At 38.9% G+C, this 144,179-nt stretch overlaps 1 protein-coding gene across 2 annotated transcripts; it reads left to right on the forward strand.

The window, feature by feature from the left end:
- The first annotated feature begins 34,815 nt into the window (after nt 1-34,815).
- On the forward strand, nt 34,816-102,792 carry LOC128664947 (kininogen-2-like). 2 transcript variants are annotated; one of them, XM_053719738.1, is made up of 4 exons: nt 35,848-35,924; nt 39,104-39,157; nt 48,058-48,111; nt 102,389-102,792. In XM_053719738.1, the coding sequence occupies exons 1-4, from the start codon at nt 35,848-35,850 to the stop codon at nt 102,681-102,683; spliced, it is 480 nt and encodes a 159-aa protein (XP_053575713.1). In that variant the 3' UTR covers nt 102,684-102,792. The 2 variants fall into 2 exon arrangements, 1 of the variants encoding a protein (XP_053575713.1); XR_008402946.1 differs by lacking the exons at nt 39,104-39,157; nt 48,058-48,111; nt 102,389-102,792 and adding exons at nt 34,816-34,835; nt 58,255-58,566 and having other exon boundaries at nt 35,828-35,924.
- The last annotated feature ends 41,387 nt before the right edge of the window (nt 102,793-144,179 follow it).

Raw genomic sequence — 144,179 nt, forward strand, 5'->3', positions numbered from 1 at the left:
AGTAACAGGTATTAAAGTGCTAAGAATAGTACTACTTAACACAACCTTACCATGATTCCCAGACCGCATGTCTTATTGTTATATTTTGTCAGGGTAATCAGGCAGGCCATATAGACCTCCCCCGATAGGGGGAGTAAAAGGGATTAAAGTGCTAAGAATAGTACTACTTAACAAAACCTAGTTACCATGGGTCAGACCACATGTCTTGTTGTTATATTTTGTCAGGGTAATCGGGCAGGCCATATAGACCTCCCCCAATAGGTGGAATAACATGTATTAAAGTGCTAAGAATACTACTACTCAACAAAACCTAGTTACCATGGGTACCAGACCGCATGTCTTGTTGTTATATTTTGTCAGGGTAATCATCCAGGCCATGAAAGGGGGAGTAAAAGGGATTAAAGTGCTCAGAATAGTACTACTAAACACAACCTAATTACCATGGGTCCCAGACCGCATGTCTTGTTGTTATACTTTGTCAGGGTAATCATGCAGGCCATATAGACCTCCCCCGATATGGGGAGTAACAGGTATTAAACTGCTAAGAACAGTACTACTTAACACAACCTAGTTACCATGGGTCCCAGACCGCATGTCTTGTTGTTATACTTTGTCAGGGTAATCATGCAGGCCATATAGACCTCCCCAGATAGGGGGAGTAACAGGTATTAAAGTGCTAAAAATAGTATTACTTAAAACAACCTAGTTACCATGGGTCCCAGACCACATGTTTTGTTGTTATACTTTGTCAGGGTAATCATGCAGGCCATATAGACCTCCCCCGATATGGGGAGTAACAGGTATTAAACTGCTAAGAACAGTACTACTTTACACAACCTAGTTACCATGAGTCCCAGACCGCATATCTTGTTGTGATACTTTGTCAGGGTAATCATGCAGGCCATATAGACCTCCCCAGATAGGGGGAGTAACAGGTATTAAAGTGCTAAAAATAGTACTACTTAAAACAACCTAGTTACCATGGGTCCAAGACCACATGTTTTGTTGTTATACTTTGTCAGGGTAATCATGCAGGCCATATAGACCTCCCCCGATAGGGGCAGTTACAGGGATTAAAGTGCTAAGAATAGTACTACTTAACACAACCTAGTTACCATGGGTCCAAGACCGGATGTTTTGTTTTTATACTTTGTCAGGGTAATCATGCAGGCCATATAGACCTCCCCCGATATGGGGAGTAACAGATATTAAACTGCTAAGAACAGTACTACTTAACACAACCTAGTTACCATGGCTCCCAGACCACATGTCTTGTTGTTATACTTTGTCAGGGTAATCATGCAGGCCATATAGACCTCCCCCGATAGGGGGAGTTACAGGGATTAAAGTGCTAAGAACAGTACTACTTAACACAACCTAGTTACCATGGGTCCCAGACTGCATGTTTTGTTGTTATACTTGGTCAGGGTAATCATGCAGGCCATATAGACCTCCCCCAATAGGGGGAGTTACAGGGATTAAAGTGCTAAGAATAGTACTACTTAACACAACCTAGTTACCATGGGTCCCAGACCGCATGTTTTGTTGTTATACTTTGTCAGGGTAATCATGCAGGCCATATAGACCTCCCCCAATAGGGGGAGTAACAGGTATTAAAGTGCTAAGAATAGTACTACTTAACACAACCTTACCATGATTCCCAGACCGCATGTCTTATTGTTATATTTTGTCAGGGTAATCAGGCAGGCCATATAGACCTCCCCCGATAGGGGGAGTAAAAGGGATTAAAGTGCTAAGAATAGTACTACTTAACAAAACCTAGTTACCATGGGTCAGACCACATGTCTTGTTGTTATATTTTGTCAGGGTAATCGGGCAGGCCATATAGACCTCCCCCAATAGGTGGAATAACATGTATTAAAGTGCTAAGAATACTACTACTCAACAAAACCTAGTTACCATGGGTACCAGACCGCATGTCTTGTTGTTATATTTTGTCAGGGTAATCATGCAGGCCATATAGACCTCCCCCGAAAGGGGGAGTAAAAGGGATTAAAGTGCTCAGAATAGTACTACTAAACACAACCTAATTACCATGGGTCCCAGACCGCATGTCTTGTTGTTATACTTTGTCAGGGTAATCATGCAGGCCATATAGACCTCCCCCGATATGGGGAGTAACAGGTATTAAACTGCTAAGAACAGTACTACTTAACACAACCTAGTTACCATGGGTCCCAGACCGCATGTCTTGTTGTTATACTTTGTCAGGGTAATCATGCAGGCCATATAGACCTCCCCAGATAGGGGGAGTAACAGGTATTAAAGTGCTAAAAATAGTATTACTTAAAACAACCTAGTTACCATGGGTCCCAGACCACATGTTTTGTTGTTATACTTTGTCAGGGTAATCATGCAGGCCATATAGACCTCCCCCGATATGGGGAGTAACAGGTATTAAACTGCTAAGAACAGTACTACTTAACACAACCTAGTTACCATGGCTCCCAGACCACATGTCTTGTTGTTATACTTTGTCAGGGTAATCATGCAGGCCATATAGACCTCCCCCGATAGGGGGAGTTACAGGGATTAAAGTGCTAAGAACAGTACTACTTAACACAACCTAGTTACCATGGGTCCCAGACTGCATGTTTTGTTGTTATACTTGGTCAGGGTAATCATGCAGGCCATATAGACCTCCCCCGATAGGGGGAGTTACAGGGATTAAAGTGCTAAGAATAGTACTACTTAACACAACCTAGTTACCATGGGTCCCAGACCGCATGTTTTGTTGTTATACTTTGTCAGGGTAATCATGCAGGCCATATAGACCTCCCCCAATAGGGGGAGTAACAGGTATTAAAGTGCTAAGAATAGTACTACTTAACACAACCTTACCATGATTCCCAGACCGCATGTCTTATTGTTATATTTTGTCAGGGTAATCAGGCAGGCCATATAGACCTCCCCCGATAGGGGGAGTAAAAGGGATTAAAGTGCTAAGACTAGTACTACTTAACAAAACCTAGTTACCATGGGTCAGACCACATGTCTTGTTGTTATATTTTGTCAGGGTAATCGGGCAGGCCATATAGACCTCCCCCAATAGGTGGAATAACATGTATTAAAGTGCTAAGAATACTACTACTCAACAAAACCTAGTTACCATGGGTACCAGACCGCATGTCTTGTTGTTATACTTTGTCAGGGTAATCATGCAGGCCATATAGACCTCCCCCGATATGGGGAGTAACAGGTATTAAACTGCTAAGAACAGTACTACTTAACACAACCTAGTTACCATGGGTCCCAGACCGCATGTCTTGTTGTTATACTTTGTCAGGGTAATCATGCAGGCCATATAGACCTCCCCAGATAGGGGGAGTAACAGGTATTAAAGTGCTAAAAATAGTATTACTTAAAACAACCTAGTTACCATGGGTCCCAGACCACATGTTTTGTTGTTATACTTTGTCAGGGTAATCATGCAGGCCATATAGACCTCCCCCGATATGGGGAGTAACAGGTATTAAACTGCTAAGAACAGTACTACTTAACACAACCTAGTTACCATGAGTCCCAGACCGCATGTCTTGTTGTGATACTTTGTCAGGGTAATCATGCAGGCCATATAGACCTCCCCAGATAGGGGGAGTAACAGGTATTAAAGTGCTAAAAATAGTACTACTTAAAACAACCTAGTTACCATGGGTCCAAGACCACATGTTTTGTTGTTATACTTTGTCAGGGTAATCATGCAGGCCATATAGACCTCCCCCGATAGGGGGAGTTACAGGGATTAAAGTGCTAAGAATAGTACTACTTAACACAACCTAGTTACCATGGGTCCCAGACCGGATGTTTTGTTTTTATACTTTGTCAGGGTAATCATGCAGGCCATATAGACCTCCCCCGATATGGGGAGTAACAGATATTAAACTGCTAAGAACAGTACTACTTAACACAACCTAGTTACCATGGCTCCCAGACCACATGTCTTGTTGTTATACTTTGTCAGGGTAATCATGCAGGCCATATAGACCTCCCCTGATAGGGGGAGTTACAGGGATTAAAGTGCTAAGAATAGTACTACTAAACACAACCTAATTACCATGGGTCCCAGACTGCATGTCTTGTTGTTATACTTTGTCAGGGTAATCATGCAGGCCATATAGACCTCCCCCGATATGGGGAGTAACAGGTATTAAACTGCTAAGAACAGTACTACTTAACACAACCCAGTTACCATGGGTCCCAGACCGCATGTCTTTTTGTTATACTTTGTCAGGGTAATCATGCAGGCCATATAGACCTCCCCAGATAGGGGGAGTAACAGGTATTAAAGTGCTAAAAATAGTACTACTTAAAACAACCTAGTTACCATGGGTCCAAGACCACATGTTTTGTTGTTATACTTTGTCAGGGTAATCATGCAGGCCATATAGACCTACCCCGATAGGGGGAGTTACAGGGATTAAACTGCTAAGAACAGTACTACTTAACACAACCTAGTTACCATGGGTCCCAGACCGCATGTTTTGTTGTTATACTTGGTCAGGGTAATCATGCAGGCCATATAGACCTCCCCAGATAGGGGGAGTAACAGGTATTAAAGTGCTAAAAATAGTACTACTTAAAACAACCTAGTTACCATGGGTCCCAGCCCACATGTCTTGTTGTTATACTTTGTCAGGGTAATCATGCAGGCCATATAGACCTACCCCGATAGGGGGAGTTACAGGGATTAAACTGCTAAGAACAGTACTACTTAACACAACCTAGTTACCATGGGTCCCAGACCGCATGTTTTGTTGTTATACTTGGTCAGGGTAATCATGCAGGCCATATAGACCTCCCCCGATAGGGGGAGTTACAGGGATTAAAGTGCTAAGACTAGTACTACTTAACACAACCTAGTTACCATGGGTCCCAGACCGCATGTCTTGTTGTTATTTTTTGTCAGGGTAATCATGCAGGTCATATAGACCTCCCCCAATATGGGGAGTAACAGGTATTAAACTGCTAAGAACAGTACTACTTAACACAACCTAGTTACCATGGGTCCCAGACCGGATGTTTTGTTTTTATACTTTGTCAGGGTAATCATGCAGGCCATATAGACCTCCCCCGATATGGGGAGTAACAGATATTAAACTGCTAAGAACAGTACTACTTAACACAACCTAGTTACCATGGCTCCCAGACCACATGTCTTGTTGTTATACTTTGTCAGGGTAATCATGCAGGCCATATAGACCTCCCCTGATAGGGGGAGTTACAGGGATTAAAGTGCTAAGAATAGTACTACTAAACACAACCTAATTACCATGGGTCCCAGACTGCATGTCTTGTTGTTATACTTTGTCAGGGTAATCATGCAGGCCATATAGACCTCCCCCGATATGGGGAGTAACAGGTATTAAACTGCTAAGAACAGTACTACTTAACACAACCCAGTTACCATGGGTCCCAGACCGCATGTCTTTTTGTTATACTTTGTCAGGGTAATCATGCAGGCCATATAGACCTCCCCAGATAGGGGGAGTAACAGGTATTAAAGTGCTAAAAATAGTACTACTTAAAACAACCTAGTTACCATGGGTCCAAGACCACATGTTTTGTTGTTATACTTTGTCAGGGTAATCATGCAGGCCATATAGACCTACCCCGATAGGGGGAGTTACAGGGATTAAACTGCTAAGAACAGTACTACTTAACACAACCTAGTTACCATGGGTCCCAGACCGCATGTTTTGTTGTTATACTTGGTCAGGGTAATCATGCAGGCCATATAGACCTCCCCAGATAGGGGGAGTAACAGGTATTAAAGTGCTAAAAATAGTACTACTTAAAACAACCTAGTTACCATGGGTCCCAGCCCACATGTCTTGTTGTTATACTTTGTCAGGGTAATCATGCAGGCCATATAGACCTACCCCGATAGGGGGAGTTACAGGGATTAAACTGCTAAGAACAGTACTACTTAACACAACCTAGTTACCATGGGTCCCAGACCGCATGTTTTGTTGTTATACTTGGTCAGGGTAATCATGCAGGCCATATAGACCTCCCCCGATAGGGGGAGTTACAGGGATTAAAGTGCTAAGACTAGTACTACTTAACACAACCTAGTTACCATGGGTCCCAGACCGCATGTCTTGTTGTTATTTTTTGTCAGGGTAATCATGCAGGTCATATAGACCTCCCCCAATATGGGGAGTAACAGGTATTAAACTGCTAAGAACAGTACTACTTAACACAACCTAGTTACCATGGGTCCCAGATCACATGTCTTGTTGTTATACTTTGTCAGGGTAATCATGCAGGCCATATAGACCTCCCCCGATAGGGGGAGTAACAGGTATTAAACTGCTAAGAACAGTGCTACTTAACACAACCTAGTTACCATGGGTCCCAGATCGCATGTCTTGTTGTTATACTTTGTTAGGGTAATCATGCAGGCCATATAGACCTCCCCAGATAGGGGGAGTAACAGGTATTAAACTGCTAAGAACAGGGGGGGGGCGGAGCCAAACACCGCACAGAGCAGTCGCAACTTTCTAGAGCTCCCACTTATGCACTAGCTTTAAGTTGCTAAAAACCAACACAGGACCGTTTTTTTCTTTATTTTTTAAGAGACACTTTGGTCATTATTTAGTTGCTGTGCTCCTACTATCTACAAGTTGATTCACCCGGTGATTTTCTAGGAGCCGACTTAGGCCGCAGCCTATAGGAGCCTCAGATAAGTGGAGCTAATCTTATCCAGAGACCGGAGGGCTCAGCACAGCTTACACTCCCGTAAAATACCGCATCTAGCTCCGGAGGGTCGGGGATCCGCTCTGGAGCTCATCTGAGGACACTGCAGCTGCTGCAAACGGAGACCCGCTTAAAACAACGCAGGGGTCATTCCTCCGGCAAATACAATAGACTATCTCCCTCATTACTGTTAGCGCAGCAGAAACATACCCATTACAAAACTTGCCATCTGTGTTTCACTGCCACCAGGTGCATATCAGGCTAAGGCGCGAAAGCGCCATCTTGGATTCTTCTCACTCCTATCATACACCCGGTGCTAAACGTGACAGGCATCGCTGTGTAGCTAAACCTCAACATTTAACATCCTACCTGAGCGCAGTCACAAACAGCTGGTACCACAGTCTATATAGACATACAGCCAAGATAAAATAAATAAACATAAAAGGGTGCATCTAAGCCCACTCGCCTCTACTAACTCCATAAACTAACATCCACCAAAACACTATTGCCACGTGGGAACCTATTTCAATGCAGGCCTCCACTGGCCACTTCTTTAGTGTTTTACCCACAACAGTGTACCTCTAAGTTACTTTCTGCTCACTAAACATATCAGTGAACTATACAGCAGTAGCGCTGCATATACATCCTCTTTGGGCTTGCTTCCCCTGCAGCTAGATAACACTTCAGTCTCAGGTGCCTAGTTCAGGGACACAGTTAAAAGTCTATTATTAGAACAGCTCTGCATGAGTAAATTCTACAGGCAGGAGAACTACAGTTACAGCACCCTGTGGCATCACACTGTTTTTAAAAACAAGAAGTACAACAAAAACAGTTAATTCTCTTCAGCCTCCCAACCTTTAGTAAACAGGATCTGCAATAGTGTGTTATTAAGGCCTGAATTCCTTGCAGCTTATCATTGTTTCTGAGTCTCTATGTAACAGCATTCCAATTAGATGATAACTACACTATAAGAACCATGGAATAAAACAGCTTGGCCGTTTTAGCCTGTCTACCACTCAGTGTTATATAACATAATTTCAGTATATAGGTTCAAATAAGTCCGCTTCTGAAGCAGCAGAATATTCGCTAAATCTTAGCTCTACAATAAATACTTCGTTTAATAGCATGTCACAGTCAGCCAGGAAAAAAAATAAACAGCTTTTATTACCAAAAAAGACTGTGATTGATCATTTTGGGCCCCTGTGTACAGCATCACAGCTTAGTGACACTGAATCCCTGGAGTCACCGAGAACCGAAACCTCTGAGCTCACGCTGGCAGCTATGCAAGATATCCAGCAGTCTTCACCAACTACAGTTACCCCTACTTTCATCATGGACTCCCTGAAATCTTTACTAGATAATCACCATGCGTCATTCACGGCTAAACTTACAGCTTCTACTGCTGAACTGAAAAGAGAAATTTCGTCTACAAATGAACGCATTGATTCTCTTGAAAGACGCCAAGAGGATATGACTTCCGAACAATCCAATCTACTAAACTTCGCACAGCGACTTTCTGATTACTTTGATGTAGTAGAAGATAAAATCGCCGACTTGGAAGACAGGTCCAGGCGCAACAACCTAAGGATCTGGGGGGTGCCTGAGACCGTCTCCATGTCCGACCTACAGCCATTCCTCAGGGAATTGTTCCATCTACTAGCTCCTCCAGCCTTGAAATCGGAAGACCTGATTGATAGAGCCCATCGCCCGCTCAAACCCAAAGGCTTGTCGGAGGATCAGCCGAGAGACATAATAGTCCGTATGCACTACTACACTTATAAAGAAAGAATCCAAAGGGCCCATTTCCAGAAACCAGCTTTACCTGATAAGTTCAGAAACGTACAAATATTTCCTGATTTGTCTGCAAGGACTCTACAGAAAAGAAAAACCTTTACTGAAGTTACCTCTATTCTTAGAAAGAACAACATTAGGTACAGATGGGGCTACCCCATAAAGCTACTTATCTTCAGAAACAACCAAGTTTTCACAATCATGAAGCCAGATAAAGGCTATGATCTCCTACAACTCTGGAACCTGCTGCCTTCTCGCAAAGAGAACTTGCATCCTCAACACAACCAACTAAACGCTTCAGCAGAAGAATGGCCAGCTTCTTCCACTTCCACCTCCAGTGGCCGCCAAACCATCACAAGTCATACAAGAATCAGCCATCCAAACTGGTCCCCAAGCAAGGTGCAAGATCCTATTCAACGTAAACAACCAGAAAGACTCGACTGGTCTGCACTCCCTCGGAGACATAGATCTGGCTCACCGACATCTTAAAGCCACCCGCAAGACTCTAACTTCGTGCCCTGCACTGTAGGACTATGCTGCAGCTTCACTTGGCTGCCTGGTTAATACATCCTAACGAGAGTGCCTTAAGAACGATAAGTATACACCTAATTATGCTCTACATTCTTATGTTTTAGTTCTCTTATATGTTGATGTTATTGTCAAAAGTTTGTGAGTTTACTTTCCTAGAGAGACTTTTTATAGCTACACCTACAGCAGGGACTGCTCTATGGACCCCATTTCAGGCCTGATGGGGCTCCAATAGCTCATGTCTCAACAACCTAATTATCTGATTGTCTTGCAGACTACCAACCAGATGCTGTCCTTATTGTGTCAACTGTTATTTCTGTTAAAGTTTAACTGTATAGTATTAACCTTACACTACATTCCCGCATGCAGGGTTTGCACTACACACGCCCTCACAAAAAACATAACACACACCTTAGGAGGACGTCAAGCTACATAACATCCGTGACCAAGGGGTCAGCCCGACTTACTTAGGCCATACACTCACTAAGTAACGACTTCCATCTCACTACAGAGTTTAACCTATCAAACTTTATGACCCCACTCAAATTTACTTGGAACTCCGCTTAGAGGACACCAACATAAATTACCCTTAAACCTACCTGAGGAAACGAGACTACATGAGGTGGCACCCGGACACTAGACAAACACCCACGGACACACACTCTAATCGGGTGACCCTACATTCTAACATGGACAACAGTACAGCTGCAACTGGTCTTGTGCATGGGCTTTAGACTACATTTCCTTGGTAACAAATGTTTAATACTCAAAATGTTGAGGTATATAAGTTAATGTTTGTTGAATGTTCATTACATGTATAGTATTACTTTTTTCTCCTATGTTGTTCTTTTAGATATGTATAGACACTGTCAGTATCACCTTATAGGCCTTAACTATACCACATGACAGGCGTACTGGCCGCCTCACCGAACCTACCTAACTTTACAACTATATATAAATACCTCCCCCCCCACAATCCCATATCACAATTCATATACCCCTACTTACTGCCATTTATTTTCCACAAGGGACCTCCTCTATCGATGGGGACTACCTAAGCGGTTTCTCTCAACTATACCGCAACTATTAGAAACGTACTACTTTTCAGCCTTGAATATTACACTTTGCCTTTCAGGAGTAACCTCCCCTTAACTCATAACTCATCCCATCCCCCCCTTGGTTACTCTTGTTGGTAACTAACCTATGACGTGAGATATGTCATAATACTACACCTTGAAGCTGATACTCCCTACATATCGCGCCACTTTGCCCATATGATTTAAATTGTATATAACATGAATAATGTGGTTTCCCAAATGGACCCTTTAGAGGTCTATCCTATTGTAGATGCACCTACTTGATCCCTTGAGACTACAGCTTAATAAAGCCATGAGAGGTCCTTTGGGCCCGTAATGTAGGTGCTCTGTAATGATTGCTAGTATTATTCTCATGTCTTGTTTGTTATGTTTTTTTTTTTTTGTAAAGGATAAGCTTAGGCAAGATGTTACCTTAGACTACTCCTTGTTTATGCATATGTTTGTAACCAATTCATGTTAGCATTTTATGCTTGTATGCCGCAATTAAACCACAATAAAAATTATTTTCAAAAAAAAAAAAACTGCTAAGAACAGTACTACTTAACACAACCTAGTTACCATGGCTCCCAGACCACATGTCTTGTTGTTATACTTTGTCAGGGTAATCATGCAGGCCATATAGACCTCCCCCGATAGGGGGAGTTACAGGGATTAAAGTGCTAAGAACAGTACTACTTAACACAACCTAGTTACCATGGGTCCCAGACCGCATGTTTTGTTGTTATACTTGTATACTTGGTCAGGGTAATCATGCAGGCCATATAGACCTCCCCCGATAGGGGGAGTTACAGGGATTAAAGTGCTAAGACTAGTACTACTTAACACAACCTAGTTACCATGGGTCCCAGACCGCATGTCTTGTTGTTATTTTTTGTCAGGGTAATCATGCAGGTCATATAGACCTCCCCCAATATGGGGAGTAACAGGTATTAAACTGCTAAGAACAGTACTACTTAACACATCCTAGTTACCATGGGTCCCAGATCGCATGTCTTGTTGTTATACTTTGTCAGGGTAATCATGCAGGCCATATAGACCTCCCCAGATAGGGGGAGTAACAGGTATTAAACTGCTAAGAACAGTACTACTTAACACAACCTAGTTACCATGGGTCCCAGACCGCATGTCTTGTTGTTATACTTTGTCAGGGTAATCAGGCAGGCCATATAGACCTCCCCCGATAGGGGGAGTTACAGGGATTAAAGTGCTAAGAATAGTACTACTTAACACAACCTAGTTACCATGGGTCCCAAAAACATGTTTTGTTGTTATACTTTGTCAGGGTAATCATGCAGGCCATATAGACCTCCCCCGATAGTGGGAGTAACAGGTATTAAAGTGCTAAGACTAGTACTACTTAACACAACCTAGTTACCATGGGTCTCAGACCACATGTTTTATTATTATACTTTGTCAGGGTAATTATATATCTATCAAATCGATCTATTTATCTTCTATCGATTCTATCTAACTATCAATCTATGTATATCTATCTATCAAATCTATCTCGTGGCCGGACTGATTTGAGACAGCCACTTGTGTTTAGGCCAAATTTGAAGTAGGATGACAGATCAATCATCTTCTTCCATCTCTCTGTTCCAAAAATGCAGGCCATATAGACCTCCCCCGATAGGGGGAGGAACAGGTAGTAAACTGCTAAGAATAGTACTACTTAACACACCACGGGTCCCAGACCACATGTCTTATTGTCATACTATGTCAGTGAAATTATATATCTATCAAATCTATCTATTTATCTATTGAATCTATATAACTATCAATCGTATCTATCAAATATAAATTGCATCTATTGATCTATGTAATTTGTATCTATCAAATGTATATTGCATCTTTTGATCTATGTAATTCGTATCTATCAAATGTATATTGCATCGATTGATCTATGTAATTCATATCTATCATCAAATGTATATTGCATCTATTGATCTATGTAATCTATGTATCTATCTATCAAATCTATCCATCTCGTGGTTGTGCAAATGGACTGTTTGCAGTTGTTTGTGGTGCGTTACACGGGGAGTTTGGTCTGTCACTGTGAAGCGGGCGTAACCCTTACACTACCTGATCGATACAACATCATTCCTGATGTTTTAAAGCACGTTATTAAAAAAAAAATTAGGAATGTTAGGTGATTAAGGCCCTTTATGGGTTAAAACCAGACTCTGCATCAACTATGTAATTTTCCGTGGAAGTTTTGCCATGGATCCCCCTCCGGCATGCCACAGTTCAGGTGCTAGTCCCCTTGAAACAACTTTTCCATCACTATTGTGGCCAGAAAGAGTCCTTGTGGGTTTTAAAGTTTGCCTGCCTATTGAAGTCAATAGCGGTTCGCCGGTTCGCGAACAGTAGCGGAAGTTCGAGTCTGTCGTTCGCGAACCGAAATCTTAAGGTTCGCGACATCACTAATCATAAATTGGTTTCCATAGTATTAGAGAAAAAGTTTCTATAAACGTCCCAAGCCAGCATTAGTCTACAAGGAAGCAATATCTCTAGCTAGAAACAAATAAAACCCCCAGAGTTTAACCATATAAAAAAAATATCTCTCCATTAATCAGCTGCCTAAAGTAAGAAAAATGTCCAACATTATAGATGCAAGTGAAAGTGAAAACACAAATATAATAACTGTGCCGTGTGAGATCACATTTAGAATATGGCATAACTGGTCAGCAAAGTCCGATCCGGGAATCCTCATATGGAATTTTTTTTGGCTATGGGTAACGGACACTCACTCAGTACAGTCAATCATACCCGTGCAGATTATCACTGAGAAGGGTTATCAATGAGCCAGTCTTCAGTCCAATGCCACTTCAACCCTGAGGACAACTGACAGAAGCACACCTCCTGGGTCCCAAGCGAAAAACAACAGGATCGTGCTGCACAGAGAACCGGGAGCCTGAATTTGAATGCCCCAGCAAGGATAAGGGACGCCTCCACGCAACAGCATAACATCAGCCGATAGTTGTGTCCCCTTCACAACCAGCCCAGCATCTGTATCGCATAACAAAGGGAGAAGAACCAGAACCCTGCAAACAACATCAGAGGGTGCACTCCCTGTGCTCAAAGAAGGAACCTGAAACGGATCAGATCACCTGCGGACCGCGTTGACTTCTCAAACCGCCCCACATCAGGAGCCGCATCAACACAACTCCCAGCTCCAGCAACACAGCCTGGCAAATAGCCAAACCGGTAAGTATAAGCATCTCCCTGCCGCATGGGGTCAGGATGACAGGACACAGGTCCAGAAGCTGGGGCATCAGTATAGAGACCCCGGAGAGTGGATGCAACAATGGGGTGCACACTGTGAGCGGGATATTGATCGGCTGGTCTGGAATGCTTGACATCTGTTGCCATTCCACCCAAGCAGCAGTCATTCAGTAGGAGCGCTGAACTAGCAAAATGGTTATGCAAGAGCTGCGTCACAGCTAACCTCCATGCATCCTGGGCCTCCGACATAGCAAAACTTCTGGTCTCGTCACAGAGGTAGAAAAGGCTATCCGGTAATCTCTATTATCCCCAGTAATGTTAGATAAAGAAGGGATCCACAGCAGTAGGAAAAAAAGTTGGTTTAAATACAAATAAACGCCATTTGTAACACATTGGAGCCAGGAGCTCCTAACATGCACGTCTGACTCCTTTGGTAGCTGGCTCCGCCCCCGCCATCAACCCTGTTTTTATATATAAAAGATCCCAAAACCTGAAAATGCTGCTAGCCCCGAGCGAGTTCATAACTAAAGATAAAGACAATAAGCAATTTGATCTGAAAGGGAAAGAAAGAAAAGGTTTCTTCCCCTGCTTTTGTTGCAGATCTTGGCACTACAGTAGAAAAGACAAAAGTTTTACTTCAAGCCAAACCGGGGAAGCCTTTGATACCATACGATGCACAGATAGAGGGGTTATTTACCTAATTGAATGCAGTTGCAAAAAACAGTACTTGGGGGAAACCTCAAGGACCCTTAGAGATCAAACACGGGAGCATTTGTGCATCATAGGGAAAAAAGAAACACATCTGTACAAACATTTGTCTAAAGTCCACAACAATAGACTTAAAGATCTGACGCTCTGGGGGATAGAAAAAGTAAAACCAGAATGGAGGGGAGGAAACTTTATAAGAAAACTATTAAGAACAGAAGCAGAACTAATATATAGGATGAAAACTTTACACCCCCTAGGTTTGAACTCCGAAATAGATGTCACTCCGTTTATATATGACTAAGGTATAAACAACTATGTCCCTCATGTGACAATAACATTTTGTAACAAATAGAATATACAAACCATTGTGCCTTTTTTTACTTTTTTCCACTTTTTAACTGTTTTTTTACTGTTATAAAATTGTCAAACATGGTTGATATAAATGTATCTAGGAATGTAAATTATATGGTAAATGGACATTAATAACACCTGAAGGTAAACAACTCCTCTTTTCTATCAATTAACCAATGGAAGCTGAGGAGGATGTATAAAGGAAGGATTTCACACATCTTGAAAAAGCCCTGTGAAAGGGCGAAACCGGTCGATAGTGTGAATTGTTATTGCAATTGTGTTTATAGATACACCTGAAGAGACCCCTACACGTGCAAAGAAGCAGAGGTTGATACCACCCTTAGAAGGAGACAAGAGGTGTTTTTGGGCATTAAAACTTCTAAACGAAACAGAGGAATCACTGATTCTGACAAGCAGGCTTTTTAAACTGCCAGAGAGGAACAGGCAAAAGGACACCAAAGTTACTTTGAGGACTCCGTTAACACATACTTATAAAGTGTGTTAGAAACTTGGGATCAACATGATAATCTCAGTGGGGTATTAGTTCAACCCACAGGAAATCAGACACCTAACCTACAAAACCTACGGAACATACAGCTGTAAAAGAATATGGAGACTTTTTCCGAAATACTATGTCACGTAGGCTACAAGCCACACCCACTGACGTAAGACGCCACTCGAGCAGACAGGAGACCTTACCTTTTCCTTTCCGTGGAAAAAGAGGATCTAGAGCCGAGAAAACGGACAAATTAAGGTAAGCGTCAAGCCACTATTAGAAACACTATACTGAATACATAAAGCTACCAGCGGAGGCCAAATACACAGAGGGTTGAGACATTTGGTTATATTTGGGTGCCGCCTAGCATCCCGCTGCATACTTGAGACTGTCTTTCTAAAGCACCAACTGTATTTTAGTTGCTTTGTTAGCATTTTATTGTATTACATTTGATACGATTTGAAAATGGCTTATTGAATTGCACTGATATGATTTGAGTACTTTTTTAGATTTGACGTCCAAATCTTTTTATTGCATAGTATATATTATACTTTACTATACTTTTTAACATTGCATCCAAATTAAATATATATTTTATATTACCACGTTTGTTTGACCATTTTTTAACCATTTTGGGGTTGGAATATTTGTATTTGTTCAAATATTAAGATAACAAAAATAGAGTATGAAATAGAATAATTGTATATCCCTGGAGGATTCCCCCAGCTTTTTTAGCGCTTGTATACCTACCTTTTGTACTTACTTTGAACTCTGGGATTTTTGTTAGAGGGAATCCCATTATACCAAGCAGAGGGGTGAGGGTCCTAGCACAGGTCTAAGCCCTTTTCTTACACACTACTTTAAAGAGCTGCCACTCTCCAAGGAGGTTCAATTCGGTGGGCAACAGTTGGACTCAGTAGCCTTGATTATCAAGAGTGTTTTGCTCTTTTTGAGTCTGCAGGTATGTTAGACTTTAATAGCAGTGTCTCTTCTCCTCTTAGTAAGGTGTAGTAAACCCCAGTAATGTTAAGAATATTTGTAGGGTATGAGATGACGCACTTAGGCCTTGAGTGTCACATCTACTTCACCACTTCTAGTTCTATTCATACACTGTAGCACTGAACCATCCTTAGGCTATTTGTGAATATCTTCACTTTTCACTAGTCTGGTGTATGGGATTCAACCCTTATTATAGTCCTGCAACGGTTTGGGCCCTATTATAATCGTGTCAGTCACTACTGAGGTCTTAGCTCGTGTGTGTCATGAGATCTTCTTACCCTAGGATCTAAGGACTAGCTGTAATGCTGTAGACACTGGATTCACAAGCAGGAAATGGTTAGGCCTGCGGCGTTAGGGTAATCGTCATTTCTAAGGTACCTCATAGCATTGGCTGTGCAGTCTAGAAATGGAGCCGGAGCTGGTTAGGTAATATCTCCTCTGCACCTTCGGTAATTGTGAGTTGTCACTTGCTTACAAGTCCGATGTTTGGCAAGCCCGATGGTGTGACGTTCTGGATCGTGGGGTAATTATCCTCTATGCAGGTGAAGTGTGCACCGCCGGGATGGGCCGCAGCCTGTTCAGATCCTGTGAGCTCTTTACCGGAGTCGACTGTAAGTAGAGCTAGTATCTCTGAAGTCTGAGTTGTTGTGGTGGGTACTTGGCTTAAAGGTATCACCCAGCTGTCGATCTGGTAACGAGGCCGTTTTCGGCTTGCTGCTGATCTCTCCACGTAGTTGGTGACTGTAGAGTCTGACGTATGTGTTGGTGGTTAGCCGATTTAATGTTCGGCAGATCTTATAGTTGCAGAGGATCTCCAGACAACTGATCATAGGAACACTAGCATAATCAGCTAATTTAAGACAGAAAAGTGTACATTATTAGGATTTATAGATGGAGCTCATATGAGACACGTCTGCTTGCTCTGACGGTTAGCGCCATCCCCAACTAGAAGAGATTTATGACTTAAATCTTCGTATGCTGACGGTGTCTAAAACAAGATTACTGTCTCTCTATTTTAAGGGAAAAAACTTTTTGGTTCTCAATTGGATTCTATTATCTCCAATATTACTGGGGGAAAAGGAGTTTTTCTTCCCCAAGATAAAAAAAATCTATGGGAAAAGTTTTCGTTTTTGTTCCTTTCATCAGAATAGGGAAGAGAAAACTGCTCCCTCCCCTAAAGCCTCTTGCTCTAATTGGAGACCATCTCCAAATTGGAATAAATCTAAGCCTTATTAGAAACCGAATCCAACACCTATGCCTGCATGAAGGTGCGACCCCCAATCCAGTTCTTCTGGTGGGGGCAGACTAAAACTATTTCAAGAATTTTGGGCAGACTCTGTCTAAAATCAGGGGATTCTGAATATTATTTCTCAGAGGTATCGAATTGGATTCAGAATAAGACCTCCCATGGAAAGATTCTTTATCACCCATGTACCAAAAAAAACAGTAAAAGCCCAAGCATTTCTGAAATGAGTTTCAGATCTAGAACTCTTGGGGGTAATAGTCTTAGTTCCTCTACAGAACAAGGGTTGGGGTTATTCAAATCTTTTCATTGTTCCAAAGAAGAAAAAAAATTTCAGACCAATTTTGGATCTGAAAACTTTAAATCGATTTGTAAGAGTCCCAACTTTTAAGATGGTGACTATAAGGACTATTCTGCCTTTTGTTCAGCAAGGTCATTTTATGTCCACAATAGACTTACAGGATGCTTACCTTCACATCCCAATCCACCCAAATCATTATCAATTTCTGAGATTCTCTTTTTTAGACAAGCATTACAAATTTGTCGCTCTTCCATTTAGCCTTGCAACAGCTCCAAGAATATTCTCAGTGCCCTTCTATCTGTAATCAGAAAGCAGGGTATTGCAGTGTTTCCTTATTTGAACAATATCTGGGCACTAGCTCAATCTTTTCATTTAGAAGGATCTCACACAAAACAACTATTGTTGTTTCTTTAAAGACATGGTTAGAAGATCAATTTACCAAAGAGTTTCTTGATTCCTCAGACAAAGGTCACCTTTTTAGGTTTCCAGATAGATTCAGTGTCCATGACTCTATCCCTAACAGAAAAGAGACAATTGAAATTAGTTTCAGCTTGTCTAAACCTTCAGTTTCTATCATTACCTTCAGTGGCCATGTGCATGTTGCACCAATGGTGCATGGATTACACTCGGATTGTGAGGAATATTTCCTCTTTAAGGCTGAATAAAGTAATCTCAGCTGCAGACCTGGAATAATGTGTGTACCACTATCAGTTAGGCAACTAATACTTATAATTAGTAGCTTTATGTAGAAAGTGGAATTTCTCTTTGAATTCGTATTGTGCAATGCAGCAATTGTAACAAGTTAAAGCTTGAGATGATTAACTGATTGACACAAGACTTTGTAACAGGACAGCGTTTAAATAAACTTCAGTTGTTACAAATGTTAGAATGGTTACTTTTAAGCAATACTGCAGAATCTGAGGCGGATGAAATAGTACTGATATGAGATATGATTAGAGCAGTATGTAATTGAACTCTAGCTTACCCTGATCTAAGTTGCGGAACACAGTGTGTTAAATCAGACTGAGATTTCCTTGCAGCTTGTGCGCTGTATGTTTTCCTAGAGCTGTGGAAAGCTGTCAGCGTCTGAGAGTGGTTCGGCTGGGAGGCGCTACCTTGCTGTAGCTTGACTGACAGCTGACGTCAGACGCTACCGGTGTTAGACTGTAAACCGGGAAGGAAAGAAAGTCTGTGTCTCCGGTAAATGTGATCACTTCTTCTTATCACCTTCAGTAGTTAGAGGATAAGTAGCGAGTTACTGGTAACGATTTGGGAGTGTTCCTGATTCAGAACTTGATCCGGTAATACAGAATGTAGCGGTGATGGTTTGCAGGGATTTATGATGAAATGCCTTATAAGCAAAGAGGTATTAGACTCGATGTGTAAATGAGTGAATGATCCTGTGATGAATCTTTCAGAGAAAACCACTTGAGAGTGGTAGTAGATAGATTTGCTTAATTATCAGGAGCTTAGCTTCACAGTAACTTTCCTGAAGTAAGAGACAAAAAACTAAGCACTAGGAACAGGGTGTGGTTGGAATTTAAAGGAAACAGGTAGGAGTTTCCAACATAGGTGGGTGGATACAGGGAATTCCTAACACGGATATTACAACTGATATTCCTAAATCCCAATACTCAACACTCTCTGACTTGTTGGTTAAACCACCACTTTATTCTTTAAGTGGCCTTCTTTGTTCATCCTACCTGGTCTGTGATCACCACAGGTGCAAGTCTTACAGGTTGGGGAGCTGTCTGGGGGTCACTGACAGCACAGGGTGTTTGGAATCCTCAAGGGGTGAGGTTACCAACCAATATATTGGAATTCAGAGTTTTTTAGGCATGGCCTCTATTAAAGAGAGAAGCTATAATTTGTTTTCAAGCAGACAATATCAAAAACAGTGGAATATCTCAATCATCAAGGGGGGACTCGCAGTCCTCTAGCAATGAAAGAAGTATATCAAATACTTTCTTGGGCAGAATCCATCTCTTGTCTTATCACTGCGATTCATATCCCAGGTGTAGACAACTGGGAAGCGGATTATCACAGCCGTCAAGCTCTACATCTGGGGGAGTGGTCACTCCATCCAGATGTGTTCTTTCAAATTGTACAGATGTGGGCCCTTCAAGAATAGAATAGATCTGATGGCCTCTCATCTGAAAAATAAACTTCCCAGGTACCTTTCTAGGTCAAGGGATCCTCAGGCGGAAATAATGGATGCTCTAGCAGTACCCTGGTTTCACCAGCCTGCTTAAAATTTTCCCCCTCTGGTTCTACTTCCAAGAGTGATCTCAAAGATCATAATTGAACAATCTTTTGTGTCTCTGATAGCGCCAGCGTGGCCTCACAGGATTTGGTATGCGGACCTTGTCTAAATGTCCAGATGCCATTCTTGGCCTCTTCCTCTAAGACCAGACTTCCTATCTCAAGGCCCGTTCTTCCATCCAGATCGCAAATCTCTACATTTGATGGCATGGAAATTGAACGTTTAGTCCTCAGTCATAGAGGTTTCTTTGACTCTGTGATTAACACTATGATTCAGGCTTGCAATCCTGTTTCAAGGAAACCCTACCACAAGGTATGGAAAACCTATATATCATGGTGTTCTTCACATGATTTTTCCTGGCATTCTTTTTGCATTCCTAGGATTCTTCAGTTTCTTCAGGATGATTTATACAAAGGTTTGTCTGCCAATACCTGGAAAGGACAAATCTCTGCTATTATGTTTTATTTCACAGAACAATTGCTAATCTTCCTGATATTCACTGTTTTGTCCAGGCTTTAATTGGAACTAAACCTGTTATTAAATCTATTTGTCCTCCTTCGAATTTTAAACTGGTTTTAAAGATTTTGCAAGCTCCTCCTTTTGAGCCTATGCACTCTTTGGACATTTAACTTCCTTGGAAAGTGTTGTTTCTATTGGCCATCTCTTCTGCTAGAAGAGTCTCTGTCTGCTCTCTCTTGGGAGTTTTCTTATAAAGCTGTTTTACAGACTTCTTTCAAATTTTAGCCTAAAGTTGTGAATTCTAACGACATTAATAGGGAAATCATTGTTCCTTCTTTGTGTCCTAATTCTAAGAATAATATTGAAAGATCTTTACACTCTTTGGATGTAGTAAGAGCTTTGAAATACTATGCGGCCATTGCTGCGCTACTTACCCCCTTCACTGTGCTTAGGTTCTGATGCCGTCTCTAACAGCAGCATCAGAACAAACGAGGCTCGTTCGAACGAGCCTATAGAAGTGCTCTCTCATGAGCACAATGCTTCCTAGCAATGTTAACGTGAACTCGTGGTCACATTGAAATTAACTTATAATTCTAGCGCAGATTAGAGTGCGCTGGTATTACTCAGTGGAGCGATATCGCTTGCACGCAATCAATATTTAGCGCTCCACTTGTAATCTTGCCCATAGTGGGTATTTGTGACAGAAAATAGGTTAAAGGTTTGTTGAATACATATTTCATTGCTACTATATTTGAAGCTCTAAACAGTTTATTGCTAATAGAAATGACAGCAAAATGATTATTCTAATGGATTTTTTCTTTTATTTATTTAAACTGCACTTGTGATTCATTAGTTCCTGTTATAAAGGCACAATAAGTACTAAACTTCTGCTGGAAGGATCTATGATTATTAATTTAATAAAATATGTGCAATGAGATGAGTTGTATTACTATAAAGTGATCAGACTGGTTAACAAGAAATTAAACACAATTTTCACAGATAACAATTATCAGCAATTAAAAGTTTTACATTTATCAGTTGTCTTAACAGAATGGTAATAGGGTGGTCTTGAGAATTTGTAACTGAAAATTATAGAAGAATTTTTTTAAAAAAAAACAATAATTTTACAAAATCATTCTATTTTAGTTTAGTTTTATTTATTTTAATTTTTTAGAAACACAGCTTGGTAAGTATAAAAATATCTATGCTAAATAAGGTTTAAATATATTTTTTTTAAAAATGACATCACTAGTGTACTAGGGCAATAGCGGATTAATAAAAGGTGGATTCATATATTCACTAGGCTTTTCTAATATTATATACTCACTTTATGCAGGCAATAGCAATTCCCTTTGCAGTAACTGCACAATATTGTCAAACAACTATATCTATTAACCTATTAATCTTTATTAGGTCAGACTTATTCTACTGACACAACATAGGAACCCAATATTTATCCCTCACCGACACTTATTTCTACCTGAAACTATACACCTTACAGGTTGATATTATACCTAACTGGTAACAAAAATAACTCTTGCATTTTACATATTAGCTATTTATGCCAGCGTATAGTTATTAAACATCTGGTATAGAGAATCCCAGTGGTTGCTGCCACTCCTCAACACCCTGATATTCCAACTCTGATTGGCCCAGTGTCGATTGTCACTCCACCTAGAGTATATTAGTTTACATAAACCATCAAATACTCCACTTGGTAATCCGCTATAGGTATCATTCGATCACCAGTGATGCAGAAATAACATCCTGATAGCGCATCTCAGAATCTCATTTGTGTTTTTAACGTCACACATCTGATTTAAATGAAGCAATAAAAGCTATGTTTTATTATAGACTAGGTTTTCTACCCCCCGCACAATGATGTATTCAATATAAGGGGAGACAAAAGTGCTAAATATGTGCATACTTTTTGGTGAAACTTCTTTGACTTAACTCTGTAAATTTTGGGGGCGGAGCCTACTTCCAAAGCAGCAAGACGCGTCTTGACGAAGCTCCAGGAAAATTACAGTTTTTCACTAAAATTCATTACAATAAACCTTCAGTTTTTTATACCACTGAGATAACTATTGTGCTAAGAGGGAATAAATCCTATGAGCGGATGTTCTGATCGTGTTTGGCCTATGCTCTTTAGGACAGCTGCGTTGCAGACTTTATCACAGGAATGGAGGACATTTTGCTCTCTGAAGCACTTGAGTCGTGGGTTAACCACAAGAAAACAAGTCCTGTTTAGGGAAAGCAACGCAGGTCTGGGGCTGCCGTACAAAACCCCTCCTCCGATCTCCCGGGTTACAATATCCTGCTACAAGTGGGAGTCTAAAGTGATAATCGCATTGATGCAAAATGGACCCCGATGCAAACATGGAGGCACAGAACCTCGAAGTAACTTTGATAAAACTGTTGGAGGAACATTTTGCAAAGCTCTATCGACTGATCAGCGGATGTTTTAACAAAGATTATGCCTTACCTGAGCAGGAACATGCTGAACTCCCTGTTCCTCAGCGGAGTATAGGGCGAGCTGCTGATAACGACTTCCCGGTTGTTGAACCTATTGTGCTGAGAGATACATGCGGCGAGATCAAGTGTGACGTTGCCACCCTGCAAAGAACGGATTCAGCCTAGGCAAGTAAGTGAAGCAGAGATTCTCAAGACACGTGGTCCTATCCATCACACTAAGATCCCTCCACAGATGTCAGGAGCTGTCCTCCGCAGAGATAGGGATGTCAAGCTGAATAGGGCCAAATATGAGGGCGTGCACATTAAATTCAGCTCAGGTCCTCATCAGACCACAGTCTGGGATATTAGTAGGGACAATAAAAGACACTTTGGCCTCTAGTTATCAAGGTCTGGCGGACCTGATCCGACACTGCGGATCAGGTCCGCCAGACCTCGCTGAATACGGCGAGTAATACGCTCGCCGTATTCAGCATTGCACCAGCAGCTCACAAGAGCTGCTGGTGCAACGCCGCCCCCTGCAGACTCGCGGCCAAGCCAGCAGGAAGTGTCAATCAACCCGATCGTACTCAATCAGGTTGATTTCCGGCAATGTCTGTCCACCTGCTCAGAGCAGGCGGACAGGTTATGGAGCAGCGGTCTTTGTGACCGCTGCTTCATAACTGCCATTTGGAGCGTGATACATGTGCCCCTTGGGCTCTTTCAGTTTCCTATGCTGCTGAAAAACCGGTATAGGATGAGTACTTAACAAGGACACCTGCAGCAAAATCATATCCCACTAGAGACTGATTGCGCTGACGGCAGCTAAGCCTGATATTTGGGTTACTGCTATTAAAGATGTGGGCTAAGTACACGATTTTCCCCTTTTTCTTTTTTTTTGCTCAGACACAAAGTTTAAGAAAACATTGCATAATTTCAGATATCGTTGTGGAACTCTCTGTGCTTACAAATACACATTCACATAGAATTTCTATTGAAGCCTGCATAATCTGAAGTTCATACCCCTTTGTTTTGTGAGATATATTATGAGGGTAAATTACTAAACCGTGAGTTTCACACTAATATGATCTAAATATATTAAGCATTTCTGTCAGACTATCCGGTAGTTACTTGCTATTACTGTCTCCTAGAGTTAATCATTAACAAAGCTAGTTATACCATAAGTTTGTTATTAGTACTGCATTTGCTTAATTCATTGTTGTTACAGAGTAAAATGTATTGTTTATTTCAATGACCGTTAAGACGAGCGTTAATAGTTGCTTTTCACTATTTAAAATGGGTCTCTAACTGCTTTATAAGGAGAAGTCCAAAGTTTACTTAAAAGGATAGTAAGCCCAACATTTTTCTTTCATGATTCAGATAGAGCAACAATTTTAAGCATCTTTCTAATTATACATTTTTCTTCGTTCTCTTGCTATCTTTATTTGAAAAAGCAGGAATGTGTATATATAAATTATAATAAAAGGTTTATAATCCTAATTGGTATGGTCTGTTCATCTGCCCCCCTTCATTTCCTCTTTTGGCTGTGATGTATAGAGCAGTCACATCCACCCTCTACATAGGCTTTCTATTGGCTATAAAGGGGCTGGACTTGAAGATTGTCAACTGACACACATGTTGATTGGATGTTCACTGGATTTGTCATAAAAAAAAAAGAGTTAATCCATGTGGACCGGCATAAGATTGTAATAGAAGCATTACTATATGCACTAATTTAACCCTTTCACAGATGGATTAAAAAAAAACAGAATTTATGTTTACCTGATAAATTACTTTCTCCAACGGTGTGTCCGGTCCACGGCGTCATCCTTACTTGTGGGATATTCTCTTCCCCAACAGGAAATGGCAAAGAGCCCAGCAAAGCTGGTCACATGATCCCTCCTAGGCTCCGCCTACCCCAGTCATTCGACCGACGTTAAGGAGGAATATTTGCATAGGAGAAACCATATGGTACCGTGGTGACTGTAGTTAAAGAAAATAAATTATCAGACCTGATTAAAAAAACCAGGGCGGGCCGTGGACCGGACACACCGTTGGAGAAAGTAATTTATCAGGTAAACATAAATTCTGTTTTCTCCAACATAGGTGTGTCCGGTCCACGGCGTCATCCTTACTTGTGGGAACCAATACCAAAGCTTTAGGACACGGATGAAGGGAGGGAGCAAATCAGGTCACCTAAATGGAAGGCACCACGGCTTGCAAAACCTTTCTCCCAAAAATAGCCTCAGAAGAAGCAAAAGTATCAAACTTGTAAAATTTGGTAAAAGTGTGCAGTGAAGACCAAGTCGCTGCCCTACATATCTGATCAACAGAAGCCTCGTTCTTGAAGTCCCATGTGGAAGCCACAGCCCTAGTGGAATGAGCTGTGATTCTTTCGGGAGGCTGCCGTCCGGCAGTCTCGTAAGCCAATCTGATGATGCTTTTAATCCAAAAAGAGAGAGAGGTAGAGGTTGCTTTTTGACCTCTCCTTTTACCGGAATAAACAACAAACAAGGAAGATGTTTGTCTAAAATCCTTTGTAGCATCTAAATAGAATTTTAGAGCGCGAACAACATCCAAATTGTGCAACAAACGTTCCTTCTTTGAAACTGGTTTCGGACACAGAGAAGGTACGATAATCTCCTGGTTAATGTTTTTGTTAGAAACAACTTTTGGAAGAAAACCAGGTTTAGTACGTAAAACCACCTTATCTGCATGGAACACCAGATAAGGAGGAGAACACTGCAGAGCAGATAATTCTGAAACTCTTCTAGCAGAAGAAATTGCAACTAAAAACAAAACTTTCCAAGATAATAATTTAATATCAACGGAATGCAAGGGTTCAAACGGAACCCCCTGAAGAACTGAAAGAACTAAATTGAGACTCCAAGGAGGAGTCAAAGGTTTGTAAACAGGCTTAATTCTAACCAGAGCCTGAACAAAGGCTTGAACATCTGGCACAGCGGCCAGCTTTTTGTGAAGTAACACAGACAAGGCAGAAATCTGTCCCTTCAGGGAACTTGCAGATAATCCTTTTTCCAATCCTTCTTGAAGGAAGGATAGAAATCTAGGAATCTTAACCTTGTCCCAAGGGAATCCTTTAGATTCACACCAACAGATATATTTTTTCCAAATTTTGTGGTAAATCTTTCTAGTTACAGGCTTTCTGGCCTGAACAAGAGTATCGATAACAGAATCTGAGAACCCTCGCTTCGATAAGATCAAGCGTTCAATCTCCAAGCAGTCAGCTGGAGTGAAACCAGATTCGGATGTTCGAACGGACCCTGAACAAGAAGGTCTCGTCTCAAAGGTAGCTTCCAAGGTGGAGCCGATGACATATTCACCAGATCTGCATACCAAGTCCTGCGTGGCCACGCAGGAGCTATCAAGATCACCGACGCCCTCTCCTGATTGATCCTGGCTACCAGCCTGGGGATGAGAGGAAACGGCGGGAACACATAAGCTAGTTTGAAGGTCCAAGGTGCTACTAGTGCATCCACTAGAGCCGCCTTGGGATCCCTGGATCTGGACCCGTAGCAAGGAACTTTGAAGTTCTGACGAGAGGCCATCAGATCCATGTCTGGAATGCCCCACAGCTGAGTGACTTGGGCAAAGATTTCCGGATGGAGTTCCCACTCCCCCGGATGCAATGTCTGACGACTCAGAAAATCCGCTTCCCAATTTTCCACTCCTGGGATGTGGATAGCAGACAGGTGGCAGGAGTGAGACTCCGCCCATAGAATGATTTTGGTCACTTCTTCCATCGCCAGGGAACTCCTTGTTCCCCCCTGATGGTTGATGTACGCAACAGTTGTCATGTTGTCTGATTGAAACCGTATGAACTTGGCCCTCGCTAGCTGAGGCCAAGCCTTGAGAGCATTGAATATTGCTCTCAGTTCCAGAATATTTATCGGTAGAAGAGATTCTTCCCGAGACCAAAGACCCTGAGCTTTCAGGGATCCCCAGACCGCGCCCCAGCCCATCAGACTGGCGTCGGTCGTGACAATGACCCACTCTGGTCTGCGGAATGTCATCCCTCGTGACAGGTTGTCCAGGGACAGCCACCAACGGAGTGAGTCTCTGGTCCTGTGATTTACTTGTATCTTCGGAGACAAGTCTGTATAGTCCCCATTCCACTGACTGAGCATGCACAGTTGTAATGGTCTTAGATGAATGCGTGCAAAAGGAACTATGTCCATTGCCGCTACCATCAACCCGATCACTTCCATGCACTGAGCTATGGAAGGAAGAGGAACGGAATGAAGTATCCGACAAGAGTCTAGAAGTTTTGTTTTTCTGGCCTCTGTCAGAAAAATCCTCATTTCTAAGGAGTCTATTATTGTTCCCAAGAAGGGAACCCTTGTTGACGGAGATAGAGAACTCTTTTCCACGTTCACTTTCCATCCGTGAGATCTGAGAAAGGCCAGGACAATGTCCGTGTGAGCCTTTGCTTGAGGAAGGGACGACGCTTGAATCAGAATGTCGTCCAAGTAAGGTACTACAGCAATGCCCCTTGGTCTTAGCACAGCTAGAAGGGACCCTAGTACCTTTGTGAAAATCCTTGGAGCAGTGGCTAATCCGAAAGGAAGCGCCACGAACTGGTAATGTTTGTCCAGGAATGCGAACCTCAGGAACCGATGATGTTCCTTGTGGATAGGAATATGTAGATACGCATCCTTTAAATCCACCTTGGTCATGAATTGACCTTCCTGGATGGAAGGAAGAATAGTTCGAATGGTTTCCATCTTGAACGATGGAACCTTGAGAAACTTGTTTAAGATCTTGAGATCTAAGATTGGTCTGAACGTTCCCTCTTTTTTGGGAACTATAAACAGATTGGAGTAGAACCCCATCCCTTGTTCTCTTAATGGAACAGGATGAATCACTCCCATTTTTAACAGGTCTTCTACACAATGTAAGAATGCCTGTCTTTTTATGTGGTCTGAAGACAACTGAGACCTGTGGAACCTCCCCCTTGGGGGAAGTCCCTTGAATTCCAGAAGATAACCTTGGGAGACTATTTCTAGCGCCCAAGGATCCAGAACATCTCTTGCCCAAGCCTGAGCGAAGAGAGAGAGTCTGCCCCCCACCAGATCCGGTCCCGGATCGGGGGCCAACATTTCATGCTGTCTTGGTAGCCGTGGCAGGTTTCTTGGCCTGCTTTCCCTTGTTCCAGCCTTGCATTGGTCTCCAAGCTGGCTTGGCTTGAGAAGTATTACCCTCTTGCTTAGAGGACGTAGCACTTTGGGCTGGTCCGTTTCTACGAAAGGGACGAAAATTAGGTTTATTTTTTGCCTTGAAAGGCCGATCCTGAGGAAGGGCGTGGCCCTTACCCCCAGTGATATCAGAGATAATCTCTTTCAAGTCAGGGCCAAACAGCGTTTTCCCCTTGAAAGGAATGTTAAGTAGCTTGTTCTTGGAAGACGCATCAGCCGACCAAGATTTCAACCAAAGCGCTCTGCGCGCCACAATAGCAAACCCAGAATTCTTAGCCGCTAACCTAGCCAATTGCAAAGTGGCGTCTAGGGTGAAAGAATTAGCCAATTTGAGAGCATTGATTCTGTCCATAATCTCCTCATAAGGAGGAGAATCACTATCGACCGCCTTTATCAGCTCATCGAACCAGAAACATGCGGCTGTAGCGACAGGGACAATGCATGAAATTGGTTGTAGAAGGTAACCCTGCTGAACAAACATCTTTTTAAGCAAACCTTCTAATTTTTTATCCATAGGATCTTTGAAAGCACAACTATCCTCTATGGGTATAGTGGTGCGTTTGTTTAAAGTGGAAACCGCTCCCTCGACCTTGGGGACTGTCTGCCATAAGTCCTTTCTGGGGTCGACCATAGGAAACAATTTTTTAAATATGGGGGGAGGGACGAAAGGAATACCGGGCCTTTCCCATTCTTTATTAACAATGTCCGCCACCCGCTTGGGTATAGGAAAAGCTTCTGGGAGCCCCGGCACCTCTAGGAACTTGTCCATTTTACATAGTTTCTCTGGGATGACCAACTTGTCACAATCATCCAGAGTGGATAATACCTCCTTAAGCAGAATGCGGAGATGTTCCAACTTAAATTTAAATGCAATCACATCAGGTTCAGCTTGTTGAGAAATGTTCCCTGAATCAGTAATTTCTCCCTCAGACAAAACCTCCCTGGCCCCATCAGACTGGGTTAGGGGCCCTTCAGAAATATTATTATCAGCGTCGTCATGCTCTTCAGTATCTAAAACAGAGCAGTCGCGCTTACGCTGATAAGTGTTCATTTTGGCTAAAATGTTTTTGACAGAATTATCCATTACAGCCGTTAATTGTTGCATAGTAAGGAGTATTGGCGCGCTAGATGTACTAGGGGCCTCCTGAGTGGGCAAGACTCGTGTAGACGAAGGAGGGAATGATGCAGTACCATGCTTACTCCCCTCACTTGAGGAATCATCTTGGGCATCATTGTCATTGTCACATAAATCACATTTATTTAAATGAATAGGAATTCTGGCTTCCCCACATTCAGAACACAGTCTATCTGGTAGTTCAGACATGTTAAACAGGCATAAACTTGATAACAAAGTACAAAAAACGTTTTAAAATAAAACCGTTACTGTCACTTTAAATTTTAAACTGAACACACTTTATTACTGCAAATGCGAAAAAACATGAAGGAATTGTTCAAAATTCACCAAATTTTCACCACAGTGTCTTAAAGCCTTAAAAGTATTGCACACCAAATTTGGAAGCTTTAACCCTTAAAATAACGGAACCGGAGCCGTTTTGAACTTTAACCCCTTTACAGTCCCTGGTATCTGCTTTGCTGAGACCCAACCAAGCCCCAAGGGGAATACGATACCAAATGACGCCTTCAGAAAGTCTTTTCTAAGTATCAGAGCTCCTCTCACATGCGACTGCATGCCATGCCTCTCAAAAACAAGTGCGCAACACCGGCGCGAAAATGAGGCTCTGCCTATGCTTTGGGAAAGCCCCTAAAGAATAAGGTGTCTAAAACAGTGCCTGCCGATATTATTATATCAAAATACCCAGATAAAATGATTCCTCAAGGCTAAATATGTGTTAATAATCAATCGATTTAGCCCAAAAAAAGTCTACAGTCTTAATAAGCCCTTTTTTGAAGCCCTTATTTACGATCGTAATAAACATGGCTTACCGGATCCCATAGGGAAAATGACAGCTTCCAGCATTACATCGTCTTGTTAGAATGTGTCATACCTCAAGCAGCAAGAGACTGCTCACTGTTCCCCCAACTGAAGTTAATTGCTCTCAACAGTCCTGTGTGGAACAGCCATGGATTTTAGTGACGGTTGCTAAAATCATTTTCCTCATACAAACAGAAATCTTCATCTCTTTTCTGTTTCTGAGTAAATAGTACATACCAGCACTATTTCAAAATAACAAACTCTTGATTGAATAATAAAAACTACAGTTAAACACTAAAAAACTCTAAGCCATCTCCGTGGAGATGTTGCCTGTACAACGGCAAAGAGAATGACTGGGGTAGGCGGAGCCTAGGAGGGATCATGTGACCAGCTTTGCTGGGCTCTTTGCCATTTCCTGTTGGGGAAGAGAATATCCCACAAGTAAGGATGACGCCGTGGACCGGACACACCTATGTTGGAGAAAAAGGTACACATATACTTTTTTTTAAAGGCAAAGATTACATTTATGGCATTTGATTATATAAAGTTTACTATCACTTTAAATGTTTTAGATTATATTCCTTGCTAAATATGGGATGGCCGGCGGTGGCCGAGACAGCACAATGCACTTCGCCTTGGTCAAATATGTTAGGCATCCTATTGCTCTAGCTTGATGGGACCCCGGCTTAGTATTTTAAGATAGATGCCACTGATATCTTACACTAATAGACCCTCTATCACCCTTAATATCAGCCACGATAACTAATTGTACTTTCTTCTACTTAATATCTAGCCCGTTGATCTTATGGAAAGATTTCCTTTTTGTCCTCCAATTTTACCGTTACCAGAAATGTTACTGCTAAAAGCCTTTACAATAGTCCCCACCACTGCCTAATGGTTCTTATAATATAGTTTAGATATAGTAGGTCACTGGTTTGAGGGTATGCTCCCCACTTCAATAATGGTTTACTTATGTTTTAATTAATATTAGAACTCCGGGATGTAACATATGGTCCTATTCTTCTGGGTGTTTCTATGTTTTAGCATATTGGTTCCACTAGAACTCCTTTAGACTCCCACCCCCCTTTATATACTCCCCATATATTATAGTTGCGCAATATGATCTACTATACATTTGTTAGTTTGTCATAAGCTAAGATGTCTGTTTGTTTTTATTCTTGAGTTATTTACCTATTGAGCTTTAAACAGACCCAAACGTGGTCTACTATTTCCTACCTTCTAACAATCATTTTTACAGGCGGTCAAGGGTCCAAGAGTGACCGAACATAATACAAAGTGAAGGTTTCTTTAAAAGAAAAATCCTGAGGTTCTGCACAATAGTCCATGTTATGATAAAGCAAGCGCTCGTGTGTAACTATATTTATACAACATGTACTGCATTGTAATGTTTCTATACTCTGTATGTTTAAGAACCTCGATAACGATATATAAAACAATGCACAAGCACTCTAGCCTGAATGCGCACTATAATATAAACTATATAGGGCATCCCCACATTATCTGTGTAGTGCTATTGCCACCCGTTGTTTGTACATAAAAAGTAAGAAGCCTTATTTACCATAGAACAGTCATTTTCAACCAGTGTGCCGTGAGAGATCCTCAGGTGTGCCGCGGCAGACTGACAACAGTGTGACATTTTTTTTAAATTGTTGCTTGTTTTTGTTTTTTACTCTGGGACATTTTTTTATTTTGAATGAGATGATCAGTCGTGGCGAACATTGCGTAGGAATGCAGCCTTCCCCCCTACCACAGCACACAGCTACCCATGCAATACATTCTCAGGTCTCTGTAACCTTGTGTCTGTCAATGTCTCCTCCTGCAGACACCGACCCGCATTAAATGACTGCACGGGCTTTCATTTAATGCGGGCAGAGAGTCTCTGTGCGGTGCCTGCAGGAGGAGCCATTGACAGACATAAGGTTACAGAGACCTGAGAATATGTTGACTTTGCACGAAGACTCAAATACAAATGCCACCGATAATAATTCAGCGCCTTCCTTTACTTCTACGAGCGCTCCCATAACAACCGCAGCCTTTTCCGATCCAAAGTTCAAAACAAAGTTATCCTCCGCCTGCTCTCGGTGAGCTGCACTAGCAACTCCCGCGAGACCCCTGACTGACTGTGCTAGATGCCGAGCAGCGGGAGGAGGGTGCTGTGTTGTTACCATGGTGACAGCTAATAGGTACTGTCTGGTCTAAAACGAGTAGTGATGACAGTGCTGCAGCAGGGCCAGAGCCTGCTTTGATGCAGGTATTTGGCAAACTAAGCGACTGCATTGCTATTGTGTGATCTGAGTGCATGTTGCATGACATTAAAGATGTGTCTGCAAGAATGTTGGTGACAAAGGGTCGCCAGGGTTCAAAACCAGAGATCCCATCTAAAATCTGTTGTTGACATGTGACATGTCGAGAAACTACAGTAAAAGGAGAACTGATGTTTGACAAAGAGCCAAAGCACATGAACAGATTGTAGGCTTCCCTTAGACTGGGCAGAGTGGGTGAAAATAAAGGGTTGGGCAACCACTGGCTGGAGCAGGGTAGTTGCAACCCATAAACTAAACAGCCGTGGCCATGCAGGCCCCTTTAACCCACATACAAAATGTGTCTGTGGCTTAAAGGGGCCTGCATAGCCACTGGTGTTTAGCTTATGGGGTGCAACTACCCTGCTCCATCCAGTGGTTGCCCAACCCTTGATTTTCACCCACTTGTCTGTGGCTTAAAGGGGCCTTCATGGCCACTTGTGTTTAGCTTATGGGGTGCAACTACCCTGCTCCATCCAGTGGTTGCCCCCACCCTTGATTTTCACCCACTTGTCTGTGGCTTAAAGGGGCCTTCATGGCCACTTGTGTTTAGCTTATGGGGTGCAACTACCCTGCTCCATCCAGTGGTTGCCCAACCCTTGATTTTCACCCACTCTGCCCATTATAAGGGAAACTCCTACAATCTGCTCATGTGCTTTGGCTCTTTGCTGACTTGGTTTTGGGAGCTTGGAGTTGGCTTTGTGTTGAGGATCAGTCCCTACCCTGGGCACAACTGCCCCCTGCAGGATGAGGCGCTCAGGATCCTGGGGTATCTGGTATGTCTTGAGTGTAGTCCTGTCCCTGCAAGGTAAATGCTGGATTTTATTTAACTTTGCACATTTAATGACATTTCTGTTACTAGACTCTGTGTAGTTAAATGTTGTGTCCTTTAGATGTGAAATGTAATTCAGGATTTTATAATATTGTTATATTCCTAATGTAAAGTATTCATCATATACCAGAACTGCAGTCTGCTAGCCTTTCTTTGTCTCTGATTCTGATTTTCCTGGCACGTGCACAGTGTACCAGTCATGCACTTGTTGCTGTTTTGTTGTTGTTCTCAGTGATATTTTGATTATCTAGCTTTGGCAATACAGTTGTAGTGACTGTTATGCTAATAAAGATTAATTGAATTGAATTGACTAAAATTTACTAAATTGTTCATATATATATATATATAATGTGTGATTTTGTAAAATTTTGGGATGGTGGTGTGCCGCAGGATTTTTAATGTAAAAAAATGTGCCACAGCAAAAAAAAAGGTTGAAAATCACTGCCATAGAAGACCTACGGATACACTGTTTCCAATGCAGCTAAGGATTCTGGGTAAGACATACAAATGAGGTTCACAATGACTCACTTTTTACTTCAGTCAGCTTATACGCAGATGCCCTTTAAGCCATAGCATTGCTGAATACACAGGTTTTAAGCTTAGCCAGGGTTAGTACAGTGATTCAGAACCATCCCAGGACAGCTGTTTCAGGGTTTATAACACTCATCAGCTGGGAGTAGGTTGAGTCACTGCGGGTGAAGTTGAATTCCTTGTGAAAAACAACAGCTTCTAAAAATATGGTTAAGAGAAAAGGGAGTTAAAAATCCTCCACTAAGCACAAAATGTAGAGAGAAACTCATTGTGCAGCCCATTAACAAATCTAGACCAGTCAGAGAACTTGTTTTTCCCATAGGAGACCTCTGGATACACTTTTTCCAATGGTGAAGTAAAAAAGTAAATCATTGTGAACCTCATTTGCATATCTTACCCAGAATCCTTTGCACCATTGGAAATAGTGTAACCAGAGGTCTTCTGTGGGAAAACAAGCCTTCTGACGTGTCTAGATTTGTTACTGGGGTACACAAGGAGTTCTTCTCTCTCTCTTTCTTTCTCTCATATTTGTTCTGTTTCCCAGGAGTAATGGATTGTGGACTCCACCTGTATGAAAGAAAATATAATTTATGTTTATCTGACAAATGAATGCCTTTTTTGGTGGTGAGAGGACATGACACCTCATCCATTTTGTTTTGTATTTTTTTCTGGTGGCAGTTTAAGTATGCATCTCTTTTTTCCCTAATTCTTTTTTTATTTTATTTAATCCTACCTTTCTCTCTATATGTCAGACTTGTTTCCACTAAGGTGGGAGGGTTTTAAGGGCTCTTGGAGTTTTGGGAATCTTTGACTCCTCCTAGTGGCCAGGAATGTAATTCCCAGGAGTACTGGATCATGGACTCTCACCACTATGAAAGAAATTAATTGATCAGGTAAGCATAAATTATATTTTTAATTTGTGACTTTGTCTCACAGTGTCAGTGAGAGAGTGGATTCATTGGGCTGTCTATGCAGTTCTCTCTCAGCTCTCACAATATCCACTAAGCCTTTTACCCCTGCAGTTCTCACTGATTTATCTCACGTTTACTGTGTTGGAGAAGTTGTAGTCACAATACACTAAATAAATTGATATTATGGACATAAAACTAGAAGCTAAAGTGCTAAAGCTGCTGCAAATAGATAGTTTTTATCAGTACAGGCTGCTCCAATGTTAATCCCTCAATCCTGCATCTCAGAGAGCCTCATTAACTGCAAGAGTATTAGTTAATAATCATTTATCATCATACTGTAAATAGAGAAGCCCCTCCCCTTTATTAAGCACCACCCACCACAAATATTACAGCATAAATACCAGAGCTGCAATTAGAGGTATCAGTGTCTGGTTGCTGAGCTCACAGTTCTGTAACAAGGTGAGTTATCATAAGGCAGCTAGAGGCGTCAGTGACTGATGATTTACTGGTTTATGCCAGGGGGTCACAGACTGAGATTAGGGGTGATGGGTAAACACAAAGGACGGGCACAATTTTATAATGGGGCAGAGCCTAGAACTAGAGGTGCTGGGTGGGGGAAATATCTTTAACTTGGAAGAAAGGGTTATAGCCTTATACTGGGGGTAACAGCCTTATACTGAGTGTCACAGCCTTATACTGGGGGTCACAGCCTTATACTGGGGGTCACAGCCTTATACTGGGGGTAACAGCCTTATACTGGGGGTAACAGCCTTATACTGAGTGTCACAGCCTTATAATGAGTGTCACAGCCTTATACTGAGTGTCACAGCCTTATACTGGGGGTCACAGCCTTATACTGGGGGTCACAGCCTTATACAGAGTGTCACAGCCTTATACTGAGTGTCACAGCCTTATACTGGGGGTCACAGCCTTATACTGGGGTCACAGCCTTATACTGAATGTTGCAGCCTTATACTGAGTGTCGCAGCCTTATACAGAGTGTCACAGCCTTATACTGAGTGTCACAGCCTTATACTGAGTGTATAAGGCTTGCTGACTCCCCCACTGTCTCCTTACTTCTGCCCACCTTATATTGCATGTTACAGCCTTCTACTAGGGGTCGCAATCTTGTACTACAGCCATCTACTGAGGGTCACAACCTTCTACTGAGGGTCACAATACTGGTGGTTACAGCAATATACTGAGGTCACAACCCTATTTATACTGGGTGTGACAGTTTCGTCTGGAGACCAAATCCTTCTATGGGGGTCAGAGCCCTATACTGGCGTCACAGTCTTGTACTGGGGGTCACAGCCTTATGCTGAGGGTCACAGCCTTATACGGGGGGTCAAGGCCTTTTACTGTCTCACCTTCCTGTACACACATGTCATGTTCTGTGAATTCGTGTTTATTAACTTATGATTTCTCCATTACTATTTTCCATTTTTCAGTTTCACTTCCAGCTCTGATAATGAGACTGTGGTTCTGTCTAAGTTTCCTCATCGTCCTGTGCCTGGAGCATTTAACAGGAACCCTGGCAGCTGAAAGGTAGCTGCCCCCTGACTCCCCCACTGACTCGTTACTTCTGCCCACTGACAGGTTATTGCTCACTGACCTCCCCACTGTCTCCTTACTTCTGCCCACTGACAGGTAACTGTCCTCTGACCCACCACACTGTCTCCTTACTTCTACCCACTGACAGGTAATTGTCACCCTGACCCCTCCACTGTCTCCTTACATCGGCCCACTGCCAGGTAATTTCCCCCTGACCCCCCCACTGTCTTCTTACTGTCTTCTTACTTCTGCCCACTGACTAGTAACTGCTCCCTGAACCCTCACTGTCTCCTTACTGCAGCACACTGACAGGTATCGGCCAACTAACCCACCGTCTCCTTACTTCTGCCCCCTGTACCCCCACTATCTCCTTACTTCTGCCCTATGACAGATAATTGCCCCCTGACCCACTCACTGTCTCCTTACTTCTGCCAACTGACAAATAATTGCCCCCTGAAACACCCCACTGTCTCCTTACTTCTGCTGTCTGACATGTAACTTTCATCATTGACAGGTAACTGCCCCCTGACCCACCCATTGTCTGTGTCAGTATCAGCCTCTAGTGTATATATTAGTATTACAGTATTATCTCATATTGTAACAATCAGATGTTAGTAGTGTATATATTAGTATTACAGTATTATCTCATATAGTAACAATCACATGTTACTAGTGTATATATTAGTATTACTATATTATCTTATATTGTAACAACCAAATGTTACTAGTGAATATATTATTATTAAAGTATTATCTCATGTTGTAACAATCAGCTGTTACTAGTGTATTTATTAGTACTACAGTATTATCTCATGATGTAACAATCAGATGTTACTAGTGTATATATAAGTAATACTGTATTATTTTATATTGTAACAATCAAATGTTAGTAGTGTATATATTATTATTAGAGTATTATCTCATATAGTAACAATCAAATGTTACTACTATATATATATATATATATATATATATATATATATATATATATATATATGTATATATATATATATATATATATATATATATATCTTAGTATTACTGTATTATCTTATATTGTAATAATCAGATGTTACTAGTGTATATATTAGTATTACAATATTATCTCATATTGTAAGAATTAGATGTTACTAGTGTATATATTAGTATTACAGAGATATATTTTATTGTAAAAATCAGATGTTACTAGTGTATATATTAGTATTACAGTATTATCTCATATTGTAACAATCAGATGTTACTACTGTATATATTAGTATTACAGTATTGTCTCATATAGTAACAATCAGATGTTACTAGTGTATATATTAGTATTATAGTATTATCTCATATTGTAACAATCATATGTTACTAGTGTATATATTTGTATTACAGTGTTATCTCACATTGTAACAATCAGATGTTATTAGTGTATATAATAGAATTACAGTATTATCTCATATTGTAACAATCAGATGTTACTAGTGTATATATTAGTATTAGAGTATAATTTCATATTGTAAAAATCAGATGTTAGTAGTGTATATAAAAGTATTACAGTGTTATCTCAATATTTAACAATCAGATGTTACTAGTATATATATTAGTATTGCAGTGTTATCTCATATTGTAACAATCAGATGTTACTAGTGTATATATTAGTATTACAGTATTATCTCACAGTGTAACAGTCAGATGTTACTAGTGTATATATTAGTATTACAGTGTTATCTCATATTGTAACCATCAGATGTTACTAGTGTATATATTAGTATTACAGTATTATCTCATATTGTAACAATCAGATGTTACTAGTGTATATATTAGTATTATAGTATTATCTCATATTGTAACAAATAGATGTTTCTAGTGTATATATTAGTATTACAGTATTCTCTCATATTGTAACAATCAGATGTTAGTAATGTATATATTAGTATTACAGTATTATTTTATATTGTTACAATCAGATGTTACTAGTGTATATATTATTATTATTATAATGTTATCTCATATTGTAACAATCAGATGTTAGTAGTGTATATAAGTATTACAGTGTTATCTCATATTGTAACAATCAGATGTTACTATTGTATATATTAGTATTACAGTATTATCTCATATTGTAACAATCAGATGTTACTATTGTATATATTAGTATTATAGTATTATCTAATATTGTAACAATCAGATGTTACTAGTGTATATATTAGTATTACAGTATTCTCATAATGTAACAGTCAGATGTTACTAGTGTACATATTAGTATTATAGTATTATCTCATATTGTAACAATCAGATGTTACTAGTGTATTTATTAATATTACAGTATTATCTTATATTGTAGCAATCAGATGTTACTAGTGTATATATTAGTATTACAGTATTATCTCATATTGTAACAATCAGATGTTACTAGTGTCTATATTAGTACTACAGTATTCTCTCATATTGTAACAATTAGATGTTACTAGTGTATATATTAGTATTACAGTATCTCATATTGTAACAATCAGAAGTTACTAGTGTATATATTAGTATTACAGTATTATCTCATATTGTAACAATCAGAGGTTACTAGTGTATATATTAATATTACAGTATTATATCTTATTGTAATAATCAGATGTTACTAGTGTATATATTAGTATTACAGTATTATCTTATATTGTAACAATCAGATGTTACTAGTGTATATATTAGTATTACAGTGTTATATTTTATTGTAACAATCAGATGTTACTAGTGTATATATTAGTATTACAGTATACTATTGTCTCATATTGTAACAATCAGAAGTTACTGGTGTATATATTAGTATTACAGTGTTATCTCATATTGTAACAATCAGATGTTACTAGTGTATATATTAGTATTACAGTGTTATCTCATATTGTAACAATCAGATGTTACTAGTGTATAAATTAGTATTGCAGTTTTATCTCATATTGTAGCAATCAGATGTAAGTAGTGTATATATTAGTATTACTGTAGTATCTTATTTTGTAACAATCAGATGTTAGTAGTGTATTTATTAGTATTACAGTATTATCTCATATTGTAACAATCAGATAATACTAGTGTATATATTAGTATTACAGTATTCTCTCATATTGTAACAATCAGATGTTAGTAGTGTATTTATTTCTCTTTTCTACACTATTGTAAGAACATTTTATCCTCTCCCTCAAAAGGAAGAATCGTGACTACCCCATAAGAACCCACTTACATGGCCATCATATACCAAAGTATGTTCCCATATCTGTATCTTATACAGTATTTGCTAAATATGATTTTCTATTTGAATTCTTGATTACCTTAAGGTAGCTTTACATCTAGATTCATAAGGCTAGATTACGAGTTCTGCGTTAGCCTTAAAAAGCAGCGTTAAGGGGTCCTAACGCTGCTTTTATACGCCCGCTGGTATTACGATTATGGCAGGTACAGGTGTACCGCTCACTTTTCTTCCGCGACTTTTGGCTATTGCGAATCCCCTTACGTCAATTGCGTATCCTATCTTTTTAATGGGATTTTGCTAACGCTGGTATTACGAGTCTTGGAAGAAGTGAGCGGTACAGCCTCTACCTCCAAGACTCCTACCGCATTTAAAAGTCAGTAGTTAAGAGTTTTATGGGCTAACGCCGGAACATAAAGCTCTTAACTAGAGTGCTACAAAGTACACTAACACCCATAAACTACCTATGAACACCTAAACCGAGGCCCCCCAACATCGCAAACACTATAATAAAATTATTTAACCCCTAATATGCTGACCGGACACCGCCGCCACCTACATTATAGCTATGAACCCCTAATCTGCTGTCCCTAACATCGCCGACACCTATATTATATTTATTAACCCCTAATCTGCCCCCCCCAACGTCGCCGCCACCTACCTACACTTATTAACCCCTAATCTGCTGACCGGACATCGCCACCACTATAATACATGTATTAACCCATAAACCGCCGCACTCCCGCCTCGCAAACACTATAATAAATTGTATAAACCCCTAATCTGCCCCCCCCAATGTCGCCGCCACCTACCTACAATTATTAACCTCTAATCTCCCGCCCCCAACGTCGCCGCTACTATAATAAAGTTATTAACCCCTAAACCTAAGTCTAACCCTAACCCTAACACCCCCCTAAATTACATATAATTTAAATAAAACGAAATAAATTTACTATAATTAAATAAATCATTCCTATTTAAAAATAAATACTTACCTATAAAATAAACCCTAATATAGCTACAATATAACTAATAGTTACATTGTAGCTATTTTAGGATTTATATTTATTTTACAGGCAATTTTGTATTTATTTAACTAGGTACAATAGCTATTAAATAGTAAATAACTATTTAATAGCTACCTAGTTAAAAACATAATTTATGCTTACCTGATAAATTCCTTTCTTCTGTTGTGTGATCAGTCCACGGGTCATCATTACTTCTGGGATATTATCTGCTCCCCTACAGGAAGTGCAAGAGGATTCACCCAGCAGAGTTGCTATATAGCTCCTCCCCTCTACGTCACCTCCAGTCATTCGACCAAAGACCAACGAGAAAGGAGAAGCCAAGGGTGTAGTGGTGACTGGATTATAATTTAAAAAATATTTACCTGCCTTAAAAAACAGGGCGGGCCGTGGACTGATCACACAACAGAAGAAAGGAATTTATCAGGTAAGCATAAATTATGTTTTCTTCTGTTATGTGTGATCAGTCCACGGGTCATCATTACTTCTGGGATACCAATACCAAAGCAAAAGTACACGGATGACGGGAGGGATAGGCAGGCTCATTATACAGAAGGAACCACTGCCTGAAGAACCTTTCTCCCAAAAATCGCCTCCGAAGAAGCAAAAGTGTCAAATTTGTAAAATTTGGAAAAAGTATGAAGCGAAGACCAAGTTGCAGCCTTGCAAATCTGTTCAACAGAGGCCTCATTCTTAAAGGCCCAAGTGGAAGCCACAGCTCTAGTAGAATGAGCTGTAATTCTTTCAGGAGGCTGCTGTCCAGCAGTCTCATAGGCTAAACGAATTATGCTACGAAGCCAGAAGGAGAGAGAGGTAGCCGAAGCCTGATGACCTCTCCTCTGACCAGAGTACACGACAAACAGGGAAGACGTTTGTCGAAAATCCTTAGTTGCCTGCAAGTAGAACTTGAGGGCACGAACTACATCCAGATTGTGTAGAAGACGTTCCTTCTTTGAAGAAGGATTTGGACACAAGGATGGAACAACAATCTCTTGATTGATATTCCTGTTAGTGACTACCTTAGGTAAGAACCCAGGTTTAGTACGCAGAACTACCTTGTCTGAGTGAAAGATCAGATAAGGAGAATCACAATGTAAGGCTGATAATTCAGAGACTCTTCGAGCCGAGGAAATAGCCATTAAAAATAGAACTTTCCAAGATAACAATTTTATATCAATGGAATGAAGGGGTTCAAACGGAACACCCTGTAAAACGTTAAGAACTAAGTTTAAACTCCATGGCGGAGCAACAGTTTTAAACACAGGCTTGATCCTAGCTAAAGCCTGACAAAATGCCTGGACGTCTGGATTTTCTGACAGACGCTTATGTAACAAGATGGACAGAGCTGAGATCTGTCCCTTTAATGAGCTAGCCGATAAACCCTTTTCTAAACCTTCTTGTAGAAAGGACAATATCCTAGGAATCCTAACCTTACTCCAGGAGTAATCTTTGGATTCACACCAGTATAGGTATTTACGCCATATTTTATGGTAAATCTTTCTAGTAACAGGCTTCCTAGCCTGTATCAGGGTATCAATAACCGACTCAGAAAAACCACGTTTTGATAAAATCAAGCGTTCAATTTCCAAGCAGTCAGCTTCAGAGAAGTTAGATTTTGATGTTTGAATGGACCCTGTATCAGAAGGTCCTGTCTTAGAGGTAGAGACCAAGGCGGACAGGATGACATGTCCACTAGATCTGCATACCAAGTCCTGCGTGGCCATGCAGGTGCTATTAGAATCACTGATGCTCTCTCCTGTTTGATTTTGGCAATCAATCGAGGAAGCAGCGGGAAGGGTGGAAACACATAAGCCATCCTGAAGGTCCAAGGTGCTGTCAAAGCATCTATCAGAACCGCTCCCGGATCCCTGGATCTGGATCCGTAGCGAGGAAGTTTGGCGTTCTGGCGAGACGCCATGAGATCTATCTCTGGTTTGCCCCAACGTCGAAGTATTTGGGCAAAGACCTCCGGATGAAGTTCCCACTCCCCCGGATGAAAAGTCTGGCGACTCAAGAAATCCGCCTCCCAGTTCTCCACTCCCGGGATGTGGATTGCTGACAGGTGGCAAGAGTGAGACTCTGCCCAGCGAAATATCTTTGATACTTCCATCATTGCTAGGGAGCTTCTTGTCCCTCCCTGATGGTTGATATAAGCTACAGTCGTGATGTTGTCCGACTGAAACCTGATAAACCCCCGAGTTTTTAACTGGGGCCAAGCTAGAAGGGCATTGAGAACTGCTCTCAATTCCAGAATGTTTATTGGCAGGAGACTTTCCTCCTGACTCCATTGTCCCTGAGCCTTCAGAGAATTCCAGACAGCGCCCCAACCTAGTAGGCTGGCGTCTGTTGTTACAATTGTCCAGTCCGGCCTGCTGAATGGCATCCCCCTGGACAGGTGTGGCCGAGAAAGCCACCATAGAAGAGAGTTTCTGGTCTCTTGATCCAGATTCAGAGTGGGGGACAAATCTGAGTAATCCCCATTCCACTGACTCAGCATGCACAATTGCAGCGGTCTGAGATGTAGGCGTGCAAAGGGAACTATGTCCATTGCTGCTACCATTAAGCCGATCACCTCCATGCATTGAGCTACTGACGGGAGTTGAATGGAATGAAGGACACGGCATGCATTTAGAAGCTTTGTTAATCTGTCTTCTGTCAGATAAATCTTCATTTCTACAGAATCTATAAGAGTCCCCAAGAATGGAACTCTTGTGAGAGGAAAGAGAGAACTCTTCTTTTCGTTCACTTTCCATCCATGCGACCTTAGAAATGCCAGAACTAACTCTGTATGAGACTTGGCAGTTTGAAAGCTTGAAGCTTGTATCAGAATGTCGTCTAGGTACGGAGCTACCGAAATTCCTCGCGGTCTTAGTACCGCCAGAAGGGCACCCAGAACCTTTGTGAATATTCTTGGAGCCGTAGCCAATCCGAATGGAAGGGCTACAAACTGGTAATGCCTGTTTAAGAAGGCAAACCTTAGATACCGGTAATGATCTTTGTGAATCGGTATGTGAAGGTAAGCATCCTTTAAATCCACTGTGGTCATGTACTGACCCTTTTGGATCATGGGTAAGATTGTCCGAATAGTTTCCATTTTGAACGATGGAACTCTTAGGAATTTGTTTAGAATCTTTAAATCCAAGATTGGCCTGAAAGTTCCCTCTTTTTTGGGAACCACAAACAGGTTTGAGTAAAACCCTTGTCCTTGTTCCGACCGCGGAACCGGATGGATCACTCCCATTAATAATAGATCTTGTACACAGCGTAGAAACGCGTCTTTCTTTATTTGGTTTGTTGACAACCTTGACAGATGAAATCTCCCTCTTGGGGGAGAGAATTTGAAGTCTAGAAGGTATCCCTGAGATATGATCTCTAGCGCCCAGGGATCCTGGACATCTCTTGCCCAAGCCTGGGCGAAGAGAGAGAGTCTGCCCCCCACTAGATCCGGTCCCGGATCGGGGGCCCTCGGTTCATGCAGTCTTAGGGGCAGCAGCAGGTTTCCTGGCCTGCTTGCCCTTATTCCAGGACTGGTTAGGTTTCCAGCCTTGTCTGTAACGAGCAACAGCTCCTTCCTGTTTTGGTGCAGTGGAAGTTGATGCTGTTCCTGTTTTGAAATTCCGAAAGGGACGAAAATTAGACTGTCTAGCCTTAGCTTTGGCTTTGTCTTGAGGTAGAGCGTGGCCCTTACCTCCTGTAATGTCAGCAATAATTTCTTTCAAACCGGGCCCAAATAAAGTTTGCCCCTTGAAAGGTATATTAAGTAATTTGGACTTAGAAGTTACATCAGCCGACCAGGATTTTAGCCACAGCGCCCTACGTGCCTGAATGGCGAATCCTGAATTCTTAGCCGTAAGTTTGGTTAAATGTACTACGGCCTCCGAAATGAATGAATTAGCTAGTTTAAGGACTCTAAGCCTGTCCGTAATGTCGTCCAGCGTAGCTGAACTAAGGTTCTCTTCCAGAGACTCAATCCAAAATGCTGCCGCAGCCGTAATCGGCGCGATGCATGCAAGGGGTTGCAATATAAAACCTTGTTGAACAAACATTTTCTTAAGGTAACCCTCTAATTTTTTATCCATAGGATCTGAAAAAGCACAGCTATCCTCCACCGGGATAGTGGTGCGCTTAGCTAAAGTAGAAACTGCTCCCTCCACCTTAGGGACCGTTTGCCATAAGTCCCGTGTGGTGGCGTCTATTGGAAACATCTTTCTAAATATTGGAGGGGGTGAGAACGGCACACCGGGTCTATCCCACTCCTTAGTAACAATTTCAGTTAATCTCTTAGGTATAGGAAAAACGTCAGTACTCGCCGGTACCGCAAAGTATTTATCCAACCTACACATTTTCTCTGGTATTGCAACAGTGTTACAATCGTTAAGAGCCGCTAAGACCTCCCCTAGTAATACACGGAGGTTTTCCAATTTAAATTTAAAATTTGAAATATCTGAATCCAATCTGCTTGGATCAGAACCGTCACCTACAGAATGAAGCTCTCCGTCCTCATGCTCTGCAAGCTGTGACGCAGTATCAGACATGGCCCTAGAATTATCAGCGCACTCTGTTCTCACCCCAGAGTGATCACGCTTGCCTCTTAGTTCTGGTAATTTAGCCAAAACTTCAGTCATAACAGTAGCCATATCTTGTAATGTTATCTGTAATGGCTGCCCAGATGTACTAGGCGCCATAATATCACGCACCTCCCGGGCGGGAGATGCAGGTACTGACACGTGAGGCGAGTTAGTCGGCATAACTCTCCCCTCGCTGTTTGGTGAAATTTGTTCAATTTGTACAGATTGGCTTTTATTTAAAGTAGCATCAATACAATTAGTACATAAATTTCTATTGGACTCCACCTTGGCATTGGAACAAATGACACAGGTATCTTCCTCTGAATCAGACATGTTTAACACACTAGCAATAAACATGCAACTCGGTTACAATCTTATTTAACAAAAACGTACTGTGCCTCAAGAAGCACTAAACGATTAAATGACAGTTGAATATAATGAACTGAAAAACAGTTATAGCATCACTCTTTAAAAACAACACAACTTTTTAGCAAAGGTTTGTTCCCATTAGTAAAATAACACTAATTAAATTTTAAACATAAAAATTACAGAGCAACGTTTTAAATCACAGTCACTATATAAGTCTCACAGCTCTGCTGAGAGAATCTACCTCCCTTCAAAGAAGTTTGAAGACCCCTGAGTTCTGTTAGAGATGAACCGGATCATGCAGAAAATACAAGAGTAACTGACTGGAAATTTTTGATGCGTAGCAAAGAGCGCCAAAAACGGCCCCTCCCTCTCACACACAGCAGTGAGAGAGAAACGAAACTGTCATAATTAAAACAAGCAAACTGCCAAGTGGAAAAATAATGCCCAAATATTTATTCACTCAGTACCTCATTAATGCAAACGATTCTACATTCCAGCAAAAACGTTTAACATGAAAAATACCTATTAAAAGGTTTAATGTACTTTTACAGAGTAATTCCGGTGAAATACCCTCCCCAGAATACTAAAGTGTAGAGTATACATACATGTTCATTATAACGGTATGGCAGGATTTTCTCATCAATTCCATTCAGAAAATAAAAACTGCTACATACCTCAATGCAGATTCAACTGCCCGCTGTCCCCTGATCTGAAGTTTTTACCTCCCTCAGATGGCCGAGAAACAGCAATATGATCTTAACTACTCCGGTTAAAATCATAAGAAAAACTCTGGTAGATTCTTCTTCAAACTCTGCCAGAGAGGTAATAACACGCTCCGGTGCTATTGTAAAATAACAAATTTTTGATTGAAGTTCTAAAAACTAAGTATAATCACCATAGTCCTCTCACACCTCCTATCTAGTCTTTGGGTGCAAGAGAATGACTGGAGGTGACGTAGAGGGGAGGAGCTATATAGCAACTCTGCTGGGTGAATCCTCTTGCACTTCCTGTAGGGGAGCAGATAATATCCCAGAAGTAATGATGACCCGTGGACTGATCACACATAACAGAAGAAATAATTACAAAATTACCTGTAAAATAAATCCTAACCTAAGTTACAAATACACCTAACACTACACTATCAATAAATTAATTAAATAAATTAACTACAATGATCTAAACTAAAATACAATTAAATAAACTAAACTATATTACAAAAAACAAACACTAAATTACAAAAAAATTAAATATATTACAAGAATTTTAATCTAATTACACCTAATCTGAGCCCCCTAATAAAATAATAAAGCCCCCCAAAATAATAAAATTCTCTACCCTATACTAAATTACAAAAGTAATCAGCTCTTTTACCAGCCCTTAAAAGGGCTTTTTGCGGGGCATTACTAGTGTATATATAAGTATTACAGTGTTATCTCATATTGTAACAATCAGATGTTACTATTGTATATATTAGTATTATAGTATTATCTAATATTGTAACAATCAGATGTTACTAGTGTATATATTAGTATTACAGTATTATCTCATATTGTAACAATCAGATGTTACTATTGTATATATTAGTATTATAGTATTATCTAATATTGTAACAATCAGATGTTACTATTGTATATATTAGTATTACAGTATTCTCATAATGTAACAGTCAGATGTTACTAGTGTACATATTAGTATTATAGTATTATCTCATATTGTAACAATCAGATGTTACTAGTGTATTTATTAATATTACAGTAGTATCCCATATTGTAACAATCAGATGTTACTAGTGTATATATTAGTATTACAGTATTATCTCATATTTTAACAATCAGATGTTACTAGTGTATATATTAGTACTACAGTATTCTCTCATATTGTAACAATCAGATATTACTAGTGTATATATTAGTATTACAGTATTATCTCATATTGTAACAAATAGATGTTACTAGTGTATATATTAGTATTGCAGTATCTCATATTGTAACAATCAGAAGTTACTAGTGTATATATTAGTATTACAGTATTATCTCATATTGTAACAATCAGATGTTACTAGTGTATATATTAGTATTACAGTATTATATCTTATTGTAACAATCAGATGTTACTAGTGTATATATTAGTATTACAGTATTATCTAATATTGTAACAATCAGATGTTACTAGTGTATATATTAGTATTACAGTGTTATATATTATTGTAACAATCAGATGTTACTAGTGTATATATTAGTATTACAGTATACTATTGCCTCATATTGTAACAATCAGAAGTTACTGGTGTATATATTAGTATTACATTGTTATCTCATATTGTAACAATCAGATGTTACTAGTGTATATATTAGTATTACAGTGTTATCTCATATTGTAACAATCAGATGTTACTAGTGTATATATTAGTATTGCAGTATTATCTCATATTGTAGCAATCAGATGTTAGTATGTGTATATATTAGTATTACTGTAGTATCTTATATTGTAACAATCAGATGTTAGTAGTGTATTTATTAGTATTACAGTATTATCTCATATTGTAACAATCAGATGTTACTAGTGTATATATTAGTATTACAGTATTATCTCATATAGTAACAATCAGAAGTTACTAGTGTATATATTAGTATTACAGTATTATCTCATATTATAACAATCAGATGTTACTAGTGTATAAATTAGTATTACAGTATTATCTCATATTGTAACAATCAGATGTTACTAGTGTATATATTAGTATTACAGTATTATCTCATATTGTAACAATCAGATGTTAGTAGTGTATTTATTAGTATTACAGTATTATCTCATATTGTAACAATCAGATAATACTAGTGTATATATTAGTATTACAGTATTCTCTCATATTGTAACAATCAGATGTTAGTAGTGTATTTATTTCTCTTTTCTACACTATTGTAAGAACATTTTATCCTCTCCCTCAAAAGGAAGAATCGTGACTACCCCATAAGAACCCACTTACATGGCCATCATATACCAAAGTATGTTCCCATATCAGTATCTTATACAGTATTTGCTAAATATGATTTTCTATTTGAATTCTTGATTACCTTAAGGTAGCTTTACATCTAGATTCATAAGGCTAGATTACGAGTTCTGCGTTAGCCTTAAAAAGCAGCGTTAAGGGGTCCTAACGCTGCTTTTATACGCCCGCTGGTATTACGATTATGGCAGGTACAGGTGTACCGCTCACTTTTCTTCCGCGACTTTTGGCTACTGCAAATCCTCTTACGTCAATTGCGTATCCTATCTTTTTAATGGGATTTTGCTAACGCTGGTATTACGAGTCTTGGAAGAAGTGAGCGATACAGCCTCTACCTCCAAGACTCCTACCGCATTTAAAAGTCAGTAGTTAAGAGTTTTATGGGCTAACGCCGGAACATAAAGCTCTTAACTAGAGTGCTACAAAGTACACTAACACCCATAAACTACCTATGAACACCTAAACCGAGGCCCCCCAACATCGCAAACACTATAATAAAATTATTTAACCCCTAATATGCTGACCGGACACCGCCGCCACCTACATTATAGCTATAAACCCCTAATCTGCTGTCCCTAACATCACCAACACCTATATTATATTTATTAACCCCTAATCTGCCCCCCCCCAACGTCGCCGCCACCTACCTACACTTATTAACCCCTAATCTGCTGACCGGACATCGCCACCACTATAATACATGTATTAACCCCTAAACCGCCGCACTCCCGCCTCGCAAACACTATAATAAATTGTATAAACCCCTAATCTGCCCCCCCCCCAACGTCGCCGCCACCTACCTACAATTATTAACCCCTAATCTCCCGCCCCCAACGTCGCCGCTACTATAATAAAGTTATTAACCCCTAAACCTAAGTCTAACCCTAACCCTAACACCCCCCTAAATTAAATATAATTTAAATAAAACGAAATAAATTTACTATAATTAAATAAATCATTCCTTTTTAAAAATAAATACTTACCTATAAAATAAACCCTAATATAGCTACAATATAACTAATAGTTACATTGTAGATATTTTAGGATTTATATTTATTTTACAGGCAATTTTGTATTTATTTAACTAGGTACAATAGCTATTAAATAGTAAATAACTATTTAATAGCTACCTAGTTAAAATAATTACAAAATTACCTGTAAAATAAATCCTAACCTAAGTTACAAATACACCTAACACTACACTATCAATAAATTAATTAATAAATTAACTACAATGATCTAAACTAAAATACAATTAAATAAACTAAACTATATTACAAAAAAACAAACACTAAATTACAAAAAAAATAAAATATATTACAAGAATTTTAATCTAATTACACCTAATCTAAGCCCCCTAATAAAATAAAAAAGCCCCCTAAAATAAAAAAATTCTCTACCCTATACTAAATTACAAAAGTAATCAGCTCTTTTACCAGCCCTTAAAAGGGCTTTTTGCGGGGCATTACTAGTGTATATATTAGTATTACAGTATTATCTCATATTGTAACAATCAGATGTTACTAGTGTATATATTAGTATTACAGTATTATCTCATATTGTAACAATCAGGAGTTACTAGTGTATATATTGGTATTACAGTATTATCTCATATTGTAACAATCAGATGTTAGTAATGTATATATTAGTATTACAGTATTATCTCATGTTGTAACAATCAGATGTTACTAGTGTATATATTAGTATTACAGTATCTCATATTGTAACAATCAGATGTTACTAGTGTATATATTAGTATTACAATATTATCTCATATTGTAACAATCAGATGTTAGTGGTGTATATATTAGTACTATAGTGTTATCTCATATTGTAACAATCAGATGTTACTAGTGTATATATTAGTATTACAGTATTATCTCATATAGTAACAATCAGATGTTACTAGTGTATATATTAGTATTACAGTATTATCTCATATTGTAACAATCAGATGTTAGTAATGTATATATTAGTATTACAGTATTATCTCATGTTGTAACAATCAGATGTTACTAGTGTATATATTAGTATTACAGTATCTCATATTGTAACAATCAGATGTTACTAGTGTATATATTAGTATTACAATATTATCTCATATTGTAACAATCAGATGTTAGTGGTGTATATATTAGTATTACAGTATTATCTCATATTGTAACAATCAGATGTTACTAGTGTATATATTAGTATTACAGTATTCTCATAATGTAACAGTCAGATGTTACTAGTGTACATATTAGTATTATAGTATTATCTCATATTGTAACAATCAGATGTTACTAGTGTATTTATTAATATTACAGTAGTATCCCATATTGTAACAATCAGATGTTACTAGTGTATATATTAGTATTACAGTATTATCTCATATTGTAACAATCAGATGTTACTAGTGTATATATTAGTATTACAGTGACATATTTTATTGTAACAATCAGATGTTACTAGTGTATATATTAGTATTACAGTATTATCTCATATAGTAACAATCAGATGTTACTAGTGTATATATTAGTATTACAGTATTATCTCATGTTGTAACAATCAGATGTTACTAATGTATATATTAGTATTACAGTATTATCTCATATTGTAACAATCAGAGGTTACTAGTGTATATATTAGTATTACAGTATTATCTCATATTGTAACAATCAGATGTTACTAGTGTATATATTAGTATTACAGTATTATCTCATATTGTAACAATCAGATGTTACTAATAAACTATTAACCCCTAATCCGCCAAACCCACACAACGCAATAATTCTAATAAATCTATTAACCCCTAAACTGCCAAAGCCCACAATGCAAATAACTATTCATTAAGATGCCTAACACCCCTAAATTAACCCCATTACATAAATTAAAATAAAACTAAATTACAATTAAAATAAAAAAATAGCATTACTTTAAAAATAAAAAAAATAAGTTTAAATTAAGCTAAAATTACAGAAAATAAAAAAGTCTAACATTACAGAAAAAAAAAACTAACGGCTTGATTACGAGTTGTGCGTTAAGGTAAAAAAGCAGCGTTAACAGGTCCTAACGCTGCTTTTTTACGCCTGCTGCTATTATGAGTCTTGAAGGTTTAGGGTCACCGCACACTTTTTTGGCCTTACCGCAAAACGACTTACGTAAACTTTGTAAAGTCTTTTTTCCATGGGACTTCCATAGCGCCGGTATTACGAGTATGTCCTGGGAGGCCAAAAAGTGAGTGGTACAGCCTACCCCTTCAAGAGTCCTAACGCATTTTAAAGTCAGTAGTTATGAGTTTTACACTACAACGCCGTAACATAAAACTTATAACTAAAGTGCTAAAAAGTACACCAACACCCATAAACTACCTGTTATAAATAGGGAGAAAATAAGGAGAAGTAGTCCTTATAAAGAGATAGGGAATTCAGCACTCTCATATACACATTTAAAGAGACAGAGATATAAATATCTCAAGGTATCAACCTAAGTATTAAGATAAATAGAGCGTGGAGCCAACTGGAAACCCAGAATAAAGACTTGACAACTAGCATGCTTGCAAGGCACTCATGATTTTATTATTTACAAAAAGCAACAAAATTCTTAGTAAAGGTCATGTGACCATAAAGGTAATTTGAAACAAAATTTAATCAAAAATATGAGCTAAAAAGCTAAGTGAGACGTCTCATAGGAAAATAAAGTGTCTAAAAAATGAGTGGCTAAATATAATAGTGACAATGCAACACCTCTATTAGAGGACAACCCCAAAAGAAAGAGTAATATGAGGGTAATGTTGTCATAATAATATCATGAGGATCTATGCAGTTCACATAAACATTGAGCCAGAATAATACAATCACAAGAATATTGTAGAATGCATATTTTTCAATTTGGAGTGAAATATAAACACAGGAAAAAGCTTTGCACAATCACATGCAGCATACAACTATAAATCACAAGAAATCCCCCTTTAGACAGCTCCAGACTTATATAGTATATATAACCAGCAGCATCAATCCTTAGAGTATTTAAAGCGGTATTGTGAAGACTCACCAACGCAAGTAAATTCAAGCGGATACCAAGCAGCCTATTCAGCCTCCGGATCGTTCACCACTCTGTGGGTCCCCGGGCCGGTACGAAGCACCTTTGACTGCCGTTGCTGTATCTTTTTATCAGGTAAGTCCCAAACTCCGTGAGAGCCTCCGCCTCTGTGAATGCCTGTTGACACACTCCGGCGTCTTACGATGACGTCATCAGCCAGTCAGTAAGCCGGGTACTGCAAGCCTTTGTCCTGGAGAACGCCGAGGTTTAAGCTGGTTGTTTAGACGGCAACAATATCAGAAAAGAAATCCAGCAAACCTCCCAGGCGTATAATCAATCAAAGATTTATTTGGAAAACCGTGCACAAAAACATATAAAAAAAGTAAAACATACAAAATGTCCCAGCAACCTGGAACAGATAAAGGAATCGTCCTACGCGTTTCAGCAGATATTCGCCTTATTCATGGACATAATTTACTCCACACCAGCATGTCTATTTAAACACACCCTTGTCATCAGGTGTGAGAGCTCCAGGTACTAATTATTAAAGGGACAGACCTAGAATATCACCATATTGAAATAAAGACAGACTAAAAATAATAAGCATTTCATTGGGGGAGATTGCAACGTTAATACTTTAAATATCAATATGGCATATAAAGAAATATACAAATCTCAACAATTTATAAGCGCCTAGGCTAAACATATATATATAATTTGAGTAGCATATTCTACCATAAGCATCTAGTTAAAGACTTATATAAATGGGAACTGCCTCTGTTCATTGTAGAGCCTCCATGCGAGAAAATATTTATAAACTGATATGCTAGTGCCTTGACAATAACCATATATTTTTGAAAATAAATGGTAGTGAGTGCATCACATTATTAATTACCCCAATTACAGTATGACATATATTATATACCTGAGAGGGCTTATTAATGAAGAACAACAGAGAGTGTTACAAAAGACAATGAGGAGATGCACAGAATAGTGTGTATACATTTTTATATATGGTTCAGAGTGAGGTGTGCTAATTCTAATAATAATGTACCTAAAATGAATTAATAAAAATGGAATTTTACTCTATTAATACATAGAGATAAAGAATATATACAAACCAATCTAAACTATACTTCTGTGTACCCATCATAAATACATAATATAACTCCTCTTTAGTATAGATTATCACATTTTGCTACATAATGGACTTCCTAAGATCATAATTATAAATCCTATCCGTTAATGCCTCCAAAAATTAATGACATCGCCCACTATGTTAAAACCATCTGGAATCCTGGTTTTCATTTTGAAAATCCAGAAAGCCTCTTTGTGTGAAAGTTTAGTTACTCTATCTCCACCACGTATGGCAGGTTTGATATGGTCAATAATTTGCCATTTTAGACTATTAACCACTTTGTTGTGGACATGTATAAAGTGTCTGGCAAGGTCAGAACATTCGATACCATGCTCAATATTCTTGAGATGCTCCCTATTCCTATTTCTACACTCTCTAGAGGTGCACCCAATGTATTGTTTTTTATATTCCACGCAATCTATGAGATAGATTATGAAGACAGAGCGACAGTTAGTATATGTATCCAACTCATAGACCTTCTGTATGGTGTATGATTGAAAATTCTTAGTAACTTTTGTGAATCCACAAGCAATGCAATTGCTGTAGTGACACCTATAGTGCCCTTTTACATTTAACCAGCTATTGCTTCTTGTCTGTGTACTTCTAAGTAGACTAGGAGAAACTGCATTACCTATCGTATAGCCTCTACGCGAGACAAAGTTGCATCCCTTCTGCACAAGGTCTTTGAGGCTGTCCTCAGCAGTCAAAATTGGGAGATGCTTTTTCACAATATCACATATTGCATTAAATTGTGCACTATATGTGGTTATGAATGTAGGTCTGGAGTTGTCAAAACGTTGTTTATTCACTAGGGCTTTGTTATCAAGGAGGAGGGTTTCTCTATCTAATCTGGTTACTTCTAGGAGAGCATACAACTATACCAAGTCTTAAAACACAACACCAACATCAGAGGACAGTCCCAAAGTTAAGGGTCAATACTGTCATGATATAAATATAGGATCTATGTGTTGTAAATATGGGTATTGTATAGTAAATTGTGCATAACTTCTGACAAACAGGATATTAGTAAAGCAACAGCATTTAGCATGAACACAATTTAAAGGAAGTCCTTCCAAATCTGTTGTAAACAGGCATCCACTTTTATTGCGGGAGGAAAAAATGAAGTAAGTTTCCACTGCCTGTAAAGAACAACTCAGTCATAACATGCACTCACAGCCTTTGCATTGTCACTATTATATTTAGCCACTCATTTTTTAGACACTTTATTTTCCTATGAGACGTCTCACTTAGCTTTTTAGCTCATATTTTTGATTACATTTTGTTTCAAATTACCTTTATGGTCACATGACCTTTACTAAGAATTTTGTTGCTTTTTGTAAATAATAAAATCATGAGTGCCTTGCAAGCATGCTAGTTGTCAAGTCTTTATTCTGGGTTTCCAGTTGGCTCCACGCTCTATTTATCTTAATACTTAGGTTGATACCTTGAGATATTTATATCTCTGTCTCTTTAAATGTGTATATGAGAGTGCTGAATTCCCTATCTCTTTATAAGGACTACTTTTCCTTATTTTCTCTCTATTTATAATAGTTTGCAATAGTTATATAGGGTCTGCACCTCTAGTTTGATTTTACTACACAGAGCTAAAATATTGGTAAATGGCTCCCTTATCTCCATTTTTTATTTTACCCATAAACTACCTATTAACCCCTAAACCGAGGCCCTCCCGCATTGCAAACACTAAATTAAATTTTTAACCCTTAATCTGCCGCTCCGGGTAAGGTAAGCCCTTGTGTTTTTCACAATATTCTGTACATAGTAGTCAATGTACTTAGATACTTTATCTGTCCCCTTTATCTCTGTGCAGTTGATTAAATGCTATAGATCTTTTTTCTGGACTATTTAGTCCCTTTGCGTTGATTGTGATCAGTGAAAGAGTTCTGGTCTGTGTCATATTGGCCCTTCCTTTAACACTAAGTGGCTAATGATATTCTTTACCGTGTGGCTATGAGTAAGTAATGTACCAGTGTCAAATGAAAAGCAGTGTGACAACCCACAAATAAACTGTTCCCAGTTGCCTTATATCGTCAATACAATAAATAAATACAATTCAGATAGATAACGTAACAATTAGGGAAGTATCCCAAACCAACTTGCTCTTTAGAAATAACACTTTTAAAACATATGCATTTATACGACCTGTAATACAGTGTGTAAGGAAAAAGTCCCGTCTCCGGGTATCACCCAGTTCACTTTTTAGTCATTGTCCTTTTCAATCTCCCAAGGGCCAATTGCTCCATGTTGCTGTTCTGTGTCTTCTCCCATTGGGGCTATTGTTGGTGATAGATCTCTGCTTGGGTGTGTGCTTATGGATGTCCCCATTAGCGGTCTAGGATCTGTTGGATTAATCCTGAGATGCAGTGCTTTGCAAAAGTGTTGAAGGTCCTCTGCACATTTATACACCGCTGTGACGTCTCCTCTTGAGGCAATTATGCTCACTGGGAAGCCCCATCTGTACGCAACGTTTTGGTCTCTCGGCGCAGATGTTATGTGCTGTAGCTCTCTCCTCTTTTGCAGGGTAGCTGGACATAGGTCCGCGAAAATCTGTATCCGTGCTCCCGCGTGCGTGAAATTTGGTTTCTGCCTGGAGCATTTCAAAATCTCTTCCCTGTCTTTGAAAAATTGTAGTTTAAGTATCACGTCCCTTGGAGGGGCTTTAGGGGGTGGTTTGGCCCTTAGCGCCCTGTGTGCTCTCTCAATTGCAATCTCAGGTGCGTTATTGTCTCCCTTTACTGTCCTAAAGAGTGCCTGTAGGTAACCTTCCAAAGCTGCTGGGAGTATCGTTTCAGAAATTCCCCTAATGCGGAGATTGTTCCGTCTCCCTCTATTGTCCAAATCCTCCACTTTTTCTAATAAATGGTGTATTGTGGCATCTTGATCATAAACTATCTTTGACAGATGCTGGACATCGTTGCATGTAGTGTAATGGCTCTCTTCCAGAATTGACACTCTCTGTCACTTTCAGAATATCTTTTCTCATATCGCCATACTACCCCTTTACCTCTGTCATCATTTCTTTTATGTCTTCTTTCATGCATAAAAGTTTTAAGTCCCCTTTTGTCAGGTTTGAAGAATCTGAAGTGTGTCCAGTCTGAAAATGAGGTGTTGGCTCTGATTGTGTGCACTCAACTTGTCCTGTATTAGGTGTTGGTTGCAGGGTATCCGTCTGTTTTAGGTATTGCTGCATTGTTTTAGATCCAGATGGGGCCTCTGGTTTGCTAGATCTTTTCCCTGGCATTGTGCTCTGTAGTGATAGAGACGTTGTAGGGCCCCTGTACTTTTACTTGCTTTTATTCACATACGCACCAGCGTCTGTATCTGTATGCTGCCAGGCCCTTACAAGGAAGATTACGTGTCTGCTGCTTTGTTTGAGGTTTTAATGTTAATGTTTATTAAGGTAGGCTGCCTTAAAATTATGTGGGTCTATCTCTGTGCTTGGCTGTGTGCTAACGGGCTGTCTCCACGTGGGTGCTTATTGCATCGTGAGTGCTTTAGATGTGCCATGTCTGTAACGTATCTCCGTGGAGTCTAATGACTCCATCCCCGGTTCTCCTGCTGCAGCTCTTGTTGTTTCATATGAGCGCTGCTCCGCTTACTCTTTGGAGATGTAATTGCACTGAGGGTATATGTTAAATGGGGCGGTCCCTCCGGCTGCAATCTGTGGGTCTCTGCTGTGGTGCGAAAGCTGCGCCTGTAGTCGGCTTGTTCCTCGCCACTCCGATACTCCCCAGTCTTGTCACAGTGCTATGGGGGTTGATGGCACTTTCAGTGGTGGGTCCTTAATAGGTTTTATTGGTCGTTTTTGTCCAAGCAAGTGGAATGGGCCTAGGAGCTGTGTTAATGTGCGGCCATCTCTCCAAGCGGCCAAGCTCCGCCCCAGCACTGGGTGATTTTAAAATCAGATAGTCGATTAGCACCATCATTGAAAAATAACCCATTGATTACCTTTAAGAAAGGAAGAAATTTAAAGAATTTATTAGCCCCTAGTAAATTAAAATCTATTAAAAAAGAAACAACAACGTCTATCAGGAGTAACTGTCTAAGTCTGAAAAAGGGTACCTATAAGTGTGGGAAACGAAATTGTGGAATGTGTAAGCATGTTAAGAATGAATCCAGTTTCCCCAATAGTGACAACACCTGGGAGTTTCAAATCCAGAGTGGTTGTACTTGCGATTTCACACATGTGGTCTACCTGCCAACTTGTGGGTGTGACCTTATGTATGTGGGTCGCACCAAAAGGAAGATCAGGCGTAGATTCATGGAACACCTAAATAACATTAAAAATAAAATTGATAACCATAGTGTTCCACTTCACTATAGAGATGTTCATGGTGGGGATTCCAGATCTCTTAAGATTCAAGTCATTGATTGGATCCCCCAATGAACAAAATAGACTACTTGTCCTCCACAAACGAGAGACCTACTGGATACAGAAACTTAATTGTCTGTGTCCAAGGGGTCTCAATGTAGATCTAGATGTGGCTGCCTTTATGATAAACTATTCCTGTATCACTAGAAAAGAGTTCTCAGTGACAAAACCAATTGAGTTTATATTTAACATTGTAATATTTTATTACTGTTTAGTTTCCATCATAATGTATATTATAACAATCAATTGGTTTTGTATTATAATTTGGGTATCAAAGAATATATAAAAAATACCCCGTAATGTTTTGTATATAAATCAGTTTTTATTTTCATTTTTATTTATGTACTTTTAACATAACACACTTTCTGTATATTCATGTATTCTCCAAAAAATCCATTTGTATGTCTAATTTGATATGCTATAAAAATCTAATGACCCACTTTGAGGTATATTAGTTCAGACTTCTAATCTTTTAAAACCGTCACCAGCAATATATTCAATGGTGTATATAGACTGTATATCAATTGTTTTTTCCAGGATGTATGTTTTTAGCTTTTGTATGTATTTTGATGATGTTTTCCAAATTTTAGTTATTTACAGATCAAAGTGTAAAATAAAGCAAGGGAATCATTTCCGACCAATAAGAAAGGACTGATCGCTATATAAGATGGACCATGGTGATCAAAGATATATCACCTCTTGAAAAAGACCGCACGCTGGCGGTTGAAACGCGTTGAGGCCAATTGTGCGCTGTTTGAGGATCCGTAGTCTTTTGCAGTAAGGACATTGTGTATGCTTTTTTCAAGCACGGCTATTGCATTCCATGCCGCAAGTACGGAAGCCCGCAAAAGACACCATTACACACGTAGTGAGTACTGCATTCGGAGACTTACTCGGAGGAAAGAAAGAGCTGTTGTTCCTATGCGGACTGTGTTTTTTCACATCTCAATCTTGTAAATTTGGATATGTTGTAGTGCACAATAAATTCGTCAACACTGTAACTGCAACTTAACAGCGTGATGTGTCATATGTTATCATACTCCGGGCGGCACGTAGGACACCACCGGTAAACAGCAGCACCAGGTCTTGTAAACATTTATATTTATACTTATACTTATTTAAGGGCACTCAGACCTTTGCGGTTTGAAGTGTGAGTCATTTTTTGCATAATTGTTGTATGCTTTTGAGCGTTTTATGTCATTTTGATACCATAGGAAATTGTGAGAGTGTTTATTATAAAGTTTGAATTTTAATCTATTGCATTTTTATATTAATAATTTTAGATTGTACTTTTAAGTGCCATTTGAAACAGTTTATATACAGCCAATACAAATATTAAACAATCATCAGTTATAGTGATAGAATTTTTTCCTGTTTGGAAGTAAGAGCTGTTTAATTATTTTTTTACTTGTAAGATTAGGGGTGTTTAGACTCGGGGTTCATGTTAGGGTGTTAGGTGTAGACATAACTTTTATTTCCCCAAAGGAATCAATGGGGCTGCATTACTGAGTTTTAAGCTGGTTTGTGGCAGGTGTTAGACTTTTTCTCAGCTAGCTCTCCCCGTTGATTCCTATGGGGAAATCGTGCACGAGCACGTACGACCAGCTCACCGCTGACTTAAGCAGCGCTGCTATTGGAGTACGGTAATGAGCAAAATTTTGCTCAACGCTCACTTCTTGCCTTTTAATGCCGGGTTTGTAAAAACCAATAATACGCGCTGTAGGAAAGTGAGCGGTGAGAGAAAACTGCTCGTTAGCACCTCACAGCTCATAACGCTAAACTCATAATCTAGGTGTAAATTATCAAAAATAAAAAAATTATATCTAATCCCTATGAAAATAAAAAAGCCTCCCCACACAAAATAAAAACACCTAATAATCTAATACTAAACTACCAATAGCCCTTAAAAGGGCCTTTTGTATGGCATGCCCTAAGTTTAACAGCTATTTTCCTTAAAAAAAAGTCTATGTCCTCTCTCTAACAGTAAAATCCCCCAACCACCAAACCCCCCAAAATAAAAAAAACTTAACACTAATTAAACCTAAACTACCCATTGCCCCTAAAGGGACATTTGTATGGGCATTCAGCTCTTTTAAGACTGCCCATAACCCTAATCTAAAAAATATTTTAATTTTTTTTAAAAAAGCCTTACTCTAACCCACAGATAGGTACTCACGGTTCTTGAAGTCCGGCGGTGAAGTTTTCTTCTAAGCGGCGACCTCTTCTATCTTCATCCAGGACCGCTGAACTGAAGACCGGTGATCACGGAAGACCGGCGACCGCAGAGCCATGGAGCGTGGAGGATCCTCTTCGTACGATCTCCGCTGTACACTGAAAAGTAAATTCAAGGTACGCGATTAAAAATGGCATCACTTGAATTCCTATTGGCTGATTTGATTCTTCAAATTCAAATCAGCCAATAGGATGAGAGCTATTGAAATCCTATTGGCTGTTCAAATCAGCCAATAGGATTTATGCAGCTCTCATTCCTATTGGATGATTCGAATCAGCCAATAGAAATGAGAGCTGCTTAAATCCTATTTGCTGATTTGAACAGCCAATAGGATTTAAGCAGCTCTAATTCCTATAGGCTGATTTAAATTTTTCAGCCAATAGGAATGCAATGGTACCCCCAGTATAAAAGGGGTACCTTGCATTTGAATCCTCAATGTGTGGCGGATGATCGCATGATGAGGACATCCACGTCGGATCAATGGACCTCCACCTCCGCAGGGATGAAGAAGATGCCGGCCCTCGATGGACGAAGATGGAGTCACCTGGATGAAGATGGACCTCCGCACATTAACCACCGCAAAATTTGTCCGAAAAACAAATTTCTCCAAAACGAAACACACATGTCTAATTAGTATTACAGTATTATCTCTTTTGTAACAAGCAGATGTTAGTAATGTAAATTTTAGTATTACAGTATCTCATATTGTAACAATCAGGAGTTACTAGTGTATATATTAGTATTACAGTATTATCTCATATTGTAACAATCATAGGTTACTAGTGTATATATTAGTATTACAGTATTATCTCATATTGTAACAATCAGATGTTACTAGTGTATATATTAGTATCACAGTATTATCTCATATTGTAACAATCAGATGTTACTAGTGTATATATTAGTATTACAGTATTATATCTTATTGTAACAATCAGATCTTAGCAGTGTATATATTAGTATTACAGTATTATTTCATATTGTAACAATCAGATGTTACTAGTGTATATATTGGTATTACAGTATTATTTCATATTGTAACAATCAGATGTTACTAGTGTATATATTAGTATTACAGTATTATTTCATATTGTAACAATCAGATGTTACTAGTGTATATATTAGTATTACAGTGTTATATTTTATTGTAACAATCAGATGTTACTAGTGTATATATTAGTATTACAGTATTATTTCATATTGTAACAATCAGATGTTACTAGTGTATATATTAGTATTACAGTGTTATATTTTATTGTAACAATCAGATGTTACTAGTGTATATATTAGTATTACAGTATTATCTCATATTGTAACAATCAGATGTTACTAGTGTATATATTAGTATTACAGTATTATTTCATATTGTAACAATTAGATGTTAGTAGTGTATATATTAGTATTACAGTATTATTTCATATTGTAACAATCAGATGTTACTAGTGTATATATTGGTATTACACTATTATTTCATATTGTAACAATCAGATGTTACTAGTGTATATATTAGTATTACAGTATTATTTCATATTGTAACAATCAGATGTTACTAGTGTATATATTAGTATTACAGTGTTATATTTTATTGTAACAATCAGATGTTACTAGTGGATATATTAGTATTGCAGTATTATCTCATATTGTAACAATCAGGAGTTACTAGTGTATATATTAGTATTACAGTATTATTTCATATTGTAACAATCAGATGTTACTAGTGTATATATTAGTATTACAGTGTTATATTTTATTGTAACAATCAGATGTTACTAGTGTATATATTAGTATTACAGTATTATATCTTATTGTAACAATCAGATCTTAGCAGTGTATATATTAGTATTACAGTATTATTTCATATTGTAACAATCAGATGTTACTAGTGTATATATTAGTATTACAGTATTATTTCCTATTGTAACAATCAGATGTTACTAGTGTATATATTAGTATTACAGTATTATTTCATATTGTAACAATCAGATGTTAATGGTGTATATATTAGTATTACAATTTTATCTCATATTGTAACAATCAGATGTTAGTAGTGTATATATTAGTATTATAGTATTATCTCATATTGTAACAATCAGATCTTAGCAGTATATATATTAGTATTACAGTATTATTTAATATTGTAACAATCAGATGTTACTGGTGTATATATTAGTATAGTAGTGTTATCTCATATTGTAACAATCAGATGTTACTAGTGTATATATTAGTATTACAGTATTATCTCATATTGTAACAATCAGATGTTAGTAGTGTATATATTAGTATTATAGTGTTATCTCATATTGTAACAATCAGATGTTACTAGTGTATATATTAGTATTACAGTATTATCTCATATTGTAACAATCAGATGTTACTGGTGTATATATTAGTATTACAGTATAATCTTATATTGTAACACTCAGATGTTAGTAGTGTATATATTAGTATTACAGTATTATCTCATATTGTAACAATCAGATGTTAGTAGTGTATATATTAGTACTATAGTGTTATCTCATATTGTAACAATCAAATGTTAGTAGTGTATATATTAGTATTATAGTGTTATCTCATATTGTAACAATCAAATGTTAGTAGTGTATATATTAGTATTATAGTGTTATCTCATATTGTAACAATCAGATGTTACTAGTGTATATATTAGTATTACAGTATTATCTCATATTGTAACAATCAGATGTTAGTAGTGTATATATTACTATTATAGTGTTATCTCATATTGTAACACTCAGATGTTACTAGTGTATATATTAGTATTACAGTATTATCTCATATTGTAACAATCAGATGTTAGTAGTGTATATATTAGTATTACAGTATTATCTCATATTGTAACACTCAGATGTTACTAGTGTATATATTAGTATTACAGTATTATCTCATATTGTAACAATCAAATGTTAGTAGTGTATATTTTAGTATTATAGTGTTATCTCATATTGTAACATTCAGATGTTACTAGTGTATATATTAGTATTACAAAAAACTTTAGAACACCAGCGAGTCAAACATAGCGCTTGAATTAAAAAGTCAAAACTTTATTCATAGTATATAAAAAACATGCTTAAAATCCAAAGTATTGATCACAGCTCATCCCCTAAGCTGTCTTACGCGTTTCAGCCCCCTGGCCTTATTCATAGACATAAATTAACATTGTAAATTCCCTTCTTATATACACAATAGCCAAAATGGATCCTGGGATTTGCTGTGGTTTCATTTGCCCGGATGCTAATTGCTCAATTTCAAACACTTGCATAGGATTAACCTTTTCACTTCCAGCATTATAGAGGTTTTCTAACTATTAATCATAGCCAAATTTACGTATATGTGTCTATAAAGGATACTCTCATTTAGCTTCTTGTAATTTAATCCTGTATCTAGACTTTATGTATTCACATTATATTTCAATCTCAATGTTTAATAATTTATACAGCTTTAGCAATGTGATGTATAATTAATTAAAAGTTAGATTAGCTTTAAATGCTTCTATAGTATGCTGGTACTCAATTTCAAAGTATTTATTGACATTCAGGGATGTTAAAACCTTAAGCTCATACACAATAAATGGATAACTATTTACATAGCTGCTCAAAATACTAGGTAATACATATTAATCCCGAGTATGTTAGATTAGCTTATTAATATATTTTGTATTCTAATATTTAAAATGAGGATCTTAAGAGTATTAAGCGACATTTTCCAGTAGCCTGACTGTGATGAGATGGAAATCTTGTTAGTGTTAAAGGACAGCACATAGCCATATCCTAACTGGATCAAAAGCTATGATCAGATGTCCCTCTCCAATATTAACATAATGAAACTTTTCATTAGTTTAGAAAAATCAGTTTAGGGATCTATATTTAAGTTCTTTTCCAAAAATGAATAACATCCCCCTCAATGTTTAGGCCCAATGGTCTTCTAGTTTGTAACTGGAAGATCCAGAAAGCTTCTCTATATAGGAGGTGACTGGTTCTGTCACCTCCTCTGGAGTTAGGTTTCACTATCTCTATAATTTGCCAACTGAACGAAATAACGTCCTGGTTGTGGCAATAAATGAAATGCCTTGACAAATCTGAACATTCAATTTTGTTCTTAATGTCGTTTAGATGTTCCCTTACTCTTGTTCTTGCTTCCCTGGTAGTGCACCCTGTATACTGCAACCTACAAAAGGTGTATTCAATAAGATAAATAGCATACGTGCTGCGACATGTACTGCAACTTTCATGGGTATACACCTTATTTGTAACACGTGATTGGAAGGTCTGACCAACACGTACGTGTGAACAAGCAATGCAGTTTGTATAGTTACATTTATAGTGGCCTTTTATTGTAAGCCAAATGCTCCTGTGTGTTTCTGTTTTTTTCAGTTGACTAGGAGATATTAAATTTCCAATAGTGCACCCTCTCCTGGATACATAGTTACATCCTCCCTCTACATAATCCTTAAGGCTATCTTCAGCCGATACTATCGGTAGATGCTTCCTAATGATACCACAAATATCATTAAATTGCAGACTGTAGGTAGTAGAGAAGGTAGGTCTTGAAAGATCAAATCTTTTTGGACGTTTGATAGTTTCATCACTAATAAGAGTAGCCCTATCCATTCGTGATACTTTAAGGAGTGCTCTATTTACAGTCTTAGGCCGATATCCTCTCTGTAGCAGAGATTCTTTAAATTTATTACTCTCTAATAGGAAATCACTGTCTTCAGAACAGTTTATTTTAATTCGCATAAACTGCCCTTTTGCCACCCCAAAGCCTGTATGCTTTGGATGGTTACTTCTTGCGTGTAATATTGTGTTTGACATAATTGGTTTCCTATAGAGAGTAGTTTTAATACTGTTAGTTTCAATAACTCCTTCTAAGACTATGTCTAGATAAGGAATTTTAGTTTTTTCACATTGATATGTGAACTGTAAGCCTACTTTGTTCGTATTCAGATAATCAACATATTGTTTGGCTTCCTCCTCAGTACCCTGCCAATGCCATATGAAGAGGAGGTTATCATGAAATGGGTTTCCACCTCCAAAGACGTGGGACTGCTCCCACCATCCCATATAGATGTTGGCATATGATGGTGCAAACTTTGCACCCATCGGGGTCCCACGCCTCTGGAGGTAAAACTCACCCTCAAAACGAAAAAAGTTATGTGTTAAAAGGAAGTCCAATGCTCTGCAAATGAACATCCTTAGGGTATAATCATAGTTACTGAAGTCTTTTAGAATCTCTGCTACTGCATCCACTCCTAAGTTGTGTGGAATTGCCGAATATAGGCCAACCACATCTATTGTTAACCAGGAGGATGTAGTATCCCAATCTATCTTATCCAGATTAGACACCAAATGTTTGGTGTCACGCAAATATGAGGGGAACTGAAGTACCAAGGGCTGCAAAAGAGTTTCAACCCAATTAGAGAGGTGTTCAAAAAGGGAACCTATGCCGGACACAATAGGTCTACCTTTCACCTCCTCCAAGGATTTATGCACCTTGGGGAGGTGATGAAAAATTGGTATGACTGGATTAGTTATCAGTAAATAGTTAAATGTGTCTTGGTCAAAGATTCCCTCTTGTACGCCATCATCAAGTAGGTCCATAAGATCCCTCTTAAAAGCATCTGTTGGATTCCTCACGAGTCTAGTATAAACATCTTTATCATTTAACTGTCTCATGGCCTCTTGTATATATGAAGCTCTATCCAGAGCAACAATACTACCGACTTTATCGGCTCGCCTGATGACAACGTCATCATAAGATTGCAAATCCATCAATGCTCGGCGAAGCTCAGGCCGTAGGTTTGGATATGTGACCTTATTATTAGACAGCTTAACTAGATCTTGTTCCACCCTGTGGTGAAAGGCCTCCAAAAAGGGACCTCTCATAGCCACAGGGTAAAAAACAGATCTTGGTTTAAACTTACCATGTGAAACCTTTATATGTGCAGGATCTCTCAAGTTCTGAGAACCTAGATCCTGCAAAACGTAATATTAGTATTACAGTATTATCTCATATTGTAACAATCAGATATTAGTAGTGTATATATATTAGCATTACAGTATTATCTCATATTGTAACAATCAGATATTAGTAGTGTATATATTAGTATTACAGTATTATCTCATATTGTAACCCTCACTGTAGTGATAGACTTATTTTAAGCAGGGATTTCAATATGACACTCTCCCCGAATATTGATAGAATGTCCCAGAGCAAACTACAAGATAGGAAGGCTAGTAAATATTTTTAAAAAAATTGTTCCTCTCTTAAACTTAATGACATTTGGAGGATCAAATTTCCTGACACTGTAACATTTTCTTGTGAGTCCAAATCTCATTGTTCATTCTCAAGGATCGACTATATTTTTTATCTCAGAACAGCTTCTTCAGTTAGGACTAAGTCCTCAAAAACATGATTATTATTTCGGATCACGCGATAATTTCTCTGAGTATCCATTCATATCAAAGAGAAAATTCTCATAATTCTAGTTTCTTTTTTCCTTATTATTTAAGTAATAACAGCAAATTTATAAATTGGTTTAAATTACAATGGCAGGATTTTTTCAGGAACAATATTTCATACTATAATAAAAGTGAAATATTCTGGGAAACCTTTAAAGCTGTACTTAGAGGCCAAATCAAGTCTTATTTATGTCATTATAAAAATAAATGTTTACTGAGTGAAAGACAATTATCCAATCAAGTTAAAAACGCTTTTAATCAATAAAAGTTTCATTCTTCTCAGAGCAATTGGTTATATTACTCTCAGTGCAGAAGTAAAAGAGATATATACATTAAGCAGCAATGTCTTGAGGAAGAGACTAAATTGGCCAATCGTATTAGAGGTCATTATGGTAGCTCAGCCAAATATTTGGCCAGAATTACTAAATATAATAAAAGCAGAAATTACATTCCGGCTATTAAGATTGAACACCAGAGATATACAGACAATAACAACATTACAAAGCTTTTTTTTTTAATATTTTCAAGAACTATATAACACTCAACCGATAGACAACTTTAATAAAGATTTTTTTTGGAATAAGATTTCTATTCCTCAACTTTCCCTCTCAGATGTAGAATTCTTGAATGCACCTATTTCTAAGGAAGAAATACTGTTAGCAATAAAAAACGCAAAATTGAATAAAGCTGCTGGGCCAGATGGGATCCCGGTAGTATTGTACAAAATACTTATGGAAGAGATAAGTAACTTATTAGTGGTTCTGTTTAATAATTATTATATTACATCTTCCCCTATATCAAATCTCTTTTCAGAAGCTAATATAACCCTTATCCATAAAAAGGGTAAAGACCCCGCGCACACAGCTTCATATAGACCTATATCTGTCTTAAACTCTGATTATACAATTATTTTATCCATTATAGCTAATAGAATGAAGAACTTTTTGCCTAAAAGAATCCATATGGATCAAACGGGCTTCATCAATGGACGCACTGTAACCTCTAACTTACGGAAAGTTGAAATATTGTTAGATTTTTTTTGGAACCAAAATCTGACCCCAAAAAATGACAAGCTTGATAAGGATTTAGCTATACTATATATAGACGCCGAGAAGGCATTTGATTCCATATCATGGGATCACCTGCTATATTCTTTAGAAAGTTTTGGCATTAAAGGTCATTGCTTAGATTTTATAGCCAAGATCTATAAAAAGCCACACTCAGCACTTTTGATAAATGGCAATCTTTCTAATAAAATCATGCTAGGGCGAGGTACTCGTCAAGGCTGCCCTTTGTCGCCTTTATTGTTTAATATTGCAATTGAACCTCTAGCAATTTGGCTCCGTTCAGAACTAGTAGGGATGAGAGTGGGCACAATGGTGTTTAAAATCTCTCTCTATGCTGATGATTTGCTAATTTTTTTAGAGGATTCGATAAAGTCCATTCCAAAAATCCTTTATTTGCTTTCAACTTTTAGTTCATTTGCAGGGTATAAGATAAATCTAAAAAAAAGTGAACTTTTATGGATACAAAAACATAAGGGAAGTTGCATTGATCATCCTTTTAAAAATACAGACAATATCAAATATCTGGGTATCATATAACATAGAAATCCCAAGATGTGGTATAATTTAAATTTTAAACCGGTTTTTGAGAAAGCCATTTCAGACCTTAAGAATTGGTTGACATTTCCTCTTCCTCTCTCGGCTCGAGTTAATCTAGTTAAAACAATTATTTTTCCACGGATACTTTACTTACTGCAAAATCTTCCATTATTCATTCCTAACCAGGAAACTCAAAAGTTTTATACAGCATGCTCACAATTCTTATGGAAAGAACGAAAGCCTCGTATCTCAATAGCGAAACTTTGTAAAAAAAAGAGGAATGGTGGACTGGCTTTGCCGAATATTAAACTTTACAATTTGATGACTTTAACCAAAATAGCTATGGGATGGTTGATCAGTTCAAATAAAGTTTCATCAGTAGAGATAGAGAGTCTATTTATAGCCCCTTTTTCTTTAAAAGCAATCTTGCACTGTCCAATAAAAAAACTCCCATCAAATATCTGTAATCTTATATCCTTTAAAAATATAATCATAGCATGGCAAAAAATATGTAGTATGTGTGATATAGATTATAGATTCTCAGTGTTTTTACCAATTCAAGGCAACCCAGAATTTATTCCAGGAACTAATGAGCAAATATATCGTATATGGGCTCAAAATGGCCTTAATTATATGTATCAACTTATTACCACTTCAGGACAGATGCTTTCTTTCAACGATCTAATGGATTCATTTGAACTACCAAGACATAGTCTATTTGCATATTTTCAAACTCTGCACTTTATTAACTCGCAAGATCGGGGTAGTAGTATCGATTTGCAGTGGTCCGACATCAATGAGTGCATTAAAAAAGCTGTAGCAGGCAAATTTACAATTTCTCTTTTATACAATATAATGCTTGCAAAACAGGGCCAAATTTCTTCCCAAAACTTGGTCTTTTTTTGGTGTCAACACTTTCCCCGATTTGAATTAGTTAATATCTCTTACAGTTTTTCTGCACTGGAGAAATTGAATGTGTCAATTGCATGGAAAGAATCACAGATTAAACTATTACACAATTCATATCTAACTCCCCTCAAACTGTCTAAATTTTCTTCTTCAGTACAACAATGGTGTCCAAAATGTCATTTATTAAATGCGGATATTTTACATATGGTTTTCTATTGCCCCAAAATAAACCAACTGTGGGGCAAAGTTAACCACTTGTATAATCGGCAGTTCCATGACTGTTTTAAAAAACAAGATTACCATATAATCTTTTTGATACATCCGAATTTAGTTTGGGTTAAACCTAAAAATATCAGGATACTAAATACAATAATTTTGGTAATTAGAATTCTGATACTGAAAAAATGGAAAGATAGATTCCCTCCCAGATTCTCTCACTTTCGCAACATCTTGTGTTTGAATCACATAATACAATATTCCAGTTTAAAGACAGGGCCGAGGTATTTGTTAGAAATTGGAGACCGATAATTCATTTATACCCACTCTCTATACAGAAGCGAATATTAGCTCCCCTGGGCTCTACTGATACTTATAGAAACGTTTTTGGTCACCCATTATAATAGTTAGCGTCTAGAATTTGTTCTAGCTTCCATATATTGAGAGGCGGAGAGGTGAAGAGGGAGGTACTGGGGTTTCCTCCCTCCCTTCCCTTTTTTTTCTCTCTTCTCCCTCATTTGTTTCATGCAGTTTTGTTATTCAATGTTAAGTGTTTGTTATTTCATTAGAAAATGTTTCCAACAAGTGCATTTTGTTCCTGGCCTAAAATCCTATGTATTTATTCAGTTCGGTATCAGTACCATTAGGAATTTAGACATTAGTTTTAATTTACAATTGGGCTAAGAAAGAAAGTTGTTTTCATATTGTTTTGATGCAGAATGTATATTGTAAGATGTAGAGATGTAAAATCTATATTCAATATATGTCTCTGTACGTTACCAATGCCTTTATATTTGTAGAGATATGAGTGTCAAGAAATCTCGTGGCCTAAAATGTAGCCTTAAGTTGGGCCAAGAAAGATTCTCTTGCATCCTATTGTAATGATTTATGTTAGTTATATGTACCAAAAAGAATTTTAAAGCAAAATACGTGGTTAGAAAAAAGCATATGTTGTAGTTTTCTATTTTTTTATGTATAAATCATCCTGTGAGATGTGTCGATGTAGTATTTTTGCCCAAATTATGTTGTGGTACATTGTTGGATAATAAATAAATATGTTAAAAAACAAACAAAAAAACAATCAGATGTTACTAGTGTATATATTAGTATTACAGTATTATCTCATGTTGTAACAATCAGATGTTACTAGTGTATATATAAGTATTACAGTATTATCTCATGTTGTAACAATCAGATGTTACTAGTGTATATATTTGTATTACAGTATTATTTCATATTGTAACAATCAGATGTTACTAGTGTATATATTAGTATTACAGTATTATCTCATATTGTAACAATCAGATGTTACTAGTGTATATATTAGTATTACAGTATTATCTCATGTTGTAACAATCAGATGTTACTAGTGTATATATTAGTATTACAGTATTATCTCATATAGTAACAATCAGATGTTACTAGTGTATATATTAGTATTACAGTATTATCTCATATAGTAACAATCAGATGTTACTAGTGTAAATATTAGTATTACAGTATTATCTCATGTTGTAACAATCAGATGTTACTAGTGTATATATTTGTATTACTGTATTATCTCATATTGTAACAATCAGATGTTAGTAGTGTATATATTAGTATTACAGTATTATCTCATATTGTAACAATCAGATGTTACTAGTGTATATATTAGTTTTACAGTATTATCTCATATTGTAACAATCAGATGTTAGTAGTGTATATATTAGTATTACAGTATTATCTCATATTGTAACAATCAGATGTTACTAGTGTATATATTAGTATTACTGTAGAATCTTATATTGTAACAATCAGATGTTAGTAGTGTATATATTAGTATTACAGTATTATATCTTATTGTAACAATCAGATGTTACTAGTGTATATATTAGTATTACAGTATTATATCTTATTGTAACAATCAGATGTTACTAGTGTATATATTAGTATTATAGTATTATCTAATATTGTAACAATCAGATGTTACTAGTGTATATATTAGTATTACAGTATTATCTCATATAGTAACAATCAGATGTTACTAGTGTATATATTAGTATTACTGTAGAATCTTATATTACAATAATCAGATGTTACTAGAATATATATTAGTATTACAGTATTATCTTATATTGTAACAATCAGATGTTACTAGTGTATAAATTAGTATTATAGTATTATCTCATATTGTAACAATCAGATATTACTAGTGTATATATTAGTATTACAGTATTATCTCATATTGTAACAATCAGATGTTAGTAGTGTATATATTAGTATTACAGTATTATCTCATATTGTAACAATCAGATGTTAGTAGTGTATATATTAGTATTACAGTATTATCTCATATTGTAACAATGAGATGTTAGTAGTGTATATATTAGTATTACAGTATTATCTCACTTTGTAACAATCAGATGTTACTATTGTATATATTAGTATTACAGTATTATCTCATGTTGTAACAATCAGATGTTACTATTGTATATATAAGAATTATAGTATTATCTCATATTGTAACAATCAGATGTTACTAGTGTATATATTAGTATTATAGTATTATCTCATGTTGTAACAATCAGATGTTACTAGTGTATATATTAGTTTTATAGTATAATCTCATATTGTAACAATCAGATATTAGTAGTATATATATTAGCATTACAGTATTATCTCATATTGTAACAATCAGATGTTAGTAGTGTATATATTAGTATTACAGTATTATCTCATATTGTAACAATCAGATGTTATTAGTGTATATATTAGTATTACAGTATAATTTCATATTGTAAAAATCAGATATTACTAGTGTATATATTAGTATTACAGTATTATCTCATGTTGTAACAATCAGATGTTAGTAGTGTATATATTAGTATTATAGTATTATCTCATATTGTAACAATCAGATGTTACTAGTGTATATTTTAGTATTACAGTATTATCTCATATTGTAACAATCAGATATTAGTAGTGTATATATTAGTATTACAGTATTATCTCATATTGTAACAATCAGATGTTACTAGTGTTTATATTAGTATTACAGTATTATCTCATATTGTAATAATCAGATTTTACTAGTTTATATATTAGTATCACAGTGTTATATTTTATTGTAACAATCAGATGTTAGTAATGTATATATTAGTATTACAGTATTATCTCATATTGTAGCAATCAGATGTTACTAGTGTATATATTAGTATTATAGTATTATCTCATATTGTAACAATCAGAAGTTAGTAGTGTATATATTAGTTTTACTGTATTATCTCATATTGTAACAATCAGATGTTAGTAATGTATATATTAGTATTACAGTATTATCTCATATTGTAACCATCAGATGTTAGTAATGTATATATTAGTATTACAGTATTATCTCATATTGTAGCAATCAGATGTTACTAGTGTATATATTAGTATTATAGTATTATCTCATATTGTAACAATCAGATGTTAGTAGTGTATTTATTAGTTTTACTGTATTATCTAATATTGAAACAATCAGATGTTACTAGTGTATATATTAGTATTAAAGTATTATCTCATATTGTAACAATCAGATGTTACTGGTGTATATATTAGTATTAAAGTATTATCTCATATAGTAACAATCAGATGTTATTAGTAGTGATGTGCGAACCTTAACATTTCGGTTCGCGAACGGCGGACTCGAACTTCCGCTACTGTTCGCGAACTGGCAAACCGCACGAACCGCCATTGACTTCAATAGGCAGGCGAACTTTAAAACCCACAAGGACTCTTTCTGGCCACAATAGTGATGGAAAAGTTGTTTCAAGGGACTAACACCTGGACTGTGGCGTGCCGGATGGGGATCCATGGCAAAACTCCCATGGAAAATTACATAGTTGATGCAGAGTCTGGTTTTAAGCCATAAAGTGCCTTAATCACCTAACATTCCTAAATTGTTTTTGAATAACATGCTTTAAAACATCAGGTATGATGTAGTATCGATCAGGTAGTGTAAGGGTTACTCCCGTGTAACCCACCGCAAACAACTGCAAACAGTCCATTTGCACAACCACGAGTTAGATAGATTTGATAGTTAGATACATACATTACATAGATAAATAGATGCAATATACATTTGATGATAGATACGAATTACATAGATCAATCGATGCAATATACATATGATAGATACAAATTACATAGATCAATAGATGCAATATACATTTGATGATAGATACGAATTACATAGATCAATCGATGCAATATACATTTGATAGATACAAATTACATAGATCAAAAGATGCAATATACATTTGATAGATACGAATTACATCGATCAATAGATGCAATTTATATTTGATATATATGATTGATAGTTAGATAGATTTGATAGATAAATAGATAGATTTGATAGATATATGATTTCCCTGACAGAGTATAACGATAAGACATGCGGTCTGGGACCCGTGGTGTGTTAAGTAGTATTATTCTTAGCAGTTTACTACCATTTTTGGAACAGGGAGATGGAAGAAGATGATTGGTCTGTCCTCCTACTTCAAATTTGGCCTAAACACAAGTGGCTGTCTCAAATCAGTCAAGCCACGAGATAGATAGATTTGATAGATATACATAGATTGATAGTTAGATAGAATCGATAGAAGATAAATTGATCGATTTGATAGATATATAATTACCCTGACTAAGTATAATAATAAAACATGCGGTCTGGGAGCCATGGTAACTAGGTTGTGTTAAGTAGTACTATTCTTAGCACTTTAATCCCTGTAACACCACCTATCGGGGGAGGTCTATATGGCCTGCATGATTACCCTGAGAAAGTATAACAACAAGACATGCGGTCTGGGACCCATGGTAATTAGTTTGTGTTTAGTAGTACTATTCTTAGCACTTTAATCCCTTTTACTCCCCCTATCGGGGGAGATCTATATGGCCTGCATGATTACCATGACAAAGTATAACAACAAAACATGTGGTCTGGGACCCATGGTAACTAGGTTGTGTTAAGTAGTACTGTTCTTAGCACTTTAATACCTGTTAGTCCCGTATAATAATAATAAAACATGCGGTCTGGGAGCCATGGTAACTATGTTGTGTTAAATAGTACTATTCTTAGCATTTTAACCCCTGTAACTCCCCCAATTGGGTGAGGTCTTTATGGCCTGCTTGATTACCCTGACAAAATATAACAATAAGACATGCGGTCTGGGAGCCATGGTAACTAGGTTGTGTTAAGTAGTAGAATTCTTAGCACTTTAATCCCTTTTACTCCCCCTATTGGGTGAGGTCTATATGGCCTGCCTGATTACCCTGACAAAGTATCACAACAAGACATGCGGTCTGTGACCCATGGTAACTATTTTGTGTTAAGTAGTACTGTTCTTAGCAGTTTAATACCTGTTACTCCCCATATCGGGGGAGGTCTATATATCTATATGGCCTGCCTGATTACCCTGACAAAGTATCACAACAAGACATGCGGTCTGGGACCCATAGTAACTAGGTTGTGTTAAGTAGTACTGTTCTTAGCAGTTTAATACCTGTACTCCCCATATCGGGGGAGGTCTATATGGCCTGCCTGATTACCCTGACAAAGTATTGCAACAAGACATGTGGTCTGTGACCCATGGTAACTAGGTTGTGTTAAGTAGTACTGTTCTTAGCAGTTTAATACCTGTTACTCCCCATATAGGGGGAGGTCTATATGGCCTGCCTGATTACCCTGACAAAGTATCACATCAAGACATGCAGTCTGGGACCCATGGTAACTAGGTTGTGTTAAGTAGTACTATCCTTAGCACTTTATTCACTGTAACTCCCCCTTTTGGGGTGAGGTCTATACGGCCTGCCTGATTACCCTGACCAAATATAACAACAAGACATGCGGTCTGGGACCCATGGTAACTAGGTTGTGTTAAGTAGTACTATCCTTAGCACTTTATTCCCTGTAACTCTCCCTATCGGGGGAGGTCTATACGGCCTGCCTGATTACCCTGACCAAATATAACAACAAGACATGCGGTCTGGGACCCATGGTAACTAGGTTGTGTTAAGTAGTACTATTCTTAGCACTTTAATACCTGTTACTCCCCCTATCTGGGGAGGTCTATATGGCCTGCATGATTACCCTGACAAAATATAACAATAAGACATGCGGTCTGGAAGCCATGGTAACTAGGTTGTATTAAGTAGTACTATTCTTAGCACTTTAATCCCTTTTACTCCCCCTATTGGGTGAGGTCTATATGACCTGCCTGATTACCCTGACAAAGTATCACAACAAAGCATGCGGTCTGTGACCCATGGTAACTAGGTTGTGTTAAGTAGTACTGTTCTTAGCAGTTTAATACCTGTTACTCCCCATATCGGGGGAGGTCTATATGGCCTGCCTGATTACCCTGACATAGTATCACAACAAGACATGCGGTCTGGGACCCATGGTAACTAGGTTGTGTTAAGTAGTACTGTTCTTAGTGGTTTAATACCTGTACTCCCCATATCGGGGGAGGTCTATATGGCCTGCCTGATTACCCTGACAAAGTATCGCAACAAGACATGCGGTCTGTGACCCATGATAACTAGGTTGTGTTAAGTAGTACTGTTCTTAGCAGTTTAATAACTGTTACTCCCCATATAGGGGGAGGTCTATATGGCCTGCCTGATTACCCTGACAAAGTATCACATCAAGACATGCAGTCTGGGACCCATGGTAACTAGGTTGTGTTAAGTAGTACTATCCTTAGCACTTTATTCACTGTAACTCCCCCTTTTGGGGTGAGGTCTATACGGCCTGCCTGATTACCCTGACCAAATATAACAACAAGACATGCGGTCTGGGACCCATGGTAACTAGGTTGTGTTAAGTAGTACTATCCTTAGCACTTTATTCCCTGTAACTCTCCCTATCGGGGGAGGTCTATACGGCCTGCCTGATTACCCTGACCAAATATAACAACAAGACATGCGGTCTGGGACCCATGGTAACTAGGTTGTGTTAAGTAGTACTATTCTTAGCACTTTAATACCTGTTACTCCCCCTATCTGGGGAGGTCTATATGGCCTGCATGATTACCCTGACAAAATATAACAATAAGACATGCGGTCTGGAAGCCATGGTAACTAGGTTGTATTAAGTAGTACTATTCTTAGCACTTTAATCCCTTTTACTCCCCCTATTGGGTGAGGTCTATATGACCTGCCTGATTACCCTGACAAAGTATCACAACAAAGCATGCGGTCTGTGACCCATGGTAACTAGGTTGTGTTAAGTAGTACTGTTCTTAGCAGTTTAATACCTGTTACTCCCCATATCGGGGGAGGTCTATATGGCCTGCCTGATTACCCTGACATAGTATCACAACAAGACATGCGGTCTGGGACCCATGGTAACTAGGTTGTGTTAAGTAGTACTGTTCTTAGTGGTTTAATACCTGTACTCCCCATATCGGGGGAGGTCTATATGGCCTGCCTGATTACCCTGACAAAGTATCGCAACAAGACATGCGGTCTGTGACCCATGATAACTAGGTTGTGTTAAGTAGTACTGTTCTTAGCAGTTTAATACCTGTTACTCCCCATATAGGGGGAGGTCTTTATGGCCTGCCTGATTACCCTGACAAAGTATCACAACAAGATATGCGGTCTGGGACCCATGGTAACTAGGTTGTGTTAAGTAGTACTATCCTTAGCACTTTATTCCCTGTAACTCCCCCTATCGGGGGAGGTCTATACGGCCTGCCTGATTACCCTGACCAAATATAACAAGACATGCGGTCTGGGACCCATGGTAACTAGGTTGTGTCAAGTAGTACTATTCTTAGCACTTTAATCCCTGTAACTCCCCCCTATCGGGGGAGGTCTATAAGGCCTGCCTGATTACCCTGACCAAATATAACAACAAGACATGCGGTCTGGGACCCATGGTAACTAGGTTGTGTTAAGTAGTACTGTTCTTAGCACTTTAATACCTGTTAGTCCCGTATAATAATAAAACATGCGGTCTGGGAGCCATGGTAACTATGTTGTGTTAAATAGTACTATTCTTAGCATTTTAACCCCTGTAACTCCCCCAATTGGGTGAGGTCTTTATGGCCTGCCTGATTACCCTGACAAAATATAACAATAAGACATGCGGTCTGGGAGCCATGGTAACTAGGTTGTGTTAAGTAGTAGAATTCTTAGCACTTTAATCCCTTTTACTCCCCCTATTGGGTGAGGTCTATATGGCCTGCCTGATTACCCTGACAAAGTATCACAACAAGACATGCGGTTTGTGTTAAGTAGTACTGTTCTTAGCAGTTTAATACCTGTTACTCCCCATATCGGGGGAGGTCTATATATCTATATGGCCTGCCTGATTACCCTGACAAAGTATCACAACAAGACATGCGGTCTGGGACCCATAGTAACTAGGTTGTGTTAAGTAGTACTGTTCTTAGCAGTTTAATACCTGTACTCCCCATATCGGGGGAGGTCTATATGGCCTGCCTGATTACCCTGACAAAGTATTGCAACAAGACATGTGGTCTGTGACCCATGGTAACTAGGTTGTGTTAAGTAGTACTGTTCTTAGCAGTTTAATACCTGTTACTCCCCATATAGGGGGAGGTCTATATGGCCTGCCTGATTACCCTGACAAAGTATCACATCAAGACATGCAGTCTGGGACCCATGGTAACTAGGTTGTGTTAAGTAGTACTATCCTTAGCACTTTATTCACTGTAACTCCCCCTTTTGGGGTGAGGTCTATACGGCCTGCCTGATTACCCTGACCAAATATAACAGCAAGACATGCGGTCTGGGACCCATGGTAACTAGGTTGTGTTAAGTAGTACTATCCTTAGCACTTTATTCCCTGTAACTCTCCCTATCGGGGGAGGTCTATACGGCCTGCCTGATTACCCTGACCAAATATAACAACAAGACATGCGGTCTGGGACCCATGGTAACTAGGTTGTGTTAAGTAGTACTATTCTTAGCACTTTAATACCTGTTACTCCCCCTATCTGGGGAGGTCTATATGGCCTGCATGATTACCCTGACAAAATATAACAATAAGACATGCGGTCTGGAAGCCATGGTAACTAGGTTGTATTAAGTAGTACTATTCTTAGCACTTTAATCCCTTTTACTCCCCCTATTGGGTGAGGTCTATATGACCTGCCTGATTACCCTGACAAAGTATCACAACAAAGCATGCGGTCTGTGACCCATGGTAACTAGGTTGTGTTAAGTAGTACTGTTCTTAGCAGTTTAATACCTGTTACTCCCCATATCGGGGGAGGTCTATATGGCCTGCCTGATTACCCTGACATAGTATCACAACAAGACATGCGGTCTGGGACCCATGGTAACTAGGTTGTGTTAAGTAGTACTGTTCTTAGTGGTTTAATACCTGTACTCCCCATATCGGGGGAGGTCTATATGGCCTGCCTGATTACCCTGACAAAGTATCGCAACAAGACATGCGGTCTGTGACCCATGATAACTAGGTTGTGTTAAGTAGTACTGTTCTTAGCAGTTTAATACCTGTTACTCCCCATATAGGGGGAGGTCTTTATGGCCTGCCTGATTACCCTGACAAAGTATCACAACAAGATATGCGGTCTGGGACCCATGGTAACTAGGTTGTGTTAAGTAGTACTATCCTTAGCACTTTATTCCCTGTAACTCCCCCTATCGGGGGAGGTCTATACGGCCTGCCTGATTACCCTGACCAAATATAACAAGACATGCGGTCTGGGACCCATGGTAACTAGGTTGTGTTAAGTAGTACTATTCTTAGCACTTTAATCCCTGTAACTCCCCCCTATCGGGGGAGGTCTATAAGGCCTGCCTGAATACCCTGACCAAATATAACAACAAGACATGCGGTCTGGGACCCATGGTAACTAGGTTGTGTTAAGTAGTACTATTCTTAGCACTTTAATCCCTGTAACTCCCCCTTTCGGGGGAGGTCTATACGGCCTGCCTGATTACCCTGACAAAATATAACAATAAGACATGCGGTCTGAGACCCATGGTAACTAGGTTGTGTTAAGTTGTACTATTCTTAGCACTTTAATCCCTGTAACTCCCCCTTTCGGGGGAGGTCTATATGGCCTGCCTGATTACCCTGACAAAATATAACAATAAGACATGCGGTCTGAGACCCATGGTAACTAGGTTGTGTTAAGTTGTACTACAGGGAGTGCAGAATTATTAGGCAAATGAGTATTTTGACCACATCATCCTCTTTATGCATGTTGTCTTACTCCAAGCTGTATAGGCTCGAAAGCCTACTACCAATTAAGCATATCAGGTGATGTGCATCTCTGTAATGAGAAGGGGTGTGGTCTAATGACATCAACACCCTATATCAGGTGTGCATAATTATTAGGCAACTTCCTTTCCTTTGGCAAAATGGGTCAAAAGAAGGACTTGACAGGCTCAGAAAAGTCAAAAATAGTGAGATATCTTGCAGAGGGATGCAGCACTCTTAAAATTGCAAAGCTTCTGAAGCGTGATCATCGAACAATCAAGCGTTTCATTCAAAATAGTCAACAGGGTCGCAAGAAGCGTGTGGAAAAACCAAGGCGCAAAATAACTACCCATGAACTGAGAAAAGTCAAGCGTGCAGCTGCCAAGATGCCACTTGCCACCAGTTTGGCCATATTTCAGAGCTGCAACATCACTGGAGTGCCCAATCAGAGCTGCAACATCACTGGAGTGCCCAAAAGCACAAGGTGTGCAATACTCAGAGACATGGCCAAGGTAAGAAAGGCTGAAAGACGACCACCACTGAACAAGACACACAAGCTGAAACGTCAAGACTGGGCCAAGAAATATCTCAAGACTGATTTTTCTAAGGTTTTATGGACTGATGAAATGAGAGTGAGTCTTGATGGGCCAGATGGATGGGCCCGTGGCTGGATTGTTAAAGGGCAGAGAGCTCCAGTCCGACTCAGATGCCTGCAAGGTGGAGGTGGAGTACTGGTTTGGGCTGGTATCATCAAAGATGAGCTTGTGGGGCCTTTTCGGGTTGAGGATGGAGTCAAGCTCAACTCCCAGTCCTACTGCCAGTTTCTGGAAGACACCTTCTTCAAGCAGTGGTACAGGAAGAAGTCTGCATCCTTCAAGAAAAACATGATTTTCATGCAGGACAATCCTCCATCACACGCGTCCAAGTACTCCACAGCATGGCTGGCAAGAAAGGGTATAAAAGAAGAAAATCTAATGACATGGCCTCCTTGTTCACCTGATCTGAACCCCATTGAGAACCTGTGGTCCATCATCAAATGTGAGATTTACAAGGAGGGAAAACAGTACACCTCTCTGAACAGTGTCTGGGAGGCTGTGGTTGCTGCTGCACGCAATGTTGATGGTGAACAGATCAAAACACTGACAGAATCCATGGATGGCAGGCTTTTGAGTGTCCTTGCAAAGAAAGGTGGCTATATTGGTCACTGATTTGTTTTTGTTTTGTTTTTGAATGTCAGAAATGTATATTTGTGAATGTTGAGATGTTATATTGCTTTCACTGGTAAAAATAAATAATTGAAATGGGTATATATTTGTTTTTTGTTAAGTTGCCTAATAATTATGCACAGTAATAGTCACCTGCACACACAGATATCCCCCTAAAATAGCTATAACTAAAAACAAACTAAAAACTACTTCCAAAACTATTCAGCTTTGATATTAATGAGTTTTTTGGGTTCATTGAGAACATGGTTGTTGTTCAATAATAAAATTAATCCTCAAAAATACAACTTGCCTAATAATTCTGCACTCCCTGTATTCTTAGCACTTTAATACCTGTTACTCCCCCTATCTGGGGAGGTCTATATGGCCTGCATGATTTCCCTGACAAAATATAACAATAAGACATGCGGTCTGTGACCCATGGTAAGGTTGTGTTAAGTAGTACTATTCTTAGCACTTTAATCCCTGTAACTCCCCCTATCTGGGGAGGTCTATATGGCCTGCATGATTACCCTGACAAAATATAACAATAAGACATGCGGTCTGTTACCCATGTAAAGGTTGTGTTAAGTAGTACTATTCTTAGCACTTTAATCCCTGTAACTCCCCCTATCGGGGGAGGTCTATATGGCCTGCATGATTACCATGACCAAATATAACAACAAGACATGCGGTCTGAGACCCATGGTAACTAGGTTGTGTTAAGTAGTACTATTCTTAGCACTTTAATCCCTTTTACTCCCCCTATCGGGGGAGGTCTATATGGTCTGCCTGATTACCCTGACAAAATATAACAATAAGACATGTGGTCTGGGACCCATGGTAACTAGGTTGTGTTAAGTAGTACTATTCTTAGCACTTTAATCCCTGTAACTCCCCCTATCGGGGAAGGTCTATACGGCCTGTCTGATTACCGGGAGATGTAAAAAGATGCTTAAACAACCAGTACACTTCGTTCTCCTTCAGCCTTTTTATAAGAGGGTCCCAGACCCTCAACAGAAACAACAGCAGGAAACACCACAAATGCCAACCTTTTGAACAATCCAGTACAGGTATTGCATCGATTTTAGGAACCCGGAGATAATTTTTAGGAACCGGGAGATGGAAAAAGATGCTTGGACACCCAGTACAGCTCATTCTCCTTCAGCCTTTTTAGACGAGGGTCCAGGACCCTCAACAGAAACAACAGCATTAAACACCACATATGCCACCCTTTTTAACAATAGAGTACAGGTATGGCATCCATTTTAGGAACCCGGAGATAATTTTTAGGAACCGGGAGATGGAAAAAGATGCTTGGACACCCAGTACAGGTCGTTCTCCTTCAGCCTTTTTAGACAAGGGTCCAGGACCCTCAACAGAATCAACAGCATGAAACACCATATATGCCATCCTTTTGAACAATAGAGTACAGGTATGGCATCGATTTTAGGAACCCGGAGATAATTTTTAGTAACCGGGAGATGGTAAAAGATGCTTGGACACCCAGTACAGCTTTTTCTCCTTCAGCCTTTTTAGACGAGGGTCCGGGACCCTCAACAGAAACAACAGCAGGAAACACCACATATGCCATCCTTTTGAACAATCCAGTACAAGTATGGCATCAATTTTAGGATACCGGAGATAATTTTTAGGAACCGGGAGATGTTAAAAAATGCTTGGACACCCAGTACAGGTTGTTCTCCTTCAGCCTTTTTAGATGAGGGTCCAGGACCCTCAACAGAAACAACAGCATAAAACACCACATATGCCATCCTTTTGCACAATAGAGTACAGGTATGGAATCCATTTTAGGAACCTGGAGATAATTTTTAGGAACCAGGAGATGTAAAAAGATGCTTGGACAACCAGTACACTTCGTTCTCCTTCTGCCTTTTTATAAAAGGGTCCCGGACCCTCAACAGAAACAACAGCAGGAAACACCACATATGCCATCCTTTTGAACAATCCAGTACAGGTATGGCATAGATTTTAGGAACCCGGAGATAATTTTTAGGAACCGGGAGATGGAAAAAGATGCTTGGACACCCAGTACAGCTCGTCCTCCTTCAGCCTTTTTAGACGAGGGTCCAGGACCCTCAACAGAAACAACAGCATGAAACACCACATATGCCATCCTTTTTAACAATAGAGTACAGTTATGGCATCCATTTTAGGAACCCGGAGATAATTTTTAGGAACCGGGAGATGGAAAAAGATGCTTGGACACCCAGTACAGCTCATTCTCCTTCAGCCTTTTTAGACGAGGGTCCAGGACACTCAACAGAAACAACAGCATGAAACACCCCATATGCCATCCTTTTGAACAATAGAGTACAGCTATGGCATCCATTTTAGGAACCCGGAGATAATTTTTAGGAACCGGGAGATGGAAAAAGATGCTTGGACACCCAGTACAGCTCGTTCTCCTTCAGCCTTTTTAGACAAGGGTCCAGGACCCTCAACAGAAACAACAGCATGAAACACCACATATGCCATCCTTTTTAACAATCCAGTACAGGTATGGCATCCATTTTAGGAACTTGGAGATAATTTTTAGGAACCGGGAGATGTAAAAAGATGCTTGGACAACCAGTACACTTCATTCTCCTTCTGCCTTTTTATAAGAGGGTCCTGGACCCTCAACAGAAACAATAGCAGGAAACACCACGTATGCCATCATTTTGAACAATCCAGTACAGGTATGGCATTGATTTTAGGAACCCGGAGATAATTTTTAGGAACCGGGAGATGGAAAAAGATGCTTGGACACCCAGTACAGCTCGTTCTCCTTCAGCCTTTTTAGACGAGGATCCAGGACCCTCAACAGAAACAACAGCATGAAACACCACATATGCCATCCTTTTTAACAATAGAGTACAGGTATGGCATCCATTTTAGGAACCCGGAGATACTTTTTAGGAACCGCAAGATGGAAAAAGATGCTTGGACACCCAGTAGAGGTGGTTCTCCTTCAGCCTTTTTAGACGATGGTCCACGATCCCCAACAGGCACAACAGCATAAAATACCCAATATGCCATCCTTTTGCACAATAGATTACAGATATGGCATCTATTTTAGGAACCCGGAGATAATTTTTTGGAACCGGGAAATTGAACAAAAAACGTGCTTGGACACCCAGTACAGGTCGTTCTCCTTCAGCCTTTTTATACGATGGCCCACGACCCTCAACAGGCACAACAGCATGAAACACCACATATGCCATCCTTTTGAACAATAGAGTACAGCTATGGCATCGATTTTAGGAACCCGGGGATAATTTTAAGAACCGGGAAATGGAAAAAGATGCTTGGACACCCAGTACAGGTCGTTCTCCTTCAGCCTTTTTAGACGAGGGTCCCGGACCCTCAACAGAAACAACAGCATGAAACACCACATATGCCATCCTTTTGAACAATAGAGTACAGCTATGGCATCGATTTTAGGAACCCGGAGATAATTTTTAGTAACCGGGAGATGGAAAAGGATGCTTGGACACCCAGTACAGCTCGTTCTCCTTCAGCCTTTTTAGACGAGGGTCCAGGACCCTCAACAGAAACAACAGCATGAAACACCACATATGCCATCCTTTTTAACAATAGAGTACAGGTATGGCATCCATTTTAGGAACCCAGAGATAATTTTTAGGAACCGGGAGATGTAGAAAGATGCTTGGACAACCAGTACACTTCATTCTCCTTCTGCCTTTTTATAAGAGGGTCCTGGACGCTCAACAGAAACAATAGCAGGAAACACCACATATGCCATCCTTTTAAACAATCCAGTACAGGTATGGCATTGATTTTAGGAACCCGGAGATAATTTTTAGGAACCGGGAGATGGAAAAACATGCTTGGACACCCAGTACCGCTCGTTCTCCTTCAGCCTTTTTAGACGAGGGTCCAGGACCCTCAACAGAAACAACAGCATGAAACACCACATATGACATCCTTTTTAACAATAGAGTACAGGTATGGCATCCATTTTAGGAACCCGGAGATAATTTTTAGGAACTGTAAGATGGAAAAAGATGCTTGGACACCCAGTACAGGTGGTTCTCCTTCAGCCTTTTTAGACGATGGTCCACGACCCCCAACAGGCACAACAGCATGAAACACCACATATGCCATCCTTTTGCACAATAGATTACAGATATGGCATCTATTTTAGGAACCCGGAGATAATTTTTTGGAACCGGGAAATTGAACAAAAAACGTGCTTGGACACCAAGTACAGGTCATTCTCCTTCAGCATTTTTATACGATGGCCCACGACCCTCAACAGGCACAACAGCATGAAACACCACATATGCCATCCTTTTGCACAATAGATTACAGATATGGCATTGATTTTAGGAACCCGGGGATAATTTTTAGGAACCGGGAAATTGAACAAAAAACATCCTTGGACACCCAGTACAGGTCGTTCTCCTTCAGCCTTTTTATACGATGGCCCACGACCCTCATCAGGCACAACAGCATGAAACACCACATATGCCATCCTTTTGCACAATAGATTACAGATATGGAATTGATTTTAGGAACTCGGAGATAATTTTTAGGAACTGGGAAATTGAACAAAAAACATGCTTGGACACCCAGTACAGGTCGTTCTCCTTCAGCCTTTTTAGACAAGGGTCCAGGACCCTCAACAGAAACAACAGCATGAAACACCACATATGTCATCCTTTTGCAGAATAGATTACAGATATGGCATTGATTTTAGGAACCCGGAGATAATTTTTAGGAACCGGGAAATTGAACAAAAAACATGCTTGGACACCCAGTACAGGTCGTTCTCCTTCAGCCTTTTTAGACGAGGGTCCAGGACCCTCAACAGAAACAACAGCATGAAACACCACATATGACATCCTTTTGCACAAAAGATTACAGATATGGCATTGATTTTAGGAACTCGGAGATCATTTTTAGGAACCGGGAAATTGAACAAAAAACATGCTTGGACACCCAGTACTGGTCATTCTCCTTCAGCCTTTTTAGACAAGGGTCCAGGACCCTCAACAGAAACAACAGCATGAAACACCACATATGCCATCCTTTTTAACAATAGAGTACAGGTATGGCATCCATTTTAGGAACCCAGAGATAATTTTTAGGAACCGGGAGATGTAAAAAGATGCTTGGACAACCAGTACACTTCATTCTCCTTCTGCCTTTTTATAAGAGGGTCCTGGACGCTTTACAGAAACAATAGCAGGAAACACCACATATGCCATCCTTTTAAACAATCCAGTACAGGTATGGCATTGATTTTAGGAACCCGGAGATAATTTTTAGGAACCGGGAGATGGAAAAACATGCTTGGACACCCAGTACAGCTCGTTCTCCTTCAGCCTTTTTAGACGAGGGTCCAGGACCCTCAACAGAAACAACAGCATGAAACACCACATATGCCATCCTTTTTAACAATAGAGTACAGGTATGGCATCCATTTTAGGAACCCGGAGATAATTTTTAGGAACTGTAAGATGGAAAAAGATGCTTGGACACCCAGTACAGGTGGTTCTCCTTCAGCCTTTTTAGACGATGGTCCACGACCCCCAACAGGCACAACAGCATGAAACACCACATATGCCATCCTTTTGCACAATAGATTACAGATATGGCATCTATTTTAGGAACCCGGAGATAATTTTTTGGAACCGGGAAATTGAACAAAAAACGTGCTTGGACACCAAGTACAGGTCATTCTCCTTCAGCATTTTTATACGATGGCCCACGACCCTCAACAGGCACAACAGCATGAAACACCACATATGCCATCCTTTTGCACAATAGATTACAGATATGGCATTGATTTTAGGAACCCGGGGATAATTTTTAGGAACCGGGAAATTGAACAAAAAACATCCTTGGACACCCAGTACAGGTCGTTCTCCTTCAGCCTTTTTATACGATGGCCCACGACCCTCATCAGGCACAACAGCATGAAACACCACATATGCCATCCTTTTGCACAATAGATTACAGATATGGAATTGATTTTAGGAACCCGGAGATAATTTTTAGGAACTGGGAAATTGAACAAAAAACATGCTTGGACACCCAGTACAGGTCGTTCTTTTTCAGCCTTTTTAGACGAGGGTCCAGGACCCTCAACAGAAACAACAGCATGAAACACCACATATGTCATCCTTTTGCAGAATAGATTACAGATATGGCATTGATTTTAGGAACCCGGAGATAATTTTTAGGAACCGGGAAATTGAACAAAAAACATGCTTGGACACCCAGTACAGGTCGTTCTCCTTCAGCCTTTTTAGACGAGGGTCCAGGACCCTCAACAGAAACAACAGCATGAAACACCACATATGCCATCCTTTTGCACAAAAGATTACAGATATGGCATTGATTTTAGGAACTCGGAGATCATTTTTAGGAACCAGGAAATTGAACAAAAAACATGCTTGGACACCCAGTACTGGTCATTCTCCTTCAGCCTTTTTAGACAAGGGTCCAGGACCCTCAACAGAAACAACAGCATGAAACACCACATATGCCATCCTTTTGCACAATAGATTACAGATATGGCATTGATTTTAGGAACCCAGAGATAATTTTTAGGAACTGGCAAATTTAACAAAAAACATGCTTGGGCACCCAGTACAGGTCGTTCTCCTTCAGCCTTTTTAGACGAGGGTCCAGGACCCTCAACAGAAACAACAGCATGAAACACCACATATGCCATCCATTTGCACAATAGATTACAGATATGGCATTTATTTTAGGAACCTGGAGATCATTTTTAGGAACCGGGAAATTGAACAAAAAAAATGCTTGGACACCCAGTACAGGTCGTTCTCCTTCAGCCTTTTTACACGATGGTCCACGACCCCCAACAGGCACAACAGCATGAAACACCACATATGCCATCCTTTTGCACAATAGATTACAGATATGGCATCGATTTTAGGAACCCGGAGATAATTTTTAGGAACCGGGAAATTGAACAAAAATTGTGCTTGGACACCCAGTACAGGTCGTTCTCCTTCAGCCTTTTTAGACGATGGTCCACGACCCTCAACAGGCACAACAGCATGAAACACCACATATGACATCCTTTTGCACAATCGAGTACAAGTATGGCATTGTTTTTAGGAACCCATAAATAATTTTTCGGAACCGTGAGATGGAAAAAGATGCTTGGTCGGTCCTCCTACTTCAAATTTGGGGCACTGCGCGTGCAATCTACTGTGTCACCAGATATCAGTGGTGTGTTAATGACTGAGTACTATTCTTAACAGTTTCATAACTTTTATGTGCCTTTTTTTGGTTTGGGTTTTGTAGCCACAGTGCTGCACCAGACTCCAGAAAAATTAGGCATGTCCAAATGCCTGAAAAATGTGGTATTGTTGCAGCCGCTGATGTTTGTAAAACAGTTAGAAAGTGCCCTAAAACCTTGCGGCTTGAACACTAGTTTTTGGCGGATAAGTCAAGCAAGTCATCCTGCATTCTAAGAAAAAATACGCCAGCGTGTGTACCATTTGTAGCCCAAGGCAGCTCATCTCATCATCAGGCCTTTTTTACTCAAATGTATCGCCCAATGTCAGTCCCTTCGGGATCCATCCCTCATTCATTTTAATAAAGGTGAGATAATCAAGACTTTTTTGACCTAGGCGACTTCTCTTCTCAGTGACAAAATCTCCTGCTGCACTGAAGGTCCTTTCTGACAGGACACTTGAAGCGGAGCAGGCCAGAAGTTCGATTGCAAATTGGGATAGCTCAGGCCACAGGTCAAGCCTGCACACCCAGTAGTCAAGGGGTCCATCGCTCCTCAGAGTGTCGAGATCCGCAGTTAATGCTAGGTAGTCTGTTACCTGTTGGTTGAGTCTTTCTCTAAGGCTGGATCCGAAAGGCTCTGGCGATGCATAGGAGTTAAAAAGGTCCACATGTCCTCCATCAACAACACATCAGGAAAGCATCCTGTCCTTGCCGCCATGGTCGTGGGAGGAGGAGGAGGATTTCTTTCATCTCTTCCCCTGTTAGATTTCCATTGTACTGTGACATCACCCTTATACGCTGTGTAAAGCATAGTTTTTAATTTATTTTTGAACTGCTCCATCCTTTCCGACTTGCTGGAATTTGGTAACATTTCAGTCACATTATGCTTATACCAGGGGTCTAGTAGCGTGGACACCCAGTACAGGTCGTTCTCCTTCAGCTTTTTTATACGAGGGTCCCTCAACAGGCACGACAGCATGAAAGACCCCATTTGCACAAGGTTGGATGCCGAGCTAATCATGTCCCGTTCCTCATCCACACTGATGTCACTGAAGGTATCTTCTTCCCCCCAGCCACGTACAACACCACGGGTACCAGATAGGTGACAACAATGAGCACCCTGGGATGACTGTTGTGCTTGGTCTTCCTCCTCCTTCTCCTCAAAGCCACATTCCTCCTCTGACTCCTCTTCCTCACAATCCTCTTCCTGCGTTGCCGCAGGTCCAGCAAGCGATGCTGATAAGGCTGTTTCTGGTGGTGATGGACACCACAACTCTTCCTCTTCCTCTTCACGCTCTTCTATGGCCTGATCCAGCACTCTTCGCAGGGCACGCTCCAGGATTAAAACAAATGGTATGATGTCGCTGATGGTGCCTTCGGTGCGACTGACAAGGTTCGTCACCTCCTCTAAAGGACGCATGAGCCTACAGGCATTGCGCATGAGCGTCCAGTAATTTGGCAAAAAAATCCCCAGTTCCCCAGAGGCTGTCCTAGCACCCCGGTCATACAAATACTCATTAACAGCTTTTTCTTGTTGGAGCAGGCGGTTGAATATTTGGAGTGTTGAATTCCACAGTGTCGGGCTGTCGCAAATCAAGCGCCTCACTGGCAGGTTGTTTCGATGCTGGATATCGGACAAGTGCGCCATGGCCATGTAGGAACGCCTGAAATGGCCACACACCTTCCTGGCCTGATTCAGGACGTCCTGTAAGCCTGGGTACTTATGGATAAAGCGTTGTACAATCAGATTACACACATGTGCCATGCACGGCACATGTGTCAACTTGCCCAATTTCAATGCCGCCACCAAATTACTTCCATTGTCAGACACAACCTTGCCAATCTCCAGTTGATGCAGAGTCAGCCACTGATCCACCTGTGCGTTCAGGGCGGACAGGAGTGCTGGTGCGGTGTGACTCTCGGCTTTCAGGCAAGTCAACCCCAAGATGGCGTGACACTGCCGTATCCGGGATGTTGAATAGTACCTGGGGAACTTGGGGGGGGTGCCGTTGATGTGGAGCAAGACACAGCAGCATAAGAGGACTCAGCCGAGGAAGAGGTTATGGAAGAGGATGGAGTAGGAGGAGTAGAGGAGGTAGCAGCAGACCTGCCTGCAAGTTGTGGCGGTGTCACCAACTCCCCTGCAGAGCCACACATTCCATGCTTGTCAGCCATCAGCAGGTTTACCCAATGCACAGTGTAGGTGATATACCTGCCCTGACCATGCTTTGCAGACCAGCTATCAGTGGTCATATGGACCCTTGCCCCAACACTGTGTGCCAGACATGCCATTACTTCCTTTCGCACAATCGAGTACAGGTTTGGGATTTCCTTTTGTGAAAAGAAATTTCAGCCAGGAAACTTCCACTGCGGTGTCCCAATAGATTCAAATTTTTTGAAAGCCTCAGACTCCACCAGCTTGTATGGTAAAAGCTGGCGGGCTAAGAGTTCAGACAAGCCAGCTGTCAGACGCCGGGCAAGGGGGTGACTTTGGGAAATTGGCTTCTTACGCTCAAACATGTCCTTGACAGACACCTGACTGTGGGCAGATGACCAGAAACTGCTACGTATGAGAGACTGAGTGGAGGATGGTTGAGAGGGGGCAAGGAGGACAGCAGTGGTTGACATGGCTGAAGATGCTGGACCAGGAGGAGGAGGGTGGCTTTGAGTTTGTGTGCTGCTTCTACTCATGTGTTCTTCCCATCAGCGTTTGTGATGTGAGACCATGTGCCTTCGCAAAGCAGTTGTACCTAGGTGGGTGTTAGACTTCCCATGACTCAGTTTCTTTTGGCACAGGTTGCAAATGGCATCGCTGTTGTCAGAGGCAGACACACAAAAAATGCCGCACTGCTGAGCTCTGCGATGACGGCATTCTGGTGGTGTCAACAGCATGCGTTGATTGGCGTTGGCGTGCTGTCTGGCTGACCCCGGGTGCCGATGCATGCTGTCTGACTGTGCCACTATCTCCTTGCGACAACCTCCCCCTGCTTCCAACTCGTCTCCTCCTCTATGTCTCCCCATCTGAACTTTCCCCCTCTTCTTCTTCTCTTCTAGCGGGCACCCACGTGACATCCACGGACACATCATCATGAACCGCTTCACTTGTATCTGACACATCAACAAAGGAAGCAGCAGCGGGTACAACATCATCATCATCATCACACCGTACCTCCATGTAAGTAATGCTGCGTGACTGAGACATATCACTGTTATCTACATCCTCTGTCAATGATGGTTGCGCATCACTCATTTCTTCCAACTGATGTGTCAATAACTCCTCTGACAGATCAAGTGAAGGGGCTGTGGTGCTAGTGTTGGTGGTGGCGACAGGCGGGCGAGTGGCACTGGTCACTTGAGAGGTGCCCAAAGCACAGCTGGAGGTGGATGGTGCGTCAAGGTTAGGACTAGGAGCGGAAGCTGGAGAAGATTGGGTGTCCTGTGTTAGCCATTCAACTAGGTCCTCCTCAGAACTTTTTGCGTCCCTGGCACCTGGCCTCTGAACATTGTGCATATTTGTAGTGGCTAAAGGAATCACAGCACCACAACCACGATGGCACCTGCAGGGTGGCCTGCCTCTGGCTGTGATTTTTTTTTAAAATGTACACTTACAATACTTTTTAACAAATTATGAGTGGTGGCACTGGGCAAGTGGGCACAGTTTACGCTGTGAGCCTGATACAAAAAAGCAGACTGATGTTTCAAAGTCAAAAATGTTTATTTTTTAAATATTAAAAGTACTGTGACAACAAATATGATTGGTGGCACTAGTTGGCTAGTTGGCCTGGCACACACGCTGGCAGGCAGGAAACTGCAATTCAATTGCACTAGCAGACTGATGATTCACAGTCAAAAAAGTTTTAATTTTAAATATTAACACTACTGTAATAACAAATATGATTGGTGGCACTAGTTGCCAAGTGGGCCTGGCACACACGCTGGCAGGCAGGCAACTGCAATTCAATTGCACTAGCAGACTAATGATTCACAGTCAAAAAAGTTTTTATTGTAAATATTTACACTACTGTTATAACAAATATGATTGGTGGCACTAGTTGGCAAGTGGGCCTGGCACACACGCTGGGAGGAAGGCAACTGCAATTAGATTACACTAGATGACTGATGTTTCACATTCAAAAAAGTTTTTATTTTAAATATTTACAATACTGTTATAACAAATATGATTGGTGGCACTAGTTGGCAAGTGGGCCTGGCACACACGCTGGCAGGCAGGAAACTGCAATTCAATGGCACTAGCAGACTGATGATTCATAGTCAAAAAAGTTTTAATTTTAAATATTGACACTACTGTAATAACAAATATGATTGGTGGCACTAGTTGGCAAGTGGGCCTGGCACACACACTGGCAGGCAGGCAACTGCAATTCAATTGCACTAGCAGACTGATGATTCACAGTCAAAAAAAGTTTTATTGTAAATATTTACAGTACTGTTATAACAAATATGATTGTGGCACTAGTTGGCAAGTGGGCCTGGCACACACGCTGGCAGACAGGCAACTGCAATTCAATTGCACTAGCAGACTGATGATTCACAGTCAAAAAGTTTTTATTGTAAATATTTACAATACTGTTATAACAAATATGATTGGTGGCACTAGTTGGCTAGTGGGCCTGGCACACACGCTGGCAGGCAGGAAACTGCAATTCAATTGCACTAGCAGACTGATAATTCACAGTCAAAAAAGTTTTAATTTTAAATATTAACACTACTGTAATAACAAATATGATTGGTGGCACTAGTTGGCCAGTGGGCCTGGCACACACGCTAGCAGGAAGGCAACTGCAATTCAACTGCACTAGCAGACTGATGATTCACAGTCAAAAAGTTTTTATTGTAAATATTTACAGTACTGTTATAACAAATATGATTGGTGGCACTAGTTGGCAAGTGGGCCTGGCACACACGCTGGCAGGCAGGCAACTGCAATTCAATTGCACTAGCAGACTGATGATTCACAGTCTAAAAAGTTTTTATTTTAAATATTTTCAATACTGTTATAACAAATTTGATTGGTGGCACTAGTTGGCTAGTGGGCCTGGCACACACGCTGGCAGGCAGGAAACTGCAATTCAATTGCACTAGCAGACTGATGATTCACAGTCTAAAAATATTTTATTTTAAATATTTACAATACTGTTAGAACAAATATGATTGGTGGAACTAGTTGGCAAGTGGGCCTGGCACACACGCTGGCAGGCAGGAAACTGCAATTCAATTGCACTAGCAGACTGATGATTCACAGTCTAAAAATATTTTATTTTAAATATTTACAATACTGTTAGAACAAATATGATTGGTGGAACTAGTTGGCAAGTGGGCCTGGCACACACGCTGCGCTGGCAGGCAGGCAACTGCAATTCAATTGCACTAGCAGACTGATGATTCACAGTCTAAAAATATTTTATTTTAAATATTTACACTACTGTTATAACAAATATGATTGGTGGCACTAGTTGGCAAGTGGGCCTGGCACACACGATGGGAGGAAGGCAACTGCAATTAGATTACACTAGATGACTGATGTTTCTCAGTCAAAAAAGTTTTTATTTTAAAAATTTACAATACTGTTATAACAAATATGATTGGTGGCACTAGTTGGCAAGTGGGCCTGGCACACACGCTGGCAGGCAGGCAACTGCAATTCAATTGCACTAGCAGACTGATGATTCACAGTCAAAAAAGTTTTTATTTTAAATATTTACACTATTGTTATAACAAATATGATTCGTGGCACTAGTTGGAAAGTGGGCCTGGCACACAAGCTGGCAGACAGGCAACTGCAATTAAATAACAATAGCAGACTGATGTAAAAGTTGTTTTTAAAAAAAGTTACACTAATGTTACAACAGAAAGGAGTGATGGCACTCAGGATAGAAGTAGGCACAGTATGTGCTGGCAGCCTGACACACAGGCTGGCACTAGTGGCAGGCTGGCCTGGCAACTAAAATTAAATAAAACTAGAAGACTGATGTAAAAGTTTTTTTTTTTACAAAAATTAAAGTAATGTTACACCAGATAGGAGTGGTGGACTGGCACTGAGGATGGAAGTAGGCACAGTATATGCTGGCAGCCTGACACACAGGCTGGCACTAATGGCAGCCAGGCTGGCCTGGCAACTAAAATTAAATAACACTAGAAGAGGACTGATGTAAAAAAATTTTTTTTTTAAATTTACACTAATGGTACACCACATATAAGTGGTGGAAAAAAGAGCTATTAATCACACTATATGATGTGGGCCTGACACACAGGCCTGATGGAAAATGAAATTAGATTACACTAGCAAAATTATTTAAAAGTTTTTTTTTTTTAATTTACAATAATGTTAAGCAGATATGAGTGGTGGCTGGCACAGCAATTAACTACAGTATATGCTGTGTGAGACTGACACACAGGCCTGATAGAAAATGAAATTAGATTACACTAGCAAAATGATTTTAAAGTTTTTTTTTAAAAAATTACACTAATGATTGTTAAGCAGATATCAGTGGTGGCACAGAGCAATTAACCACAGTCTATGCTGTGTGAGCCTGACACACAGGCCTGATAGAAAATGAAATTAGATTACACTAGCAAAATGATTTAAAAGTTTTTTTGTTTACATTTACACTAATGTTAAGCAGATATGAGTGGTGGTTGGCACAGAGCAATTAACCACAGTATATGCTGTGTGAGCCTGAGACACAGGCCTGATAGAAAATGAAATTAGATTACACTATCAAAATGATTTAAACGTTTTTTTTCAAATTGACAATAATGTTAAGCAGATATGAGTGGTGGCTGGCACAGAGCAATTAAACACAGTATATGCTGTGTAAGCCTGACACACAGGCCTGATAGAAAATGAAATTAGATTACACTAGCAAAATGATTTAATAGTTTTTTTGTTTAAATTTACACTAATGTTAAGAAGATATGAGTGGTGGCTGGCACAGAGCAATTAACCACAGTATATGCTGTGTAAGCCTGACACACAGGCCTGATAGAAAATGAAATTAGATTGCACTAGCAAAATGGTTTAATAGTTTTTTTTGTTTAAATTTACACTAATGTTAAGCAGATATGAGTGGTGGCTGGCACAGAGCAATTAACCACAGTATATGCTGTGTGAGCCTTAGACACAGGCCTGATAGAAAATTAAATTAGATTACACTTGCAAAATGATTTAAAAGATTTTTAAAAAAAAATTACAATAATGTTAAGCAGATATGAGTGGTGGCTGGCACAGCAATTAACCACAGTATATGCTGTGTAAGCCTAACACACAGGCCTGATAGAAAATTAAATTAGATTACACTAGCAAAATGATTTAAAAGTTTTTTTGTTTAAATTTACACTAATGTTAAGCAGATATCAGTGGTGGCACTAATCACAGTATATGCTCTGAGCCTCACACACATAATGAAAGACAGGCAAATGCAAATACAAACAAAAAAAACGACTGAAGTTCTAGCCCTAAAAAGGGCTTTTTTGGGCTGAAGTTCTAGCCCTAAAAGGGCTTTTTGGGGTGCTGTCCTTACAGCAGAGATGAGAAGAGTCCTTCAGGACTGTAGTGGACACTAAATACACTATCCTAGCTATCTATTTCCCTATAATGTCAGCAGCAGCAGCAGCACTAAACCTCCTCTCACTAAGAAAGCAGGATCGTAATGAATCTAAAATGGCTGCTGCCCAGGAGCTGGGAGGGTCTGTGAGGGAGTGTCTGCTGCTGATTGGCTCAAATGTGTCTGAAGGCTGTGAGATACAGGGTCAAAGTTTCCTCAATGATGACGAATAGGGGCCGATCGAACATCGCATATGTTCGCCCGCAGCGGCGAACGCGAACAATCTATGTTCGCCAGGAACTGTTCTCCGGTTCACGACATCACTAGTTACTAGTGTATATATTAGTATTACTGTAGTATCTTATATTGTAACAATCAGATGTTACTAGTGTATATATTAGTATTACATTATTCTCTCATATTGTAGCAATCAGATGTTACTAGTGTATATATTAGTATTACAGTATTATCTCATATTGTAACAATCAGATGTTACTAGTGTATATATTAGTATTACAGTATTATCTCATATTCTAACAATCAGATGTTAGTAGTGTATATATTAGTTTTACTGTATTATCTCATATTGTAACAATCAGATGTAAAATAAAAAAACCTATCATTACTTTAAAAATAAAAAATACTAATATTAAATTAATCTAAAATTATAAAAAAATAAAAAGTCTAACATTACAGAAAATAATAAACCAAATTATCAAAAATAAAAAAATTACCCTAACCTTATGAAAATTAAAAAAGCCCCCCAAAATAACATCACCCCTTAATCTAATCTAATTTACCAATAGCCCTTAAAAGGGCCTTTTGTAGGGCATTGCCCTAATTTAAACAGCTCTTTTACCTCTAAAAATGACTAAGTCCCCCCTAACAGTAAAATCAATAGGATTTGAGTTTCTGAAACCCTATTGGCTAATTCAAATCAGCCAATAGGATTTGAGTAGCTCTCATCCTATTGGCTGATTTAAATTTTTTTAGCCAATAGGAATGCAAGGTACACCATATTTAAACGCGTACCTTGCATTCAATAGTCAGTGTGCGGCGGTGATCGTACGAAGAGGAACCTCCACGCTCCATAGCTCCGCGGTCATCTTCTTCAGTTCCGCAGTCATCTCCGATCCCCACTGGCTTGGTCCTGAAGAAATAAGAGGTCCCCGCTTGGAAGATGTCGGCCGCTTGGAAGAAGACTTCACCGCCTGGAACAAGACTTCACCGCCGGACTTCAGGAACCGTGAGTAACTATTTGGGGGTTAGACTTAGGCTTTTTTTTATTCTTTGGGGTTTTGGGTTTTTTAAATTAGGGATTTAATGGGCATTTGTAAAAGAGCTGAATGCCCTATTAAGGGCAAAGCCCATACAAATGCCCCTTTAGGGGCAATGGGTAGTTTAGCTTTTTTAGTGTTAGTTTTTTTTTTTATTTTGGGGGTTTGGTGGGTGGGGTTTACTGTTGGGGGGACTTAGTATTTTTTAGAGGTAAAAGAGCTGTTTAACTTTGGGCAATGCCCTACAAAAGGCCCTTTTAAGGGCTATTGGTAGTTTAGATTAGATTAGGGGGAGCATTTATTTTGGGGAGACTTTTTATTTTCATAGGGATTACAGTATTATATCTTTATGTAACAATCAGATGTTACTAGTGTATATATTAGTATTACAGTATTATATCTTTATGTAACAATCAGATGATACTAGTGTATATATTAGTATTATAGTATTATCTCATATTGTAACAATCAGATGTTACTAGTGTATATATTAGTATTACAGTATTATATCTTTATGTAACAATCAGATGTTACTAGTGTATATATTAGTATTACAGTATTATATCTTTATGTAACAATCAGATGTTACTAGTGTATATATTAGTATTACTGTAGTATCTTATATTGTAACAATCACATGTTACTAGTGTATATATTAGTATTACAGTATTATATATTATTGTAACAATCAGATGTTATTAGTGTATATATTAGTATTACAGTATTATCTCATATTGTAACAATCAGATGTTACTAGTGTATATATTAGTATTACTGTAGTATCTTATATTGTAACAATCAGATGTTAGTAGTGTATATATTAGTATTACAGTATTATATCTTTATGTAACAATCAGATGTTACTAGTGTATATATTAATATTACAGTATTCTCTCATATTGTAACAAACAGATGTTACTAGTGTATATATTAGTATTACAGTATTATCTCATATTGTAACAATCAGATGTTACTAGTGTATACATTAGTATTACAGTATTATCTCATATTGTAACAATCAGATGTTACTAGTGTATAAATTAGTATTACAGTATTATCTCATATTGTAAAAATCAGATGTTACTAGTGTATATATTAATATTACAGTATTATCTCATATTGTAACAATCAGATATTACTATTGTATATATTAATATTATCTCATAGTGTAATGGAGTAGAGTATGTAACACGGTAGCGCATGTAACACAGTAGCGCATGTAACACAGTAGAGCATGTAACACAGTAGCACATGTAATGCAGTAGCGCATGTAACACAGTAGAGCATGTAACGCAGTAGAGCATGTAAAGCAGTAGCACATGTAACGCAGTAGCTCATGTAATGCAGTAGCGCATGTAATGCAGTAGAGCATGTAACACAGTAGCACATGTAATGCAGTAGAGCATGTAACACAGTAGCACATGTAATGCAGTAGCGCATGTAACACAGTAGAGCATGTAACGCAGTAGAGCATGTAAAGCAGTAACACATGTAACGCAGTAGCTCATGTAATGCAGTAGCGCATGTAATGCAGTAGAGCATGTAACACAGTAGCACATGTAATGCAGTAGCACATGTAACACAGTAGCACATGTAACAAAGTAGCACATGTAACACAGTAGCACATGTAACACAGTAATGCATGTAACACAGTAGCACATGTAACAGAGTAGAGCATGTAACACAGTAGAGCATGTAACACAGTAAGGCATGTAACACAGTAGACCATGTAACACAGTACAGCATGTAACAGAGTGGAGCATGTAAAACAGTAGAGCATGTAACAGAGTAGCGCATGTAACACAGTAACGCATGTAACAGAGTAGAGCATGTAACACAGTAGAGCATGTAACACAGTGGCACATGTAACACAGTAGCACATTTAACAGAGTAGAGCATGTAACACAGTAGAGCATGTAACACAGTAGCGCATGTAACACAGTAGAGCATGTAACACAGTAGCACATGTAACACAGTAGAGCATGTAACACAGTAGTGCATGTAACACAGTAGAGTGTGTAACACAGTAGAGCGTGTAACACAGTAGAGCATGTAACACAGTAAAGCATGTAACGGAGTAGCACATGTAACACAGTAGCGCATGTAACACAGTAGCGCATGTAACACAGTAGAGCATGTAACACAAGAGCACATGTAACAGAGTAGAGCATGTAACACAATAGAGCATGTAACACAGTAGAGCATGTAACACAGTAGCGCACGTAGAGCATGTAACACAGTAGAGCATGTAACACAGTAGAATATGTAACACAGTAATGCATGTAACACAGTAGAGCATGTTACACAGTAGAACATGTAACACAGTAATGCATGTAACACAGTAGAGCATGTAACACTGTAGCGCATGTAACACAGTAAAGCATGTAACACAGTAAAGCATGTAACGGAGTAGCACATGTAACACAGTAGCACATGTAACACAGTAGCACATGTAACACAGTAGCGCATGTAACACAGTAGAGCATGTAACACTGTAGCGCATGTAACACAGTAGCACATGTAACAGAGTAGAGCATGTAACTCAGTAGCGCATGTAACGGAGTAGCACATGTAACACAGCAGAACATGTAACACAGTAGAACATGTAACACAGTAGAGCATGTAACACAGTAGCGTATGTAGCACAGCAGAACATGTAACACAGTAAAGCATGTAACGGAGTAGCACATGTAGCACAGCAGAACATGTAACACAGTAGCGCATGTAACACAGTAGCACATGTAACACAGTAGCACATGTAACACAGTAGAGCATGTAACACAGTAGTGCATGTAACACAGTAGAGCATGTAACACAGTAGCACATGTAACACAGTAGCACATGTAACACAGTAGCGCATGTAACACAGAAGAGCATGTAACACAGTAGCACATGTAACACAGTAGCGCATGTAACACAGTAGCGCATGTAACACAGTAGAGCATGTAACACAGTAGCGCATGTAACACAGTAGCACATGTAACACAGTAGCACATGTAACACAGTAGCACATGTAACACAGTAGAGCATGTAACACAGTAGCACATGTAACACAGTAGTGCATGTAACACAGTAGAGCATGTAACACAGTAGCGCATGTAACACAGTAGAACATGTAACACAGTAGCACATGTAACACAGTAGCACATGTAACACAGTAGAGCATGTAACACAGTAGTGCATGTAACACAGTAGAGCATGTAACACAGTAGCACATGTAACACAGTAGAACATGTAACACAGTAGCACATGTAACACAGTAGCACATGTAACACAGTAGAGCATGTAACACAGTAGCGCATGTAACACAGTAGAACATGTAACACAGTAGCACATGTAACACAGTAGCACATGTAACACAGTAGAGCATGTAACACAGTAGTGCATGTAACACAGTAGAGCATGTAACACAGTAGTGCATGTAACACAGTAGAGCATGTAACACAGTAGCGCATGTAACACAGTAGAACATGTAACACAGTAGCACATGTAACACAGTAGCACATGTAACACAGTAGAGCATGTAACACAGTAGTGCATGTAACACAGTAGAGCATGTAACACAGTAGCGCATGTAACACAGTAGAACATGTAACACAGTAGCACATGTAACACAGTAGCACATGTAACACAGTAGAGCATGTAACACAGTAGAGCATGTAACACAGTAGCACATGTAACACAGTAGCACATGTAACACAGTAGTGCATGTAACACAGTAGAGCATGTAACACAGTAGCGCATGTAACACAGTAGAACATGTAACACAGTAGCACATGTAACACAGTAGCACATGTAACACAGTAGAGCATGTAACACAGTAGTGCATGTAACACAGTAGAGCATGTAACACAGTAGCGCATGTAACACAGTAGAACATGTAACTTTAGACTATTTTGACTCTAACATCATGACATTACAGCTGCACATAATAATTGCACATAATTGGGTGAAGTTTAACTCCTTAGTGACCAGAGCACTTTTCCATTTGTTGACCGTTTGGGACCAAGGCTATTTTTACATTTCTGCGGTGTTTGTGTTTAGCTGTAATTTTCCTCTTACTCATTTACTGTACCCACACATATTATATACCGTTTTTCTCGCCATTAAATGGGCTTTCTAAAGATACCATTATTTTCATCATATCTTATAATTTACTATTAAAAAAATTATAAAATATGAGGAAAAAATGAAAAAAAAAAAAATTTCAAACTTTGACCCCCAAAATCTGTTGCACATCTACAACCACCAAAAAACACCAATGCTAAATAGTGTCTAAATGTTGTCCTGAGTTTAGAAATACCCAATATTTACATGTTCTTTGCTTTTTTGCAAGTTATAGGGCACTAAATAAAAGTAGCACTTTGCTATTTCCAAACCACTTTTTTTTCAAAATTAGCGCTAGTTACATTGGGACACTGATATCTGTCAGGAATCCCTGAATATCCTTTAACATGTATATATATATATATTTAGAAGACATCCCAAAGTATTGATCTAGGCCCATTTTGGTATATTTTATGCCACCTTTTCACCGCCAAATGCGATCAAATAAAACATTTTTTTCACTTTTTTACAAATTTTTTCACAAACTTTAGGTTTCTCACTGAAATTATTTACAAACAGCTTGTGCAATTATGGCACAAATTGTTGTAAATGCTTCTCTGGGATCCCCTTTGTTCAGAAATAGCAGACATATATGGCTTTGGCGTTGCTTTTTGGTAGTTAGAAGGTCACTAAATGCCACTGCGCATCACATGTATATTATGTCTAGCAGTGAAGGAGTTAATTAGGTAGCTTGTAGGGAGCTTGCAGGGTTAATTTTAGCTTTAGTGTAGAGATCAGCCTCCCACCTGACACATCCCACCCCCTGATCCCTCCCAAACAGCTCCCTTCCCTCCCCCACCCCAAAATTGTCCCCACCATCTTAAGTACTGGCAGAAAGTCTGCCAGTACTAAAATAAAAGTTTTTTGGGGGGTTTTAGTTTTTTTAAAAAAATAAAAAAATAATTCTTCTGCTGTGTAGGACCCCCCTCAGCCCCCAACCTCCCTGATCCCCCCCAAACAGCTCTTTAACCCCCCCCCCCCCTCTGCCTTTATTGTGCACCATATTGGGTACTGGCAGCTGTCTGCCAGTACCCAGTTTGAAAAATAATAATGTTTTTTACTTTTTTTATTTTATTAAATGTTTTCTTTATTTCTGTAGTGTAGCTGCCCCCCCCTCAACATCCAACCCCCCACCCTCTCCCAGATGCCTTGATTTTAAAATCCCACCCTCCCCAGTCCTCTCTCCCACCCTCCAGATCTACAGCATATTGATGCTGTTTTTATAGATCCCTCGTGCACGCGCGCGTGCACGCACCCGCACAAGATCCCTCCCCCCTCCTCCACCAATGACTGCCCACCCGCCTCCCTGGATGAGCTCCCACCCACCAACGAATAAGGAAATCGATAGCCGATGCAGAGAGGGCCACAGAGTGGCTCTCTCTGCATCGGATGGCTAAAAACAGTTATTGCAGGATGCCTCAATATTGAGGCATCACTGCAATAACATGAAAGCAGCTGGAAGCTATCAGGATCGCTTCCACTGCTTTCAAAGACCAACGACGTATGGGGTACGTCCTTGGTCATTAACTGCATTTTCTTGCAGGACGTACCCCATACGTCGTTGGTCGTTAAGGGGTTAAATGAGCCTCTTCTGTCTTATGGAGACTCAGCAGCTGTTGTAGAACTTTACACAGAGCATAAATCTTCTACTTCTGTGTTTCACAGAAATGTTCCAGAGAGTGAAGAAAAAACTGAGCAGTCCCTGCGGGATTTGTCTGAGATCAGCCGCCTACAAAGACGTCCAGCGGGGTTCACCCCTTTCCGAGGAAGATTCCATAGCCAGTCCCTGCGGGATTTGTCTGAGATCAGCCGCCTACAAAGACGTCCAGCGGGGTTCACCCCTTTCCGAGGAAGATTCCATAGCCAGTCCCTGCGGGGTTTGTCTGAGACCAAGAGGTTAAAAGCTGAACCCAAAATCGAATGGATCTACCCGGAGACTTTGCTGTGTAAAAAAAGATAGATTTGAAAGTAGCGTCCCCTGGTATAAAAAAGCATTGTTATGTCACATGGTGTCACCTCTGTAATACCAGCTCTGATATGGTTTATTAAACAGCAGATTTGTGCTCTCATATTTGTTATTGTGGTTTGTTGCACTTACTGTTTATACTCACCCTATTGTCATGTTCCCTGTCCCCAAACCCAGTAGTGACAACATCTTACCTGGCACTGGCTGCAATTTAAGCAGCAGGAAATATAAATAGTGACCACTACAGCTTCCAATGCCCCTGTGGTTACGTACACTGTGCCCTACACGCTCCTGGAACTAGTTAGTAAACCCTGACAAAACATTGCACTATGCAAGAAGAAAGACCATAACCTTTCCCTATTGTACTGACCGTACACATCTGACCATGAGATGGACAAGAGCAGAAAGAATCCACAGGCTACACAGGGAGGTACTAACATTAGTGCAGCAGATGGCACTAGGGACCAAGTGCTAGTGAGGACCAAAGCAGTCAGTCTATACATAGGTGTGTACCTGTATTGTCTTATCAGTGTATAGCTACTCACATCATAATACTGCACAGCATACTAATCAGTGTATAGCGACTCACATCATTATACTGCACAGCATACTAATCAGTGTATAGCGACTCACATCATAATACTGCACAGCAAACTCATCAGTGTACAGATACTCACATCATTATACTGCACAGCATACTCATCAGTGTATAGCTACTCACATCATTATACTGCACAGCATACTCATCAGTGTATAGCTACTAACATCATAACACTGCACAGCATACTCATCAGTGTATAGCTACTCACATCATAATACTGCACAGCATACTCATCAGTGTATAGCTACTCACATCATAATACTGCACAGCATACCCATCAGTGTATAGATACTCACATCATTATACTGCACAGCATACTCATCAGTGTATAGCTACTCACATCATAATACTGCACAGCATACTCATCAGTGTATAGCTACTCAAATCATAATACTGCACAGCATACTCATCAGTGTATAGCTACTCACATCATTATAGTGCACAGCATACTCATCAGTGTATAGATACTCACATCATAATACTGCACAGCATACTCATCAGTGTATAGCTACTCAAATCATAATACTGCACAGCATACTCATCAGTGTATAGCTACTCACATCATTATACTGCACAGCATACTCATCAGTGTATAGATACTCACATCATTATTGTGCAGAGCATTCTCATCAGTGTATAGATACTCACATCATAATACTGCACAGCATACTCATCAGTGTATAGATACTCACATCATTATACTGCACAGCATACTCATCAGTGTATAGCTACTCACATCATAATACTGCACAGCATACTCATCAGTGTATAGATACTCACATCATTATACTGCACAGCATACTCATCAGTGTATAGATACTCACATCATAATACTGCACAGCATACTCATCAGTGTATAGCTACTCACATTATAATACTGCACAACATACTTATCAGTGCATAGATACTCACATCATTATACTGCACAGCATACTCATAAGTGTATAGATACTCACATCATGATACTGCACAGCATACTTATCAGTGTATAGATACTCACATTATTATACTGCACAGCATACCCATCAGTGTATAGATACTCACATAATTATACTGCACAGCATACTGATCAGTGTATAGCTACTCAATCATTATACAGCACAGAATACTCATAAGTGTATAGGTACTCACATCATAATACTGCACAGCATACTCATCAGTGTATAGATACTCACACCATAATACTGCACAGCACACTCGTCAGTGTATAGATACTCACATCATTATACTGCACAGCATAATCATCAGTGTATAGATACTCACATCATTATACAGCACAGCATACTCATCAGTGTATACATACTCACATCATTATACTGCACAGCTTACTCATCAGTGTATAGCTACTCACATCATTATACTGCACAGCATACTCATCAGTGTATAGATACTCACATAATTATAATGCACAGCATTCTCATCAGTTATAGCTACTCACATCATTATACAGCACAGCATACTCATCAGTGTATAGATACTCACAGCATCATACTGCACAGCACACTCATCAGTGTATAGATACTCACATCACTATACTGCACAGCACACTCATCAGTGTATAGATACTCACATAATTATACTACACAGAAATCTCATTAGTGTATAGTTACTCACAACATTATACAGCACAGCATACTCATCAGTGTATAGATACTCACATCATTATACTGCACAGCATATTCATCAGTGTATAGATACCCACATCATAATACTGCACAGCATACTCATCAGTGTATAGCTACTCACATCATTATACTGCACAGCATACTCATCAGTGTATAGATACTCACATCATTATACTGCAGAGCATACTCATCAGTGTATAGCTACTCACTACATTATACTACACAGCACACTCATCAGTGTATAGATACTCACATCATTATACTGCACAGCTCATCAGTGTATAGATACTCACATCATTATACAGCACAGCATACTTATCAGTTTATAGATACTTACATCATTATACTGCACAGCATACTCATCAGTGTATTGATACTCAATTATTATACTGCTCAGCACAATCATCAGTGTATAGATACTCACATCATTATACTGCACAGCATACTTATCAGTGTATAGATACTCACAACATTATACTGCACAGCATACTCATCAGTGTATAGTTACTCACATCATTATACTGCACAGCACACTCCTCAGTGTGTAGCTACTCACATCATAATACTGCACAGCATATTCATCAGTGTATAGCTACTCACATCATTATACTGCACAGCATACTTATCAGTGTATAGCTACTCACATCATTATACTGCACAGCATACTCATCAGTGTATAGCTACTCACATCATTATACTGCACAGCATAATCATCAGTGTATAGATACTCACATCATTATACTGTACAGCATATTCATCAGTGTATAGATACTCACATCATTATACTGCACAGCATACTCATCAGTGTATAGATACTCACATCATTATACTGCACAGCATACTTCTCAGTGTATAGATACTCACATCATTATACAGCACAGCATACTCATCAGTGTATAGACACTCACATCATTATACTGCTCAGCACAATCATCAGTGTATAGATACTCACATCATTATACTACACCGCATACTCATCAGTGTATAGATACTCACATCATTATACAGAACAGCATACTCATCAGTGTATAGATACTCACATCATTATACTGCACAGCATACTTATCAGTGTATAGATACTCACAACATTATACTGCACAGCATACTCATCAGTGTATAGTTACTCACATCATTATACTGCACCGCATACTCATCAGTTTATAGATACTCACATCATTATACAGAACAGCATACTCATCAGTGTATAGATACTCACATCATTATACTGCACAGCATATTTATCAGTGTATAGATACTCACATCATAATACTGCATAGCATACTCATCAGTGTATAGCTACTCACATCATTGTACTGCACAACATACTCATCAGTGTATAGATACTCAATTATTATACTGCACAGCACACTCATCAGTGTATAGATACTTACATCATTATACTGCACCGCATACTCATCAGTGTATAGATACTCACATCATTATACCACACAGCATACTCATCAGTGTATAGATACTCACATCATTATACTGCACAGCATACTCATTAGTGTATAGATACTCACATAATTATACAGTGCAGCATACTCATCAGTGTATAGCTACTCACATCATTATACTGTACAGCATACTCATCAGTGTAAAGATACTAACATAACATCATTATACTGCACAGCATACTCATCAGTGTATAGATACTCACATCATTATACTGCACAGCATACTGATCAATGTATAGCTACTCACATCATTATACAGTGCAGCATACTCATCAGTGTATAGCTACTCACATCATTATACTGTACAGCATACTCATTAGTTTATAGATACTCACATCATAATACTGCACAGCATACTCATCAGTGTATAGATACTCACATCATTATACTGCACAGCATACTCATCAGTGTATAGATACTCACATCATTATACTGCACAGCATACTCATCAGTGTATAGATACTCACATCATTATCCTGCACAGCATACTCATCAGTGTATAGATACTGACATCATTATACAGCACAGCATACTCATCAGTGCATAGATACTCACATCATTATACTGCACAGCATACTCATAAGGATATAGATACTCAATTATTATACTGTACAGCATACTCATCAGTGTATAGATAATCAGATCATTATACTGCACAGCACACTCCTCAGTGTATAGCTACTCACATTATAATACTGCACAGCATATTCATCAGTGTATAGCTACTCACATCATTATACTGCACAGCATACTTATCAGTGTATAGCTACTCACATCATTATACTGCACAGCATACTCATCAGTGTATAGCTACTCACATCATTATACTGCACAGCATACTCATCAGTGTATAGATACTCACATCATTATACTGTACAGCATATTTATCAGTGTATAGATACTCACATCATTATACTGCACAGCATACTCATCAGTGTATAGATACTCACATCATTATACAGCACAACATACTCATCAGTGTATAGATACTCACATCATTATACTGCACACCATTCTCATCAGTGTATAGATACTCACATCATTATACTGCACAGCACACTCATCAGTGTATAGATACTTACATAATTATACTGCCCAGCATACTCATTAGTGTATAGATACTTACATCATTATACTGCACAGCATACTCAACAGTGTATAGTTACTCACATCATTATACAGCACAGCATACTCATCAGTGTATAGATACTCACATCATTATACTACACAGCATACTCATCAGTGTATAGATACCCACATCATAATACTGCACCTTATTCTCATCAGTGTATAGATACTCACATCATTATACTACACAGCATACTCATCAGTGTATAGATACTCACATCATTATACAGTACAGCATACTCATCAGTGTATAGATACTCACATCATTATACTGCACAGCATACTCATCAGTGTATAGATACTCACATCATTATACTGCACAGCATACTCATCAGTGTATAGATACTTACATAATTATACTGCCCAGCATACTCATTAGTGTATAGATACTTACATCATTATACTGCACAGCATACTCAACAGTGTATATATTACGTGTTGGTTTCAAGAGGGGGGTGTCAGTTCAGGACTGGGCATAGGGCACACCATACCAGCTGGAAATCAGTACTTATCTGTTCAGGATGTCCAGGAGAATAGATTTCAGACCACGCAGCTATGATTCCAAAAGCTATTCTGTTTATTACCAGTTGTTAGGCACTTTTATAGCCAAGAATTACAGCATATAGGTTTAACAACTGACGTATTCATAATTACATCATCTTACATAGTATTTCTATAAGAACAAAGAAACTCATAGAAAATATAATCTGAAGAAAAGGAGTGTTAGGGAGTCATTTCTACAGAAATACCTAACTACAGATAAACAGTAACTGGGCCTCCTAGCCCAGCACAAATCACAGCCGTTTGACATCTTGTAGAGATAACAATGCATCCAAGCACATCGTCAGGGTCATTCTCAGGGCTATCTATGCAAGTCTCCCTAACATCAGCATATTTCTTACTACATAATAAACCACTATAATAAAAGATTCATTACCCAAGATGGATGCCTAAGACAAAATGGGGCGTAAGAACAAGATGGCGCTAGTCATGCTAACAATAATTCCTAACAAAAAACTGTCAGATAGACTGGGTGGTCTTGTCTGAAAAGGACTACATTGATAGCACTCTGGGGAATACTCTATTACATCAAATTGTGGTAACAGAGAAAATCGCGCAAAGATGTGCAAAGAACAAAGACAAAAATGTCTGGATAAACTAGTCTACATTAAAAATTAACTTTTATTAGAGGCTAATTAAACTTGGAAAACACACACTTAAAAACACTATTAGGAGCCAAGAAAAATCTTTATTATAGAACATGTAAAAGTGGGTATAGTGGATATATAATACCTTTAATAAATTAAATATATGGTATTGGGGCTGATAACAATCACTCGTATTAAATGTACAACAGTTGAAAAAACTCAAGTAAGGTTAGTCTGTGTATTGCTGCTGAAGAATTGTGATTTATATTCACTTATATTCACTAGTCGTGATATTAGGGACTTTATATAAAATCCCTTAGAATTGATATACTCCGTGAATAACAGCATAAATATACATTTATGGCTGTATTATAACCTGTTGAGGAGCTCAAGTGTTAACTTTGTCGTGATTGGTGTTATGATCACTTTTGGAATTGGTTTATGCCTCTTGGTTTAGAGTGACATGATGCTGGACTTTAACACAACAGTGTAGGTAACATTACTAGGTGCATTTGCACACTCAATAGCGTATTCCAGCAACTCTATTGTATGTCAGAAAAAATAGAGGCTTTGGACTAAATAATGATATTGTCATCGATATTTAGAAAAACAAAGTCTGGCGAGCATACACACTGTCATCTAAGGTACCAGTGTAATTAGAGGGCACACTTCATAGTAATATTATTACCATTAATGATATAGTGTTTTCATTGTTTGAATTGGTACTAGTGTATATTATATCTTTTAAGTGTGGAATTTACACCAAGTTGGAAGATATTATTGATCTAACATCCATAAAGTTTCATTAAATTTATCCCTGCAGGTGCAAAGATACCTGATATTTGGACTGAAACTTTATTTGTTAATATCTTATATAGACTTGTTATAAAATTCTGGTTTTAGATTGCCAGTACCGGTGTGATTGCACATGAGTAAACACTGTAATATATAGCGTTCCTCATATTATGTGAGACAGACTGTTGTGATATAAATTTCAAATATACCCATAAGTAAATACCATTTACTATAATACCCGTGATCTAGGTAATGAGAAATTAACCGCTGCTGCCTGAACTGATCATTTCCTCTTATAAGTATACAACCGATGCGTGAGCTTAAGTTAGCTTGTGGTATCGTAGTATTTCAATCTATCAGTTATGATCAGTAGGCAGATGTAAGTTGCGGTTTGTCATTCCCAGGGAATATCATATAAGTGGGGTACTTAACGCTTGTTAATAAATACTTTTTAGAAATAATATGTGTGCTGCTAACAGTTCAGTCTCGGTTAGTATGATTGGAGGACTGCCCTGCTGGTAGCTAAATCACAGGCTGTTTGGAGAGCAGCTGGGTAAATTCACTAGTAGTATGCTCCCGTTAGCTTAACTCAGTATTGTATATAAGTATTTGCATAAGCAGCAATACCTATGTAGTTGTACTTCAATATTTCTGCTGCTAAGTTTCAATAATACCGGATCATTAACTAGCTGCCGTAGTAAAAAGTTAAGCTATAAGCTATCCAGCGGCTATATAATCCCCAGCGTTCTGCCCCAATTATCCACACCCAAGTTAAGTTTACATATTGCGGTACAAAGTATTGTTTAAGATAGAGGTTCCTAAGGCTAACTAAAAATACATGAGCTCCAAGGGCTCATCACCAGTACCCTAGCGTCCCTAACATGTTTCGCCTCGCGGCTTTTTCAAAGGGTGAGCGCGCCGCTCACATACCGGTCTTTTAAAGCCTTATGATCACGCCTCCTTAATGACGCTATTGTTAGCAACCAGTCCTCATCATCCTCAGTATAGGACCCGCCTGTCATTGCGGTCCTAATCTGATACATCCTGATACATTAGCTAGTTAATGATCCGGTATTATTGAAACTCAGCAGCAGTGTATAGATACTTACATCATTATACTGCACAGCATACTCAACAGTGTATAGATACTCAATTATTATACTGCACAGCACACCCATCAGTGTATAGATACTCACATCATAATACTGCACAGCATACTCATCAGTGTATAGCTACTCACATCATTATAATGCACCACATATTCATCAGTGTATAGATACTCACATCATTATACTGCACAGCATACTCATCAGTGTATAGATACTCACATCATTATACTGCACAGCATACTCATCAGTGTATAGATACTCACATCATTATACTGCACAGCATACTCATCAGTGTATAGATACTCACATCATTATACTGCACAGCATACTCATCAGTGTATAGATACTCACATCATTATACTGCACAGCATACTCATCAGTGTATAGCTACTTATATCATTATACTGCACAGCATACACATCAGTGTATAGATACTCTCATCATTATACTGCACAGCATACTCATCAGTGTATAGATACTCACATCATTATACTGCACAGCATACTCATCAGTGTATAGATACTCACATCATTATACTGCACAGCATACTTCTCAGTGTATAGATACTCACATCATTATACAGCACAGCATACTCATCAGTGTATAGACACTCACATCATTATACTGCACAGCATATTCATCAGTGTATAGATACTCACATTATTATACTGTACAGCATACTCATCAGTATATAGATATTTACATCATAATACTGCACAGCATTCTCATCACTGTATAGATACTCACATTATTATACTGCACAGCATACCCATCAGTTTATAGATTCTTACTTCATTATACTGCACAGCATATTCATCAGTGTATAGATACTCACATCATTATACTGCACAGCATACTCATCAGTGTATAGATACTCACATCTTTATACTGCACAGCATACACATCAGTGTATAGATACTCTCATGATTATACTGCACAGCATACTTCTCAGTGTATAGATACTCACATCATTATACAGCACAGCATACTCATCAGTGTATAGACACTCACATCATTATACTGCACAGCATACTCATCAGTGTATAGATACTCACATTATTATACTGTACAGCATACTCATCAGTATATAGATATTTACATCATAATACTGCACAGCATTCTCATCAGTGTATAGATACTCACATTATTTTACTGCACAGCATACCCATCAGTATATAGATTCTTACTTCATTATACTGCACAGCATACTTATCAGTGTATAGATACACACATTATTATACTGCACAGCATACTCATCAGTGTATAGCTACTCAATCATTATACAGCACAGCATACTCATCAGTGTATAGATACTCACACCATAATACTGCACAGCACACTCATCAGTGTATAGATACTCACATCATTATACTGCACAGCATACTCATCAGTGTATAGCTACTTATATCATTATACTGCACAGCATACACATCAGTGTATAGATACTCTCATCATTATACTGCACAGCATACTCATCAGTGTATAGATACTCACATCATTATACTGCACAGCATACTCATCAGTGTATAGATACTCACATCATTATACTGCACAGCATACTTCTCAGTGTATAGATACTCACATCATTATACAGCACAGCATACTCATCAGTGTATAGACACTCACATCATTATACTGCACAGCATATTCATCAGTGTATAGATACTCACATTATTATACTGTACAGCATACTCATCAGTATATAGATATTTACATCATAATACTGCACAGCATTCTCATCACTGTATAGATACTCACATTATTATACTGCACAGCATACCCATCAGTTTATAGATTCTTACTTCATTATACTGCACAGCATATTCATCAGTGTATAGATACTCACATCATTATACTGCACAGCATACTCATCAGTGTATAGATACTCACATCTTTATACTGCACAGCATACACATCAGTGTATAGATACTCTCATGATTATACTGCACAGCATACTTCTCAGTGTATAGATACTCACATCATTATACAGCACAGCATACTCATCAGTGTATAGACACTCACATCATTATACTGCACAGCATACTCATCAGTGTATAGATACTCACATTATTATACTGTACAGCATACTCATCAGTATATAGATATTTACATCATAATACTGCACAGCATTCTCATCAGTGTATAGATACTCACATTATTTTACTGCACAGCATACCCATCAGTATATAGATTCTTACTTCATTATACTGCACAGCATACTTATCAGTGTATAGATACACACATTATTATACTGCACAGCATACTCATCAGTGTATAGCTACTCAATCATTATACAGCACAGCATACTCATCAGTGTATAGATACTCACACCATAATACTGCACAGCACACTCGTCATTGTATAGATACTCACATCATTATACTTCACAGCATACTCATCAGTGTATAGATACTCACATAATTATACAGCTCAGCATACTCATCAGTGTATACATACTCACATCATTATACTGCACAGCTTACTCATCAGTGTATAGCTACTCACATCATTATACTGTACAGCATAATCATCAGTGTATAGATACTCACATAATTATAATGCACAGCATACTCATCAGTTATAGCTACTCACATCATTATACAGCACAGCATACTCATCAGTGTATAGATACTCACAATGTTATACTGCACAGCATAATCACCAGTGTATAGATACTTACATCATTATACAGCACAGCATGCTCATCAGTGTATAGATACTCACATAATTATACTGCACAGCAAACTCATTAGTGTATAGTTACTCACATCATTATACAGCACAGCATACTCATCAGTGTATAGATACTCACATCACTATACTGCACAGCACACTCATCAGTGTATAGATACTCACATAATTGTACTACACAGCAAACTCAGTGTATAGTTACTCACATCATTATACAGCACAACATGCTCATCAGTGTATAGATACTCACATCATTATACTACACAGCTTACTCATCAGTGTATAGATACTCACATCATTATACTGCACAGCATACTCATCAATGTATAGATACTTACATCATTATACTGCCCAGCATACTCATCAGTGTATAGATACTTACATCATTTTACTGCACAGCATACTCATCAGTGTATAGATACTCAATTATTATACTGCACAGCACACTCATCAGTGTATAGATACTTACATAATTATATATACTGCCCAGCATACTCATCAGTGTATAGATACTTACATCATTATACTGCACCGCATACTCATCAGTGTATAGATACTCACATCATTATACTGCACAGCATACTCATCAGTGTATAGATACTCACATCATTATACTGCACAGCATACTCATCAGTGTATAGATACTCACATCATTATACAGTGCAGCATACTCATCAGTGTATAGATACTCACATCATTATACTGCACAGCATACTTATCAGTGTATAGATACTCAAATCATTATACTGCACAGCATACTCATCAGTGTACAGCTACTTACATCATAATACTGCACAGTATACCCATCAGTATATAGATTCTTACTTCATTATACTGCACAGCATACTTATCAGTGTATAGATACTCACATTATTATACTGCACAGCATACTCATCAGTGTATAGCTACTCAATCATTATACAGCACAGCATACTCATCAGTGTATAGATACTCACACCATAATACTGCACAGCACACTCGTCATTGTATAGATACTCACATCATTATACTTCACAGGATACTCATCAGTGTATAGATACTCACATAATTATACTGCACAGCATACTCATCAGTGTATAGATACTCACATCATTATACAGTGCAGCATACTCATCAGTGTATAGCTACTCACATCATTATATTGTACAGCATACTCATCAGTGTATAGATACTCACATCATTATACTGCACAGCATACTCATCAGTGTACAGCTACTTACATCATAATACTGCACAGCATACTCATCAGTGTATAGCTACTCACATCATTATACTTCACAGGATACTCATCAGTGTATAGATACTCACATAATTATACAGCTCAGCATACTCATCAGTGTATACATACTCACATCATTATACTGCACAGCTTACTCATCAGTGTATAGCTACTCACATCATTATACTGCACAGCATAATCATCAGTGTATAGATACTCACATAATTATAATGCACAGCATACTCATCAGTTATAGCTACTCACATCATTATACAGCACAGCATACTCATCAGTGTATAGATACTCACAATGTTATACTGCACAGCATAATCATCAGTGTATAGATACTTACATCATTATACAGCACAGCATGCTCATCAGTGTATAGATACTCACATCATTATACTGCACAGCAAACTCATTAGTGTATAGTTACTCACATCATTATACAGCACAGCATACTCATCAGTGTATAGATACTCACATCATTATACTACACAGCTTACTCATCAGTGTATAGATACTCACATCATTATACTGCACAGCATACTCATCAGTGTATAGATACTTACATCATTATACTGCCCAGCATACTCATCAGTGTATAGATACTTACATCATTTTACTGCACAGCATACTCATCAGTGTATAGATACTCAATTATTATACTGCACAGCACACTCATCAGTGTATAGATACTTACATCATTATACTGCACCGCATACTCATCAGTGTATAGATACTCACATCATTATACTGCACAGCATACTCATCAGTGTATAGATACTCACATCATTATACTGCACAGCATACTCATCAGTGTATAGATACTCACATCATTATACAGTGCAGCATACTCATCAGTGTATAGCTACTCACATCATTATATTGTACAGCATACTCATCAGTGTATAGATACTCAAATCATTATACTGCACAGCATACTCATCAGTGTACAGCTACTTACATCATAATACTGCACAGCATACTCATCAGTGTATAGTTACTCACATCATTATACTGCACAGCATACTCATCAGTGTATAGATACTCACATCATTATACTGCACAGCATACTGATCAAAGTATAGCTAGTCACATCATTATACAGTGCAGCATACTCATCAGTGTATAGCTACTTACATCATAATACTGCACAGCATACTCATCAGTGTATAGATACTCACATCATTATACTGCACAGCATACTCATCAGTGTATAGATACTCACATCATTATACTGCACAGCATACTCATCAGTGTATAGATACTCACATCATTATACTGCACAGCATACTCATCAGTGTATAGATACTCACATCATTATACTGCACAGCATACTCATCAGTGTATAGATACTCACATCATTATACTGCACAGCATACTCATCAGTGTATAGCTACTTATATCATTATACTGCACAGCATACACATCAGTGTATAGATACTCTCATCATTATACTGCACAGCATACTCATCAGTGTATAGATACTCACATCATTATACTGCACAGCATACTCATCAGTGTATAGATACTCACATCATTATACTGCACAGCATACTTCTCAGTGTATAGATACTCACATCATTATACAGCACAGCATACTCATCAGTGTATAGACACTCACATCATTATACTGCACAGCATATTCATCAGTGTATAGATACTCACATTATTATACTGTACAGCATACTCATCAGTATATAGATATTTACATCATAATACTGCACAGCATTCTCATCACTGTATAGATATTCACATTATTATACTGCACAGCATACCCATCAGTTTATAGATTCTTACTTCATTATACTGCACAGCATATTCATCAGTGTATAGATACTCACATCATTATACTGCACAGCATACTCATCAGTGTATAGATACTCACATCTTTATACTGCACAGCATACACATCAGTGTATAGATACTCTCATGATTATACTGCACAGCATACTTCTCAGTGTATAGATACTCACATCATTATACAGCACAGCATACTCATCAGTGTATAGACACTCACATCATTATACTGCACAGCATACTCATCAGTGTATAGATACTCACATTATTATACTGTACAGCATACTCATCAGTATATAGATATTTACATCATAATACTGCACAGCATTCTCATCAGTGTATAGATACTCACATTATTTTACTGCACAGCATACCCATCAGTATATAGATTCTTACTTCATTATACTGCACAGCATACTTATCAGTGTATAGATACACACATTATTATACTGCACAGCATACTCATCAGTGTATAGCTACTCAATCATTATACAGCACAGCATACTCATCAGTGTATAGATACTCACACCATAATACTGCACAGCACACTCATCAGTGTATAGATACTCACATCATTATACTGCACAGCATACTCATCAGTGTATAGCTACTTATATCATTATACTGCACAGCATACACATCAGTGTATAGATACTCTCATCATTATACTGCACAGCATACTCATCAGTGTATAGATACTCACATCATTATACTGCACAGCATACTCATCAGTGTATAGATACTCACATCATTATACTGCACAGCATACTTCTCAGTGTATAGATACTCACATCATTATACAGCACAGCATACTCATCAGTGTATAGACACTCACATCATTATACTGCACAGCATATTCATCAGTGTATAGATACTCACATTATTATACTGTACAGCATACTCATCAGTATATAGATATTTACATCATAATACTGCACAGCATTCTCATCACTGTATAGATACTCACATTATTATACTGCACAGCATACCCATCAGTTTATAGATTCTTACTTCATTATACTGCACAGCATATTCATCAGTGTATAGATACTCACATCATTATACTGCACAGCATACTCATCAGTGTATAGATACTCACATCTTTATACTGCACAGCATACACATCAGTGTATAGATACTCTCATGATTATACTGCACAGCATACTTCTCAGTGTATAGATACTCACATCATTATACAGCACAGCATACTCATCAGTGTATAGACACTCACATCATTATACTGCACAGCATACTCATCAGTGTATAGATACTCACATTATTATACTGTACAGCATACTCATCAGTATATAGATATTTACATCATAATACTGCACAGCATTCTCATCAGTGTATAGATACTCACATTATTTTACTGCACAGCATACCCATCAGTATATAGATTCTTACTTCATTATACTGCACAGCATACTTATCAGTGTATAGATACACACATTATTATACTGCACAGCATACTCATCAGTGTATAGCTACTCAATCATTATACAGCACAGCATACTCATCAGTGTATAGATACTCACACCATAATACTGCACAGCACACTCGTCATTGTATAGATACTCACATCATTATACTTCACAGCATACTCATCAGTGTATAGATACTCACATAATTATACAGCTCAGCATACTCATCAGTGTATACATACTCACATCATTATACTGCACAGCTTACTCATCAGTGTATAGCTACTCACATCATTATACTGTACAGCATAATCATCAGTGTATAGATACTCACATAATTATAATGCACAGCATACTCATCAGTTATAGCTACTCACATCATTATACAGCACAGCATACTCATCAGTGTATAGATACTCACAATGTTATACTGCACAGCATAATCACCAGTGTATAGATACTTACATCATTATACAGCACAGCATGCTCATCAGTGTATAGATACTCACATAATTATACTGCACAGCAAACTCATTAGTGTATAGTTACTCACATCATTATACAGCACAGCATACTCATCAGTGTATAGATACTCACATCACTATACTGCACAGCACACTCATCAGTGTATAGATACTCACATAATTGTACTACACAGCAAACTCAGTGTATAGTTACTCACATCATTATACAGCACAACATGCTCATCAGTGTATAGATACTCACATCATTATACTACACAGCTTACTCATCAGTGTATAGATACTCACATCATTATACTGCACAGCATACTCATCAATGTATAGATACTTACATCATTATACTGCCCAGCATACTCATCAGTGTATAGATACTTACATCATTTTACTGCACAGCATACTCATCAGTGTATAGATACTCAATTATTATACTGCACAGCACACTCATCAGTGTATAGATACTTACATAATTATATATACTGCCCAGCATACTCATCAGTGTATAGATACTTACATCATTATACTGCACCGCATACTCATCAGTGTATAGATACTCACATCATTATACTGCACAGCATACTCATCAGTGTATAGATACTCACATCATTATACTGCACAGCATACTCATCAGTGTATAGATACTCACATCATTATACAGTGCAGCATACTCATCAGTGTATAGATACTCACATCATTATACTGCACAGCATACTTATCAGTGTATAGATACTCAAATCATTATACTGCACAGCATACTCATCAGTGTACAGCTACTTACATCATAATACTGCACAGTATACCCATCAGTATATAGATTCTTACTTCATTATACTGCACAGCATACTTATCAGTGTATAGATACTCACATTATTATACTGCACAGCATACTCATCAGTGTATAGCTACTCAATCATTATACAGCACAGCATACTCATCAGTGTATAGATACTCACACCATAATACTGCACAGCACACTCGTCATTGTATAGATACTCACATCATTATACTTCACAGGATACTCATCAGTGTATAGATACTCACATAATTATACTGCACAGCATACTCATCAGTGTATAGATACTCACATCATTATACAGTGCAGCATACTCATCAGTGTATAGCTACTCACATCATTATATTGTACAGCATACTCATCAGTGTATAGATACTCACATCATTATACTGCACAGCATACTCATCAGTGTACAGCTACTTACATCATAATACTGCACAGCATACTCATCAGTGTATAGCTACTCACATCATTATACTTCACAGGATACTCATCAGTGTATAGATACTCACATAATTATACAGCTCAGCATACTCATCAGTGTATACATACTCACATCATTATACTGCACAGCTTACTCATCAGTGTATAGCTACTCACATCATTATACTGCACAGCATAATCATCAGTGTATAGATACTCACATAATTATAATGCACAGCATACTCATCAGTTATAGCTACTCACATCATTATACAGCACAGCATACTCATCAGTGTATAGATACTCACAATGTTATACTGCACAGCATAATCATCAGTGTATAGATACTTACATCATTATACAGCACAGCATGCTCATCAGTGTATAGATACTCACATCATTATACTGCACAGCAAACTCATTAGTGTATAGTTACTCACATCATTATACAGCACAGCATACTCATCAGTGTATAGATACTCACATCATTATACTACACAGCTTACTCATCAGTGTATAGATACTCACATCATTATACTGCACAGCATACTCATCAGTGTATAGATACTTACATCATTATACTGCCCAGCATACTCATCAGTGTATAGATACTTACATCATTTTACTGCACAGCATACTCATCAGTGTATAGATACTCAATTATTATACTGCACAGCACACTCATCAGTGTATAGATACTTACATCATTATACTGCACCGCATACTCATCAGTGTATAGATACTCACATCATTATACTGCACAGCATACTCATCAGTGTATAGATACTCACATCATTATACTGCACAGCATACTCATCAGTGTATAGATACTCACATCATTATACAGTGCAGCATACTCATCAGTGTATAGCTACTCACATCATTATATTGTACAGCATACTCATCAGTGTATAGATACTCAAATCATTATACTGCACAGCATACTCATCAGTGTACAGCTACTTACATCATAATACTGCACAGCATACTCATCAGTGTATAGTTACTCACATCATTATACTGCACAGCATACTCATCAGTGTATAGATACTCACATCATTATACTGCACAGCATACTGATCAAAGTATAGCTAGTCACATCATTATACAGTGCAGCATACTCATCAGTGTATAGCTACTCACATCATTATACTGCACAGCATACTCATCAGTGTGTAGATACTCACATCATTATACTGCACAGCATACTCATCAGTGTATAGATACTCACATCATTATACTGCACAGCATACTCATCAGTGTATAGATACTCAAATCATTATACTGCACAGCACACTCATCAGTGTATAGATACTAACATCATTTTACTGCATAGCATACTCATCAGTGTATAGATACTCACATCAGTATACTGCACAGCATACTCATCAGTGTATAGATACTCACATCATTATACAGTGCAGCATACTCATTAGTGTATAGCTACTCACATCATTATACTGTACAGCATACTCATCAGTGTATAGATACTCACATCATTATACTGCACAGCATACTCATCAGTGTATAGATACTCACATCATTATACTGCACAGCATACTCATCAGTGTATAGATACTCACATCATTATACTGCACAGCATACTCATCAGTGTATAGATACTCACATCATTATACTGCACAGCATACTCATCAGTGTATAAATACTCACATCATTATACAGCACAGCATACTCATCAGTGCATAGATACTCACATCATTATACTGTACAGCATACTCATCAGTGTATAGATACTCAAATCATTATACTGCACAGCACACTCATCAGTGTATAGATACTAACATCATTTTACTGCATAGCATACTCATCAGTGTATAGATACTCACATCAGTATACTGCACAGCATACTCATCAGTGTATAGATACTCACATCATTATACAGTGCAGCATACTCATTAGTGTATAGCTACTCACATCATTATACTGTACAGCATACTCATCAGTGTATAGATACTCACATCATTATACTGCACAGCATACTCATCAGTGTATAGATACTCACATCATTATACTGCACAGCATACTCATCAGTGTATAGATACTCACATCATTATACTGCACATCATACTCATCAGTGTATAGATACTCACATCATTATACTGCACAGCATACTCATCAGTGTATAGATACTCACATCATTATACTGCACAGCATACTCATCAGTGTATAAATACTCACATCATTATACAGCACAGCATACTCATCAGTGCATAGATACTCACATCATTATACTGTACAGCATACTCATCAGTGTATAGATACTCATATCATTATACTGCACAGCATACTCATCAGTGTATAGATACTTACATAATTATACTGCCCAGCATACTTATCAGTGTATAGATACTTACATCATTATACTGCACAGCACACCCATCAGTGTATAGATACTCACATCATAATACTGCACAGCATACTCATCAGTGTATAGCTACTCACATCATTATAATGCACCACATATTCATCAGTGTATAGATACTCACATCAATATACTGCACAGCATACTCATCAGTGTATAGATACTCACATCATTATACTGCACAGCATACTCATCAGTGTATAGATACTCACATCATTATACTGCACAGCATACTCATCAGTGTATAGATACTCACATCATTATACTGCACAGCATACTCATCAGTGTATAGCTACTTATATCATTATACTGCACAGCATACACATCAGTGTATAGATACTCTCATCATTATACTGCACAGCATACTCATCAGTGTATAGATACTCACATCATTATACTGCACAGCATACTCATCAGTGTATAGATACTCACATTATTATACTGCACAGCATACTCATCAGTATATAGATATTTACATCATAATACTGCACAGCATTCTCATCACTGTATAGATACTCACATTATTATACTGCACAGCATACTCATCAGTGTATAGATTCTTACTTCATTATACTGCACAGCATACTCATCAGTGTATAGATACTCACATCATTATACTGCACAGCATACTCATCAGTGTATAGCTACTTACATCATTATACTGCACAGCATACACATCAGTGTATAGATACTCTCATGATTATACTGCACAGCATACTTCTCAGTGTATAGATACTCACATCATTATACAGCACAGCATACTCATCAGTGTATAGACACTCACATCATTATACTGCACAGCATACTCATCAGTGTATAGATACTCACATTATTATACTGTACAGCATACTCATCAGTATATAGATATTTACATCATTATACTGCACAGCATTCTCATCAGTGTATAGCTACTTACATCATTATACTGCACAGCATACACATCAGTGTATAGATACTCTCATGATTATACTGCACAGCATACTTCTCAGTGTATAGATACTCACACCATTATACAGCACAGCATACTCATCAGTGTATAGACACTCACATCATTATACTGCACAGCATACTCATCAGTGTATAGATACTCACATTATTATACTGTACAGCATACTCATCAGTATATAGATATTTACATCATAATACTGCACAGCATACTTATCAGTGTATAGATACACACATTATTATACTGCACAGCATAATCATCAGTGTATAGCTACTCAATCATTATACAGCACAGCATACTCATCAGTGTATAGATACTCACACCATAATACTGCACAGCACACTCGTCATTGTATAGATACTCACATCATTATACTGCACAGCATACTCATCAGTGTATAGATACTCACATCATTATACAGCTCAGCATACTCATCAGTGTATACATACTCACATCATTATACTGCACAGCTTACTCATCAGTGTATAGCTACTCACATCATTATACTGCACAGCATAATCATCAGTGTATAGATACTCACATAATTATAATGCACAGAATATTCATCAGTTATAGCTACTCACATCATTATACAGCACAGCATACTCATCAGTGTATAGATACTCACAATGTTATACTGCACAGCAAACTCATTAGTGTATAGTTACTCACATCATTATACAGCACAGCATACTCATCAGTGTATAGATACTCACATCACTATACTGCACAGCACACTCATCAGTGTATAGATACTCACATAATTGTACTACACAGCAAACTCATTAGTGTATAGTTACTCACATCATTATACAGCACAGCATACTCATCAGTGTATAGATACTCACATCATTATACTACACAGCTTACTCATCAGTGTATAGATACTCACATCATTATACTGCACAGCATACTCATCAGTGTATATATACTTACATCATTATACTGCCCAGCATACTCATCAGTGTATAGATACTTACATCATTATACTGCACAGCATACTCATCAGTGTATAGATACTCAATTATACTGCACAGCACACTCATCAGTGTATAGATACTTACATAATTATACTGCCCAGCATACTCATCAGTGTATAGATACTCACATCATTATACAGTGCAGCATACTCATCAGTGTATAGCTACTCACATCATTATACTGTACAGCATACTCATCAGTGTATAGATACTCACATCATTATACTACACAGCATACTCATCAGTGTATAGATACTCACATCATTATACTGCACAGCATACTGATCAATGTATAGCTAGTCACATCATTATACAGTGCAGCATACTCATCAGTGTATAGCTACTCACATCATTATACTGCACAGCATACTCATCAGTGTGTAGATACTCACATCATTATACTGCACAGCATACTCATCAGTGTATAGATACTCACCTCATTATACTGCACAGCATACTCATCAGTGTATAAATGCTCACATCAATTTACATCACGGCATACTCATCAGTGCATAGATACTCAAATCATTATACTGCACAGCACACTCATCAGTGTATAGATACTAACATCATTTTACTGCATAGCATACTCATCAGTGTATAGATACTCACATCATAATACTGCAAACCTACTCACCAGTGTATAGATACTCACATCATTATACTGCACAGCATACTCATCAGTGTATAGATAATCACATAATTATACAGCTCAGCATACTCATCAGTGTATACATACTCACATCATTATACTGCACAGCATACTCCTCAGTGTATAGCTACTCACATCATAATACTGCACAGCATATTCATCAGTGTATAGCTACTCACATCATTATACTGCACAGCATACTTATCAGTGTATAGCTACTCACATCATTATACTGCACAGCATACTCATCAGTGTATAGCTACTCACATCATTATACTGCACAGCATAATCATCAGTGTATAGATACTCACATCATTATACTGCACAGCATACTCATCAGTGTATAGATACTCACATCATTATACTGCACAGCATACTCATCAGTGTATAGATACTTACATAATTATATTGCCCAGCATAATCATCAGTGTATAGATACTCACATCATTATACTGTACAGCATACTCATCAGTGTATAGATACTTACATCATTATACTGCACAGCAGGGCCGACAGCAGGGGGTGACAGGGGTGACTCCTGTCAGGGGCCCAATGGGCCAGGGGGGTCCCATGAAGCAAGAACTAATATATATATATATATATATATATATATATATATATATATATATATATATATATATATATATATATATATTATTTTTTTTTTTTAATTTTTTGGCAGCCACCACTGGGTACTACAGAAGAGTTCTAATTGAGCATGGGAAATGTATTACCAAAGAGTAAAGTATTAGCATTTGAGAGGATTTCTGAGTGTGCACTAAACCACCATGCACAGTGTGAGACAGACTTGGCATTTTGTTTGTACAGTGTGTGCAGATGGCAGATCACTTTCATTTGCAGAGGAGGTAGGACTTAGGAAATGTTTTTTATTTCTTTGTGCAATTTTGGATTGTAACTTTAGTGTGGTAGTAGTTGTATGGTAGGGCCAGGGGTCCATAAAAACACATTTTTTTAGCAGCAGTGTATTTATGATTATTTGACAATGCTGTAGAAATTCTATATTTAAAACAATGCAGAAATGTTTCCTCCTCAATACACAAATGGTAGGTGCCCTTTTGGCAGATATGCATTTTTTAAATTTATATATGTGAATATATATATTACATTCTAGTTTACTGCCCCTTTATGTAAGGACTTTCCAGATGCAAAGAGGCATTGTATCTAAGATTTTTACATCTGCATAAAATGTTATACTCTCAGACTAAGATTGCTCAGTGTTTGAAAATGAGACAGGTTAACTTAAAACTGTTCAGTTTACACTACAGCTGACTTAATTTTGAAATACATATAGAGTACACCATTTTCAAAATCCATAAGTACAGCTGACAGATGGGAACATTTGTACACTATATTTGAAGTGGTGCTCTTGGTTGGGTAAAATGGGGAAAAAACAAACATATGTCCACCTTTTAAAAGTTTGTTTCTTCATCTAGCCATCTACCCAGATCATTAATGTACAATTTTGAACTCACAGAATTATTTTTGTTGGCACATTTACAAATATGATTCTTTAAAAAGTGATCTCTTAATTTCTGCAATTTTTTTATCATGCATGTCACACACTGTTGATTTAGGCAATGCAAGGTGCATAAATGTTTCCTCCTGTGAGTGTTTCTGTGGGTGTCTGTGTTTATGTCTTTGTGCTGTGGTTTGTGTCTCTATTAGTGTGTATGTATTTTTTTTTCTGTGGGTCTCTCTGTGAGGGTGGGTGTGTATGTCTTTGTGCATTTTCTGTGGATGTCTGTAAGGGTGTGTGCATATGTCTTTGAGCTTTTTCTATGGGTGTCTCTGTGAGGGTGTGTGTATGTTTGTCTTTGTGTATTTTCTCTGGATGCCTCTGTGAGGGTAGGTGTGTATGTCTGTGTTTTCTGTGGATGTCTCTGTGAGGGGGTGTGTTTTCTGTGGGTGTCTCTGTGAGGGTGTGTGTATGTCTTTATGTGTTTTCTGTGGATGTCTCAGAGAGGGTGTTTGTATGTATGTCTTTCTGTGTTTATGTGGTTGTCTCTCTGTGTGTGTATGTCTTTGTGTGTTTTCTGTGGGTGTCTCTGTGTGTGTGTATGTCTTTGTGTGTTTTCTGAGGCTGTCTCTGTCGGGGTTTCCTTAGGTGTATGTGCAAGTTTGTGTGTGTGTCCATTGTCTGTTCCTTTTTAGGACATTTTGACCTTACTACTGATTATTCACATCTTTCTACAGACTTTGAGACTAATGAGACCTTTACGGAAGTCACCAATCCACCATTTAACCTTTAAATTATTGTTTAGGCAGTTCAGGGCACTTCCTTTCAGCCACTGCATGCTGTTGTCATCATTTAGTTGGCATCTTCCTTTACAAAAAGATAATCAGAACTCCATATTTTGTTTTCTAAACCTCCTTTTTTTACAAAACTGTAGTTTACCTCATTACTTGTAAGGTCAGTGTAAACAAGTGCTGAGTGTCTGTGTCCGAGTGTGTTTCTTTGTGTGTCTGCTAGAGTGTCTATATGTGAATCCTTATGTGTGAGTGTGTGTTTCAGTGTATGAGTGTGTCTGTGTGTGTGTATGTTACTACCTTTACAACATTTCCACGTTTAAATAGACACTTAAGAATAAAGTGCATATATGTTTTAGTCACTTGGTAAAAAATGACACATGTCAAAGGAGGTGGGGGGGGGCCCTGATCAATGGTTAAGTCAGGGGCCCCAAAATTTCTAGTGGCGGCCCTGCTGCACAGCATACTCAACAGTATATAGATACTCAATTATTATACTGCACAGCACACTCATCAGTGTATAGATACTCACATCATAATACTGCACAGCATACTCATCAGTGTATAGCTACTCACATCATTATACTGCACAGCATACTCATCAGTGTATAGCTACTCACATCATTATACTGCACAGCATACTCATCAGTGTTTAGATACTCACATCATTATACTGCACAACATACTCATCAGTGTATAGATACTCACATCATTATACAGCACAGCATACTCATCAGTGTATATATATTCACATCATTATACTACACAGCTTACTCATCAGTGTATTGATACTCACATCATTATACTGCCCAGCATACTAATCAGTGAATAGATACTTACATCATTATACTGCTCAGCTTACTCATCAGTGTATATATACTCCATTATTATACTGCACAGCACACTCATCAGTGTATAGATACTTACATAATTATACTGCCCAGCATACTCATCAGTGTATAGATACTTACATAATTATACTGCACCGCATATTCATCAGTGTATAGATACTCACATTATTATACTGCACAGCATACTCATCAGTGTATAGATACTCACATCATTATACAGCACAGCATACTCATCAGTGTATAGATACTCACATCATTATACTACACAGCTTACTCATCAGTGTATAGATACTCACATCATTATACTGCACAGCATACTCATCAGTGTATAGATACTTACATAATTATACTGCCCAGCATACTCATCAGTGTATAGATACTTACATCATTATACTGCACAGCATATTCATCAGTGTGTAGATACTCAATTATTATACTGCACAGCACACTCATCAGTGTATAGATACTCACATCATAAGACTGCACTGCATACTTATCAGTGTATAGATACTCACAACATTATACTGCACAGCATTCTCATCAGTGTATAGTTACTCACATCATTATACTGCACCGCATACTCATCAGTGTATAGCTACTCACATCATTATACAGCACAGCATACTCATCAGTGTATAGATACTGACATCATTATACTGCACAGCATATTCATCAGTGTATAGATACTCACATCATAATACTGCACAGCATACTCATCAGTGTATAGCTACTTACATCATTATACTGCACAGCATACTCATCAGTGTATAGATACTCACATCATTATACTGCACAACATACTCATCAGTGTATAGATACTCACATCATTATACTACAAAGCTTACTCATCAGTGTATAGATACTCACATCATTATACTGCACAGCATACTCATCAGTGTATAGATACTTACATAATTATATTGCCCAGCATAATCATCAGTTTATAGATACTCACATCATTATACTGTACAGCATACTCATCAGTGTATAGATACTTACATCATTATACAGCACAGCATACTCATCAGTGTATAGATACTCACATCATTATACTGCACAGCTTACTCATCAGTGTATAGATACTCACATCATTATACTGCACAGCATACTCATCAGTGTATAGATACTTACATAATTATACTGCCCAGCATACTCATCAGTGTATAGATACTTACATCATTATACTGCACAGCATATTCATCAGTGTGTAGATACTCAATTATTATACTGCACAGCACACTCATCAGTGTATAGATACTCACATCATAAGACTGCACTGCATACTTATCAGTGTATAGATACTCACAACATTATACTGCACAGCATTCTCATCAGTGTATAGTTACTCACATCATTATACTGCACCGCATACTCATCAGTGTATAGCTACTCACATCATTATACAGCACAGCATACTCATCAGTGTATAGATACTGACATCATTATACTGCACAGCATATTCATCAGTGTATAGATACTCACATCATAATACTGCACAGCATACTCATCAGTGTATAGCTACTTACATCATTATACTGCACAGCATACTCATTAGTGTATAGATACTCACATCATTATACTGCACAACATACTCATCAGTGTATAGATACTCACATCATTATACTACAAAGCTTACTCATCAGTGTATAGATACTCACATCATTATACTGCACAGCATACTCATCAGTGTATAGATACTTACATCATTATACTGCCCAGCATACTCATCAGTGTATAGATACTTACATCATTATACTGCACAGCATACTCATCAGTGTATAGATACTCAATTATTATACTGCACAGCACAATCATCAGTGTATAGATACTTACATAATTATACTGCCCAGCATACTCATCAGTGTATAGATACTCACATCATTATACTACACAGCTTACTCATCAGTGTATAGATACTCACATCATTATACTGCACCGCATATTCATCAGTGTATAGATACTCACATCATTATACTGCACAGCATACTCATCAGTGTATAGATACTCACATCATTATACTACACAGCTTACTCATCAGTGTATAGATACTCACATCATTATACTGCACAGCATACTCATCAGTGTATAGATACTTACATAATTATACTGCCCAGCATACTCATTAGTGTATAGATACTTACATCATTATACTGCACAGCATACTCATCAGTGTATAGTATAAAGTATGTTCAGGTGTACTTTGTTAGTAATTAGTATGTGTGCAATGTGTATTAGTTGTGTGAATTTGCGCATGCTCATATTGATTTAGTATTTGTGTAATGTGTATAATGCGATGATGTCATAGTGATCGTTTTGCATAACATTGTCCAAAAGTCGTATCTGTAAATGTAAATGATGACTTGTGATGGTCTCATATTTGCCAAGTGGTGTAAATGTTTATTTGGACTAATGTTCCGTAATTTTTAATGCAAATATTTTGTTTGTGTAACAGTGTGCAATTCTTTTTTCCTGTTGTTTTGTTCCGTGTTGCAAAATCTGAACGTATTTATCTATTTCTCGTTTAGTGTAAATGTTGTGCATTATATTTTGTTTCCAATTGTGAATGTGTAATGCGTATGTGTTATGTTTCGTGAGCGATTGTTGTTAGTACATTTGCTGTGCGTTTTTGTTGTTCATTATATGGTATACGTAATATGACAGCAGTGTGTATTTCTCGCGAGATCCAGTGTTAGCTGAAAAATCTGTGCTTCTTTCATTTAGCATTGATCTCTATGGGAGAATGTTTAACGCGCCCGTAATTACGCTTATTAAATAAACGCGGTAGTCGTGTTACCGCAACGCGTTACAAGGTTTTTTTTCAGACTCGTAATACCTACATTATAAAAAGATACAAAAAATCTCAGATATCCAGCACAGTAGGGGAATATTTAGAGGTGTGCCAGCAACCAGGGTCCTGCCAAAACCCAAGTAAAAATCAATAGAAATAAGGAAGCAGCACCAACCAAAATGTATCTTCAAGCAGATTTATTCAGCTTGTGAAGTAGCCAGACCACAAGTATTCATACAACGTTTCGGACACAGCCCTTAGTCATGTTTGGCTAAACTTAACATGGAATCACCCTTAAATACTAAACAAGCCCCACCCATACACCTGCACAGTACAAATTAACCCCTTACAACCTCAAACCCTGACACAGTAGAGCCACAATACAGACACATACACGCTAGTGCCATAATAAAGCTAAGCATAGCTAATAATATACATAGGAATACAGAAGTGTATATTTATACATAAGCAAAACAGCAGAAAAAAATCCCAGAACAATCTGAAAAACAGAAAAAAGAGAAAAAAATGATTAAACCATATAGATTAAAGACAAATAGACAGGTCAAAATCTCTGTTCATACCATTTGTAAATAATGTCCCCAGTTTGTTAATCCAAAACATTTCTCTGCTCTTAAGTATTTTTTTTTTAAATATATTTTATTGAAAAACTCAAAACATTGTGTACAACATGTAAAATTTCACACATATGTTTTCCTTTTTTTTTTTTCACGTTTTTAGTGTTGTCCCAGGCAACCTGTGATTGAGGATACTGCTAAGTTTCGCAGCTCCTTTATAGAGTCTGAGTCCATATAGGCCCTTCAGCCAAACAAACATAAACAGAGATGCGTAACAATAATAATTGCTTATAACCAAACATACATGAAGTCTCCTGCAAAAGATGCCACCCCATGTAACCTCAAGGTGACATCATCAGAAGGAAAAGAGTCATAGGCTCACCTATGAAATATTTTTTTACAGGTAATTAGTTATACACAGTTTGTGGTCCCTCACTTCCCATATTTGTTACTGCGTTCTTCGCGTCTTTCTGTCTTGCCCCTACTTAGCCAGGGGGTGGATATGGTGTGTCAGTGGTCACAGCTTTTACCCTGAGGTGTAGTGTTTCTACGTGGGCTGATGTCAGTGGTCAGTGTTGTTCTGCTCCCACTGCTACAGCATTAGGTCATGTATGTCTGCTGTGCCCTTCTGTATGTGGTGGTACCTCTCTAACTGCAGCAGGGTGTCCACTTGTCTCCTCCATTCCTCTATGGATGGTATCGTCTTTGTTTTCCAGTGTTTTGGGATAAGCATTTTGGCACTATTCAACATAACCAGGAGTAATGCCCTGCTCTGTTTGGTCTCTAGTTTAGGTAGTGACAGGAATAGGATCGTTTTGGGGCTGTTTTGTAATGGTTTCCCTATTATGTGTGTTATGTGGAGGAAGACATTCACCCAATACAGGTCAAGTTTGGGGCAGGACCACCAAATGTGTGCTGGTGTACCCTTTTCCCTGCAGTCTCTCCAGCACCTTCCTGAAGCTGTCTTGTAAATGCAGTGTAACCTACTAGGTGTGAGGTACCATCTTGATATAAACTTATAGCTTGCCTCTTGTACTCGTACAGAAACTGAGGCTTTTTTGGTGATCTGGAACGTGGTTTGCCACTCTGTATTTTCTATCTCCATTTGTAGTTCTTTTTCCCACGCCCTTACATATGTGGGGAGTGTATTGGTGTCCTCCATTATTAGTAATTTATATGTCAGTGAGATAGCATGGGCCATGGGGGTGTCTCGTGTGCACAAGTTTTCAAAGGCCGTTTTCTGTCTTGTAAACAAACCTTTAGAACGGTGCACTGCGAGGAAGTGGTTAATCTGTGAGTGTGCTAACCAATTCATATGCGCCTCCAACACTGTCTCTTGAATGTCTGCTAGTGGTGCAAGTTTGTCCCCTTCTAAGAGGGATGAGAGTGTCATATCACTGAAGGAAGACCCTGAATCTACTTCCCTTGGTTTGCAGTTCCAAGGCATTTCAGGATTCTGATACATTGGGGTTAATGGTGCGTGAGTGGAAGAAATATTTGTGGAGGTGCGTTGGATTTTATCCCAGTGCGTGTAGAAGTCTATTAGTAATGGGTATGTGGAAGTGGCTTTGGATCTGTGTTTCTCTGAAACCCAGGCCTGGAGGCCTGCATTTCTTGTGGCAAGGATGTCGCAGTCCAGCTGCACCCACTTCTTGTTGGGGTCATTATGGCACCAGTCTAGTAATCTCTGTAATGTGGTAGCTTGTTTGTAAGTATAAATGTTGGGGACTCCGAGGCCCCCTCTGTCTCTGGGGAGATATAGAGTTCTCTTTGCTATCCTTGTCCTAATCTTTCCCCAGATGTAGTGTTCCAGTATGCTTTGTAGTTTATGTAAGTAATTTGTTGGCAATGGGATTGGGGTGGTCTGGAGTAAGTATAGTATCCTTGGGACTACGTTCATTTTGAGAACGTTAATTCTCCCTACCCAAGAAATTGTCTTCTTTTTCCAACTAGAGAGGTCTGACACCAGAGTGTGTTCTAGTGCTTTGTAGTTGGCTTGAAATAGTACCTGTGGGTCTGGTGTTAAGTGTATACCTAAATACCTCATTTTCTGTTGTCATCTGTTGTGTGCGAAGTGAGCAGTCTTGAAGTATCTCTGATAAAGTATCGGGGTCATATGTAATATTTAGCAGCTCGGATTTAGTCGTGTTAAGATGAAAATTTGATACCCGCCCATAGTCCCCGAACACCTCCAAGACCCTGGGCATAGAGGTTTCCGTTTTAGTTAATGTGAGTAGGACATCATCTGCGTAAAGCGCGAGCTTGTGTTCGCTTAAGCTTACAGGGACCCCTGCTATCAGTGTGTCCTCTCTTATTTTCTGAGCCAGCACCTCTATAGTTATAGCAAAGAGGATCGGCGAGAGGGGGCAGCCCTGTCTCGTGCCATTATGAATGTAAAACTTATCAGATAGTAGTCCATTTACCTTGACCCGTGCTGTTGGGCACCTATATAGTGTGAAGATTTGGGAGATAATGGAGTCACTGAATTTCATTTTGTGCAGAACCGCTTTTAGAAAAGGCCAATGTACCCTGTCAAAGGCTTTCTCTGCGTCTGTCGACACAAAGATTGACGGGATTTTGTTTTGCTGGACATAGCTCATTAGTTGCAGTGCCTTTAATGTGTTGTCCCTCACCTCTCTCCCAGGGACAAAACCCACCTGGTCCGGATGGATCAGTGCAGGCAGATATTTATTAATTCTAGTGGCCAGGATCTTGGCAAAAATTTTAATGTCAAAAGAGAAATGGGGCGAAACTTTTCTGGTTTATTTGGGCTTTTGCCTGGCTTAGGTAAGACTGTGATGCATGCTTCCCTCTAACATGCTGTCTGGAAAACCCCCCTCCTTTAATAATGAGTTAAATAGGGATATTAGTGGTGTAGACAGGTGGTGGATAAAGGTTTTATAGTATTTAATCCCCAAACCGTCTGGTCCTGGGCTCTTGCCGTTTGGCATGGATTTAATGGCAGCTGCAATTTCATCTTTTGTGATTGGTAAATCTAAAGCTTCGGCGCTTTCCGTGTCAAGGGTGTGTAGAGTCACCCCCTCCAGGTAACTGTCTACATCTTGCAGGTCACAGTCATTCCGTATGTTATATAGTTTTCCATAGTACTGTCTGAATGTCTCCGCTATTTTTATGCTATCTCTGTGCATGTCTCCTGCTGTATCCGCTAACTCGTACACATGTGTTGTTAGTTGCTGGCGTTTTAGCGCCTTGGCCAGTGAGGACCCTGATTTGTTGTTTACATCAAAGTATTTTTGTTGTAATATTACGGCTTTGTGTTGATATTCCCTAATGTAGTGATTGTTAAGCTCGTGCCTGGCTTTGGTTAAATTTTTTAGGAAGATTGTGGAGGTCGGGTGTTGTTTGTGTTGGGTCTCCCAATATCTTATTTGAGAGTGGGTAGAGTTCACAAACTGTCTGTCATTTTTGATTTTTCTTGCTTTGTGTTTAATTAACTCCCCCCTGACTACACATTTGTGTGCTTCCCATGTCATTGCCGTTGATGTGTCAGAGGGTGTGTTTTCCCTAAAGAAATGTCCTAGTGTTTCGTCAATGCCCATCTGAACTAATGGGTTAGTTAGGGCGGTTTCGTCAAGCCTCCACATAAAGGTATGTGGTGGTGTACTCGGCCAGTTGATCAAGCACTTTACTGGTGCATGGTCAGACCATGTTATTGGCAGAATTTCAACTGTTTCCACCATAGTCAGTCCTATCTGGTCCGTCACTATATAGTCAATTCTGGTGTATGTATGGTGTGGGTGCGAGTAAAATGTGAAGTCTGAGGCATCTGGGTGTTCTGTTCTCCATATGTCATGTATTTTTAGTAGTTGCAATTGGGAGTTTATGGATTTTATAACTTTCATCGGTGTGCTTGTCCTCCCTGTCGATGTGTCTCGCGTGAGGTCTAATGGCAGGTTAAAGTCGCCCGCGATGAACAACACCACTTTCACATGTACGAGTAGTAGCTGTGTGACCTGTCTAAAAACTAGGTGCTGTCCCTGGTTGGGCAGGTAGACATTAACCAGCTTGACATATGTGTTGAAGAGAAGCCCTATTACTATTAGATATGTTCCTTTGGGGTCTTTAATAACATGTTTCGGTTGGAAGAGTACAATGTTCTTGAGGAATATGCCAACTCCCCCTTTCTTAGTTGGCCCTGAGGCCAGGAAGGAGGTCTTATATTTGTTGTTCATATACTTAGGTTCCCTTCTGTTACGGTACCAACAGTGTACCAAGGGTTAATACCAGGGAACAATGTCCTGCATAGGGAATCAGCAATTCACAACCCAGCCAGTTTTCAGGTTTAAACAGAATGACTACTTTATTTGAAGGCAGCACACAGATTTATACACCCTGGCTTCAGGTTACAGAGGGCATTGGTTTAACAGTAAAGCAAACATATGAACAATGCATCAAACCTCTAAGAATTATCTATTCACAGGTAAAACAGATTAACACATTAAGTTAATTTACTGGGAAAGAACGTTTACTCAGACAATCTGATGTTGGGCAGTCTAGTTAACATAATCACACAAAACACAATCAGTTTACCTAGACAGACTCCTGAGACACAATCAGATCTTAAACATACATAGAATACATCTTATTACAGAATATAGGAACAGTTCTTATTAGCTATAAAGTCTTTTATGCCCACTTGGCTTATAGAGTCACAATTGCTCCCACAAGGGGCACTCACACCCTGTACCCATCCTGTATTTATGGATACAGGGTGACATAGACATAAGACAGAGTTATGAAAGTACATGGGGTGTCCAGCATATAAAATTCCATATTTCCATGCAGTCTCTGGGTATCCTTAAGCCCATGTACCTCCAGCCCAAAGAATGTTCCATAACAGGCCCTCCAATGTACAGTGGCGAGATTGGTTTCGTCACATCTCTCCCCTTTTCCAAACAGACTTGTCCATGTCCAGGTGCCTCACCACAGCTGTGTGGGGGACTGGTACGCTGAATTGGTGGGTTGCGAGGTGGGCAGAGACCAGCTGTACTCTGCCCGGGTGCCAGCACTACCATGGAAGTAGCCTGGTGGGAGCCTTGTTGCTGGAGGGGGAGACCGATCATCTCCCCTTTGGCTAAACAGCCCTGTTGCTGGGGGACAGGACCAACTGTCCCTACCCCTTGTAACGCAGCCTGCCGCTGGGGAATGGAGTCTGGGCTCCCAATTCCCTGTATATTCCTCTGCTGCTGGGGGACAGGACCAACTGTCTCTGCCCCCTGTAACTCAGCCTGCCGCTGGGGAATGGAGTCTGGGCTCCCAATTCCCTGCAGGACCGGTGGAGAGACCTCGGTCCCATCTCCACCAGCCACCTGGGGTCCTTCCCAGTAAATCTCCACAATATCTTCCCAGCTGAATGGGTCTGGATCTGGGTCTTTCACCTTGCTGTCCTGCTGAGCCTTCCCAATGGAGTGGAAGAGATCTCGGTAGTCCTGCTCCAGTTCCCACTCCAGGGCTGCTAAGTGAGCCAGGTCTGGCTCTACTTCATGGGGGTCAGCCCAGTCATGCCTAGCCTCCCTCTCATAGAAAATGTCCTGAAGTCTGGTCTGCGCAGAGCTCCCAAAGTCAGGCTCTGCAAAGGACTCCCATAACAAGCCAGGACCATCAAACTCCTCTCCCTCTGGTTTGTCATGCTCAGCTGTCCAGGGTATATACTGTGCCATATACCACCAGAGCGCCTGGTAGGCATCCTCCAGCCATAGCTCCTGCCATACCCGGTGCTCTAGTGCCTTCACCCATTCCTCCAGGGGCTGCTCTCCCAGGAAGGGCATCCGCAGGGCGACTTGCTTCTGCAACCGCTGCTCTTCACTGGGGAGACTCTTACCCTGCTGGTATTGTACATTATCCAGGGCCTGGTACCAGATGCCTTTCCTTAATGCATCCCGGCCATCCAGGTCCTCCTCCTCATATAACACCGCTGGTTCCATTCTGTTGCTTTTAGGGTCGCTGTACTGGGACATGCGTTGCCCCCAACTTGTAAATCCACGGAATGGTGTCTCCTGTAGCTGTCCTTCTGGCTGTAGGATCAATCCCGTCGCTTGCCACCAATGTTACGGTACCAACAGTGTACCAAGGGTTAATACCAGGGAACAATGTCCTGCATAGGGAATCAGCAATTCACAACCCAGCCAGTTTTCAGGTTTAAACAGAATGACTACTTTATTTGAAGGCAGCACACAGATTTATACACCCTGGCTTCAGGTTACAGAGGGCATTGGTTTAACAGTAAAGCAAACATATGAACAATGCATCAAACCTCTAAGAATTGTCTATTCACAGGTAAAACAGATTAACACATTAAGTTAATTTACTGGGAAAGAACGTTTACTCAGACAATCTGATATTGGCCAGTCTAGTTAACATAATCACACAAAACACAATCAGTTTACCTAGACAGACTCCTGAGACACAATCAGATCTTAAACATACATAGAATACATCTTATTACAGAATATAGGAACAGTTCTTATTAGCTATAAAGTCTTTTATGCCCACTTGGCTTATAGAGTCACAATTGCTCCCACAAGGGGCACTCACACCCTGTACCCATCCTGTATTTATGGATACAGGGTGACATAGACATAAGACAGAGTTATGAAACTACATGGGGTGTCCAGCATATAAAATTCCATATTTCCATGCAGTCTCTGGGTATCCTTAAGCCCATGTACCTCCAGCCCAAAGAATGTTCCATAACAGGCCCTCCAATGTACAGTGGCGAGATTGGTTTCGTCACACCTTCCCTTTTTAAAGTGTGTCTCTTGTATAAAGAGTAGATCCCCTTTGGCTTTATGTAATTGGTGGAACGCTATTGACCTTTTTTCAGGGCTGTTAAGGCCCTTGGCGTTTATGGATATCAGTGAGAGGGGTTGTCCCTGTGAATCTCTTTGGTCTGTCATGCTACTTTTTTTACTAGTCTAAAGTGTGTGGGGACAATTCGATGTTGTAGCTTTCGTCTGTGAATGGGGGATGTCAAGTACCTTTTTAAGATGCGTATCTTTGGTCGGGTCCAAGTCGGGTATTTAGATGTGTTTACGTCGTGGGTGTGAGGACTCGTCTGTTCGTATAGGCAGAGTTGTCGCGTCTGTGTAGTTAAGGAGCAGTGAAGGAGGGCTCAGTTAGTTCCACAGGTGAACCTAAAATAAAGTGGTATGAGATTAACTTGCAATACAACAATGAGATAACAGTGAGGTAACAGTATCAATCAACAAGCAATAAGAACAAGCTGAAATGAAACAACAAGAGAGGGCAATATCCCCACCCCTAAGCCCGATAACTCAAACATTAATACAAAATATATGACTTGTAGCCATTTTTGACCGTTAAGAGTCCCTTTGTGCCAGTGCCTGCCCGTTATCTGAGTGCTTGCAAGAGTCCGCTTGGTTTGGGCATGCACTTGGCACGTTGGTTCATTTTTCAGATTCTGTCCTTGTCCTTCTCTCTGAGGGTGACGGAGGTCTGATGTTGATCTTAGAGTTGTCACGTTCTCTTCATCTGCATGCTCTGGATGTGGGATGTTAATCCATAGGGATTCGCAGAAGTGTGGTAGGTCCTCCCTGGTTTTGTACACCGCAGTGGTGCCGTCTCTTGTAGCGATGATGCTGACTGGAAATCCCCACCTGTAGGGTATCTTCTGTGATCTCAGAGCGATGGTGATGTAGCTGAAGTCTCTCCTTTTTTGTAAAGTTGCTGGGCTCAGGTCAGCAAAGATCTGGATGTGGTTACCCGCGTGTGTGAAGTCCTGTTTTTGTCTGGCATATTTGAGGATTTCTTCTTTGTCTTTAAAGTGTAGGAGTTTAAGTATGACATCCCTGGGTGGTGCTTTAGGTGGAGGTTTGGCTCTCAGGGCTCGGTGGGCTCTCTCTATTGGGACCTTAGTTGCGCCACTGTCCCCTTTAAGGGTCCGGAAAAGATCTTGTAGGCAGCCCTCCAGGGCCGCTGGTTGTATGGTCTCAGAGATGCCCCGTATCCGGAGGTTGTTCCTCCTACCTCTATTATCCAAGTCCTCCACTTTCTCCCATAGATGGTGTATAGTCTCCTCTTGCTCGTATGCCAGACGTGATATGTGTTTGATATCATTATGTGTTGTATTGTGACTCTCTTCTAGATTTGTTACTCTTTGAGTTACTCTAGTCAGATCACGTTTCAGCTCAGTGTACCAGGTTTTGACTTCTGACATGATCATCTTTAGTGCAGAGAGATTTTAAATCTTCTTTTGTAAGACCAGCAGAGTTTGTTGGAGGTGACTGTGTTGCCTGTATGTCCTCTGCTGGTGTAGGAGCCTTGGGGGTAGGTGTGGCAGTAGGTGTCTGCGGGTCTATTGGTTTTAAATATTGCTGCAACATTTTTGTGTTTGTAGCACCGTCAGATTTGCCTTGTTTACGTGGTGGCATGCTTTTAAGAATTAATACAGTGGAGTAGGGAGCAGGCATTGTCAGGTGTGCAACAGTCTCAGTTTATGTCTCCCATGCGTGGGTATATCTGGATTGGGAGTGTATAACAGTATTAATAAAGCCACCAAATTACTGTAATGCACTTTCTTTGTGTTTTCCCAGGTTTCTACCCCTCCGGTTCAGGGTGTACTATATCTCTAGTGTTAGCTATGTATTTACTGTTGTGCAGGCAGTAGTAGCTTTGTCCTTGTTGTGGGTCTTGTTCACCAAATATAAAAAAGATCCCCCCTAATAAAGTCTAGGGTCTGTTGTAGCAGCTGGTAATCTGTGCAGCCTCTCTTGGTGGTTAGTGCTGAGATGCGGCTTATTTTCATGTAATTTATAGTGTCTCTGTAAGTTACTTGGGCCCCTTTTCTGCTTACTTTCAGTGTTCAGCTCCCCTGGCCCTTCTTTTTTTTTTTAAGGCTGCCGTTGCGTTTATTTGCTAATCTTTTTATTTTATTTTTTATACCAGATGTCTAATCTCTTTTGCGGGTGTGCTGTTGGCCCTTTAGCTGGTGTTGTGGCTGTTTATTTTTATGCTAGTCCCCACCGCGTGGTTATGCGCGGTGTCTTTGCACCCCCAGGGTCCGGGAACTTACTTGCTGCAGTTGCGTCGGCTCCCTGCTGTTTCCATCCGACTAAAGTGTGTCCGGTTGCTATGCGGGCCTGTTGTTTTGCCCGGTCTTTGAGGCGGCTGCCACCGATCTCCCACAACTACACCGCCTGTGGCCTGAGTACAGGGCGTCTGCCTGCCGACTCCCTGTGGCGTTTCTAAAGCTCTGCTGTTCCCCTCTGCAGTCTGTTCGGTCCTCCTGCTCCTGCCGTGTATAGAGGCTCACTGTAGGACAAAAAAAGGTCACTGGCTAATTTTATTTATCGGGCTGGTGGCATGGGCCTGGGAGCTATCCTCTCACGCAGCCATTTTCCAGAACGGCTAAGCTCCGCCCCTTGCTCTTAAGTATTTTAACCCTATTACCACCCCCTCTAGGAATAGGGATATGTTCCCAAACCTGGAATCTGAGTTGATTAAGATTATGGCCTGCGGATAAAAAGTGGTGCGCTACTGGTGCATCAAATTTCTTAGTTCTGATGCTACTCTTGTGTTGAACAATGCGCTCACGGATACTACGGGTGGTCTCCCCGACGTACCCCAGACCACAGGGACACTTAATCCGATAAACAACAAATTCTGTGTTACATGTAGAAAAACCTCTAATATGAAATTTGTACCCAGTCCTAGGATGGCTAAAAGTAGGGCCTTTAATAATACTGTTGCAGTTAGAGCAACCTAAGCAAGTAAAATTACCCCAATTTTTCTTACCTATATAGCTCTGTACCCCCGTACTCTTTAAGGGGCCAATATCTGCTCTAACCAATGAATCCTTAAAATTCTTGCCTCTTTTATAGGCAGGCATAAAAGGTTTACAAAATTCTAAAACATCAGATTCACAGGTCTATAAGATATGCTAATATCTACGTAGAACTTTTTGCACTTGTAAACTCAAATGGGAATATTGGCTAACAAACACAAGTCTATCAGATTTTTCTTTTTCCACATTATTCTTTTTATTAAGAAGGGACTGTCTAGATGTTGCCAGGGCATTCCCCAACTCAGTCTCAATTAAATCTCTAGGATAACCCCTTGCTCTAAACAGATCACCCATCTCTCTCAATCTTTTCTCAGCTAAATTGTCATCTGACACAATATGTCTTACCCTAAGAAACTGACTCTTAGGTAAAGATTTAAGAAGAGATGGTGGATGAGCACTGGTGTAATGGAGGAGAGTGTTACAGTCTGTTTCCTTTTTATATAGATCCACAGAAAAGCCTTGTGCAGTTTTTGGTACCTGAGAATCCAAAAAGACCACACTCTCCTCACTCCACACCAGTTTAAATTTAATCCTATTAGTGGCAGAATTAAGATCACAAATAAAGCTCTCCAGGGTCCCAATGTCGCCCAACCACACTCCAAAAATATCATCTATATATCGCCACCAGGTGGCGCCATATTGTAAAAAGATACGCAATGGAAATAACGTACAAGTCATTAGCGAGCAGCCATAACACAAAACTCTAGCCGAATGTAAGTTATACAGTAATCTATTATCTGTACATACTATACACACACACACACACACACACACAATGTGAGTTATACAGTAACCTACTATCTGCACACACTACACACATACACACAATGTGAGTTATACAGTAACCTACTATCTGCACACACTACACACACAATGTGAGTTATACAGTAACCTACTATCTGCACACACTACACACACACACACACACACACACAATGTGAGTTATACAGTAACCTACTATCTGCACACACTACACACACACACAATGTGAGTTATAGCATAACCTACTATCTACACACACTACACACACACACAATGTGACTATACAGTTACCTACTATCTGTACACACTACACACTACACACACACACACACACAAACACACAAACACACACACAATGTGAGTTATACAGTAACCTACTATCTGCACACACTACACACACACAAACACACACACAGTGTGAGTTATACAGTAACCTAATATCTGCACACACTACACACACACACAGTGTGAGTTATACAGTAACCTACTATCTGCACACACTACACACACACACAATGTTAGTTATACAATAACCAACTATCTGTACAAAGTACACACACACACAGTGTGAATTATACAGTAACCTACTATCTGCACACACTACACACACACAATGTGAGTTATACAGTAACCTACTATCTGCACACACTACTACACACACACACACACACACAATGTGAGTTATACAATAACCTACTATCTGCACACACTACACACACACACACACACACACACAGTGTGAGTTATACAGTAACCTACTATCTGCACACACTATACACACACAATGTGAGTTATACAGTAACCTACTATCTGCGCACACTATACACACACACAATGTGAGTTATACAGTAACCTACTATCTACACACACTACACACACACACACAGTGTGAGTTATACAGTAACCTACTATCTGCACACACTATACACACACACACACAATGTGAATAATACAGTAACCTATTATCTGCACACACTACACACACAGACAATGTGAGTTATACAGTAACCTACTATCTGCACACACTACACACACACACACACACACAATGTGAGTTATACAGTAACCTACTATCTGCACACACTACACACACACACAATGTGAGTTATAGAGTAACCTACTATCTACACAAACTACACACACACACAATGTGACTATACAGTTACCTACTATCTGTACACACTACACACTACACACACACACAATGTGAGTTATACAGTAACCTACTATCTGCACACACTACACACACACAAACACACACACACACAGTGTGAGTTATACAGTAACCTAATATCTGCACACACTACACACACACACAGTGTGAGTTATACAGTAACCTACTATCTGCACAAACTACACACACACAATGTTAGTTATACAATAACCAACTATCTGCACAAACTACACACACACAGTGTGAGTTATACAGTAACCTACTATCTGCACACACTACACACACACAATGTGAGTTATACAGTAACCTACTATCTGCACACACTACACACACACACAATGTGAGTTATACAATAACCTACTATCTGCACACACTACACACACACACACACACACACACACACACACAGTGTGAGTTATACAGTAACCTACTATCTGCACACACTACACACACACAATGTGAGTTATACAGTAACCTACTATCTACACACACTACACACACACACACACACACACACACACACACACAGTGTGAGTTATACAGTAACCTACTATCTGCACAAACTATACACACACAATTTGAGTAATACAGTAACCTATTATCTGCACACACTACACACACAGACAATGTGAGTTATACAGTAACCTACTATCTGCACACACTACACACACACACAATGTGAGTTATACAGTAACCTACTATCTGCACACACTACACACACACACAATGTGAGTTATACAGTAACCTACTATCTGCACACACTACACACACACACAAACACACAATGTGAGTTATACAATAACCTACTATCTGCACACACTAAACACACACACACAATGTGAGTTATACAATAACCTACTATCTGCACATAGTACACACACACACACACACACACACACACAGTGTGAATTATACAGTAACCTAATATCTGCACACACTACACACACACACAATGTGAGTTATACAGTGACCTACTATCTGCACACACTACACACACACACAATGTAAGTTATACAGTAACCTACTATCTGCACACACTACAAACACACACAATGTGAGTTATACAGTAACCTACTATCTGCACACACTACACACACACACACACAATGTGAGTTATACAGTAACCTACTATCTGCACACACTATACACACATACAATGTAAGTTATACAGTAACCTACTATCTGCACAACTTACACACACACAATGTGAGTAATACAGTAACCTACTATCTGCACACACTACACACACAATGTGACTTATACAGTAACCTACTATCTGCATACACTACACACACACACACACACACACACAATATGACTCATACAGTAACCTACTATCTGCCCACACTACACACACACACAATGTGAGTTATACAGTAACCTATTATCTGCACACACACACAATGTAAGTTATACAGTAACCTACTATCTGCATACACTACACACACACACAATGTGACTTATACAGTAACCTACTATCTACACACACAATGTGAGTCATACAGTAACCTACTATCTGCACCCACTACACACATACACACAATGTGAGTTATACAGTAACCTACTATCTGCACACACTACACACACACACAA

This window comes from Bombina bombina, chromosome 6 (assembly GCF_027579735.1).
Source record: "Bombina bombina isolate aBomBom1 chromosome 6, aBomBom1.pri, whole genome shotgun sequence".
Lineage (NCBI taxonomy): Eukaryota > Metazoa > Chordata > Amphibia > Anura > Bombinatoridae > Bombina > Bombina bombina.

Bases quoted from the DNA above. Each gene is read 5' to 3' on its own strand.
- LOC128664947 (XM_053719738.1), top strand. From the start codon at position 35,848: ATGAGACTGTGGTTCTGTCTAAGTTTCCTCATCGTCCTGTGCCTGGAG. The intron at 35,925-39,103 runs GTAGCTGCCCCC...CTCCCTCAAAAG, and splicing joins GGAACCCTGGCAGCTGAAAG to GAAGAATCGTGACTACCCCA. The intron at 39,158-48,057 runs GTATGTTCCCAT...CTCCCTCAAAAG, and splicing joins CATGGCCATCATATACCAAA to GAAGAATCGTGACTACCCCA.